This window comes from Catharus ustulatus, chromosome 2 (assembly GCF_009819885.2).
Source record: "Catharus ustulatus isolate bCatUst1 chromosome 2, bCatUst1.pri.v2, whole genome shotgun sequence".
Lineage (NCBI taxonomy): Eukaryota > Metazoa > Chordata > Aves > Passeriformes > Turdidae > Catharus > Catharus ustulatus.
Genome location: NC_046222.1, coordinates 30,432,276 through 30,573,321, shown reverse-complemented (window position 1 = coordinate 30,573,321; position 141,046 = coordinate 30,432,276). Strand labels below are relative to the sequence as shown.

Sequence of the window (141,046 nt, the reverse complement as noted above, 5' to 3'; positions counted from 1 at the left end):
TAAGCTTTCTCTTCTTTTGCTGCCTGCTCTAAAACATGTTGTGTCAACTCCCTGAACTGGTTATTGGAAGCAGCAAATGGAAGATTGTCTCTGTGCCCCTCCTGGTGGAGAATCAGAGAATCCACCTGAAAAAGACAGAAAGAAAGAGGGAAGGAGTAAAACAAACAAGCAAACACACAAAACCAGAGAAAGGAGAAAGTCTTTTCATGCACAGGAGATAATTTCTGTTCATGTATTTAGTGAATGTCATGATAAAAAGAAGCAATGGTTATCCAGGTACCTTTCTTTTCTCAAACATCATTGATCTGAGATAATTTTCCTTCCTCCAGGCAGGTAAAAGCTACAGACCAGTTGAATCACATCTCAGACTTTCTATCTTCCGCTGCCACTTGTCTTAAGCTTATCCCTAATTTGCTCCTAAATTTGCATACAACACTCTTACAGATTACTTCCATTCTCTCCTCTTCCCATCTTCTTGCTTTTCCTCTTCCTCAATTAAAACTTGTCATTTCTAAACAAGTTTGCTGTGCCAACTACATGGCCCTTTTGCATCAAGACCTACCAGACCTCACAGCTGTGATCAGACTGTACTTTTGTTAGTCCCCAGATAAAAAAGAAACTTTTAAAAATGTCCCTTACTGGACCTTCAGATGACTACTTTTTGTCATCTTGTAGTGTTCACGAACACAAAAAATGCTCAGGTTTCTCCCACCCACTCATCTGGTCTACACAACCTCATTGTGCAAATTCTACCCTCTGTTCTTTCAAACACACAAACAGTGAGAGGAATTATATTGAAAGTCTTCTGTTTGGTAATCAACACCAGAATAAAGCACATTCTCACGTTCATGAAGCTTTAGTCTTTCATATCACACTTCTCAGAAGCCATTAATATCCTGTCCTGTAGGACTGAATACTCCTTGGGCAGCTGATCACAACTCCCATTAGTCAGCCTCCTATTTTAGCTGCCAGCATAAAGCATGTTGCAGCCCTACTGATCTTTTGCTTCTCACTAATAAACCAACTTGTGATTGATTTAGGAAGGAGAGCCAGTGGGAGAACAGGCATCATTAGGAGTTGAATAGTAAAAGAGAAATGTTGGCATAAAGCTAAGTCCTCTTGTCTATTAACAATGCAATTACTTTGGAGAGAGGGAAGATAGAACTGGAAATAGCAGACAGGAGACCAACAGATGTATTACCTCAGCCAGAAGAGAGATAGGTGGAGGCTGAAATAAAGAGAATAGAAAGCCAAGGAAAGTATGTTTAGTCTACTTGCAATGCTGGGGACTGATGCAGCAATTAGCAGCTGTTTGTCCTTCACCTAAGCAATCAAAGTATTGATTTTGAGTATATTTGCTGTCAATGCAATCAATAAAATACTTTGCAGAGAAAGCAAAAGCTGTAGACCTCTAAATTCTCATGTAGGTAAAGAAGCATGCTTTACAGCACAGCTGCAAATAAAACCGAAATTATGCTAGCTGCCACACATTCTTGAGTAGAAGATACTGCTCATTAACTATTCAATAGTTACTGAAAAACCAAGGAATGAAGACAAGTCAGCAAAACCTTAAAGCCATCCTGAAACTGTCTTTTATTACATGCTGATAAAAGTATTTAATTGCAGAGTTTTCTTCCTGGCACATCTGTAGAAAATCCCACATATAACCACCAAACGAAATTAATTTCTTTGCTGCCAATCTTATCCATATGATTAAAAAAAAAAAAAAAACAAAAAAAAACCCCAAAACATAAAACTCCACAAAAACAAAAAACCCCGAAGCATTTGACTTTGCAAACAATGTAAAAATAACATACAGCCAGGCAGTCAATAAAGTGAGAGTCACATACCAGCGACCAAGAAACACAGTTTGCATTTTATGATGCTAGCAGGACTGTAAAGGAGAAGGAAGAAACCTTTATTGCTGATGATATTACAACACAGAGGTATAACCCTACAGTATCTAAAATAGTTTTAATTACTGATATAACTATATATTTGGTAATCTGATGTGATTGAGAAAGCATACTACTATTTCTATATCTGTCACAACTATACATTTTTTCATTGTTCAGATTATTCCAAAAATACTTTTACATACTGGCTAAAATTGACTCAAAGCGGATTCTGTGAACAGTTAAACATGGAGGGGAAGGGGAGCTGAATCTGAGTGACATTAATAACTTTTTTTTTGTTTGATGAGCATGATCTATCAGGCCAGTTTCACCATTCAACAATGTACACAAACCCTGTTATATTTCATAATTCTTATTACACCCTGAGAAAAGAACTCATGCAGTTATTTATACTTGCTTGAACACACTTCTTCTCTGGGAAAAAAGATGGGAACCACAGATAACAGGTCCATAAACAGCCTTATTGTAGTGATATTTGATGTTGTGTTGGTAATCAAAGTACTTCTTGCAAGAAAAAAAACTCTTACAACACTCTGTTTGGATGTGTCCTTATCTCAATCCTTCATGTACCATTTTGGCAAAAAGGACTGTTGTGGGTTTAAGCTCAGCTGGAGATGAAACAGCACATGGTCACTCACCCCCCTCCTTATCCTCCCACACCTCCCCCAGTGGAATAGAGAGGAGAATCAAAGTAAAACTTGTGTCTTGCGATAAGAACAGTTTGATAATTGAAAATAAAATCAATAATAATAATAATACAAATGAGGGATTGTTGGTTGTTGGGGGAGTTTTTTACTCTTTCCCTCTGTGGAGAAATTTTTTCCCATTATTATGTTAAGCTAGCCGGGAGGCTCCCCTTTAACTGTTAAGTGCTCAAGACAAAAGGGATGGCTGGGCTGGTTCGATGACTCGATTGCGGAGGGGAGTTTGAGGGGTGGAGGGGTGGATGGTCAGGGGCTGCTTTGTCCTTCCAGGGGTGGGGGACACTCGCTCTTGCCAGCCTGAATGCAGGGGAGAGAGGTTGCTTTTCTCTGTGGTGGGACCAGGCCCTGCACTCCGACTGCTAAAGCTTCCTGCTTCTGAGAACAGCGCTGAGAACCAGGATGCCCACGGTGAGCGGAGTTCTTTCCTGCACCCTTTCTCCCACCTGGGACGACCGCTGCCGCCTCGCTCCCCTGCTCCTGCAGCAGCCGCAACTGAGAGGCTGCCCTGCCCTGCTCCATCGGGACTGTGCAGAAGAAGAAGGCATCTGTGACTGGAAAAAGGGACTGAGACTGAGTTTCGTTCTGTTCTGTCACTGATTTTTTTTCATAGCTGATGTTGTTCTTGTTTTGTCTTGTAGATATATCAGTAAAGAACTGTTATTCCTAAAGCAACACCTTTGCCTGAAAAAGCCCTTAATTTCCAAATTATAGTAAACTGGGAGAGAGGGGATTTTTGGTCTCCATTTTAAGAAAAGGGTTGTTTTTTTTTTTCCCTCTGGCAACACTGTCTTCTAAACCAGGACAGATCTTGGCGCCCAACGTGGGGCAGAGGAACAAGGAATAACAGTTCTTCAGTTGCCTGATTGTCTTTCTGTGTGCTAGCAATATGTGGTCCAGTTTAATCTGGTTTGGGTTGCATGTGTTCATACATGTATCTCTCCCATTTGCAAATCCTTACATAAACATGGGCCCTGTAACTAAGACTACTGTGACTGTTATCGAACTTGCTTTATGGGTTGATAAGGTGAGGAATTCATGGATTTTTAACTTCCTTTGGAAGGCAGTGTTGTGGGTTGGCGAGGTTTAGAAATTTTTCCCATTATTATGTTAAGCTAGCCGGGATGGCTCTCCTATTAGCCGTTAAGAGCTGGAGATAAAGGACTAGCTGAAGCAATGATGGCCCATTAGGGAAAGGTGGAGTCCTGCTTTTGTGTTCCGCAAGTAAGAGGACACTGGGGGTAGGAGAACTACACAGCTCGCCGGCCGAACTGGAGGAGAGAGGTTCTTTTTCTCCTGTTGGGATCAGGCTTCTTGGATTTGGACTGCTAAAGCTTCCTGCTTCCTCTGAACAACTGGGAACTGGGACGCCCACGGTGAGCAGAATTTCCTTCCTCACCCTTTTCTTCCACCTGGGGCGGGTGAGGTCACCTGGCCCCCTCCCCTGCCCCTGCAGCAGCCGCGACTGAGAAGCCGCCCGCCCTGGTCCATCGGAGAGCCATCGGTGACTGACAAAGGGACTGGGACTGAATTCCATTCTGTTCTGTCACTGTTTTTTTTTCTTTCGTATAGCTGATGCTGTTTTTGTTTGTCTTGTAAATATTTCAGTAAAGAACTGTTATTCCCAACCTATACCTTTTTTGTGCCTGCGAGTTCCTGAATTCCCTTTTCCTGGCAATACTGTCCCTTTAAACCGGGACAGGCAGGTACATGGATTCAGGGATACCACACACTAACTGCATGTTTTTGGGGTTACTTTAATAATGGTACTTACTGTGAGGGAATAACACCAGGGGAAATTTTCTCCCAACACTTCACCCAGATTTTGGGTCTACCCCACCAGTTTTTGAAGGGTTCAAATCTCCTCTGAATACTAATGATATCATGCAGTGGCTGGTGTTACTGATAGTCTTGTCCTGTTTAACATTTAGAGATAAGGGGGAATTGAGCTGGATAACAACCCTGATACTTAACTCCAGGAAGTAAGGATGGTGCTGCAGAGACTAGGGATGCTGCCCCAGAGCCTGACCCTGCCCCACAGCCCACCTCAGAAAGGAACCACCCAGAGCAGGTAGGGGTTCTAGTGAAAGAGATAGACCAGATGATGAAGGAGTACCTCTCTACAGCTGGTGAGAAGCCCTGCCATAAAGGGGGAGAATCCAGTGATGCTGTAGTGGAACCCATAGGTGTTACATCTGTCCAGGTTCCGGCTGAATTGCAAGGACACACACAGCCAGCAGCAGTTGCCCCTGTGGAAACTAGAAAGTCTAAAATGAAAACAAGGCACCTAGACAAAGAAGACCAGAGAGGAGAGCCCTCACAACCAGCAGGGGAGCCAGAGGTTAAAATCATCCCTGAGTCCCTGTCTTATGAAAATCTCCACAATCTGCAGAAAGATATTGCACGACAGGGCTGGGAGGCTTTGACAACTTGGTTACTTCGGGTATGGGACCTCATGGGTACAGGTGTGCACTTGGATGGTACAGAGGCAAGGAATTTGGGATCCTTGTCCCAGGACTCAGGTGTGGACCAGATATTCGTAAGGGAGCCAGGCTCCCTTCCCCTCTGGGAGCAGCTTTTAATGAATGTAAGAGAGAGGTTTGTCAACAGAGAAAGAAAGCAGGAGCATCACCATAGAATGCACTGGAAGACTCTTGAGGGAGGGATCCAACAGCTGAGAGAAGTGGCAGTACTAGAGGTACTCTTTAGGAAGAATGGACAGCATATCAATAACCCTGACAAGGCCAGGTGCACTGGGCACATGCTGTGGAATCTGGCAAACCGAGGGCCATCTCAATACACCACCTTCATTGCAATGATTAATGGTGATGAACACTGAGAAACAGTGAGCTCTGTTGCTAACAAGCTTAGGGAATTTCATAATATGATGAATAGCACAGTGCAGGCCCAGGTTTCTGCCGTGGTCAAGAATTGCATACAGGCAGGGATAAGGGAGGAAATGAAGGAGGTGAGGGGGATGAGAGGTGAGGTAAGTGAAATAAGGGAGGAGATCAGGAAGATCAAGGCAGCACCAGTGCGAGCCTCATACCCCAAGGTTACAGCCCCACGCCCCCCAGCTAGTAAAAGACAGTACACCCCACGAGCTGACCTACGTTTTTTTCTGTGTGACCATGGGAAAGACATGAGAAAATAGGATGGGAAACCCACTTCTGCCCTGGCAGAATGGGTGCGTCAACTCAGAGAGGGAAATGCTAATCGAGACAGATACACTAAAGTGAAGGTAGCCTCAACCTCCCATGACTTAAGTGCTGGGCATTACAGAAGGAAGGATAATCTGTCAGACCCACTTGAAGGAACCTCCACTATGTATGTCCAGGAAAAGAATAATAGCCAGGGCTAGAGGGGCCCTGCCTCTAGCCAGGGAGAGGCACAGGATAACAGAGTCTATTGGATGGTGTGAATCCGATGGCCTGGCACATCAGAACCACAAGAATACAGGGTATTAGTTGATACTAGTTCACAATGCACCCTAATACCATCAGAACATGTGGGGGAAGAGCGTGTTTCCATTGTTGGAGTGACGGGAGGATCATAGGAATTGACTTTGCTGGAAGCTGAGGTGAGCCTGACAGGAGAGGGGTGGCAGAAACATCCGATTGTAACTGGCCCAGAGGCACCGCCCATTCTAGGCATAGACTTTCTCAGGAGTGGCTACTACAAAGACCCAAAGGGATACAGATGGGCTTTTGGAATAGCTGCTGTAGTAGCAGAGGGCATTAAGCAGTTAAACACCTTGCCTAGACTGTCAAAAAACCCATCTGCAGTGAGACTCCTGAAGGTGGAAGAGCAACGAGTGCCAATTGCCACCTCAACCGTGCACTGCTGGCAGTACCGGACGAATCGAGACGCTGTGATCCCCATCCACAAGATGATCCGTGAGCTGGAGAGGCAAGGGGTGGTCAGCAAAACCCACTCACCCTTCAAGAGCCCCATCTGGCCCGTGCTCAAGTCTGATGGAGAATGGAGACTGACTGTGGACTATCGTGCGTTGAACGAAGTGACTCCACCGCTGAGCGCTGCCGTGCCGGACATGTTGGAGCTCCAGTACGAGCTGGAGTCCAAGGCAGCAAGGTGGTATGCCACCGTTGACATTGCCAACGCATTTTTCTCCATTCCCCTGGCAGCAGAGTGCAGGCCTCAGTTTGCTTTCACCTGGAGGGGTGTGCAGTACACCTGGAATTGTCTGCCCCAGGGGTGTAAACACAGCTCCACCATCTGCCATGGATTGAGCCAGGCTGCACTAGAGAGGGGTGAAAACACCTGCAAAACATCAATGACATAATTGTGTGAAGTAACACAGCAGTGGAGGTATTCAAGAAAGGAGGAAAGATCATCCAGATTCTGCTGAGAGCTGGCTTTGCCATTAAAAAGAGCAAAGTCAAAGGACCTGCCCGAGAGATCCAGTTCCTGGGAGCAAAGTGGCAAGACGGACGGCACCAGATCCCCACTGAGGTCATCAATAAGATCACCACGATGTCTCCACCAACCAATAAGAAGGAAATACAAGCTTTCCTGGGTACCATAGGCTTTTGGAGAATGCACATTCCTGAGTACAGCCAGATTGTGAGCCCTCTCTACCTGGTCACCTGTAAGAAGAACGATTTCCACTGGGGTGCTGAGCAGCAGCAAGCCTTTGCCCAGATCAAGCAGGAGATCGCTCATGCCGTAGCCCTTGGCCCAGTCAGGACGAGACCAGAGGTGAAGAATGTGCTTTACACTGCAGCCAGGAACCATGGCTTGTCCTGGAGCCTTTGGCAGAAAGTTCCTGGGAAGACTTGAGGCTGACCTCTGGGATTCTGGAGCCGGAGCTACAGAGGGTCTGAAGCCAATTACACTCCCACAGAGAAGGAGATCTTGGCTGCCTATGAAGGAGTCCAAGCTGCCTCAGAAGTGATCGGCACGGAAGCACAACTCGTCCTGGCACCCCGACTACCATTGCTGGGGTGGATGTTCAAAAGAAAGGTTCCCTCTACCCACCACGCCACCAACGCCACATGGAGCAAGTGGATTGCCCTCATCACGCAACGCGCCCACATTGGAAACCCGAATCGCCTTGAGATTTTGGAAATAATTACAAACTGGCCAGAAGGTGAAAATTTTGGTCTCACCGACAACGAGGAGCAAGAACAAGTGAGCCGTGCTGAGGAAGCCCTATCGTATAACCAACTACCAGCAGAAGAAACATGCTACACTCTTTTCACTGACGGCTCCTGCCGCATCGTGGGGATGAACCGGAAGTGGAAAGCAGCCGTATGGAGCCCCACACGACAGGTTGCACAAGCTACCGAAGGAGAAGGTGGATCAAGTCAACTTGCTGAACTTCAAGTTGTTCAGCTGGCCTTGGACATTGCTAAGAGAGAAAAATGGCCAAAGCTCTACCTTTACACTGATTCATGGATGGTAGCCAATGCTCTGTGGGGTTGGCTGGAAAGGTGGAAAAAAGCAAACTGGCAATGTAGAGGAAAACCAATCTGGGCTGCTGATGAGTGGAAAGACATTGTGACCAGGGTAGAGAAGCTACCTGTGAAAGTTCGTCACGTGGATGCCCATGTCCCCAAGAGTCGGGCTAATGAGGAACACCGACACAACGAGCAAGTAGATCAGGTCTCGAAAATAGAGGTGTCATGGATAGACTTGGATTGGGAACACAAGAAAGAATTATTCCTGGCTCGATGGGCCCATGATGCCTCAGGTCATCAGGGCAGAGACGCCACATATAAGTGGGCACGAGACCGAGGGGTGGATCTAACCATGGACAGTATTTCTCTGGTTATCCATGACTGTGGTATGTGTGCTGCCATCAAGCAAGCCAAGTGGGTGAAGCCCCTCTGGTATGGTGGACGTTGGTCCAAATATAAGTATGGGGAGGCCTGGCAGATTGACTACATCACACTGCCTCAAACCCGCCAAGGCAAGCGCTATGTGCTGACCATGGTGGAAGCCACCACTGGATGGTTGGAGACCTACCCTGTACCTCACGCCACTGCCCAGAACACCATCCTGGGCCTTGAGAAACAGGTCCTTTGGAGGCATGGTACCCCTGAGAGAATTGAGTCAGACAACGGGACTCATTTCAAGAACAGCCTAATAAACAGCTGGGCTAGGGAACACGGCATTGAGTGGGTGTACCAGCTAGGAAGGTTGAATGATGCAATGACCTGCTTAAAACCACCTTGAAGGCACTTGGTGGGGGGACTTTCAAGAACTGGGAGAGTAATCTACCAAAGGCCACATGGTTAGTGAATAACTGAGGTTCCACTAACCAAGCAGGCACTGCCCAATCTGAGCTTTTGGGAACAACAGATGGAGATAAGGTTCCAGAGGTACACATGAGAGGTATGCTAGGGAAAAACTGTTTGGGTGAACTCTGTCTCCAACAAAGACAATCCTGTCCGTGGGGTGGTTTTTGCTCAAGGACCCAGTTGTACCTGGTGGGTAATGCAAAAGGATAGAGAGACCCGATGCATACCCCAAGGAGACTTTGTTCTAGGGTGAACTATCTATGATACTGTGTCTGTAACTGCATGTCTGTATATAATTTGAAAGTTCTAATTTGATGTAGTATGTTAGCATAGGAAAAATTTGGGGTGGATAAGGTTGGGGGTTAGGAAAGTTTTTTACTCTTTCCCTCTGTGGAGAAATTTTTTTTCCCGTTATTATGTTAAGCTAGCCGGGAGGCTCCCCTTTAGCTGTTAAGTGCTCAAGACAAAAGGGATGGCTGGGCTGGTTCGATGACTCGATTGCGGAGGGGAGTTTGAGGGGTGGAGGGGTGGATGGTCAGGGGCTGCTTTGTCCTTCCAGGGGTGGGGGACACTCGCTCTTGCCAGCCTGAATGCAGGGGAGAGAGGTTGCTTTTCTCTGTGGTGGGACCAGGCCCTGCACTCCGACTGCTAAAGCTTCCTGCTTCTGAGAACAGCGCTGAGAACCAGGATGCCCACAGTGAGTGGAGTTCTTTCCTGCACCCTTTCTCCCACCTGGGACGACCGCTGCCGCCTCGCTCCCCTGCTCCTGCAGCAGCCGCAACTGAGAGGCTGCCCTGTCCTGCTCCATCGGGACTGTGCAGAAGAAGAAGGCATCTGTGACTGGAAAAAGGGACTGAGACTGAGTTTCGTTCTGTTCTGTCACTGATTTTTTTTCATAGCTGATGTTGTTCTTGTTTTGTCTTGTAGATATATCAGTAAAGAACTGTTATTCCTAAAGCAACACCTTTGCCTGAAAAAGCCCTTAATTTCCAAATTATAGTAAACTGGGAGAGAGGGGATTTTTGGTCTCCATTTTAAGAAAAAGTTTTTTTTTTTTTTCTCTGGCAACACTGTCTTCTAAACCCGGACAGTGATGCACAATGCCATTGCTCACCATTGCTCTGACCAATGCCAGACCTCACTTCCCAACCTCAGACTGGCTGTGGTTCCATGAATCCCACCCAGTTGTTTAAATACTGGGCACGACATTCTATGGTGTGGAATATCCCTCTGATCAGTTTGGGTCTGCTGTCCCAGCTGTGCTCCCTCCCATTTTCTTTTGTGTACTTCCTCACTGGCAGAGCTTAAGACATGGAAAAAGAGAGAAGTCCTTGACTCAGAATAAACATGACTTAGCAAAAAAAACAAAACAAAACAAAACATGAGTGTGTTACCAACACCATTCTCTTTCCAAATCCAAAATGCAGCACTACAACAACTAGGAAGGAAATTGACTCTATCCCAGCTGAAATTGGGACAATAAATAACAAATAAACTTTATTCATCTATTTGAAAACTTGAGTATCTACACTTTTTCATAGAGAAAGATAATGGATTTTCAATAAGCATTGATAAACTTCCATAATTAAGATATATGTGAGCTTCCCCATTGTTTTAACACTATTGACTTTAACAAATATACTTGAATCCACAGGAAAACCCTTATTACATTTTCTTTATAAGCTTTTGAAGTTGTTTAATGAAACTGAAAAAGAGTTTGGGGAGCAATGTGATTATAGGAATGAACTTATTTTTATGTACATGCAAAATGCAATAAACACAATTTCTCTCAAACTACAATATAAAGTTGGCATCAAATATATGTCAATAAATTAGTATATGCAGACAAATAGGAATATAAAAAAGTAAAAATCAATTGATCTCTTATTTCTGCAGTTATATAACATGATTTAAGAAGAACTAGGATGAATTGCTACCAGCAGTAGGGCTAAAGGATGTTTTCCTATTCATACTGTTCACTATAGTTAAATTTGTATTAAGATACTCTCAAAGAAAGCAGAAGACAAAGTTTATTTATGTTTAAAAACTGTTATAATTTTCAGGAAAATCCACAAACGCCAGAGGTTTATATCCCAAAAGGAGACAGAGGAGTCCTTCAGCCTTATTTGAATAAAGGGACAGAGTCCCCTGGGGCACACAGGATTTTCTGTCTCGAGGTTTCAGAGGGCGCAGCCTCCTTTGATCCCGAAGTCCTGGCCTCGTGTTGCCTCGTCCTTTCCCCATTGCTGAGGCACTGGGAAGGTACAGCCGTCCCGAACCACCTGCCACATATTCCCCCCTTGAACCTACTGTTCTGCCCCAAAGCTCAGAGGTTTAGGCTGTGCAGACCCCTCCCTGTCTGTTTCAGGAGCCAGGGTGTCAGGGCTCTGCAACAAACCTGCTGCCCAAAGTCAGCAGAGACATGAAGACCCATTTCAAAGACGTTAACACCCATGCCTTCACCCATCAAATTGTTTGTAAAGACATTAGTTTTTCTCTTATAATGCAGAGCAGGGAAGATGTTATTTATAGACTTGTTTTTCTACTTGAAAATTCTCAATATTCTTCTGTCCCTTAAACAAGTTTTTATGCATCATTTATTTACCCTTTTGTTTTCCTCGACCTGAGGGAAAATGTCGAGTATCTATAGAAAAGACTGCAGATGGAACAGCATTAGGATATACTCAATGTTTTCAGATGCTGTCAAATTAAATGCCTGGCCATGGTCCATTTGGATATCTCAGATTTACAGGATAAAATACCTGTGATCTAAACTTTATTTCATGAGTTCAGTCTGACACACAGGGGCCCAACCCCCTTTTGGCGAGACTAGTATATCATAGGAATTCACTTATGCAGCATTCAAATCACAGTCTTTCAAATCTTAGAACCCATAATTGTTGATTCATGCCCTTATAAGGAAAAAAAAAATCAGTTAGTCATCTAGTCGATAGTGAGAATGCTCATCCTTCCTCTTCCATCACACTTTGGGCATCCCCTGTGAAACACTGGGAAGCACGGAAGTCTCAGCAATCCAGTTGCTATTGTGTCTGCTCCAAATGCATTCTGAGTAAGCTGATGGTTTTATATCTTCCAGCCTGAAGGTTTGGTTTAAATAATTTTCATAAATTAGCAGATTGTGCAGAAAGTGGCAGACAGAGAGGATGGCTGCAGGTGCCAGCGATTTGCAGCAGGTGACAATGGCTGCATCAAGGCCCTTTGCCCCTTTCTGGGCACCTGTCCTGCCTACTGGTGCGCTCTCTCTGACCCAGTGTCTGCCTCCAGCATTCATCAGACCTTAGCAGGAGCTGTGCCAGCCAGCCCCTGTGCAGGATTTCAGAGTGAACAGGCTCAATGCCTAAACAAGATTTAAGAACAACCTGTTCCCGATTCATTAATAAAATCTCAGTGCAGGGTGAGTCAAAAGAAATTGTACCTCTCATACATAATTAAACTGATTGCAAGCTGATCCCATTTCCCCTTCCCCTAGGGCAGGAACACACTTGAGGGCTCACTTTTCTCTGGATTTCTCACTGATGAGCATTCCTTAGACTGAGGTGGAAGAACCACATTCCATACATCCTGAAAAATGCAGATTTTAAGAACACTCGAAAGGAGACGGCAGTTTTATATTTCCTAGTGAATCTTATTTTTTTATATGTAAAATAGCAATGAAAAAACGTAGAAAACTTATCAGAGATACTGGAAAAAATCAATAAAAAGCCTTTTGATTAACTCAGAATTTTCTTTAGAACCTGGGAGTAACTGTACTTGTAATGATCTGAAATAAAACCTTTGAAAAGACTTTACTAATGAGGAGGTCCTTTTTCATTTTACTTCCAGGATTAGCCAAAGGTAAACAGCCTGTGTTTATCAGGAAGCAGTACGGGGCACCTCCCTTCAGAGAGGGTGGGAAGTGCCAGCTGAAGCCAGCACAGCTCTGCTGAGGTGGTAAAGAGCCCTGTACAAGAGCTGTGCTTGCGTGGCTCAGCATGAGGCTCCAGGCACCACTAACACACCTCTTGTGTCACTGCTGGTAAAACTCCTTGTGCTGTGTGGGAGCTGCCTCTTCTGCCGACCAGCCGTGACACGTTTGTGCAGGATGCTCGCACTATCCGGGGCAGCACACACCACCCTCGCTGGGAAAGCTTCCTCACGGCATGGCTGCTGGTTCATAGCAACATTGCCACTGAAGCTGGAGCTTAAAAACTAAACAGGGAGGCTACCAAAAGGTCTGAGAGCAAGCATCTGAAGGAAGGAGGAAAAGAGGAGAAGACAGAACTCTTGGTCCTGACAGCTCCAGTGTGTTCTTACGCTCAGCAGCTGTAAAGAGAAACAACAACAACCAAGTCAGCATTTTCCTGTCTTGCAACTGCACTGATGTCAGCAAGAGATATCAGGCACTTCAAAGCCAGATGTTGCCTGGATTTTATTTTTCCCTACAAAACCGTCCTTTTTCCAGTCTCCATTAATTCCTTTGTCTGGACTTGTTATTTGGTTATGCTGTGGTTCTTCCTTCCCCTCCTTTTACTGGACTCTCCCTTTATTCTCAGTTTCCCCTCTTTAATTATTTTTTCAATTTCCTGAAAAATCTGAACTTAATACTTTTCCTAAGTGCTTTATTCAACATTCCACTTCCACAGATTCATTTTACCAGAGAATTACTGAAAAACTGGTTATGAAATCAGTCCTATTTTCCTGGAGAATTCCTTTTAATGAGTTATGTTCCATCTTTGAAGGAAAAGATAAATGCACCTTAAACAGGAATTTTTCACATTAATTTCTATTATTTACATATGAACTTGAGTGTAAGATGCTGAACCCTGAACTGTGTTAATCTCAGCATGTGGCAACTTCCCCTCCTCTTAAATGATTGGCTCAAAAGATTTATTGATTTAGTCTTGCTTAGGTAGTACCACAGTCCAGGAAAATGAAAAAAATCAGCAGTTCATTAAAAAGCACTTCAAATCAAGGGAATGACAGAAAATCAGTAGGTAGAAATATCAGACTGCCTGATTAGACTATCACAGACTCATTGTAAGGCAGATTGACACAGGCTGTGTTTTAGGATAAATGTGAATGAGAAAGAAAAATGCACTTGTAGAAAGCAAAACACTGGTAATTTGGGATTAATGTCTGTCCCTAGGATGCTGAGGTAGAACCAAGGCATTAGGTTAGTTTGTTTATGGAGAAAAAAGCAAACCCACCTTACCGTAGACAAAATAGCTTTATTTTATTTACAGGCCACAGTCTTAAAAACTGACCCTCAAAAACAGACTTGCATTTATCTGAAGCCACAACATTTCCTTGAAGCTATTTTTTTCTCCGAGCTAGAGAATTCTTAGTCAAGGATGCAAACTTGCAGTTACAGACAGATCTTTCAACCACATCCTTGTTCATCTTGTTGAATGTGAAACCAGAAAGCATCTCACTGCAAGCAGCCTACACTAGTTGCTTTGGGAGAGGTGTCCTCTTCCTCACCTGCATTCTGTCACAGCCCAGACAAGCTGTTTGCTATGCTCTTTCTGAGCAGACACATAATCAACTGTAACAAAACAACAACTGTACCACACATTTTGCATCTTATTTATTTATTTATTTATTTATCTATTTATTTATTTATTTAGTTGGATGACCTGTCCGATCTTGCTGTGAAGTACAGCAGCAAGTTCCCCATTTTTTCTTTTTTGTTTTCCCCCAGCTGCTCTTTATTGTTCACTTGGTTATGCAGCGAGTGAGCTGCAGTACAGGTGAGGTACATATGGATCCTCACAAGCCTGACTCTAATCGATAGACCTTGCAGAAGTAGTTCCATGACACTTCCCATAAAACCTGCAGGGTTTTTTTTAACATGACATTTCCCCGCTCTTGCCTGTACATTGTCTCAGTGATGCTAATGAGATCTGAAAAAAAAAAAGTCTGTATTTTGGCAAAGTAACATAACCACCTGTATCAGTGGCAAAAACCTTAAGCTGGCATTTTCTGAATGACAGTCTGCCTTTAAAATGCTCCCAAGCATTTATGCATCAGTTCAGTGGTCACTAAGTAGGAGAGAAAACCTTTAGAGGAGCTAGCATGGGAACAGGCAATTTGTAAATATGGTCCATAAAAGATCTCTGGAGCTTTTTCTGATGACAAATGCAAGGCAGGATCTGCAGGCCAGTGGTGCATTTCACACATTTTACTAGCAACACAGGTGAGGGCCTGCTCTCATCATACCTTAGACAAGGAATGTGTGCCAACATTTGAATTTAAATACAGATTTTGGGACAAGGGACAGAAACTGCATTGTTGGACAGTGCAGGTGAGCCTGTCTAGAAAAAGTAAAGCTTACTGGTTGCAATCAGGATCCTGGCTGTCTTGGCTGAAGGAGTACAGCTTCAACAAGCATCATAGAGGAGATCATAGACTCAGAAAAAAAAAAAAAAAAAGACTTACTTAAACCACATGTAGCATCACACTGTGTCAGTAGGATAATGATTAAACAGCGAGCACCCATTGCTTCAAGATACTTTCTGCAGCAGAGAAAAACCTATCTGGGTAGTAGTTAATGATTAGAGATCACTTAGAATTTCTGAGTATTCCTGAAATGCTAGAAATTAGGTAGTAGTTTCAAATTACTTTCCCTACCGAGTTCAGTACTCTGAACTGTGCAGTGCCAATAAGGTCTGAGAAAAGGAGAGAGTTAGTGCTTTCCCTTGTTGTTTTTTTGTTTGTTTGTTTGGTTGGGTTTTTAGGTTTTTTGTTTGTTTCTTTCTTTTTTGTTGTTGTTTTTTGGAGTGGTGGTTTTGTTTTGTTTGTTTGGGGTTTTTTTAAATTTTATTTTTGTTTGAGGTTTTTTATTTTTTATTTCATGGAATTCCTAACATTTGAATACACAATGGTTTTGTAGCCCTGGTTCTGGTAAGCGCAAGGGCTGAGCCGGAGGCAGGCCTGTGGGGCTTGTGGGGCCTGCGGGGCCTGTGGGGCTTGTGGGGCCTGTGAGGCCTGTGGGGCCTGTGGGGCTCCGGTGGTTCCGCTGGCCCGCAGTACCAGTTCTGGCCACCGGGCGGCACCGTTCAGCCGCAGAACCGGGCCCGCGTGCAGCCTCTGGGACGGGGCGCCCCGAAATCGCCGGTCCCGGGTGACTTTACACCCACAGACAACCAGCGTTCCATGCTCTCCTGAAAGAGCCAAGGAAATGCCAGGCCCTCCACGTACTGTCTTCACCTGTGTTCAGACTTCAGCGCGAGGAAAAATTTATTTATTGCTCTCAAACACGTTCACCAGCTCTCTATTCTCTTGAGCTCTAGTTCAAAATTACACTCCCTATTTCCTGGTTTTCTTCAATTCTTTTTGGTACCCTTCCCACAAATCTTAGTCCTCTCTGTTCGCAGCTTGGCCTCTAATAAATGCAAACAGCCAAAAGGGCTAACTGTGTCCAGGGGTGCATCAGGTGCAGAATCACCAGCCAGGCAAGGGAGGTGATTGTCTTACACTGCTCTGTGTTGATGTCACCTCACCTCGGGTTCTGTGTGCAGTTTTGGGCACCACAACGTGACAGGAGCATCAGATTATTAGAATGTGTCCAGAGAAAGGTGACCAAGATGATGAAAGGTCTCCAGAACAATAGGTCACTTGGTTTGTTCAGCCTAAAGAAGGCTGAGGAGTGACCTACAGCTTCATCTTCTCTCTCTGGTGACCAAAGATAGGACACAGGGAAATATAGAATAATTAAAGTTGAAAAAGACCTTTAAGATCATCAAATACAACCATAAACCCAACACTGCCAAGTCTGTTTCTAAGACATGTCCCTAATTGCCACATTTGCACATCTTTTAAATGCCTCCAGAAATAGTGACTCATCCACTTTCCTGGACAGATTGTTCCAGTGTTTGATAAACCTTTTGGTGAACAAATCTTCCTTAATTTCCAATCTGAACCTGCCCTGGCACAACTCAAGGTTGTTTCCTCTTGCCCTGTTGCTTGTTACATGGAAAAACAGACTTACCCCACCTGGCTACACCCTGCTTTCAGGCAGCTGGGGCACATGATAAGGTACCCCTGAGCCTCCTTTTTTCCAGGTTAAACACCCCCAGCTGCCTCAGCAACTCCTCACAGGACTTGTGCTGCAGACCCTTCCTTAGCTCTGTTGCCCTTCTCTGGACTTGCTCCAGCACCTCAATGTTTTCCTTGCAGTGAGCAGCCCAGAACTGAACACAGGATTTGAGGTGTGGCCTCACCAGTGCCAAGGAGGTAGGGGATGATCACTGCCCTGCCCCTGCTGACCACAGTATTGATCATAAAAGCCAGGTGCCATTGGCCTTCTTGGCCATCTGGGCACACTGCCAGTTCCTGTTCAGCCACACCCCTAGGTCCTTTTACAATGGGCCACATTCCTTTTACTCTATTCCAAGCCTTTAACTCTGCATGTTGTGACGCAAGGGCAGGACTCCGCACTGAGCCTTATTTAACCTCAAACAAGTGGCCTCAGCCCATGGATCCAGCCTATCCAGATCCCTCTGCAGAGCCCTTCTGCCCTCCAGCAGGTCAGCACTCCCACCCAGCTTGGTGTAGTTTGCAAACTCACTGAGGATGCCTTTGATCCCTTTGTCCAGATCATCAGTAAAGATCTGGCTCCAATACTGAGCTCTGAGGAACGCCACTAATGACCAATTGCAAACTGGACACAACTCCATTCACCACTACTTCCTGGGCCCAGCCATCCAGCCAGTTTCTAACCCAGTGAAAAGTATACATGTCCAAGTGATAAGCAGCCAATTTCCCCCCCCACCAAAAAATGTTGCAGGAGATGGTGTCAAACGCTTTACTGAAGTCCAGGTAGAAGATAACATCCACAGCCTTTTCCTCATCCACTAAGCAGGTCACCCTGTCGTGGAAGGAGTTCGGGTTGGTCAAGCAGGACGTGTCTTTCCTAAATCCATCCTGGCTGGGCCTGACCCCTGGTTGCCCTGCACATGCCTTGTGATGGCACTGAGGATGAGTTGTTCCATGACCTTCCCAGGCACTGAGCTCAGCCTGCCTGTAGTTGGTGGATCTTCCTTCTGGCCCTTCTTTTGGATGAGTGTCACATTGTCAACATCCAGTCAACAGGGCCCTCCCTGGTATCCAGATCGCTCAGGTGGATCCCATCTGGATCCAAAGCCCTGTGTGTGTCTGAGTGGTCCAGCAGGTCACTGAGCATTTCCATTGGATTATGGCAAGTGCACTCTGCTCCCTGTCCCTGTCTTCCATCTCAGAGAGCGGGGTACCTGAAGAAGAACTGGTCGTGCTATTCAGGACTGAGGCAAGGATGGTCTATTATGTACCTTTTCCTCATTCTTGGTCACTACGTTTGCCCCTGTAGCATCCAGTAATGGATAGAGGTTCTCCTTAGCCCTCCATTTGTTGCTGATGTATTTATAAAGACATTTTTATTGTCTTTTCATTCCACTGCGATTATATGAAGCTGTGTTAGGGGAAGTTTACATTGGACATTAGGAAGAATTCCTTCACTGAGAGCACTGTTGGTCACTAGAACATGCTCCCCAGGGAAGTGGTTTCAGCCCCAGGCTTGTTGGAGTTCAAGGAGCACTTAAGTCATATGGTTTAGATCTAGGCAGTCCTGAGGAGCAGGAGATTGGACTCAATGATCCTTATGGGTCTCTTCAACAGAATAGAATCAAGATATCCTGTGATACTATAATTCTATGATTCAGGGTGATAAGCAGGAGACCTGATGTGATTGTAATAGATTACTCCCAGCAAGATGAAAAGAAGCAGTTGTTAACTGTTTTTGTTACCTTCAAGGTTCTTGCTCACCTTCTGCAGCTGTGCTGCCTAATGCATAGGGGTTTACCACTCTTTGCATGTAACCCTGTGACTAAACCTGTGTGACTTCACACCTCCATACCCTCAGTGTTTTCCAGATTTACTCAACAAGGGCGTTTCAACAATTTCTGGAGGCATTTTCAGGTTTAGCTTTATTTTCTTGCATAGTTTCTTGGGGATTTTCTTTCTTTTTGCAGCTTTATTTTTGGTGGGAAGAGAACCGCTTCATACACAGACCGCAACAGCAAGGGGTACTGAAAACATATCCCTGTTATGGGATACTCAGTTTCAAAGGCCTCATACTCTGGGGACTGGCATATGTCCATTTAAAACAAACATTAGCTCTCTTGACTGTCCCTCCCCAACCTGCACACCCTTTGCCTTCCCATCCATCTTTTAGCTGTAGCATTTTATTCAATTCCATAAAGTCTCCTACATGTACACCAAAACTGTGCATTTAATTTTTGATGAATTAGTTTTCAGAGAGATCAGGTCCTTGATCCAGATCCCTGCACAAATCTTTGCTCATAGGACTGGGAAGGTGATGAGGAAAGGGCAGAGAAAAAAAGAGTGTAAGGTTATCTGTCTCAGGAGAGGTTCATATTCTTGTGGGGTTGAAATATCTGTGGGACTACAACCTTAGAAGTAAATTCCCATTTTGCACTACAGTGCTTTTAAACTGTTTTCTATAAATATGTTACCATCTCTAGTACCTGAATATGCCAGTCTGTGCATGGAAGATTGAATAAGAAAATAATTTTTCTGTTGAGATGTTTCCATACCTTACAAGTAATTAAGCACTCCTTGGGGAAGAAACTGGCACCAGGCAACAGACTGAGACCCAGGAACTGCCAGGATACAGACCGGTTCTGTTAATGAAACACTTTTTCTGCCAGGAGATGTATCCAGCCATTCATTCCCTTCTCTGAAAAACTCCTGAAATAATTACATTAAGTGGAGTTTCATGCTAAACAAAATCGTTTTAACACTTCCCACATTCTTTTTCTCTCTGAAAGAAAATAAATCATTTTATTCCCAACTAAATTTGTAGTTCTACTTTCCTACTCACTTTTCAGCCAAGAGCTAAGTGAAAAAGGCAGTCATTTATGTAACCCCTTACTGCAAGTTTGAGCAGGCTCACATACATTTACTGATGGATCTGGACATACGGTGGCACCAGTCACCCTCTTTGGCAGCCAAAAAGAAAAATCCTGTGGGTACCTTACGTTCTCTCACAGAAGCTCAGCTCCATTCCTTTCAGCTTCGTGAGGGTGTGAAGCCTCCAGCTCTCTGCCTTTCAATGCCAGTAAGTAACGTCCTTTTTTTCCCACTGGGCTTCCAAGAATAAGTTGTATGTTATTTGATCTTTTTAGCGGGGTCATTTTGCTTAAATCCCATGGCACTTAGGAAGTAGAACATCCCTTTCCATCTATGTAACTGTTGGTCCATTTTTTCCACTAGAGCATAAGCATGCAACTGAAAACAGAGCTTTTTGAAATCTTCTACAGCTTTCTGGAGTCATTCTTCAGATAAGCAACAGTCACCCAAATCTAGCACAGATGTCCTTAAAGTATGGAATATTTCCAAACACTCTTATGGAAGCAACAGAACAGTTTACTTGAGTCTCTCTTCCTTCCAAGTGAAAGAGGCAATACTGAAAAAAATACAGTGGTACTAGTCTGTGCTATTCCAAAAGGAGTTTGGGGTTTCTGGTTTTCACAAGGAGAAAGTAGAAATTTCATGCTTGGTCAAGAACTGCGGTTGCAGCGCACATCCAAAGGAACGGAGTGAAGCTTGGATGAACATGGATTAGCAGATAAATAGGGTTACTCTCAGGTGCTTTAAAGAATATAGAGGAGATTGTAGAACATGCAAATTCCCAACTTCAATATCTATAAAAGATATAGCTATACATTCTTACTTTCTAGTGAATTCATAGGACTTAATAACAACATATATGAGAAAAATATACATCTCTCTAATTGCACATTTCTGTTCTTGGGCCGTGGCTGCAGAGCTCATGAATTTTACTTTTTCTCCTTTTGGCAGCTTCAGAAACCCTGTAGTGTCTCATGTTCCAGTAAGCAAAAAATTAATTTACAAGATCTGGGCATTCAGGTAAAACCTAGTAGCAGTATTGAACTTACACAGCTGGATTGCAGATCTGCACAGAATTGACTAAATAGTGTCCAGTCCCAGCAAGGAACAAGGCTTAGTGTAAAACCAGTCATGGATTCCTGGGCAGCCAGTTCTCTTTTTAAAGTTTCTCAAATCCTGGTCCACAGCATAAATGACTGTTTTTCCCTCTGGGCATTAGCATGATGAACACTGGCACTCAGTCAGTGTGATGAGTGTGTTAGAATGCTCAGGTTGCATAGGTAGGATGCTGGAACATGGATGGATAAACAGACATTTAGACTATAGCTCTGGTGAACTGGCACAAGTCTAGTTGTTTCTTTGCCTTTGAGACTGTCATGAAAATTTGTAACGGGCCGGTGCCAACTGAGGAGAGAGGTTAGGATGCAAAACATAGAATTACAATGGGCAAATGTTAATTCATGTGCACGAGGTGTCTCAGCCAAATTAGGGCAACCTGAATGTGGTTCTACACACAATTCTTATACCCTTCAAACATTCAGGTAATACATGATTTGACTAATCACTTACACCCACTCTACTGATTATTAATAACAGTAAATCTCTGCAAAGCACCTGCATTTTTGCAGCATTTTTACTACTTATCTGTTGATCCAGACATCCCTGGAGTCAGTCTTGCTATAATTACTTGTTCTGATGCCAGAAGATGCTGGGAAGATGTGGTCTAGGATACTGCTGTTATCTTGGTTGTCAAAGTCCATATTTCAAGGACTAGGTTACCTCTTCGTTTCTTTTACTTAAGCAGGAACAATGTTAACGTCAGTAAAATTTTACAACTTTGTGACAATACAACGCATAATGTGAACAAATATATGTTAACAAAATTAATACACTGTTACGCTATAAAGATTGGTTGATATAATAGTCAAGGAAGATAATTTTTGTAGCAACTGATATACATACTCACTAAAAATAATAATTAAAAAATATAGGTGAGTGAATAGTCAGCTAATGTAGATTGAGGTTTTTCTCCTCTCTGACATTTATTTCCATTAAAGCTTATAAGCAAAGCCATAAGCAGAAATGAATGATGACAAAGAAGGAACAAGGCAGAGAATAAGCCTGGTCTGTAAGCAGAACACTGCTTGTGTCAAGGGAGAACTGAGACTCAGAAGCCTTCTTGCTGGCAAAAAATCTAATTATTTGTGATAAAGATTTTTAAAAAATAAATTAAAAAGCATGACTGTATACTGGTGGTTGCCAGGAGCCAGTGAGGAGACTGTAAAGTTGCAGGGTCTGGTTTTTCACATTCCATCTTGAGCTGCCCCTCAGTCCTTTGCACTTCTGTGCTTCCCCAAATTATCTTCAGTTATCTCTAACGAATTTTCTGTAAGATTATTCTCCTTCTGTGCCAGGCTTTCTGAGGGACAAAATACCTTTGTACTTTACCAAACACAGCAACAAACAAAACAACAAGGCATTGAATATAGGGTATCCAGAAGGATATTATAAGGTTTTAGTTTACTGATCTGTATGACTACTTTTCAGAAATCTGTGAAGGAAAAGTGCTATTTCAGACAGTTGCAGTGATAAATCTGCCCTTGAAAAAAAATCTTCTTGAAGATTTTATCCACTAAATAGTTCTGCTTCAAAACTGCTTTCAAACATGTCCTCTCATGCATAAATAGTACCCTTCTTATTCTTTCCTCTGCCTGCTATTCTATTTGCTGTTCCCAGCTCCTCCCTTTCTTCTTCACATCCCTTTCTTTCCTTGTCTGTCTTTCATAATCACTCTGTGTGTATCTTGCTTTCTCTACCTCTGTCTCCCACCTCTCTCACTCTTACCCTCCTTCTTCTCTCCTTTTTCTTTGAAACTCTATTCCCCTTGTCTCAGCCTCACCCCTCCCTTTTATCCTCCTCAGCTATTCTCTCATGGGTGGTTTTTTCTCTTTGGTTTGTGTGGTCTGCCCTGCACATTCCAATTCATTTCTCTTCAAGACCTAACATGTTTCACACAGTGAGGAGAGTATTTGATAAATGAATTATGCTTTGCTGCTCTGACCATTGTTTTAATAACTGCAACTTTAAATATTAAGAGATATGAATGTGTGTCTGGACATTTGAAACTCACTATTGTGTGGAATTGTGTCTATAAAACGAATGTCTGTCCATGTAATTTGGAGTACATGACTGTCTTCATTAGTGTCTCCAAACTTCCTTGATCACTCATCCCTCTTGGTAAAAAGGCTTTAGCATACACCCCTGTTATACATATATTTACTTATTTATAAGTTATGTACTACTGAAGTTCTATTACTTTCCTCCTTCACATCAATGGATTGCCTTGCAAACCCCTTTGGGGTGCATGCAGCCCTCTTTGGAGATAACAGCTCTATATCATGCAAGTCACAATGTTGCATGAGATAGGCTGATTTTGTCACATTTAAGATTCTCCTGAGAATCCGATCCATGTGTGGTAGTTTGGGATTGAGAGACTTTTCTTCTCTATTTCTGTCATGTTGGCTGTGGTTGTTTATATATTGAGAGGGCTGAGTTTTTCTGGTAGGGTGTGATAATTTGCCTAGCAGAGTGAGATTTCAGAAACTGGAATTATTTTTTTTTTTAAGATACAAGTTCTGCAGCATTTCAAAATGCTGTGACATTGGAACAAAACATTTAAATGCTGACATAAAAATTAATCCCTCATAAAAGATTGACTGTCAGCTCACCATTCACCAGGTGAGGTTTTAAAGAGGATTTGGATGTTGCATGTGCACGTGTGCACAGGAACTTTTCTCAGACTTCCCCATTCAGTGTAGCAGTTCGCTCATGCTTGGCTTTCATTCCGCAAGAAGGAGGAGGAGGAGGTTTTGGGGGGAATATTCCGTTACCATAAAGGGGAGGAAGTGTTTCTGCAGCTATTGAACAAGGCAGCTAGTTAACCTCTTTCCCGACCCTGGTGCAATGGTACAGTCCCACCGCTCCTTTCTAGGGGCCAGATGCTCCTCATAGTAGTAAAATGAGGAAGAAAGGAAAACATATGTGCAAAAGTTTACTACCCAGATGAATAAGGACCAGATTCCAGGAGGAGCTGAATACCTGCAATTTCTTCTAAAGTGAATTTCTTTTAGAAACAGAAGGGGGGAGGGAGAGGGAGGGAAGTTGGAAGGAAAGAAGTCTGTTGTAATTGGTGTCTAGAAACCCCCACAGAGAGGATTAAGAAAGAAACTATGCTGTCTGGGAAGAAGTAGGTATTTGTGTTACTCTGCATATATACAGAACTGCTAGAAAAGGCTGTGCTCTGTGGAAGCTAGCCCTAGCTTTTTGAACACTGAGATGTGTCACTGTCTGCTCATGGTACGTCTTTTAAGCAGGACTTTATTCAATGTGCTTTTCCTTTTGTATGTGTACAAGTGTCTTACATGGAAGGGAATCACGGTCACTTTCTTTTGTGTGTATTGTGAAGCTCTTAGTTCAAACCAAAGGAAGTTACTTTGGGAACAGAAGCCCAAAATTCTTCTCTGTGTTATCACAGAAGTATTTATGAATTGTAAGACACTGAGTTTTGATACCTTTTCCATTCAGTTCTAATGCATGCTGTGTTTACCTCACTTTCTGCCAGTTGGCTGTGTAACTCACTGAATGGTAGGAACGAGCAGAGGGGAATGCTATATGCCTTATCTACTAGGATTTCTCTGTATTCAGCCCAGTGACATTTGCAGAATGAGTAGATTCTTGTTCTTGCACTGTCAGGAAACAGGAGACACCCAGAAAGATTCTTCAAGAAAGATGCTTTCATTCCTTTGTTTTCACATTGGAAGGTGAGGTTCTCCTTTGGAAGAACTAAGAAACCCTGTTTGATTCACCCACACCGTTGAGGTTCGTCAGTACGTAAAATCAAGGAAGTGCCTCACCTCTGTGACATTTTGCAGAATCACAGCATGGGTCAGCTTGGAAGGGATCATGGGAGGCGTCATCTGCTTCAACCTCCCTGCTTAAGCGGGGTCGTCCCAGAACACATGGCACAGTATTGTGTCCAGATGTGGACAGGCAGTGAGGGACACTCCACAACCTCTCTGGGCAATCCATCCCAGTGCTCAGTCACCTGCACAGTGAAGAAGTTCTTCCTCACGTTCAGGTGGAACGTTCTGTGCATCAGTTTCTGCCCATTGCCCTGTGTCCTAGTGGCTGGCTCCACTGGGAAGAGCCTGGATCCATCCTCAACATCCTCCCTGCACATACTTACAGATATTGATGAGCCCCCTCTCAGAACATCTCTTCTAAAGGCTAAACAGACCCAGCTCCCTCAGCCTTTCCTCACAAGAGAGGTGCTTCAGCCTGTTAATAATCTTTGTAGCCCTCCGCTGGACCCGTTCCTGGAACTCCATCTCTCTTGGACTGAGGAGCCCAGGACCGGACATAGCGCTGCAGAGACACCTCACCAGGGCTGAGTAAAGCGGAAGCATTGGAGATGGAGTATGCACGATGCACGAACTTTGGGCTGGGTTATGCAGACCAATAAGAGATGGCCCACAGTAACATGGATTTCAACAATGTCAAGAAAGACTGACCAAGGATCAGTTTTGTGCAGCCACACTGTCCTTCCTGACCTGAACCTGGCAGGGGTAGGGGCTTGGGCAGAGGCTGGGGCAGGCACAGCGGCGGCCACGATCGGCTTCCCCAGAGAGTAGGCTGTGAGGGAAGACCCTTTTGGAAAATCCCCCTGTGGAAGAGGCTGGGTGGGGGAAGCGGGAGGGGTTCGGCAGCACAGCCTGGGATCGCGGAGGGAAGCGGTGCCGCCCAGCGACCCGCCCAGCGGAGCGGCTCCGAGGGGAGGCTGCCGGGGGAGCCGCGGGGCGTGCGGCACGGAGGATGGCGATGGCCGCGCAAGTGACAGGAGTGGCTGCAGCCGCCTCCGAGTGCGGGATCTCGCAACGCCCCCACTCCCATTTGCCGTCGTTGGGCTTCTGCGAAGGAAAGCAGGTCGAGGGGGCGGAGAGAGAATGGAGGAGGGGCACGGCGAGGAAGGGTGGGAGGGAGGGGGGAGAGAAAGCGAGAGAGAGGAGCCCGGAGAAAGGGACGAGGCAGATCTTGGGAAGCGAGAGGAAGAGAGACTCCTGCAAGAGGGGCAACCTGGGCGGGGAGACGACGTTACCAGTGAAGGGCCTGGAGGGGAGCGCAAGTATCGGGACTGCTCACAAGCATCCGACTTGTTGAAAGACGTCGAGCGAGGCCAGAGGCTGTGCCCGGGGCCGGGGGACAAAGCGGCGCTGGGCGCGGAGCGAGAGGGAGCTGGCGCTGGCCCGCCGGGATGGTGCAACTCGCGCGGTGAAAATGGTCTTTGTCCAACTTTTCTGATGCCGGGAGGCCGGGCGGCACGGCTCTAGCGGGAAGGGCTCCTGCGAACACTGCTCGAGTAATGCTGGGAAGTGGAGGGGGTGTTGCTGGAGTCCTGCACAAGGTACCGTGGCGGGCGGGCGAGGACGGGCATTGTGAGTCCGGCCGGAGTGCTCGGAGCGAGCGGGACGCGGTCGCGGGTACCCGCTGGTCTCTGCCGTCGGGGGGAGGGGGCACAGAGCAAGCGAGGACTGCTTCGAAAGGGGCTAAAACTCCTCAGGTGATGGGGTTTTTTTCCTCGTTTCCCGGTATGTGCTGCTCAAAGGCTTCGTTACCGGGACCCTCCCCCGAGCGCACCTCTGCTGTCAGGTGCCGGCTGTGGGCACGGAGGGGACAGATGTGGGGATTCGGGTCACGGCCTCTCCGTTCACGGAGATTGCCATCACACCCAGAGCCCTTCCACACGGCCGTGGTGCCTTTGGTGTGCTCCCACGAGCGGTGTTTCCCCTGTCTCTAGCCCCTTGAAGAACCATAGGGAAATGCTGCCTTTGAAGTCTTTGAAGTAGGGGCTTGATGGATGCTGGAGTGGGTTCCCGATCCTCGTGGAACGACACAAGGGTGGTTGTGTGGCCTTGTCTTTAGGTAGGGTTGCTCAGCGCTCTTGTGGGGGACAGATGGCTGTGTGAGTGCTTGTGGCAGAGAAAAGCCATGTTAGGCTATTTTTCAAGGAGATATACTACTCAAGCTAAATAAATCTGTGAATGTGGGAGAGGCTGTTGTGATGGGTAATTTTAATTTTTCCTTTTGTGGGATTCACTGAGATGATTTCATTTACTCTGAAGTTTCTCTTGCTATTACCACACTCATTTGACTGGGGAGGAGGGTGAGTATCACCTGCCTTTCCTACAAGTTCCAGAAACTGGAGAATAAAGATGAGAATCAAATCTCCCAAGGGGTGTCCTTCACTAGCACTTATACCAAGTCATGCAGATTCATGAAGTAGAGTGAGAGGGCAGATGGAAACAACAAAGTCAAGGAGAGTTAGCTGCCACCAGACTCATCTGGTTACAGAGACAAATCTGTAGCCTCAGCTGCAATGAAAGGAGGAGGCTTCCTTTTTCACTGTTACATAGGTTCTAATCTGAAACGTGGAACTAGATGTGGGTACACCTCTTGTTTAGTCACAGCTGAGCCACCTGCCCTAAGCCATTAATGCAAGATTTATTGGCTATTTTTAGGTATTAATTCCCTGTTTGAAATAATTGAAGTCCTGATGTTCTTTTGGGAGAAGGAAAGGAAAAGATAGTCCACAATCTAATAATCCTTCTCTTTGATGCCACTCTATCTCATTGCAAAAAATAATACTGTTTTTCTCTGGAAGTTCATTCCCTAAATTCAACACCTTGCACTATTTCAGTTTACTTTGCTAATGTATTGGCAAGCTTCAGATAACTGCCCATGATTGCATCCTTTCCTTTACTGCTTTTTGCATATATGCTCTCTTAGCCAAATTACACACGTGCAGTTTTTAATTCCTTGACTTTTGTGCCCCTCTAGCCACTAAACATTTCTTTTTGTCTTCTGAGTTCTCTCCTGTTCGACATTCTTGCACTTGCACTGAGCTGCTCAGGTTTGTTTGCATGGCTGTGTTTTTTGATACTTGGAAATAGCATCACTTTGGGGCACTGTATATTGTATGAAGTAGGATTGTATCTCTTTCTAATTAATCACTGAAACCCCACAGAAAGACGTGTTTTCTTGCATTGTTCTGAAGTTCTCAGCTCTTCCAAGCTGTTACCTGTGGCAAGAACAGCTTAGGTTGTGGAGACTTTTTGGAGGGGGTTGGGGAGGAGATGTCTGTTCTCTTTTCTTTTGCCCAAGGCTGCTACTGTCTTTGCCTTCTGTATTTTACTTGGAGGCTGACCAATGGCACAGTGTAAATCCTTTTTGGGGGGAAGGCAGCTGGTGGCTCCAAGGAGACAGCTGCTTATTCTCCAGCTTGCTCCCATAGGCTCCCGGCAGATGTGTCTGACAAGGGAGCTGATCCCTGAGTCCATTGAGAATTGTCTTCTTTATGCCTGTACAGATTCACTGTGTACATCCCTCTTTGTGCCCAGGTGCAGATGCTTCCTCTTCTCCCCTCTGGTATCGCATGTGCCGTATGCAGAGAAGCATGTAAGAGATGAGTGTATTTTATCCCCCCACTATCTTGTGTGCCTCCAATTAAGACAGTTTTGGTTTTTGACCAACTTTCCTTCCCTGGATTGTCAGAAGTTTTATGCATGCTTTTCCTCTGGTTCAGGAATGCTCCTCTCTCCAGGTCTGTTCTCCCTAAAACCTTAGTTTCTTTGTTTTCATTACCCATCAGCAGTCCCTGTGCAGAGATTAATCTGAAGTCCCTACAGATTAGTACAGAGTACTTTTGGAGCACACTTAACGTTGCACAATATATTTTTGTTTTTCATTTCTGTGGCCATATTGCATATGTTTACTGCACACATAAACAATAGAAGGTGGAAGAAGTACAAATTGGTGTGTGTGGTCAAGCTAGAGCTTTATAATGTCATTTAGCTACCAAACAAGAGGGCACCCTTCTAAAAATGGTGCTGTAATGAAAAATTATTTATTAAGAATGTTCCAGATTGACTGGTTTTGGTCATAAACATGTGATGATTTTATTTCAAAAAGCTCAAAGACTTATTTCTGCGAAAAGTTGATTAAAGGTTTAGGGAAAAACTGATGAGCCCCTGTAATATTGTCATTATTTAGTCTTGTTTGCTGTTGTTGTTTTTTTTTTTTTTTTCCTTAAACCTGATTTAATACTCTATTACTGTTATATCTTGCTGTTGAGTTTGATTTTCTTAGCAAGTTTTGTATCACCTTACAGAAATACAGGTAAGGTATTTCTTCCAGCTATAGACTCCACACATTCAGCAGTTTTTGAATTCATTATGACTTATACTTTACCTTCTACCTGATAAATCTTGGGCTGGATACCACTCTTCTCTCCATATTTGCTCTTTGGCAACCATGAAGTGTCAGGGGTGTACACAAATGTAACACAGGTGTATTTTGTAAATAATTCTGTAGATGTTGTACTACAGCAAACTAGTTCTCTGTCACCAATGCTGCCAACCGTGCTACATAAACAGACCCCCAAAAGGATAAAAGCACCTTAATTGCTCATGTCAGCCATAGCAGTCAAACATGTGAGCAGCAAGTCTGAGTAAAAAAAGCCATTTCATTTTGTCACTCTTCTCACACTTAATTTATGCAAGGAGTTTTAAACTTAAAGAGAGCAACTACACTAGTACTTCCTTCTCAGAGGCATGTATTGCGCTTTCAAGAAATACTCCTCTGCCACCAGAAACAGGATTTTATCAGAAGTGTGCTGTTAATATATGTTGTGTTTTAAAAATGCAATTAAAGTGTGTACTTTTTGGAGATCCTGGCACATTATTTTATGCTGAAGGTACTGTTTGCTTCTTAAAAAGTCACCATGGAGCAATTGATGTTTCTATCACAGAGGTCCTACTTGAAGATTGTTTTTGAGACTGCTTCTGACAAAAACTCTTCTAGGTACCAGTTTCAATTTTCTGTGCCTCCAGAGGCCCTGTGCATTCTGCTACCCAGGCCTGCTTGACAAGAAGATTTTTGTTCAAACATTTCATGTGCACACCCCCACTTTTGTATGCACGTGCGTGTGCGCATGCGTGTGTGTGCACTCAGCTACAGGCAAAGAGCAGAAAACAGGGCTCTCCTGGCAGCAGAGAAGATGCTGGGTACTGTAACAGCACAGCCTATGCAGTCTGAAAACTACAGGCTTACATATGAAAGCTGAATCCTTAAGGTCTTGATTCACCTTAGGATGGAAATTCTCGCCAGCCCAGACCTGCACATTGGAACATACATGACTTCATTTTCAGACAGGGTTTTTTTTTTTTCCCCCCTGTCTCCTTAAGCTTGCCAAGTAAATGATTCCTCTGCTGATTCTGCAGTTTCCAAGTGCAGTTTTTTGCTCTGTGCCATGTCTGGAAAATATCCAATGTGTCTAAATCATGTAATTAAACCCCAGAAGCTAAAGACTGAGAACTACTGACTCTTTGTAAGATATTTCTGTTTTAGCATACTGATGTTTCTTCAAGTTACTGTAAAGCTTTCAAAGCTCCCTAAATGACCTGATCTCTCTCCCACTTAGTGCAAAACACTCACATGATATGAATCTGTTTGGCCCAGCTGACCACTTCAGAGGCAGTGTGTAGGAACAGACGCCTGTGTGGAAGCCTTTAGCATCAGGCTTACCACAGGTTCTCTCAGAAGCGTGGTTCCTTGGCAGAACTGTCTTATCTTCCTGGCTATTCTCTAAGAAGAGAGTGGGATGTCACAATATGGACAGTATTACAGAGATTTCTGGACAGGTTTTGAATAATTTCAAATTGGAAATTCAAACTGGACTGTGTATGAGACTGTTTAAATTTTCAAATGTTAGGTTTCACTTGCAGCTAGGATCAATTTCATTCCAGTATGCAGAATCTGGAATGCTTTCTGCACCAGGAAGATGTTCGAAATTACTCCTTTTTGGGTTTGAACCAGGAAGAAGCTACTGGAAGCACAGCTGGATTGGGATGCATGCCTGCAGTTGTCTCCTAGATGGTCCCTTCCCTTGCTAATGTCAGTAGGCTTTCAGCTGGTGCCAGCAGCAATGGAGATGCAAATCTGTACTGGCATTTTCACTTTTCAGCGAGTTTGCTAATCCCATTTGGTGCGTGTGTTGTCCATAAAGGGGCTACCATATCAGCAGTTACCATTGCCATCACTGTGGTATCAGGAATGGAATAGTTCTGTGTTTGGGAATGTTTCATTGCTAGTACAGAGAGGATCTTAGTGGTTGTCTCCTCTTCCAGTATCTAACTATGTTAGAAATACATGAAGATGCAGTACCATGTGATGTGAGAATAAATTCTGGTGACTTGAGTATAAATCAGCAGTCTCTTAAAATCTAGGTGACAGAGGCTTGAGAGAGGGAATTTTCTTAGTTTGCCTTGTTCTGCTAGGACATGTATGTGGAGTCAGATGCTGAAGAGTAATTAGTCTTCATTTTGAGCCTTACTGGAGCTACCTTTTTGCTTGGGGCCCCAGGCTGAGCACCAGAAAGACATTTGGTGAAATAACGTAATGGGAATGATGCATGACTTATGCTCCTTGTTTCAGTCAGAAGTCATCTTAACTCAGACTGCAAGAATGGTGTTGACAGTTGTGTGTTTCTCATGGATAATTTTACCAGTCTAGAATTAGAAGTGGCTCTGGATGGTCTCAGAGAGCTGCAGGTTCTTAGGAGAACTAAGGACATCTTTGGGTAGAAGATGTGAGGGTCTTGAAGGGAGGGCCAGAGAAGGCCACGGAGAGGGGTAAAGCACCTCTCCTGAAGACAAGCTGAGAGAGCTGGGATTGTTCAGACTGGAGAAGAAGAGTCCATTTTAAAGACTCTGAAGTGACATCATTGTGGCCTTCCAGTACCTAAAGGGGATATAAAAGATCTGGAGAGGGACTTTTGGCAAGGGCATGTAAGCAATAACACCATCTGGGAAAAACTTCAGACTCGAAGAGTTGGTGTAGAGGAAGGAATTCTTTACTCAGTGAGTGGTGAGGCACTGGGACAGATTGTCTGGAGAAGCTGTGGATGCCCCATCCCTGGAAGTGTTCAAGGCCAGGCTGGATGGGGTTTGAATCAACCTGGTCTAGTGGGAGGTGTCCCTGCCCATGGCACGGGGATCAGAATTGAATGGTCTTTAAGGTCCCCTTCAACCCAAACCATTCTGTGAAATCAAATTAGTGACTAGATCCCTGTCACTTGAAAAGAATAGCTAAAAAAATTGTCTCCTAAATATATTCTTTTGATTATGTCTAGTGGGTTAACCCCCAAAAAGCATGCGTGATGACAGAGCGTAAAGAAATAAATCAGTCTTTGGAAACAGAGTAAAAATTAAAAATGTTAAATTCTTTAAAAGAATTAAGCTTGAAAGGTTCTTACTCTGTTCAATAAATCAACACCTACTGGACAGTCCTAATTGAAAGGATCAGAATGGGCTCACTTGAATAGTTGTACGTTTCCTGCTTCTCTTGGCTGATAGTCTGTACCAGGCCACTGTGTCTAATAGTGTTGAAAAGAATTGTGTGTATGGAAATCAGAGTGGGAAGGGGGAACTTGCCCTAAACCCTCAGAAAGTTCTTTTAAAATTTGGTTTTAGATTATTATTTTTTTAAAAGACTTAGTTTTCCTCTCCTCCACACAGACCATAGCAGATCAGCCTGACATTTTCTATTTTTTCCCTTTTGTGCCTCTGAACCTGTGGTGTTGAAATTGAGCAGTCCTGACTTTATGGCACTAATGCAGATGTACAGAGACTATTTGTGTTTGACTGCGTGAACTTCTCTGCCACAGCACTGATGAACTGGGGGCTCAGTGAAGAGCAACAGAAGTGATTAGGTGACTATAGGGAATTTTAAAAATGCCATTAGAAAGCACTAGCTTACTGATGAGTGAAAAGTGTTTGCTCTGGAGCAGCTAGAGTATCTAAAAGACTATTGACAGGACTCTAGGCAGTGTGCTGCCAAAGTATAAGGGCTGGCTCAAATTGCCCAAGGTAGATGGGTTTGGGTTTAGTAATAAGGTGTGGTTTCTTCCAACCAAGGTCCACATAGATTGTAGAAAGTCATGGAAGACCTATTGCTAATGACTTTTAAAAATATGACTAGGGAAGCTTAAAGAAATACACTGGCAAAAATAACTGCAATTGACCAGGGACTGTAAGCCAGATGTTGTCTAAATAAAGGTGCCCATCCCCCTCATTTCCATATTATGTCTTACCAACAACTAGGGGAGGGACTACATTCCTGACAGAAAATGTATCTTGGATCTGCTCTGTTAGGACTAAGACTGGTTGATATCCAAGGAAAGGAAGTGGTGTGTTGTACTCACTCCATTTTAAATGTAATCCTTTGGCTTGGAAGTTGGACGTGGATGCAATAAGAGCAGTGAGCCCCAGCATCCACACTGAAATATAAATAAGGCTTTGAGACACTGAGGAGGCAGGATGAACTCTGAGATTTATGTGTTGTTGCTTTCATCTCTGACACGAAAAATAATACAAACATGCATTAGAAAGAGATGCTATGAGCCTGAATTATCTTTCTACTGTAACCTGCTTGGCCTTCCCTTTTCCTCTTAAGACTATTTCTGTTCTGCTGAAGTATTAGTGGCACATAGTGTTCCCATTTCCTGAGGGTGGAAACATTGAACTGGAAATGCAGGATGGAGGAGGAGGGAAGGACCTGAGAACAAAATTGGCTGTTCTTCAGGCTCTGCCAGTGGCAAGTTCAAGTTTTTGGTGGAGCTCTCTAACCCACTTTTGCTACACATGGGCTCCTTGAGATGCTTCACTGAACTCAGGTAATTGTTCCAAGCAGTCATTGCCATTCAGATCATCTCTTCTTTGCAGCCTTAATCTGACTTCTTTTCTTCAAGCTACCATTTCTGCTTCATTTCCTTCTCAATTGTCTCATAGATGAGAGCCAGTTTTGGGCAACCTTATTCACAGAATCAAAGTGAAAACCTGGTCGAAGCCTTGAATAAGCATGAATCATTAGTGTTGCACTCTAAATAAATACCTACATGTTGACAAAAGTTAAATGAAAGTGGATGTTAAAGATCAAGTGAGGTGTTTCTGAAGTCCAGTGAGGCTTCTCTAGTCTCTCTTCTGTTGCTCAGTTCAGTCATTTTAATGGTGAAACCAAGGCACTAAGAGGATAGACAACCAAGTCTGAATGAATGCTATGGATTTCAATATTGGAATTGAAGACAGCAAAACTGAAGAAACCATCTATTTTCTCAAACTCTTTCCAGAATAATTTCTAGCTCTCATAGTTCTTTGTGTTCTGGAGAGCTTGCTGTCAAGGTAGCTCCCTAATTGCCTGTGAAATTGCACAGTGAAATAACACCTCCTGCAAAAGTGGTTGTGGACAGACTGTCGTATGACCCGTGCAGTGCAGGGTTGTTTTGAGATGTTTTAGTACCTAACATGAACATGAGACTCAAACTAATGGTAGAACAGACAGAATTCCCATCTAGGCAAACAGTGGTCATAAAAGAATGAAGGCTGTGTGGTAGAGCTCTTCTCTGAGCCATTTTCTCCCTCCCTCATAGCTTCCTAGTTTTGTGCATATATTTCCACATCAAACGCTCTAATTTATGTACTGGAGCTAAAGCTTGTATATTGTACAGCCTGTTGGTGCAGTCAGCAAAACGTAAGGGAATCAGCTTGACTGAATATAATTTTTTTATTCCCACTACCATTTGGGGAATACATTATGTTACAGCCCTCTGTTGGGGCAAACTTATGAACTCAAAAACTGGTGTTTGCAATTCTGTGGGGTTATAACTAGATGGAAGGTACCTGGTAACCATCTGCTTGGAGTAAAGAGGGGAAAGTAGGTTTGGACAGCAAGGTCAAGACAGTGAAAAAGTCAGTGAAGTGATTGTGCTTCAGTGCTTTTCTGCCATGTTTTACAAAGAAGCATTCTTGCTTCTCAGGAATAAAACCAGCGATGATAAATAATTCTAGTAATTAAATAGTTTTTAAAGTATCCTCTATCTGCAAATGCATGAAGCCAACAATTTGTGAACCAAGCTCTATGACAGCCCAAGGCTGTGAAACTGATTTAAATGGAAAAAAGTAGTTTTAATTAACCCTTGGATTATAAAGCACATTCTCTGAAAACCCAAGCTGCCTCATTGAAGCCAGAAAGGAGGTTAATAAAAAGAACTGCACTTAAATAAAGGTGCTTTAATATTATTATTCCTTTCTGTAATCTGTTTTGAAATGACATTTTCTCTCATGGAATGAAAGGCAATTTCAAAATGATGGGAATTCCCATAGAAGAGGAACATTATCTTTTAACTGGCTGTCAGTGCTGCCACTATATCCCAATAGACAACATAACTTTGGATACTGTGAATACAAATAACATAGATTTTCTGCTTATGCTAAATATTTCTTACTCTAAAACCCTCATGAAGTCAAAAACAAAATTAGAGATGAAGACAGTAAGCATATTTTTGCAAAAAATGAAGTTCTTTACTGCAGCTGAAGAAAATATTAATCCTTACTAAAGGATTTTGCAAACTGGTCCACAATGAGCAGTTTAAGAAAAGTATTTTCAGCTTGTTCTTTTTTTTCCTCCATTGTGTCTTTTGAGTATTTGTGTGTTGGATCTTGGTTCATATATTTCTAGACATGCTATGTAAGGCTACATTCTTAAGTTATAAAGGGAAAGAGCATTAGTATAAAACATCTCTTTTCTTAGACTTATACGTATCTTAGTTTTGCAAGCCACGCTCACTTCTGCTCCTGCTCAACCCTTCAGGCCCTCGACTTCTTTTCGAGTGTCCTGAGAGTGCCTTTAAGGCTATTTTGCAGCTTTGTGTTTGGGTTGTCTGTGCAGATTTGCAGTTGCATTTGCAGACGTGGTCAGCAAATGTCAAGGTTATTTTTCTGATTTGTGACATTGCTTGTCTGTCCATTGCAAACACTGTGCTTGGCTTCTTTGCCACTTTCCATCCACTAGCAATTAGAAATTCATCTATAATAACTTTAATTTCACTTGAAGAAAAAAGCATGATCAGCACTGCTGAGTAGATAAGAACATGATTTTAGGGACATTCTCTTTACGTCACTGTCATGGTTTAACCCCAGCTGGCAGCTAAGCAGCACACAGCTGCTTGCTTAGCCACTACCCTCCCACTTCTCAGTGGGGTGGGAAGGAGAATTGAAAAAGATAAAAGACATGGGTTAAGATAACAGCAGTAAGAGCAATTTAATCATGGGAATAAAATAGTAACAATAATAATGGTGGTGGTGATGATGATGATGATGGAAAGGAAAGGAGACAGGAAACACAAGTGATGCATGGTACAGTTGCTCACCACCCACTGATGGGTACCTAGCACATCCTTGACCAGTGATCAACAGATCCTGGCCACCTCGGCTCTGTTTATGTACTGAGCATGACATTCCACAGTGTGGAATATCTCCTCAGCCTGTTTAGGTCAGCAGACCCTGGCCGTCCTCCCTCCCAGTTTCTTGTCCATCTCCTCACTGGCAGAGCATGGGAAATTGGAAAGTTCTTGATTTAGAGTAAGCTCTACTTAGCAACAACTAAAACATCTGTGTTATTAAGAGTATTCTCAATCCAAAACACAGCACTGTGCCAGCTCCTAAGGGGAAATTTAACTCTATCCCAGCCAAAACCAGGGCAGTAACACTTCCTTTGTTTAATAACCATTTGTGAAAATGTGTTATTTCCCTTCCCCTTTTAAATGCCAAAATAGGGTGCATCTTTTTTCTTGTTTTCAGATGTCTTCTGTCACAAAATTTCAGTGAATTTTGGGGTGTTTGTTTAAACTTAAGTTGTATCAGAGAAGGAACAGGAAGTGTCAATTTTCAAAGAATTTTTAGTACCACAGATTATTTTCACCTAGGATTTAATAATGTGGTGATCTTCAGAGATATTTGAGTCTAGTGTTCTAAACTTAAAATTCTGTACTTAGAATTTTGGAAACAACATTTTACACAGCGCTTAACAAAGGTTTGCTGCTCTTTCCCAGAGCGTGTGAATTGCTTATTTTTTTCCTCACTGAAGTCTTATGTCTTCCTTTTGTACAGATGAAAGTATAATTGTCAAAGATTGAATTGTAATTGAAGTTGGTAACATCATGTTTATTTCTACATAGATACAAGTGCAGGGATCTGTGCACAGTTGTACTGAGAGAAGTATCCTGAGAAATTAGAGTAAAATCAATAGCAGGGCAGTGAAACCATACCCAGCGGGTACAGTTGTCATTTTCTCTTTCAATCAAAGAAGATAAATGTGAGGGACAGCTGTTAATTAATTTCTCCCTGTTTGTGCAGTCTCCTTTATTTACTGTAATTCAAAGGGAGTAATTTCTGTATCACTTCAATTCCTGTTTTATTTTAGAAGAGTTTCTATTAGGCAAGTAATGGATAACATAAATAACAATTAATTTCTTCACATTTTTCATTCTATAATGCTGTTAATATTCTAGAGTTGGGATTTTGCTTCCAGTTTTTAATGTTAGAAACTTGTCTGTAATTGCCAATGTTTCTTTGAAAACTGCACAAATCACTATAAAAATTGTTAGCAAAGTCAAATCTTGTGAGGTGGGAAGAGATTTTTTTTCAGGAACTTAATTGTGTTCAATATGTAAGTAATTCAAGTACACAATAGATGGAAGAAAGAATCTGTATCTTTAATTAGAATATTTTTTAAAATTGCTGTAGTTTCAAGAGATCAGTGTCCATCTTTGTTAGGTATAGCAAAACATGATGTGGAGTCATCGAGAAAGTGTCCAGAAACGCAGGGCAGCTCTGAATGAATTTTGCTTAGGAAGAAAGACTTGATTTACAAACTAAGCTGTGAAGATACTCTAGCCAAGTATGTGTCATGGCAGAGAAGAGAGAAGATTTAAGGGAAAGCACTGTAGTTATCTAAAGAGATGCTAACCTGGCCTCCTGTGTGGGTTGGGAGATTGCACAGAGGCTTGGAATCTCCCCAGATACCTTTGGGCTGCACCTAGGGAGTCATAGGGAGGGAGCTGTTCAGCTGTCCATAGCTCCTTTTTTTAATTAGTGCAGATCTTAGTTACCTGGTGAACATGATTCAGCTCAGTCCACTGACTGTAGAGGTTATTTGAGTGGTTGTGCTTTTAAGTTGGGCACTCTATTCAGGCCTCAAGGGTTTAATAAAAAAATTGTGAAAATAAGCATCTTTTTCTTCCCTGTAAGAGCTATGTAAGTTCTTAATTTGGAACCCACTAGGAAATGTATAATCAGAGCATGGAAGATCAGCTTCAAGACTCCTGATGTTTCAATGGTAAACAAGGAAATAAATGCCTTTCTTTGGAGAATATGTACAATCAGCTTTTGGAGTGTGATTGTAAACTTACGAAATCCCAAGAGACATAGATGCAACTCTATCTCAATAATTTTTAAGGAGCAAATGGTCAAGCCATCTAGAAGAAATGCTTCAAGACATATGCTCTTGAGGAAGTATTCCTTGAAACTTAGTTATGCATTTCATCTAAAGTGTTTCTCTCAAAATTAAATGATTAAACTGAACAGACCGTAAAAAATCCATAGGGCTTTTTTTGATAAATTCCACTCTCCTCTCAGATATTTTCAAAGTAGTTTGAAGTGATTAAAAATAATATCAATTATTAACAGAGGATAGAAGGATATACAGCAGCTATTGAAATTATCTACTTATTTAATCAGTCATTTTTCTGTGGTCCTTTATGTGCCTCAGTAATAGAATTTTTGAAGAAAACACATTAACTTCATTATATTGAAACCCTGAGCAATAAATTATGTGCTACTCCCCCCATTCACTTCCTGTTTGGGACGTAGAAAGATTTCTATGAATAGCAGTTATTGTAATTATTGTCTAAGAAAGAAGGTAGGCAGTATTATGTCATGCTCAGAGTGCTGGACAGGCACTCAGTGACAGCTTTTCAGAACAACATTGTGAGATTTATCCCAGTGAGATGCGTGACAATTGCCGCAAGGGCATCCCAGCGGCAAAGGAGCAATTATAGTAGGACAGAACTGGGGGCAACAAAGGAGAGGGGGAGGCCTTTTGCTTGATGTGTAACACTATCATGATTCCCTGTTTATCATGAAGGAGAGGTATTAATTCCACTTTTTGTACTCTGCCTAAATGTGATGAATCAGTGTGCAGCACAAATTAATTGGAATAGTAGTTTATTGACTCTCCCAGATGTTGTGCTCATTTATCTTTTTAATGGTTCTTGCTGAGAGATAATATTAAGCTGATATGAGTCACGGTGCAAAATGTGCAGGAGGAGGAAAGACTCTGTTTGCAAAGGTACAGCATTTTCTCTACCCTGGAGAATTTTTGAGGTGCATTTATTTTGGATCTAGATGCTTTGTCTGAGGAAGAAGTATGACAAATGTGGGGAAAATTTCTGGAATCAAGTGTAGCAGAGAGAAGTTAGACCCATATAATGATTTCTACTGTGAAATAGACCTAGAGGAGTCAGTTAACAATGAACGAGGAAGAAGCATTGTTCCAGTGGGAGGAAACAAGATGATTGGAAAAGTTCTTGGAACAGATAAGAAGAATTGAAAACATAAAAAATTTGGCACTGTTACGATTTCAGCTTCTATTAGTAGAACCATTAAAATACATAAAAATACTTTGTTGCACGAGGATAGATACCTTTCCAAATCTGTTAGAAGTTCAAAACAGGGATTGGATGAATTCCTAAAGAGATACTAAAGGGAATGAATTTGGGGATATTCTGTAGCTATCTTTGTCTTGTATTTGTGGACGCTGGAGGAAGAGTAAGGAAGTGGGTCACATAGAGGGCAGGCTCGCAAACCATCTACACACAGCATCTCTTCCTGGCACTGGAGACACCGAGAAAACTTGGCTTGGGTGGACATTCATCTGCTTCTGCGTTTTCCTGTGTTTTGAAATGTAGAACTCAAAGAAACAGCTTTATTCAGGCCCTCTTCTTTTCTCCAGAAAACTTATGCACTACCTAAACATTCCTAACTTTTTTCTTAATCCTAAATGCGTACCTGAATTCCTCCTGTGGAAGCCAGACAGATGCATGGTTCAGATGAGTGTTTGATGCTATTTGATGTCAGGTTCTGCAGGTGTATCTGTCAGAGGGAAACAGGGTCACAGTACTTTCTGATCTGTGACTACATATTGTCTGTGTAGTAAGCTAGAACATGCTTCAGTGAGGGTCTCTCTAAAGTTTTATGGTTGGAGTCAAAAGGTTGAGAAAAGGAGGGATTTTGTTCAAAGCTTAGGTCCAGAAGAACCTGTGGCCAGCACAAAATTAACACAGTTTATCTAACTGTCACTGTTTTTGATCAGTCTCAGAATGCCATGCAAACCCCAGAAGAATAAAAAAGCAGTTCATTCTAAGGAGACCCCTCTTAGGTTTGTTACATGCCACCTCCATCAAGACTCCAGACCTATACCACTGGGTTACTCTAAAATGAGTGACTGCACAAACCTTGGAGCAAACCTGCTTCCTTTCTAGCAAAAACATATGCACTGATGGAAGGGAATTCTCAATTAATGCTGACCTGTTTAGCAGCACTGGTGCCCTATGGCACTTCAGGTGTCATCACTGACAGTGTTTGAACTTTGAGGGAATCCTTTATTTGCATAAAGAAGCTGTGACTACATGAAATACTGTGCCACAGCTTGGGTACAGCATGGGCAGGCAGCAGCCCTCTTTGTGACAGAAATCTCGCAAGCACAGAACTGTACTACTGTCAGTTGTCTTAGCACATGTGGGAGCACTATCACTGTCTCTTCTGTAGCACTGAGCATCATTGCCTGGAGATGGTACTGAAGTGTTCCCACTTCAAGATTGAGTTCAGAAAAAGTGAGAAATTACAGCACTGGCCCTGTCTGGTGAGAATAGACAGGACTTAAACAGTGACAGTCAAGCCAGGCATGCTGTTTCACTTTCAAGGCTTTCCAGCTGAAATGGCTTGTGTTTCCAGTCTTGGGTAGGAGCTTTGAGGTGCTTGGCAAGAGCTGGCTCTCTTCTGTTGAGATAGAAAACAGAAGAGAGCAAAGAAGATTCTGACTACATATAAGAAAGAAGAAAATTTCCAGTAAAAATATTTTTTTAAAATTACTCAGTTCAACACAGCTATAGAAGCCCAAAAAAGCTGAGGAATCTCCATCCTTGTTAATGTTCAAAACTCACTTTGACAAGCTTCCCAAGGAACTTTTGTCCCTCACTGGTTGTCCTGCTAAGAAGCGAGGATTCTTGAAAATAGTGATGGTAATAGTGTTTATCTCTTTAACTGGGATTTTTAACATAATTTTTTGTACCAGTTTCTGGGTACCACAGTGATGGTGGCAGAGTAAACAGTCTTGATAGCTTTGGTGAATAATGTAAGGAGACAACCCAGACACTTCTGTCTCCCATCTCTTGGAGCTTGGTATTATAGTAACAGTAAATGTGACTGGTCATTTCTGACTGCTTGGGATCTTCACAGTTTTATAGGGTTGAATCATTAAAAGACATTTTGATCCTCAGGATCTGTGACTTCTCAGGTGCTTTAAAATTTTCAGGACTTCCAAGGATATAGAGATCATTCCACTAGCTAAGGAAATATATTCCTAAAAATAGGTTAACATAAGAGGATTGGCAGCTGGTACATGAGTGGCAAGTTCACATACTTGGAGGAGAGAGAGGATGGGAAGGAGTATTTAAGGAAGTTTATTGAAGGCTCCTGTGCATAGAAGATGTATTGCTTTGCAGTTGGATTTGGAAGAGAGTGGGGAATAGTTGATTCCATAACAAAGAGAAATAATCTTGCTGAATGCAGTTTTGGAAGAAGTAACTAGCTGAGAAGACCATGGAAAGGTGCTTGTGTGGACAAGAGATGAAGGTGGTTTGAAAGTTGGGATGGTTTGAGGTTTCTGTTTACGTAGTTTGGTGTAGGGTAGAAGTAGTAGGAGAACTGAAGAATGAAAGATGAGCGTCTTTGGGTGTAGTCAGATTCTGTACACATCAAGTGCTAGGGGGAAGGGCAGGGCAGTGGTTAGCCATTTAGGGACTTGGTACTCTTTAATTCACAGAGGCCAATGCTTCCCTCCTACTCTCCCTTAAATGCTTCCATAATGTTCTCTCTGTCCTTCATTGTGGAGTAAGCATTTTTCATTGAGGTGTGGAAGAGGCAGAATAAAAATTAAAAAACAAAAAAACCCAAAAAACAAAACAAAAAAACCCCAAACCCCCCCCAAAAACTAAAAAAAATTTATCTTTTTTATCTACTAAATCACCAGCATTTTGATTTAGCCACAGTTTATTTCAGGGAAGATAATTGCCAGTCTAATCCAGACAAAGGCTGTGTGATTCCTCTTGAAGAGCAGTGTAGCTTTGGTGGGATATAGGATCAACCACGATAAGGCAAACAGATGTTGTAAGAGAGATGTGCAGGTGAGGAGGGCAGCAGAAGAACAGTTGGTTTCCTTGCAGCCAGAAGTTGTTTTTGTGTCTGGTTTTGTGTACCAGGGGGTTTTTAGTTATATCTGTTTTGTGGTAATTTCAATACTTTGGCTTGAGATCCAGCAACCGAAGTACATTTGGGTTCTGTTTTCTGCTCTGTGACTCAGAAATTATGTGACATGAGAAAATCTGAATTGTGAGCTGTTTTCAAGCCTTCTGCAGATAAATGAAGTCCCACTGACTGAAATTAAAGTACAGTAAATTCACGAATACAAGCCGCATGGACTATAAGCCGCATCTCTGGGTGTTGGCAAATATTTCGTTCTATGTCCATAAATAAGCCGCACCTGAGTATAAGCCACTCTGTTGTTCGCAGCGAGGACCCGCATGCAACAAAGTTGCCAAATAGTAACAGAAACGCGACAGGGCGGGGTTTACTGGCTCAGCTCAGGCTGTGCAGGCTCGGCCCGCTCGGGGCTGCCGACAGGGCTGGGTGGCCCAGCTCGGCACTGCCGCTCGGTGGGGCTGCTCAGGGCCGGCCTCCGCTGCCACTGGGCTTGGTCACCCCGGCCTGGTGCTGCCCCGCAGTGGCAGGCAGGGACGGAGCCCCCCCGCACCCGTGGCGGCGGTGGCGGGCGGGAACGGAGCCTGCCTGCTCCTGCCGCAGCAGGCAGGGACAGGAGCCCCTCGCTTACCCCACGGGCCGCGGGGGTGGCGGCACGGGGCCCCCCCGTCTCTCCCCCGGGCTGCGGCAGAGGAGGGAAGGAGGGAGCTCTCCTGCCTCTCTCCCCGCCCCCCGTGCTACCTGCAGGGAGCCAGGCTCCACCCGCGGCGCAACAGAGTAACAATTTGTAGCAATCGCGAAATGCTGACTTTTACTGGCAAGTTGCTCGACTCGGCACCTCGGTTTCCACTTCTGGGGGTGGAAATGTCAGAAAATTATTCACATATTAGCCACTCCTGAGTATTAGCCGCATTTCCAGTGTGGGAGCCAAATTTTAGTCAAAATGGTGCAGCTTATATTCGTGAAATAGCTTCCGTTGTTTGACCTCTGTTTCTGCATTTGTTTGCCTTCATTGTGAATGCTCAAAAGTCCCCATCTCTTGGGATTTTACTGGCCTAATAAAAAACTTTTAGATATTATAAAATTATAGATTGACTGGCAGTACAAATGGTGAGTGTGTATGTCTCCATGTAGAGGTGTCTTGCAGGCTTGATTTCTTGATTTTGGTGTACCCAGTCTTAGTTTTGGTGTCTCAGGCAGCAGTCTTCACTCCTGTTCCAGGAGAATGCTGCTGTGTGCTTTGGTAGTGCTTTCTGTAAAGAACTTTCTGATCTTTCACCCTGAAATTTTATCCTTTTTGCAATTGCATTCAGTGATGTTTTTATTCTGGGACATATCGTGCTGTATACATGCTTCATAAGCTAATAAGCACTACCTGCATTATATACATCCTCACATTTCATCTTCACTTTTCCTGTTATACTTAACGGGCTGTATTTTTCTCTTTCCTCAGTAGTCATGAATCAAAGTTCTTGCCTCTTGCTGAGATCCCTTCAGTTTCCTTACATTTTAGTGATGCACAGAGTGTCTTCCATTCATCTGTCTTGGGTGCTTTAGTTTCTCAGTGGGAGGAGCAGAAGAGAGAACTGTTCCATCCTGTCCAGAATTTCTCTCCCTCTCCAGTAAAGCAAATCTAATTGCATTCCACTGCCTTTTCGCATATTCCCCAGGCTGCTTTTTCCTCTGCTATGCCCAACTTGCTCAAATCCCCTATTGCAAGGTTTTCAGATAATTGCACTGCGGCTGCCCCTTTTAATTATAACTCTTCCCTCCCCTCTTTCAGCCAAGTTATTGAACCATTTCTGTATATTGCCTGAGATATTTTTCTTTCTCCTTAGCTACGCTTCACTGTCTCACTGAAGACATTGGAACATTTTCAATGCTCTGCTCAAAGAGCACCTGAAGAAACAAAACATACTGGCTTTTTGCATGCAACCTACATATTACTGTGATATTTCTCTGGTGGAATGAGAATTGGACAGATGGAGCTAGAATTACCTTGCTTAGCAAGATTGTTATGCTGTATTGATCTAATGCAATGCTGGATTAGGCTACATGCTGCTCCCTTACTCTAAGATAAGCTTTTATGTCAGGTTCTTAATGGTGGTGGTAGAGTTTTGTTTGGATTTTTTCCCACTTAAGATAATAAACTTAGACTTGTGTGCTTTTTCTGGCTGTAATGCAGGCTCCCTGTTTGACCTTAAATATCACAACGTTTGCTTCCTCACGTACAACATATCAATGGGAAAAATACTGTCCAACTTAGTAGTGTTGTGCAGTCATATGCTTAAAGGGACAAATGCCTGCATCTGAAATGCAATTACGAGTGTGTCAGCTGTGCAGATTTGTGTTGGCAAAAACTCTCCTGTCATGGCTACTGCCCTGCAGAGTCCTTAAAAGGCAAAGTGTAAATTACAGGAGACAAAATTTGAGAAATGTATGGGGAAATGGAATGGACACCTTCCAAGAAACATTGCCAAAGATGCAGAAAGGATCAGGACTTAAGTAATAGTACAGCCTATACTGTGATAGAGATTAACATTGATTTGGGAATCAGTGTCACTGATGCCATGAGTAGTCTCAAAATCTGTGTGTACTGGCAGTGCACAAAACACCTGTGACTGACTGAAGTCTTGAGGGGTGGGTATATGGAAAATACTGGGCCTGTGCTATTCCTTTTCACCCTTATCTTGGAAGTAGTAAATGATGGAATGGGTGTATAAAAACTGTCAGTTTTGTGTTAGAATGACCTGATTTCTGTTTCTACCTTCTGTCTTTTCTTAAACAGTATTTCTCTCTGAAGACCTCTGTGCTTTAATTTGGGAAGATATTAAAACACTCCAAGAAATCTCAGACTATTTCAAGGGAGTGGTGTGTGCTTGTTGAAGATGGTGGTATTTACAGAGAATCTTCATGGATTCTAATGCTGGCATCAGTGCAAGAAGAGTGTCGGGAATGGGTTGGCTCTGGATGGTCTTCTTCTTTCCTCTAGTCACCTCATTAGAAGGTAAGAACAGATGTTTTGCAACAACTTTAAAGAGTTGTAGGTAGAGGCTAAAAAAAAAAAAAAAGAAAAGTGTACTCTCCAGAACACTTATATCCTAGTTCAGATGAGCACTGAGCACGTGTCTTTCTGTTTGATGGTTGATCACTATCTCTTGGGATTTAAAAAGTTATTACTGTTGTTTCTGGTGGGAGAGGCAAACGCTCTTATGAAGGATCATTAATGAACATTACTAATAACTATCTCAGAAGTGACTCCTCAAAGAATAGCTTTTTTTTTTTCCAGGAATAAGCTCCGTGTTTATATGTATGCATTTGATTCTCGTGTTCCTGTTCTTGCACCATGTTTGCTTTGCGAAATGATCTCTGGACGTTTATACTGTTCAGGAAGACAGCACCAGATGGGATGAAATCAAGAGTTTTTGTCTCACCTCTGAAAAACTTGCCCCAATTTATAGATATGGAGAGAATATTTTGCATTAACAAGAAGAGGCAGCTCATGTTCAGCCAACAGAGAGAGGAGGGAGAAAGCACTGGAGGCAGTGCTTTCTCTACTGGGTAGAGAAAAGGTAGACAGGGGAAAAGAGGTGCCAAGAAAATGGGAGAAGAAAGAATAGATGACAGAGGGGAGGATGATGAGAGCAGGAGATAAGATGAGAGCTATGGAAGAGAGTTAGAGAAGGGCAGAGGTAGTGTAAACAGTCCCCTTGTTTGTTCCAAGAATATCCTTGCAGCTACATGTGCTCAGTGAACTGTACTGCTTTGTGATGAATGTTCATCTCTTGCGTTTCTGAAAGCCACTGAAAGAGGAGAGGAGGGAGAGATGGAATCAAAGGGAAGCAAGGAAAGACCTAGAGGAAAGGAAAGGAGAATAGTGTGAGATCTAACAAGAAGAGGAAAGCTTGTTAAAGTGTCCCTTCACTTAATAGGAGGGGAATGCAGCATGTGTGGGAAGTTCAGAGACTAAATAATTGATGTAAGATTATAATACAAATTCTTAAATCACTAAAATTCTGTGAATTACTGATTTAAAAACTGTATTACAAATTACTATGTAATTCCCTGTGTAACTGGTAGAGAAACTGATATAGAAAAAGGGGGGAAATATAAATTCTCTCTGCAAATATGAAGTAACTGTGATGGCTGTATAATGAAGATTTTTTAAATTCAGTGTTCACTCCTTCAAGTTTGTAGAGAAAAAAGAGTTTCGAAAGTACTGTGTGATACAGCTTCACAGATCACATAGTTGACCTGCCTGGATTAAAATAGGACAGTAAAATTCTACCTATGGAGAGGAAGCAGTAAAAGTGTCCATGAGCCAAACTTCAACTCTCAATTCAGGGTCAGCATCTTCATTGTGACTGTACTGCATGGTCCTAAGTTTGCACTCAAAGCTGATTTGCATCTCAGAGGTAAGTATTTTTGTTGTGGTCAAAAGTAGAAGAAAAATTATACGGTAAGGGAGGAAAATCTGATGATAACTAAGTAGAAAGCTTTGCTTTAGTACAGAGTTGTCCATAAGGAAGAAAAAAGGCCCATGGCTTGTTTGTTGACTCATTATTACATATAGCAGAAACTTGAAATTCAGGTTTCAGATTTAAGTTGAAAAATATAGGGTATATCCAGTGTGGTCTTCAGTTTTTGTAGAGCTTCTTAGAAGTTTTAGGTGATGTTTAAAATACATTTCACCTCCAACTAAAGAGAATTGACTGAGTGGGAAAATCAATCAGTCAGTCAATTCTTCCTAGTGTTTCTCAGGCATTTGAGTTAGATTTAAAGTCTGGATGTAAATCACATTTTGTCTCAAACTGAATGTTGTTCAAACTTTGTTTGAAATTTTCTAAACCTCACTGTTAATCATTAAGAAAAGAGGGAGAAGCTGTAGAGAGGGGAAGGGAAGTAGTCAAAATATTCAGACCATCTTTATATGCATTATGAAGAGAGCAAATACTTCTTAGGCAGAATGCCTCTCAGAAAGAAGGCAGCATGCTTTTACAGGACCTAATGGGACTTTAAACTCCCTCATGACTCAGAAGTAAAGAAGTTCTTGTAAGCAATTGAAATTACTTTGTTGGTATTGGGTTTAATGCATAAAAAGGAGACATTAGGCTGAATTTATTCAATACAGCTCTAGTATTTGGACACACCGATTTCACTAGGCATGAGCATGTCTGTGCAAAGTTTTCCAGACATGATTTTTACACAAAAAAAGCCTGAATGGAAACCTGAGGGAAGATTGCTTTGCAAACAGAACACATTTGTATACTTGTCATTTTAGTTTTATAAAAGGAAACACAATTGCACAAAAGTTTTCATTAAGATCACATTTCTCAGTGTTTATGGCTTTGCAAGAATTTCTGAGGATTTGGTTTTGAGAGCATTACTTTTGAGCTACACGATGGGTGAAGTAATGGATTTTTCCTTTTTCTCAAAGCTACCTAAAGAAATACAGTAATTTTTTTTCTTTGAAAATCTATACATGTATGTAATTCCAGTTTATCACTGAATATTTAAGTTAATATTTTAGGTTAACATCTCTGATTGTAACAGTTTGTGAAGCATAGAATTTAAGAATTCTTGATGGGCTGCAGTCAAGACAGGTGAGAGCAAGTGATAACTTGTTAATGAAATAGCTCTTGCTCAGGCACTAAGATCAATTTTATGTGGAATATTGGTTTTGCTTTGATGGAGTTATAAATGTCTACAACTGTAAACACAAGCAGAGTTCATTTTGCAGAAGTCATTAAATATGTTCCAAAGGAATTATGTGTTCTGTATATAAGTGACTGCATTTATTGTACAACTAGCTCTCAAGCCTGCAGAATAGCTGGACAATCTTTGTAAGTATCTACCTGAAATTCAACATATAGAGAATATTTGTTTTGCTTTGATAAAACCTCTTTGCATTAAGAGTGTCTCTTTGGCAAAAGGGAAGAAAAAAGGTAGTGAGGTCAGACATTCTTATTTGATTTTTCCCCAGTTTTTTTCTACTAACTGGTTGTTGTCTTGGGCTGTTGAAAATAATGTATTGATTACTCAAATTGGCTTGCCTTTGAAGTGGAGGAAAATATACCTTCCTCAGAGGAAATCTTCTGAGTGAAAAATACACTATCTTTTGGTTTATTACATGCAGTTTAGTATATACAAAGAAAGGTTTAAATTAGTGTGATTTTACTTTAGGGGGAAAAGGAAGTAAAATTAACTTATTTGCTTGGTTGCTTGTGATTCACATGAGTTATTAAAATGCTAGCAAATATTTTCTTCACAGTTCTTTTCTGACAACCTCCTGCATGCCAAAATCTTTGTCTCATGCTTGGTAAGCCCGGCAGAGGAATATCCTGTTGTGGACATGCAGAAGGTGAATAAGACTGGGCTGGATGCACAGCCTGTTTGTAGAGGGGGAATAGACAGGGTTTTATCCTTTTGGTCTATTTCAGCAGCTCCGTTTGATTAGTTTTCCTCCGTAATAGATTCCTGTGTAGTTCCTGTGCTAGGGACATCCCTAATCCCAGGTTTGTACCATGCCCTGTGTTGAATCTGTTCCCAAACTGCTGTTTGGAGGCCAGTAGGGCAGGAGAGACTATTCATGCTGCAGCTAACACTATATTCAAAACTAATTAAAACTCCAAAGAAAAGGAATGACATTCCTGTAGTGTAGGGTCCCCAGGACTTTCAGCGTATGCTTTGGTAAAACCTTGGAAGAACCTAGGCTCACTTTTTAATGTCTATGAAAAAAAAAAGCCAAGCAGGAAAACATAGATCAGCAATAAAAGTCACCCATGCTGTGCTGTCATTGAAGGTAGCTGGTTTGATGGCAGTGGCATTTGGACCCATGTTCTAAACTTAATAGTGGATGTTTGGAGAATGAACTTCTTAAGCTGTAGAAGAGTAGGTATTATATTGTATCACTAGGAAAGTTGTAGATAGCAGTTTAACTTGATTTCATATGCAAAGTTAGAACTTTTTAAATTTTAATTTCCTGATGTCTGCATTTTCTGACTTCAGTAGTAGTGCAGCATGCTAATCCTGACAGTTTCCTTAGAGCTTTAACAAAAGAAAGGGGCTGGGAAAGAGAAAAATACACAATCATTCATAAAGCTTAAAAACTGTGTTACCTTGCAAAAAGCTGTGTATTTCCATATCCTACACCACTTGGCTGTCATTTCTCTCTTTCACAGATGGTACATAACTCCTGGTTGGAGTGTGAGAATTCCTCCTTGCAGATGACAACTCTGATGTTCTGATAGTGTCAGCATTTTGCTCTGACATAGCAAACAGTTAAAATACGTTATACTTCATGGAACTTACTAAACACGTATCCCATTGATTCCAAATGGCTTTTCTAAAATTAATTGCATTTGAGAGGTAGCATTGCTGAAGTAATACAAGATCATTCATTGGAGGATTGACAATATAGCTTTACACAAAAAAAACTTGAACTCGTTTGTCTCATATAGATTGATTTTCTATATATTCTCTTATATTAGGAGGCATATTCTATAACTGTAGCTTATTTTTTCATGTTAAGTCATAGCTAAACTTCAAGACATTTTCTTTTACAGCAACATTTGTGTTGGATAGTTATGAGCAAGTCGGATTTTTTGGCTATTTTTTGTTTGTTTTTTTACTTGTTTCATCTACTCATTTTTGAAAAACAGAACACTTATTACAGTTGCATATGTCATTAGCTATTGATATATTATTTATTTCACCACAATTGCATTTTGTTTTGGAAGAAGTTCTAGGGTATTTAAGGCTCCACAAAGATTTCACTGTATTTTGTGCCCAGATTATATAGACCCCATGCATAAATGTATTTGTTTGTATGAGTGATAAAAGGTCGCTGATAAAAGGGTTCTCTTCTCGTGCTCAAAGGAGCACAGAGGAACAGTGAAAGGCAGGGGAACCTCAATAACCTAACAGAGAAATAAATGCCCTGACCCAGCTTCTCCCAGAGCTATCACAGGAGTGTGATCAGTCCATGGGGTGGGAATTGAACCCATTAAGTTAAATCAATGGAAATGCTCTCTGGAATGCCTTTCAAAGATTGAAGGAGATTATTGCCGACAGGGGCATGGGATTTATTATGGGATGTAGGGAAGATAATCTGCCAAATTTACTGTGGGCTGTTTAGGGGAGTAACCCTAGGTGTGGAAGGGGAGGATTAAATGTGAGAAAGTAGAGAGATAAGGGGCCAGTCACATACACCAGCTGCAGGTCAGTATGGCTGTCAGGCTGATCACCACAGTCTATCCTATCTTCTTATTAAATTCAATTTTTCAGCAATTACCTGCATGAGAGGGCTTTGCTCTCTCTCTCTTTGTGTGTGTGTGTGTGTATATGTGCACATTTATTTATATACCAGCAACTGGACTTGAACCACAGGTCAGAGTGGCCCATGAGTCAGTGCTGCCAGCAGCTGGAGATCATGGAATGGATGAAAATCAAGTGCTGGGAACTCAAGGTGGACCCAGGTCATAAGATCTGTGCATCTATGATGCAAGCAGCTGAAGTGAGTGAGCTTGTATTAGTGAGTCTGTGATCTCTATATCATGCCAGACTAGCTTGATGGTGGAGTTAGTGGGTTGGGAAACCAGGGAAAGAGCAGAGTCTGGAGGAGGAATGAGACACTCTATGAGTGAGACAAATGGAGGGGTTTATCTAGTGAGGGAAGGTCAACTGTCAGGAGGTCCAGGTCAGTTATTCTGGTCACCATAAATTCTGGGGGTTCTTTGAGAGCACTGTCTATGTGTTGTGTATCTCAGTGCACCCAAAGACAAGATCATCCCAGGACCAACTCTTGGGTAGGCTGAATGTCAAAGACCGCTTCATTGAGAGATCCACAGAATAGCAATCCAGGAGAGCAAGCACCCAGGACTAGCTACTGGGTAGGCTGTACCCTTAAAGCCAGTGAGTAGAAGATGCATAGTGTGCCTCTGTGTGTATGTGTGAAGGGATGCCTCAGTGAGTGAGGCTGTGTGACTGCTCACACCAGGAGTGGGGCTGTGAGTTTCAGGTGCCAGCAGATGGAGAGACCACAGAACCAGAGGTCAGGAGGGTAAAGTTTTAAGTACAGGTATTGCAGTGATCCACATTGTATATAAATGCATATGTATTTCCCACTAACGGACCTTAATCCTGACCAACCAGAAAGTGGAGCAGGATGAGGCCATTGGTGGTGCTCTTTCTGTTTGCATGTCTGGTGAGTGCTACTGTCTGTGCTGATCTTTGTGGGTGGCCATTCATAGATGTGCAGTGCCTGCATGTGTTTGTGTGTGTGCCTGTTGGGAATACCCACTTAACCCTGATACTGGTTATAGCTGGGGCCACAGAACTGCAGCAGCCTGGCTTGTGTGAGGTTACTGGATTTGACAACTCCTAACACTTTTTTTGCACAAGTCCAAGGAATGCTTTCTCTTCTCAGCCTTCTTAGAGAGCATTCACACTCTTCCTACTTGTTCAAGGCATGATCATAGAAGGCAGAATAAGCTCAGAAATGTTTCAGTTCTTTTCAAGTGTGTTAAGCAAGCAAATTTTGATGCTTGGGGCATTCAGCTGCCTAGCAAAGCAAACTCTCTGAATGTTACCTTTAACCATAGTGCCCATTGCCTTCTTCCAGTGTACATTTGGATATATTCAGAATTCAACTGGACAAGGTTCAGAGCAACCTACTGTAATTTAGCCTGGCCTCAAGCAGGGTGTTGATCAAGATGACCTCTCTACCTCCCCTCCAGATTGTTTCATTCTGTGATTTTACAGTTTTAATACCAGATTCTCATCACACAGTTGAAGGAGTTTTTTACTCTCTTCTCAGGACCAACTCTCTTGTCTGTGGCTGTAGTTTGCAAGGCTTTGGTTGTATAATTCCCTCTTGCACCACTGCACTGTTAAGACACTGAGGGCAAATGTTCTTCAGAAAGCTGTTGGGCCATCTCTGCCTCCATGAAGGTTGTCTAAATCATCCTTGGGTGAATTGTCATCCTCTTGCATCAAGGGAATATTTTGTCTGTGACACAAACACTTAATAGTCTTGTTTGAAAGTACAGACACAGCAAATTCTGAAAGTTATTAATGTACCTGTTCTGAACAACTTGATCTATAATAGCAGCTTCCAGCCTCTGCCCAGTTTTTCTGGATGTTGACATTATAGCATAATGTAGCCCAAGAGATTGGTTTGTGATGTAAATATAGAATAGTACTAGCTGTAGTATTTGAGATTTTTATTTCACCTTTTCTGACCTGCAAGAATTGAGGATACTCAAATGAGAGTTTAGATTATGCAGAATGTAATGAACCCATTTGACTCTACTATAAAAAGTGACTTTTTTTCTTTTTAATTTAGGGAAATGAAATACTGGAGAATCTCTCATAAGTTATTTTTATCTTCCTTGAAATAAAATAACACTTGTAATATGAAATTGGAATATCATTCTTTGAAACTGAGATTGAACAAAAGAAGCAAAAGGAGCAAAAGAAGAATTGTAGAATTGTCATAACTTCATGTGTTTGAAAGCCTCTAGATTGCTCAGATACCTTGTCTATTCCTCATTTTAATGCAGAGTGGAATATTGCTGCAATGATACCCTGAGTTACCTCAATCATTGTTGCCTCTAGCAGCATCACGGGCTGGGCTGAGCCTGGGTCAAACCTTATCATGCAAGACCCTTGATTTTGAGCAATGCTGAAAGGGTGTAAGCCATTTTCTTCCAGGGTGGTAAATTCAGCTGAATAGATCATTTCTATCTGCACTGAAGAGCAGCAGAATACTGGTCTGGCCCAGCACAGTGAGGATGTGGAATACTGCATCGTCAATGTTAATAAAGTGTCACAGTGAAGATTTATACCTGTACACATGGAGTCATTCATACTGTTAAATTATGAGCACAACCATGGGTTTGTTTGGTCCATGCCAAATAACCTTATCACAAACAGTGCCTATGCATAGGTCAGAGGTTAGGATGACTGAGGACCATTCCTGGGAGATGGTTTGGAGGCAGCCATGCACTTCTGTGGGGTTGGATTTTTTAACCATGGGAACATGAACCGTGTCTGTTGTCCTCAGAGCTAGAGAGCAGTTTAACAACTTGTTAGATTTATGAGTGTGCATGCATCAAGTGTGACTGGAGATGTGATTCAAGGCATACAACCAGTAGGAGAGGGAGGAAGAAGAAAAATAGTGAGGGACTTCTGGCAGTTGGTTGTGAAACGAGATTTATGCACACAAAATTATTGTGTACTTTTCTTTTTTTTCTAGTGGTTTCTGACTTAAAGTATTCACTGTGAAAGGGACAGTTCTGTCTACTTCATGCTACCTGTTTCTGTTTGCTTGTAAAATACGTGCTTGGTAAATATTATCTTGCTCACTGGTGAGAAGTTGTCTGGAGAATATGTTTGACATGGCAGAGCACAGGCTACTGAGCAAGTCTTTTCTATTTTCTTTCTTCTCCATTCCTTTCTCACTTTCTGCATGACTTTCCATGCCCTGATTAACTTTTCTGTGTTTTACTTTTCTAGAGTTTCCATGGGGTAGAAGCATTGTACGTTGGTGAACAGGAGGCTCAGATCTGATTAGAAAAAAAGTTCTTTCTGTGTTGAAAAATGGCCTTGTATATTATTTCAGCGTATCAAGGCCATGTCTGGGATCCCAGTGGCAAAGTAATGACATGACACAGTGCAATCCCTGTGCCAGACTGTGCAATTGGGAAGGTAATGGGCATGGGGGCATGCCAAGTTCCTCGGCTGCCAGAACAGCCTAGGGAAGATTGTGCCTCAGGGAGGCATAGGCCTTTTGCAGATGTTCTGCTGCTCAGAGGGGCTGTCTGAACTGAGCCATCCTTGAGAACTGAGCAGCTCAGCATTTCCTGAGGTCTGTTACATAATTTTAGTGGGGTTGTGCTTTAGCTGTAACCAGTAGTGCTTTCCAGTTTTGGCAAGCCAGCTCAGGTATTTTGCACTGCTTTTGAATCAAGGAGCTGCATCCCCAGGGAGGTCTAAAGAGTATAAAATGTCCTGTAGGAATATAGGGAATATAGTTCACGGACATCGATGAAGGCTGAGATCTGTATAAACTTGCTCACTTGATCATGTCTGCTTTGGGATGAGCCTGTTCTTTCCTTTCCAATGATTAATATGGAGTGAATCCCTAGGTGTGTTGGCAGGGATAGTGACATACGCAATACATAAACTGGAAATAAAAACCATTGAGGATCTCTTTCATGCATAAAGCATGGAACAATCATATTATTAAACCTTTAAAAGGTTTAGTAATGGATCATGAATCTTATTTGGAAGTAACGGCTGTTGCTATTAGGTTTTGGGTTGTTTTTTTAAATCTGTTTTTGAGGGTTTTTTTCAAAGCAATGAGATAGAAATATGGAAATTAAAATAAGCAAATAAAACTTCCCAGAATTTAAGAAAAAGAGTTGATTTATAGAAGATATATCAACACATGTGAATACTTACTCAACTCAGTAATTTTCTTATTCTGTGTCTTAAATATACAGAGTGAAGAGCTCGTTTGCATACCACAGTGGTCTCAGAACCTGATATTCTCTTTGGAGAATACTATGTTTATACTTTGTACTGTGAAAATCTCTTCTGTGTTTCTTTGTACCCAAGCAAAGAATAACATGTCCAAGAGCAGTCAAGGCTACCATCTGTCTCCAGTGTAGATTCAATAACAATGGAAATGCAGACTACCTGTGGGAATAAACTAGGCCTGGGAAGTTCTGCATGTACCCTACTCTTGAGCAGCGTAATGCAGCAGGTTATTTACTACTGGGATTCCTACACAAGCCTGCAATGTAACAGCTCCAGAACAAAGTGAATCCATTACAGGATCAGCTAGGTAGTTGTCTTAAACTCCCGAAGAAATTTGGTTCCAGAGCTGCGAACAAACATGTCTTGACCTCATGTCCACACTTACACGTGCAAATAAAATGGGCAGCCATAGTTCTAGGGAGACTGGCATGCATTTGTGTAGCTCATCTTGTGTCTCACCTTTTTCTTTCCAAAAAGAGAGTGGCCTCATTTGAACTGCTCATTATGATAACTCTGCTCCATGCTGTCAGTGTGCTTACACTGAATATTGACAAGCAACTTGAGAATCATGAGTTAGCATGATCATGTTCCCAGTGCCTCTGCCCTTGTCTTGGCCTTTCTTAATTTATTAGTATGGACATAACCTGTCATATTTAATCCCAAAACATGAATGTTTATTTTTGATGTATGGAAGCCCTCTACAAGACAATCTCTTGAGAAACAGGTAAGATTTTAGTCTGAGGTGGAATAGCATAAAATACTTTTTTAATTTGTTTTTTTTAAATATAAATAGAAATACTTCTGGATACAACTCGAGAGACCTCAGAGATTGGCTGGACTGCACACCCTTCTGATGGGGTAAGCATTTCCCTTGTCCTCTTCTTGACTGTACCTCTGCTGGGAAGATGCTCATGCAGCTAATGAAGAAAGGAAAACTGGAAGCAGTGAGAATTGGTTTATAGATTTTGTAACATGAACAATTTGAACACAGTGTGTTGTGCAAAGCCAGATTGTTAAGAGAGAAGGATGCTGAGTGGGATGCTATTGCCACCTCCTTACCCTCTTCTTTTCACTCTGCTCCAGAGATACTAAAGAGTTTTCCAGCTACCCCTCCATATAGAATAGAATAGAATAGAATAGAATAGAATAGAATAGAATAGAATAGAATAGAATAGAATAGAATAGAATAGAATAGAATAGAATAGAATAGAATAGAATATTTCAGTTGGAAGATACTGATAACAGTCACCTAGTCCAGCTACCTAAACACTTCAGGGCCAATCAAAAGTTGGCGCATGTTATAAAGTGTACTGTCAAATGTCTCTTACACACTGACAGGCTTGGGGTATTGAGCACATCCCTAGGAAGCCTGTTCCAGTGTCTGATCACCCTCTAGGCAAAGAAATGCTTCCTGATGTCAATTCTGAGCTTCCCCTGAGGCAAATTTGAACCATTCCCCTGCATCCTATCATGAATTGGAGAGAGAAGGGATTAGCACCTCCCTCTCCATTTCCCCTCTTCGGGGAGCTGTTGAGACAAGGGAGTCACCTCTCAGCCTCTCTCCAAACTGGACAAACTCAGAGCTCTCAGTCACTACTCCCAGGACACAACTTCCAGCCCTTCCACAGCTTTGTTTCCCTCCTCTGCACACATTCAAAGACTTTCCCTCCCCTCTGAAGTGGTGGTGTCCAGAAGTGCAGCCAGCATCAAGCACAAACTTGGTGAGGCTGCACCAGCACTGAGCACAGCGGATGATCCCCCCTCTGCCCAGCTGTGCTGCCCTGTTTGATACCCCCAAGACAGGGTTTGTGCTCTCTGGGCTGCCCGGACACTCACTGAGCTGCTGCCCACCAGCACCCCCAGGGTCCTCCCTGCAGGGCGCTCCCCAGACTCCTCTCCCAGATTTTATCTGTGCCTGCAGTTATTCCATCCCAGGTGCAGGATCTGGCACTTGTTATTGTTAAGTTTTGTGCCATGAAGGATTTCTCAATGCTCCCATGGTATATGGACATTCAGTTGTGCTCTTGAGCCCCCCATGATCACAAGAGCAGCATACATGATCCCAACTAGCACTGCCATCCTAAGTCTATGCCATGCCAACCCTTGGTTTGCCTTCAGGTCTCCTGCTGGTATGCCCTTCCTCCATCAATTAGAGATTAAATGCCTCAATCGGTCTCCTGTTTGTGACCAAAGATAAATTTCTTCCATCAGAACAGGGGATCCTGTCACGTCCCAGTACACCCTATGTCTCAGAGGTTCTTCAGTGGTGACAAACCCAATCATTTTGGCAGAGGCAGAAGTTCTGAAGGCAGTATTGATGTCTTGTTTTTGTTTCTTTCAAAGTGCCTTACTGCTACTGAAAAGATTGAGAAAAACACTACCCGTACTCCTGAATTTTTTAACATTCTTCCCTGGGCCTTGAAAACTCTCTTGATCAACTTTGAACTTTTTGCTGGGACGTTATTTGTACCCTTGTGAAAAAGCAGGTGTGAATAGTAGCCTGAAGGCTGTACTAAGCTCTTCCATCAGTTGGTGACATAGCTAAACTGGGGACCAGGGAGGCTGCAAACTTGAATAAAGATGTTCTGGTCTGCAAATGGGTGATTCTGTTTCACACTAGAGAAAATAACGGGTCACCATAACTTGCTGTTGTTTCTTCTTGGCAAATGGTCTTAGTGCAGATCTTATTGTGAGGAGTTGATTGGTCAGACCTTCATGAGAATGCTTGAGCAGGTTCCTTCTCTTCTGTCTCACTGTGCATATTCTCTGTCGTACCCAGGGCCTTGTACCTATTGAGCTTGTTGAGAGGGTAAGGAGGGTTTTGTCCTACAGCTTTGTACAGGAACCTGCTTCCACCCCTCCTTATCCTTCCCTTGTGCCTTTCTCCAGGCACAAACCAGATCTGGACCTGCCCCTGTAGAGGTCATGCTGAGTGGTTTATGTGCGTAGGAGATTTCAGAGCACAGCTCCCACTGTGGTAAAGCTGGGTAGAAAGGACTTCTGCTTTAATATATTTTCCAGAGAGCAGTGTCTTGTTGCTCTGTCTCATTTGTTTGTATCCTTTGTTTTGTCTCTGGAGAAAAGAGATGGGAAAATAGGAAGGAAGTGTGACTCTCGCATTTAAAGATTCTTGATGTTGTATGACAAAGTTTGCATGAATTATGTTTTCTGTCACAACATTTCTTACTTCAGAGCTTTGATTGCTCTTCTTTACTGGGTCATACTCTGTCTAGAATGCTGTGCTTCACGTGGCATCAACAAGTTCAAATCTTGTCCCAGACATGGCAAGGAGAAGGGAAAGACAAAGACGTGTCCTGTATTTTTGGTGCAGTTGAGTACTGAATTAATTTTTTTTACTGTTTCTTTTTTCTCCTCTATATCCATTGTAGTGGGATGAGGTAAGTGTCCTGGATGACAAGAAGCGCCTGATCCGAACCTTTCAAGTGTGCAACGTGGCTGAACCAGGTCAGAATAACTGGCTGCGCACTCACTTCATAGAGCGGCGCGGAGCCCACCGAGTGCATGTCCGCCTCCGTTTCTCAGTGAGGGACTGTGCCAGCATGCGCACCGTGGCCTCTTCCTGCAAGGAGACTTTCACACTCTACTACCACCAGTCAGAGGCTGACATAACCTCTCAGGACATGCCAGAGTGGCGTGAGGGCCCCTGGACCAAAGTGGATACAATTGCAGCTGATGAAAGCTTTTCCCAGGTGGACAGCACTGGGAAGGTGGTCAAGATGAATGTTAAAGTGCGTAGCTTTGGGCCACTCACTAAGAATGGCTTCTACCTGGCCTTCCAGGATTCGGGAGCCTGCATGTCCTTGGTGGCAGTCCAAGTCTTTTTCTACAAGTGCCCTGCTGTGGTGAAAGGATTTGCCTCCTTTCCTGAAACGTTTGCTGGCGGGGAGAGGACCTCACTGGTGGAGTCCCCGGGGACATGTGTACCCAACGCAGAAGAGACGAGCACGACGGGGTCCTTGAGCGTTCGGCTGCACTGCAATGGAGAAGGGGAGTGGATGGTGGCCATTGGACGATGTACCTGCAAGGCTGGCTACCAGCCTGTGGATGATGAACGAGCCTGCCAAGGTGAGAGAACTTTTTTCCCCTCCCCCTTAGGCAGCCATTCTTTCATTGGTTCTCTGTGTCAGCAATATTTGGCCCTAGCCAACATTTCACAGAGCTGGGCGAGTAAATTACTTCTCACAGAGCTTGCCTTGTAGAAGCCCTTTCTCACACATTTGGCTCCTCAGACTGGAGCTGGAGTGGCCACTTATCATGGTTTAGGGATGGTGTTCTCTGGTTTGGTATTGCCACTAAAACCATGCTGCCACTCACTCCCCCTCCAACTGGAAGCACAAAAGGCAAAGATCATCAGTTAAGATAAGAACAATTTACTGGAAATGGCAATAAGATAATAAAATGAACAGTAACAGCAGCAATATTAACAACAAAATATGTAAGGCAGATGATTTACATGGAAAGTGACTATAAACAGATAAATTGGCTCTTTCCAACCAGTTTTCTCCCAACGGAAAGGAATGCTCTTTTCCTTGGAGTGTGAGTGCCTTCCCCTTACCCTTGGAATGTGAGGATCTTCCCCTCACCTCTGTCAATGATAAGAGGTGGTGTAGAGTAACATCCGGTCCTGATTACATCTCCACAGCCACACTCGTTCCCAGCTAATGCAAAACATTGTCCTTGTCCTGGTGAAAACCAGGACACCACTGCTTGCTGCTAAGAGCACAGCTGGAAACTCCACTCAGGCCTTAGTTACAGCTGCCTCCAGAGACAGCCTCCCAGCCTCTCAGGGTACTCACACAGAACTAGCAGGAGCTGTCACTAGTCAGATCTACCATAATTCCACTTCTTTACCAAGAGGCAGCAGCATTAGAAGAAAGATGCCACGTGGAGGAGAGCTGAGCCCAGAGCTAATACACTCTCTGTCCTAGTTATTTCTGGCCCTTTTTCTAGTGTACAGTAATAAAATTTTAAAAAGGGGGAATGGCAGCAGCCTGGTCAGGGGACAGAGAAAATGTGGCTCTGTGAGCCTGTCCTGGATAGAAAAAGCTGTCATAATAGTTTCATCATTACGAGTAATGTACTCTCTGCCCCAGGGCCAATGGTATTTCTGTGAAATGTTCGTAGGAGGAAGTAGAGTACATTACTATCACCCAGAAGTGGTATTGGGCTAAAATCTGGCCAAGCCTGAACACCCAGTCTGATGTCATGGCTGTGTTCCTATCTCAGGCTTGGGACAGTGCATTAGAGCAAACTGCTTATGTTGATTATACAATTTGTGTATGATGTCCTTCTGGTGCTTCTTTTCTTTTAATACACATCTACTCAGAATCTCTTAGCAGTGAAAAATGCTGCTGCACTACACTTAGTAGTCTAAAAAATAAATGTCATGTGGAACTCAGTTTTGGCTGCAGACACAATTTAAAAGTTGGATTTATTCAAACAAGAATTCGACTCGGACATGGAGTGTACAAATACCCTGGTTAACATGAAGTGCAAATGCAACAAATAATTAATGGTTGTCAATCTGTTACCTTAAATTCCTGCTTCATGAAGTGATTTGGGTTACACAAAATAGCTTTATTAAAATACAGGACCTTGTGCTGGAGACTTAAAAGGCAATTAAAATTGGTAAGTGCTTTTCATTTGTTTATACTTTGAGAATAATTGAAATACATTTACCTTTTTATCCTGCTCATTCTGAGAGAAATGTAACTACATTCATTTAAGTGCTGCTCCAGAGAGAGTAAGCTCTGACATAGAGCAGCTCTGTATGGCACTAAACTTGTTGTCTGCATCAGTAGCATGACTAGTTCACAGTTTAAATAAACTGCCAGTCAATAATTTATTTTCAGTTAATAGTCTTAAGCAGTCAAAAAAAAAGGAAGAAAGAAATTTGGCTTGCCAAATAAAGATTTTTTTTAAAATGTCTTCCATTTTTCATAGTATTCAGTGAAAGCTGATACTTCCTTGCAGCCTCATTGTCATAAAAGCTGGACATAGATGAACATGGTTAATAATACAAAGGAATAACTGAAATAATGACAGTCTATCAAGCTACAAAAGTCAGTTCCCATCATTTACTTCCTGAGATGCTATGAGCAGCCTAGAGCAGCCAGTGACAACCAAATATGAATCATAATGTTAAAGGGGACTCTTTTTTCCTCATGTTCCTTGTAAACTGGCTTGATCATCATTCCTGTCTCTTCTGCTAACAACATGTTGCTGTCCTGTCAGAATGAACCCACGTTCAGCTCGTGTCCCCTTGCTTGGTGTTTCTCTGCCTGGAGTCCTCTCCAGCCCTTCTCCTCTGTACATGTTCTCCCTTCCTAAGAGCAGACATACACCGTGGTACAGAGCTGCCACAGTGTTCTAGCTGAAACACAGAACAAAAGCAATAGCTCAAGGGCAGATTTCTACTGATGATAAGGCAGAGAGGTGTTCTTAGTAAGACTGAAGAATCAACCAAGGATAAGAAGGAGAAGCAAGTTTCCTTCTTACACTTTGGAGTGTGTGGGCATTGCCTTCCCCCTCACCATATGCAAGCCTGTGGAGTCCTTCCTGGACCAGCTGTTATCACTTTATTTAGAACAACGAATCTGCCAAGAGCCATTCTGGGCAGATAGATAGAAAACCCTTTTTTCCCCCTCTGCCCCATCATGATTTAAGGTACTTTCTTTCCTTACTTTCATAAGACTGCCTGCTCTATGTTACTATATGGCAGATTTCTCCAGCTAAATAGAAGAGTGAAACAGCAAGCCCTTTGGCTGATGTGGGTTGCAGGCTGTGTGGGATTCACTGTTGACTTTATCTGAGTGGACTTGTCATGCTGAACAGTCAGAAAAGAGAATGGTAGTTTATAGAGGAAAAAAGGTTGGGACTTTAGTTCCTTTTCTTTCTGTATATGTATACACACAGGGTGCCTTGCCTTGCAAAATCATATAGGATTTAAATTACCAGGTGCTTTTGAAAATAATATTTAGAATTTATGACTGGGACATTTTAAAAATATTTCAAAAATGACAATGTAGACCAAAAAAAGAAGAGGAATGACTGCCTGATAAAGTGTTAAGCTGACTTCCAAATAAAGAGGGACAGAGCTCTGGACAGACCTGAGCTGATTAGCCATGTGTGTGGCACCTCTGTACAAACATACTTAATGAGAGGCAGAAAACACCAGCCAGAAAGAGGAGGAGGAGGGAACAAGTTTGGAGGGAAGAACGTTAAGCTGAACTTGGGAGAGGGAGGAGGAAAGGTGTTGGTTTAATGTTTGTTTTTGTTTTCTCATTACCCAAATCTATGTTAATCAGCAATAAATTAAATTTCTCTAAGCCAAGTCTGTTTTGCCTGCGATAGTAATTGGTAAACAAACTCACTGTCTTTATAACTTCTTTACCTCTGCCCACAAGCTTTCTCATCCAATTTTCTCCCTATGTCTTGCTGAGGAGGGAGAGTAAAAGGGTGGCTGGGTAGGCATTTGGGTGTTTACCAAGGTTAAGTAATCCACATGGCTGCCTGTCCTCTCTTCTTTCTCTGGGTGTTTGTTTCTAAGAGTATTTAGCAAGCAAAAGGTCTGCCTATCATCTGTAGTAGCTGTAAGCATTCCATAAAATTGCCCATGTTCTTTGGCTATATGCAGAGCCTTCTGATTGCAGAAGGAATCACATCTGTGTTGCTGATAACTGCCAGGAGCAAGCTACTGTGCACAGAGCTGTTGGAGGTCTCATTTGGGAAGAATATTGCATGATTATTTTTGTGCTATTAAAAAATGTCTTTTCTCACCAGCTTGGATAAACCTTTTTCAGTGTATGAGGCTAAGAGAGTGTTAAGATTTGTATTAAAGTAGAAGATTCAATTGTCTGCTAAAAGTACGCACGTACTAGTAGCAAAGTTGAAAAAGAGCACAATAAGCTCTTCTTAAATTTTAATCACTTAAAGGATGCTTCCTTTAAAACCACAAGATAATTTACATTGCAGGGACTTGTGAAAGTCATCTGCTACAACCCCATGCTCAAAGCAGGACCAAATTGGGTTAGGTCACTCAAGACCTGTTCTAGTCTAGTTTTAGTTATTACTGAAAATGAAGATTACACAATGTCCCTGGGCAACTGTTCCAATATATGACAACACCCATGGTGAAATTACTTTTTCCTGTGTAGAAGAAGAGTTTAGTAAGATGTAGTAAGAGGTTATTACAACTTGTGTCTGTTATCTCATGTTCTACCACCTTGCTCCTACACCTTCTACATATCCTCCCATTAGGTGGCTGATGACAGCCATAAGTTCCCGCCCCACAGCCTGCTCTACTTCAAAATTAAGGAACTAGTGTCTTAGCCTGTCCTGGGCAAGAACTTTAATTTCAAGGTAAACTCACAGTTGACAGTAGTGTTTGGTGCCTTGATCTAGATTACCTTTTTCAGTTTCTTTTCTTTCATATTGCTCCTTGCATTAGCCTCTCCAGCCTTCTTCTGCTACTTACATATACATTTTGGTGCTTTTCAAGTAGTTTGTTTCTTTTCTTGTATCAAGTGCTTGCGGTCTACTTACATTCTGTCCTGCCCTGCCCAAATCTTTCTTCTTGTGTTTTTGCCTTTTTTTTTCCTCACACAACCCATTTCCTGGCAGTTCTCCCATATATAATTAGCCAGTAATTGCTTCAACTCCACCTCTTTTACCTAAAATTCCCTTACTCAACTGATCTTCTATCAACAGTTAAGCAGGAAAGAGTTCTTAGTCACTTAATTTATTTTATCTCAGTTGATTTGATGCTCTTCTTCAAGACTCCAAAGACACACTTTCTCTCCTTATGTTTCTTTCATTTTCCACTCTCTCTTCCCCACCCAAACAGTTGTAGTAACTGTGAAACTCTAGATCAACCCAGGGCCCCATTGCATCACTGTGCCTTGCTTCTATCACTGGCTGGTCCCACCTTATTCAGAAGATGCACAGTAGTGCTCACTGTGGAATAGCCTAGCCCAGTAGGAATTTACTGTCGCCACAACGTATTTACAGATATATTCATGGAGGGAAGGCAGGGAGAAGAAGTGCTTTACAGTAATTTCACAACCATAAGGCGCACCGGACTATAAGGCACACCCCCCCTGAAGCCGGCACATTTTGCAACTTTGTAGATCAGATAAGGCACAGCGGACTATAAGGCACACCTTTTTTTTTTGCAACGAGGCTCCACACCCAGCTCCCCCAACGCGCTTGCTGGCCGAGGCCCCACCTCAACCCAGCGGCCATTGGCCCCCGGGCCTGCCTGTACCCGGCGGGGCCGGGCTATGCCTGCCACTGCTCCATGCAGCGTCCCCAGGGCTGGACTATGTCCACTGCCACTCCGTGCAGCGTCCCCAGGGCCCCGCTGCTCCAGGAGTTCCCTGGTGCTACGGGTGTCACGTGCCTCCCTGGCGCATCAGGAACCCCGCACTGCCGGCGCGCTCCGGGAGTTCCCTGGCACTCCGGGTGACCCGATGCCGGCAGGCTTGACCCGTGCCACCGCTGCCCCGATTCCAGCGGCTTTCCCCCTCCCTGTGCTGGTGGGCCCGCCCGCGCGGGGGATGCCCCGATGCTGGCAGGCCCGACCCGCACGGGGGCCGTCCCAATGCCGGCTCATGGCTCGCACTTCTGGGGTGACAAATGTCGCAACTTTGTACATCAGATAAGGTGCACCGGACTATAAGACGCACTTCTGGTTTCGGGAGAAAATTTTAGTCAAAAGGGTGCGCCTCGTAGTCGTGAAATTACTGTATTTAAAAGATACTGCAATTTTTATTTTCTAGTGTGTTTTCTGCATGCTAATTATGCTATCTTTCTAGCAGTTTGGGAAATGTAGTGTCTAAATGTCTACATATTTCTACAATATTATCAATTGCTAACTCCTTTTCATCATCATGCCCTCTAAGCGCCAAACTCCATCCCTTTGCCTGGAGTCATTCTTATTTGAGGACCTCTGTAGCTCTGCACATCCAGTTTTCCCTGGGCCTTAAAATCATCTGTGTCCATTCATCCTTCCCAGTTTGACTCCAGTGCCAGCTTTGATGCTGTGCATTTTCAATACTCTCACATCTAATATTTATTCTTGCTGCCCTGCAGTACACCTGGGAGCAGAACTCCCATATAAGAAACAGACCACTTGTCTCAGTCAAGAGGAGAGCAATTTTATGCTCTTCCAAATGTCTTCTTGTGTCCCAGTTCAGTTCCAAGTCATATCTGCATACAAAAAGTCAATGTCACCTGTATCACCTTCCCTAAAGTCACTGCTGGGCGTGCCTAAAGCTCTGTGAAGTTCCCAACTGCCTTTCTTGGTCCTTCTTCCCTTGCTGCATTTTCTTTAGTTCTCCAAATATTTACTCTCTGCCCTTACTGTCCAAGTGAGCTTTTTAATGCCTCTTTCTCTACCTCCCCGGTTCTTGGTCTGTCCTCTTTTCAATTTTGTTTTCTTTACCCCTCTCGCCACTGCAGCTCCATGATTCCAGCACTTTCCTCTGCTGGCATTGCTGTTTGTTATTGCTAGAAGTCTGTCAGAAGCTGCTCCTTTGGTGTCCCGGGTGGAACTTGTCTTCAGTGAGCAGTGAGGCAAGCACAGGCCAAGCGTTGTAGGGGGAGCTGAGGAAAACTGGGTCAGTGTCTGAGATGAGCTGTGCCCAACTGAACTGTTGTGGCATTCTGACACCATGCCAAGATATGAAAAATGACTGAGACAAGCTGAGGGAGAAGCGCTTGCGCACTCCAGGCTCTGCCTTCTCCTTTCATGGTAGGCTTGACTTGATGGAAAGTGGCAGCTTGCTCTCCCCCCTGAGGTGCTAGCTGTGCAACCCTCTGTCCTTGCACTGGATATTGTGAATAAATCAGAGCTAGATCTGTGTTTTCTTGGAAAGTCCTCGTGCTGGGGGATGGTAATCCGTGCTATCACCAGTGACAAGGCCTGTGGCTTAGCTGGTGTTTGTCTTCTGTGTGAAGTTGTTTTGCAGGAACACCATGGAGGTGTTTCAGGAGGAGCTGCTCTTGTTCAGGTTTTCTCTGGGATGAAAATGGTAGTGTTCACTAATGAAAAACATACTAGTCCTGGTACAGTTGCCTGCTTCAGTCTGAATATTTGTTATGACTGTCTCCAGTGAGTGCAGTCATCTGCAGAGGCTGTAGGACCACAGCCAGTGGATCTGGTGCTGTGATCTGCAGTAAGAAGGGAATATAAGGTAAGATCATTCAGAAACAAGTGAGAGATGGATTCTGTCTTTGTGTGTGCAAAGACAGCCCTAGGCTCACTGTAACTGCTTGAATAAAAGGAAGTGGCTTTTGCCTATTTAGATTGCCAGGAAATTTGTTTCTCTTTCCTCCTGACTCGACCTTCGATATACTATTTATAGTGACTGTACTGAGGCAATGCCAGGAAAAGCTCCATGTCCTGGGAACAATTATTATTGCTATCTGTGGGCTAAAGTCCTGAGTGCTGTGGGCAGCCTATCTTAGGCAATTTTGGAAAGGGATGAAGGTACTTGTGAATGTAAGCAGTTCTCTGACTGGATGCAGAGGCAGGGTTCATGTGGAAGCAGAAAGTTTGTGATAGCTGCAGGCCTGCCTTTGGAGGCCATTCTTTAGCTTCATGTAGCTGGAGGCCAGTTAGTGTCTACTTTCAGTCCAGCCATTTTGGCCAAAATTTCACATGTGAAATATAAGCAACAACAAAATTTAGGCCATAGTATTCTTTTTTCAACTACAGTAATTTCACGATTACAAGGCGCACTGTTTTGACTAAAATTTTGCTCCCACACCGGAAATGCGGCTTACATTCAGGAGCGGCTAATATGTGAATAATTTTCTCACATTTCCAACCCCGAAAGTGCAAACCAAGGTGCCGATTCGAGCAACCTGCCAGTAAAACCCGGCTTTACTCGATTGTTACAAATTGATTACTCTGTTGCGCTGCAGGTGGAGCCAGGCTCCATGCCGGCAGCACGGGGAAGGGGGGAGGTGGGGAAGCTCCCTCCTTCGGGCTGCACAACCCGGGAGAGACGGGGGAGCTCCCTCCTTCAGACAGTGCAGTCCGGGGGAGACACGGGGGGCTCCCTCCTGCTGGCCCAAAGGCCCGGGGAGAGGCGTGGGACTCCCTCCTGCTGGCCCCGCAGCCCGGGAGGAGGCGGGGGGCTCCCTCCTGCTGGCCCTGCGGCTTGGGGGGAGGCGGGGGCTCCTGTCCCTGCCTGCCACCGTCGTGGGTGCCAGCGGACTCCATCCCCGCCTCCCACCACCGCCGCAGGTGCCGGCAGGCCCCATGCCCCCCTGCCACCGCAGCGTAGCGCCAGGCCGGGGCGAGCGAGCCCAGCAGCAGCGGCGGCCGACTCCGAGCAGGCCTACCAAGCAGCAGCGCCGAGCTGGTCCACCTGGCCCCGTCAGCAGCCCCAAGCCCTCATGGCCCGAGCCAAGCCAGTAAACCCCGCCATCCCGCGATTCTGTTACTATTTGGCAACTTTGTTGCACACGGATCCTCGCTGTGGCTTATAATTAGGTGCAGCTTGTGTATGGACAAAGAACGAAATGTTTACCAACACCCGGAGATGCGGCTTATAGTTAGTGCAGCTAGTAATCGTGAAATTACTGTATATTTTATTAGGAAGGTGAGGGAGATGTGAATCGTGTTTAATCGCTGTAAATCTGCTTTGCTTGCAGTATGCTATATGATTTCATTTTACTGTTTTTCTTCTGGAAATAGAAATACCCAGGGGCAGAATGAGAGTTTCAAAGCATGATTGTTTCTCAGTATCTGCCATCCCTTCTGGAAATAACAACGTGAGATTATATATTTATGTAGTAATTATTTTTTTCACTAGACAATAAAAAATAATCACTGTGGAGAGATCTTCCCTCCTAAGTTGCTCAGTATTCCTCTCCATAGTTCTTCAGGTGCAATTTCTGTAATGTGAGTGGAACCAGGCAGGTGAAATTCTTCTTTATTGCTTTTCTTTACACTTTTCTGTCTTGTTTAAAGTCTTTTCTTAGGCCCCTCCCTCAGAGGGAACCTGACAATCCTATTCTCATTTCACTTCTGACCATCTGAAATGAGGTGTAGTCTAGTGTCAAGAACTTGCCATTCATTGTTCCCTGTCTACCCACCCACAATCATGTATGTGATGAATGATCTGGCAGTGAGGCAACCAGGACCACAAGCTTCTGTCCACACATTTTAATTGGATTACGTTTAAGGGAAAACACAGAATAGCTGAACTTGGAAGAGAACTCTAGAGTACACCTTAACCCCCACCCTGCACAAGCAGGGTCATCTCTAGCAATCCAGCACTAGGTCCAGACTATTTTTTAATTTTTCTAGGGAAGGAGACTCTACAACCCCTTTGGGTAACCTGCTTCAGTCCTCAGTCACCCTCACAGTAAAAAATTGTTTTCTTGTGTTCAGAGAGAACCTCCTGTGTTTCAGTTTGTGCTATTCACCCATGGGCCTGACACTGAGAAACACTGAAAAGAGCCTGGCTTTGTCCTCTTTGCTTCCTCCTTTCAACTATTTCTGCTCATTCATGAGATTGCTGGAAACCTTCTCCTCTGCATGCTGAGAAGTCCCATCTCTATCAGCCTCTCCTCCTGTGGGAAATACTCCATGTCCTTCACCACCTTTACAGCCCTCTGCTGGATTGTCTCCAATATGTTAATGCCTCTAGTGAACTGGGGAGTCAAAAACGCAACACAAGATTCCATGTGTACCCTCACCAAAGCTGAGTAGCAGGCAAAGATCATCATCCTTGCTGCAGAATTCCCCAAAGTTTCCAGGACCTAGAGTTTCTAAAGGTTGGTCTTGCTAGTAAAGACTGATATGAAGAACTTGTCCTGTGTCACTCAGCAGTCAACCCACATTTTGTCTAGTCTTCCTTAAGCCACTTCTCTTCTTAGAAAAACCCTTCTCACTTTAGACATGCAGTGCCAGATGTGATTCCAGGTAGTCTCTGGCTTTCCTAGCCATGTGTCTATGTGTTTGGACAATGCTTCTATGTTCCTCTCAGGCTACCTGTCCATGCTTCTGCCTCCATGTACTTCCTTTCTGTGTCTGAGTTTGGTAGGAGCTCCTTGTTCAAACATGCAGGCCTGTTGGCATTTTTTGCCTGAATTAGTGGTTGTTGGGATGGACTGCTTTTGCACCTGGAAGAGGTAATCCTTGCACATGAACTAGCTTTTTTGAGTCACTCTTCCCTCCAGGGCATTATCCCATGGGACTCCTCCAGATCACCCAAATGGTCACATCTCCTCTCCCAGAGTTCAGTGTTGTGAGCTTGCTTTTTGCTCTGGTCACTGCACTCTCAGTCTTGAACTCCACCATGCCATGATCACTGTAGCCAAGGCTGCCTTCAACCTTCACATCACCAGTGAGCCCTTCCTTGCTTCTGAGCGTCAGGTCCAGGGGGTACCTCCCCTCATTGCCTCTTCTATTGCTTGGGTCAGGAAGTATTTCCCGGTCCTTTCCAGGAAATTCCTGGAATGATTATGCCATGCTGTGTTCCTCCTCCAGTATAGTAGGGTGGTTGCAGTTCCACTTGAAGATCAATGCCTCTGAATGAGAGGCTAATTCCAGCTGTCAGCTCTGAGCTCCATCCAGTTTTTCACAGATAAACCTCAAAAAGCCATATGAGACATGCTGGTGCAACCAAGACATTATTCTACTCTGGTCTAGCACATAGGACATGTGAGCGTGTTACTGAAATTTGTTTCATTGGCAGAACATCTGCAGTGAAGTTTTATTTCTTCAGTTTACTCAGCTCTAGTGGAGTGCTTATTAATGAGCCTATGTAGCTGTTTCATTCTGCTTAAGGTAAATAAAGGACAAGGGAATATATGACCTGGAGATGTTGGAAGAAGATACATGTTTGTATTACAGTAATTTCACGATTACAAGCCACACCGTTTTGACTAAAAATTTGCTCCCACCCTGGAAATGCGGCTTACACTCAGGAGCAGCTAATATGTGAATACAGTAATTTCATTACTATAAGGCGCACCCTTTTGACTAAAATTTTCCCCTGAAACCGGAAGTGAGCCTTATAGTCCGGTGCGCCTTATCTGATGTACAAAGTTCGGAAATTTTGCAAACCCAGAAGTGAGAGCTGTGAGCCGCGGGGGGAGCCGGCAGGGCTGCGGCTGCCGGGTGGAGGCGAGGCCGTGGACCTGGGCTGCCAGGTGCCTGCAGGGCCGGGACTGCTGGCTGGAGGCAGGGCCGGAGCTGCTGGCTGGAGGCGGGACCAGGGCTGCTGACTGGAGGCGGGGCGGCGGGGCTCGGGCTTCTGGGTGCCTGCAGGACCAGAGCTAGCAGGTGCCCGCGGGACCGGGTCCGCTAGGTGGAGATGAGGCCGGGGCTGCTGGGTACCTGCGGGACTGGGGTTTCCAGGTGCCTGCAGGACCGCGGCTTCCAGGTGCCCGTGGGGCCACGGGACCAGGGCTTCCAGGTGCCTGCAGGGCCGCGGGACCGGGACTGCTGAGTGCCTGCAGGACCAGGGCTTCCAGGTGCCCGCGGGGCCACGGGACTGGGGCTTCCAGGTGCCGGCAGGACCGGGGCTGCTGGGTGCCCGTGGAGCCACGGGACTGGGGCTGCTGGGTGCCTGTGGGACCAGGGCTGCTGGGTGCCTGCGGGGCCGCAGGACCGGGGCTGCTGGGTCCCTGCAGAACTGGGGCTTCCAGGTGCCCGCGGGACCGGGGCTGCTGGGTACCTGCGGGACCGGGGCTGCTGGATGCCTGCAGGACTGGGGCTGCTGGGTGCCTGCGGGGCCACAGGACTGGGGGTTCCAGGTGCCTGCAGGACTGGGGCCGCTGGGTGCCTGCGGGGCTGCGGGACCGGTGCTGCTGGGTCCCTGCAGAACTGGGGCTTCCAGGTGCCCGCGGGACCGGGGCTGCTGGGTGCCTGCAGGACCGGGGCTGCTGGATGCCTGCAGGACTGGGGCTGCTGGGTGCCTGCGGGGCCGCAGGACTGGGGCTTCCAGGTGCCTGCAGGACTGGGGCCACTGGGTGCCTGCGGGGCCAGGGCCGCTGGGTGCATGCGGGACCAGGGCTTCCAGGTGCCTGCGGGACCGAGGCTGCTGGGTGGAGGCGAGGCTGGGGCTTCCGGGTGCCCGCGGGACCGGGGCTGCTGGGTGCCTGCAGGACCGGGGCCTCTGGGTGCCTGCGGGGCTGCGAGGCTGGGGCTCCTGGCTGGAGGCGGGGTCGGGGCTGCCGGGTGGAGGCAGGGCCACGGTGCCGCGGCAGCTGGGTTGAGGCGGGTCTTCGACCAGCAAACGCGTGGGGGGAGCTGGGGGCGAAGCCTCGCTGCAAAAAAAAAGTGCGCCCTATAGTCCAGTGCGCCTTATATGATCTACAAAGTTGCAAAATTTGCCGACTTCTGGGGGTGTGCTTTATAGTCCAGTGCGCCTTATGGTCGTGAAATTACTGTAATTTTCTGACATTTCCAACCCTGGAAGTGCAAACTGAGGTGCCGAGTCGAGCACCTGCCAGTAAAACCCGGCTTTACGTGATTATTACAAATTGGTTACTCTGTTGCACCACGGGTGGGGTCAAGCTCCATGCTGGCAGCACGGTGGGGGGGAGGTGGGGGAGCTCCCTCCTTCGGGCAGCGCAGCCTGGGGGAGGCAGGGGCTCCCTCCTGCTGACCCCGCGGCCCGGGGAGAGGCGGGGAGCTCCCGTCCCTTCCTGTCGCTGCCGCCGTGGGTGCCAGCGGGCTCCATCCCTACCTCCCACCACCACCACGGGTGCCGGCGGGCTCTGTGCCCCCCTGCCACTACGGCGCAGCACCGGGCTGGGGCGAGCGAGCCCAGCAGCAGCCGGCCCCGCCGAGCGGCAGCGCCGAGCTGGGCCACCTGGCCCCGTCGGCAGCCCCCATCCCTCACGGCCCAAACCAAGCCAGTAAACCCCGCCATGCCGCGATTCTGTTACTATTTGGCAACTTTGTTGCACGCAGGTCCTCCCTGCGAATGACAGAGTGGCTTATAATTGGGTGCGGCTTGTGTGTGGACAAAGAACAAAATGTTTGCCAACACCCGGAGATGAGGCTTATAGTCAGTGCGGCTTGTAATCGGGAAATTACTGTAATTGTGCTGCTTTACTTTAAATGGCAACTATATCAAAATCTCTTCACAAACAGACCAGGTTTCTTGTTAAATGTGGTTAGGTTTTTTGGGTTGGTTTTTTTTTTTTCTGTCTGCTGCTCATATTTTAAGTTTTTCTCAGAAGTTTGCTACTTTAGTTGGTGGAAATACTCTTCTTGTTTAAACCTGTAATTTAATGTAAAGTCACCTGTTCTCATGGTGTCATTACTCTTGAGCCTAAATAAACAATTCTTCATTGAGTGACTCTTACAGTTCTGGGATTGCATTCAAAAATAGATGCTACCTCAGTGAGTAAGAGATCTCTTAGGTAGCAAGGAATCAGCTCAGTGTGACAAGACAAAAGGCATTGGACACTGGGCAGTGCTTGGGGAGACAGCAATAACCTACCTTTGCATATGGTTCAGACATGTAATGCCAAGTGCAGTGCATGGACAGTGAAATTAGATTTTGTGAGGCTTTTAAGAACAGGTGTAAATATTTGATCACTAGTGTTTGTTACACATAACTATTCCACAGTGTTGTCTCTGTAGTAGCGTACTGCATCAGTGACATATATGAGCAAGATGACATTGTTATCCATTGGCTTGCACCACATCCCGTCCAGAGTCTTGTGTTCTTGCTCTGTGTCTTGTTTGGTTGGTTGGTTGGTTTTTACAAGCAGCTTTTGAATGTTTATGCTCACTTGGAGTGACTGCCCATAGCACTGATGAAATCTTGCATGGCCTTTTAAGCAACAGAGGTGCTCTTATTGCATAGACTGCCTTTCTTTACTGAGGAGGTGCTGCGCCATTTTGTTCCAGTGCATAAAACCTACAGCAATGCATTTGTGCTTACTATCTTTGGCTAATTCATCAACAGTGTGCTATCTCTTCAGACCTCATCCCTGCATCCCCAGACTCAACAGCAAGTTACCAGTCAACTTCAAAGAACTGTGTAAAAATAAATATTTATTTATTTTAACACACCATGTTTATTTTAAAATTGATTTTATTTACTAAATACCAGAAAAAATATTAATTTCCATGTGATTGGCAATTGGGCTAAAGGTGAATTTGCCTGAAATCTTTTTGCTCTGTCCTTGTAGGGTAAATATGATTTTGTACTTCAGGGGTAAAGTGTGTACCCTCTACAGATTTCCCTTTCGTGTCACATACATGGCAGACATTACCATTACCTGTTCATTTTCAGTATTGTGGCTAGCAGCAGGGTCACTGTCCTACTTGATATCAGGCTGTAATACTGAATGAAAGAAAAGAACCATTCTGCAGGGTCTGCCTTGACCTGGGATGAATGTGTCATTAGTCCTAAGCCTCAAATAAAGCTCAAGAAGGAATTTGATGCAAGAAAAAAACAGATGAAATAAAATTACTTTTAAGAAAATAATGACATTCACATAAAGTTCAGTATTCTCAAACTTGAAATAAACAAATAAAGAAAGATCCTTGAAATTTGGTTGAATGACTGTGCAGTGTGTTGGATGAGAATGTCCTGTTCATACTTCTCATAGTTTCAGGTGCATTTGCCAAGAAGTGTGAATGCTATATTCTACATCTGTGGTTGTTAAGAGGGCTTAAAATTAAGGGAAAGGTGAATAATTTATAAAGTGGATAAAATTTTGCATACTCTTTTTTGTCCATACAAACATATGGATGTATCTCTCCATATGGGAATAATTTGATTTTCTGCTGGATAAAGGCCTGAAGGCAAAGGCAATTACACTTTTCTTACCATCATCCGTCGCCTGAAAAATTACAGTCTCTTCTTCCCCTTTCCTTTCCAAATGGCAATGTATCACACACAGAATGTTGTCATTTTTTGAGTACTGGAAAGAAACAATGTTCCTCTATCAAATAGCTATAATTCAGAGTTTTTGAAGTCCCCTTTATGGTCTGAATTGTTCCAGGACTTACCACTCTTTTCTGTGTACATGTGGATGTTGCTCTGCATCCAAGAAGAATTTTGACAGAGAAGATGAAGTAATTCAAGAGGCATAAACCTGATGGGACTCCACAGATGTTATTGGCTGTTATTTCTGGACTGTGCCTGTAGCCACCAAAGGGGATTGAACACATATGATCCTAATTTCATATAATGCCTCTATACAATATTCTTCTCTTACTTGCTTTGCTTTTTTTAGGTAACTTTTTGCTATCCTCAATCCTTTGGAATATTCTGCTTATGGTAACCATTAGAACAGTTCTGCTCTTGAGGGTGTTCCGTGTGTCTTTTGACATCAAATGCTTATCTGGGACCTATCTGAAACTTCACCATTGTAAATGCTCTTTATTGTGGAGTTAATGAACCAAATGTCAACTGCAAATGAACTTTAACCTGATCTTGTTAGTCCATAAAATCTAAAAAAGCTTCATCTATTTATATAGAAAATCAGATGTAAGAAAACTTACATAAAAGTAGTAAAAGCTGTATCCTGGCACTTCAGTATAAAGTCCAAGCACCTCCTATTAGGCATCTTTGCCAAACTTAGAATGTGCCATACTCCCATATGGTTAATAAATTTTTTTTTTGTTTTCTTTCCCTGTAGGATGGATTTCCATCCTTGTTTCAACTTGTTGCATGTACGTGTTCCTATGCATTTGCAGATAAAATTCAACTAACTAACATGCCTTTATCCATTACTGGGAAGTTTTTTACACCTACAGGAAAAAAAATAAGAGTGCCAGTCTTAGTGTCTGCTCTTAGTTTTAATGCAAAATCAGCAATGGTAGTGTGTATTACTTTAAGCAATGAAACTGTAGTAGGCAGCAGAAAAAATTCAATTTTGTGGCTGTGTTGGGTGCAGGGAAGGAGGTGTGGGTCACTGTTTGATATTTCAAAACAAATCAGTTGGCTGGGCTCCTTGGTTTCTCCAATTTAAAAGCTCTTTGAGTGAATAATGAGAAGACAATTATTCGAGGAGGCCAAAGCTGTCTCAGGACTGGTTCTCTTTCATCTGCCAGTGAATCAATTTAAGCCCTTACATATAGAATAAAATCAACTGTTTTGAAATGGCAACTTGAACAAAATATGCTCTATAAAGAACCAAAACCAGTAGCAGCTCTATGCAATAACTTTTCCCAGCAGTAGCAGCACAAGTTAAATGTAAATAAGATTACAATGTTTCTGAAATCTGAATTAATTATTTTCCTGCTTTTGCCTCTCTTATTTTCCTCTTCTTAGCCTGTGCCCCTGGTTTCTTTAAAGCATCTGTGGGAGATGACCCCTGCCATCTATGCCCTGCCCACAGCCACGCTCCACTGCCAGGTTCCCAGGAATGTGTGTGTCAGAACCGGTACTATCGATCTGCTTCAGACAATTCTGATGCTCCCTGCACTGGTAAGTGTTTGGATGAAGTGTTTGAAAGTAAGAAGGGCAGTTAATGAGAGAGAATGTGCCCAAATCATTTGGGGGAAGATGCAGTTCCCCTCTTCTCAAGACCTTTGAAATAACCCAAAATCTCCCATTGGTCCTGCACCTGACTGCAGAGTGATGGTGAGAATGAGGATTCTTGGATTTCATTACAGCCTTCAGAGGGAAATATTCTGCAAAGAGTGTTTCCTTTACCCCTCCCTGTTACTGAGCTCAGCCTCTCTGTCCCTCCCCTTCCTGTCTTGCTTTGTGTCTGTGCCCAGGTTTAGCAGTGCAATTCTGCTACCTACTTCTACCTTTCTGAACTTTTCACTTCTTAGCTGCAGTGTCTTGTCCCATTCTCATCCCCATGCCTTCTTCTCACCCTTGCATTTTCCTCCTTCTCTTCACTGTCTCTGTGCCATCAAAGGAAGTGTTGGATGCACAGAATGGGCAGTTTTTCAGCAGTTTACCTCTGATGCTATTGAGGAATCTGACTGGCAGGCAAAAGTGATGTCCAGTTCTTGGAACAGATTCAACAGGTTACCTGAAGTCTGGCAAAGTTCAGAGATACTAGGTACCAAAGGAGAGAATTACAGGTCTCAGTAGAGAGAAATCTGTACTAAGCTTGTGTAGAGTTTAAAATTTCAAGGGATTGGCACTTCCCTAAACAATGGCTGTTCTTTTAGGGAAAAGAAAAAGTCACACCCTTGAAACAAAGACTCTTCTTTGTAATTTTGTTTGTCCAAAATGTGCTAATACGGTTGTTCCTTTGTTAATGTGTGTGCTTGGTGTAGCAAAGAGTATGTTTTTCTTAGCCTCACTCAAAGAAACAAATAAAGAAGAGTAAGAATGAGAAGAAGCAGCAACTTGTTTTTCCCATTGCTTTGCCTCCTGCCTTCCCTCACCTCTCTCCCATTCTTTCATAGGATTTTGATCCTTCGTTCTGTTTTCTAGGCATCCCCTCTGCTCCTCGTGACCTCAGCTATGAAATTGTTGGCTCCAACGTGCTGCTGACCTGGCGGCTCCCGAAGGACCTGGGTGGCCGCAAGGATGTTTTCTTCAACGTGATCTGCAAAGTGTGCCCGGCAGGGTCGACGGGGCCGTGCGTGCGCTGCGGGGACAGCGTGCAGTTCGAGCCACGCCAGGTGGGGCTGACCGAGAGCCGTGTCCAGGTCTCCAACCTACTGGCCCGCGTGCACTACACCTTCGAGATCCAGGCCGTCAATTTAGTGACGGAACTGAGTTCAGAAGCGCCCCATTTTGCCACCATCAATGTTAGCACCAGCCAGTCAGGTGAGGAGACCCCTGCATCCGAGTCCCAAAGTTTCTACTTCTCTCTAACATTTGATTTGCTTTTATCCTTGGAATCCTGGAGTTTTGTCTTTTTACTCATGTGTCGTGCCTTTTTTTTATCCTGCCCTGTTAGTTCCAGTTTCACTTTTGTCCTTCTCATTCCTGCCTTACCTAAACGGGCTTTCTATTCTTCCCTCTTGGCAGAAAAACTCGCAGCTGATGTGATTGTTGGGAAAGAAGCTGCCCTGGAGAAGATTCCAATGGGAGACATAGTGCTGTGGGTCAGACAAAGCACATTGTTTCATTGGGCAAGAGAGGGGACACTATCAGGGTTTGACAAGGATTTTGTGAGCATCAGTTTGCCAGAGAAGCTATTCATTTTCTGTCCCCTACTCTTCTCCATTTCATCTTCTTATTTTCTTGTTAATAATAAACTTTTTTTTTTTTACTCTTTAAATGGTAGAAATATTAAAATGTGTTGTGCAGTAATATTCAAAGATGTCGTGATCCTTGTAACTAGAAACTAAACCGTGGGTATGACTAAACTAAGACATTAATGGTTGTGTAGGCAGGTCAGAGGAGTTCTATTTCCTGTAAATACCATTTACAAGGACTGGAGTTGGAGAGAGACACATACATCCAGGCATAGAGTTCTGTTAAATGCCAGCATTAAGGGACTGGGCATATGTTGTTCTTCACAAGCGTGTATAAACTAATATAGGGAGGAATTATACACAGCTTGTTTAAGAGGACATAATGAGAAGAAATGTGAAGAAGACGAGAAAGAGGGGAAACATTTTGAACTGAGTGACAGAAAATGTCTGCAAACATTTAGGGTTTTGTAAATGTTAAACTGAAGCAAATCCCGTATGAGATTCCAGAATGTAGTATGGAAACCCCTGCAAAATAAGATTTTGGTAAAGCTCCAGGGAATTGCTGTGGAACCAGATGTGGCATCAAGGGCTTGATTAAATCACATCTTATTATTTCTGCGTCTATTATATGGAAAGAAAGGGAATATATATATATACCCCCCAACTAATTTTCTGCTGTTAACAGATGCCAAGGGATTGGTCTCTTTGCCCCCTTTGAAATCTTACCTGACAGACATTAAGTAGCAAAGCACCTCTAGGATCCCTGGTCCCCTTAAGAGGCTGACTGCAAGTGGGTGATCAGTTTTTGTTTACAGTAAAATGTGGCTGGGTAATTTGTATGGTAATACCAGGCAGTTCATTTGGCTCTCTTAGAGGAAGTGGGTGTTCTATTAACATCCTACACAATTCTCTTTCTTCAAGCTTCTCATCTCAATAGTCTTTATCTATATCAGATGTAACTTAATTGAGCAGCTGCTTCCTTCTTCTTCCTGGAATCACCAAATCTACCCTCTTCTGTTTCTATTTGAATTTCCTGACCAATCCTCTTCCAGGTGTCTCCTAGTGTCTCTGGGTGTCTTGAATATGTTGGGTGCTTCTCTCTAAGGTGCCTCTCTTGTGCAGTAAAGCTGTTTAAGGGAAAGACAACTTTCTTAAACATCAGTGTGTACTGAGTGGCTTCTTTATTTGGTCGCAGTTTTTCTTTCCTTGCTCTTTCTTGGGATCGTTAGGAGTGAGCTTGAGATGAGCTGCCCTTGATTTGTACTGACAGCTCATACTAAGAAGGCTCTGCTTCCTCCATCACGTGGTCTGTCTCATCCATACCCCCTCCTTTTGATCCCTTCATCAGCTTTTCACTTTAGCATTGCTTGTTGATGTTGTGCTACTGTAGCAATTATTGTTATTTCTATTATTTATTATTATTATTATTATTATTATTATACAAGCATAGATAGAACTTTGAGGATTTTACGTGCTGAGAGAAAAAGGGTACAGGAAAGCATGAAGGGTACCAAAAAAAAAAAAAAAAACAAACCAGAAAAGGGTTTTAGTGTTAGGATAAAGGGCCATAGCAAAACAATTTCTCTCTATTGAATTAAAGATGACCCAAAAAAAGACCCTCCAGTTCCTGGAATTCTGAAGATTCTGCTTACTCATATATCAGTTGAGTTCTCTCTCTTCTAATTGCTGGTCTAAAAAATACTCCTGTCTCTTTGTTAGAGATATTTTAGGCAATGTTCTGTGTGGAAACAGTTCTACTTTTTCTTCTTCCCGTGATACCTATTCACTCTTTGTCTCCAAAACACTGTTCCTCTAAGAGTTTGCTTACCCCTCACAGTCTTCTGGCCCTTCAGAGCATGATAGGATCCTTTGGTTACACTATCACATTTTTCTGTGGCAGACTGATTATGATGCTTGTACTCTTCAGTGACCGTGTGCCTGAAATCAGGATTAGAAGGGCTGGCACTGAAAATCCTCCTTTACTGTAAGACTTAACCTGAAACATGAGCCCTGTTTGATAGCAGTAATAAAACCTGTTTGGATAGTAATAGTGTGAAATGCAAATATGACATGCTAATCCCCAGAAGAACTGTACAGAGATGAGACAAGAGAAGGGAATTGCTTTCAGCTCAGGTTTGAAATGCTGAGGGTGAATACCTAAATAAATGTCAGGATGTATAGAGAGATGTTGGAAGGCTCTTCCAGATAGCAGGAACCCCATAATGAAAGGCAATTATGTAATTCTAATGAAGTTATACTTCTTCGCAGGTGTGAACCTGACACACAAAAATGCAAAGAACTTCAACTCCTACCACATTATTACAAAAAATACAACTGACTAAATTTTATTTATTATTTTAACATTTCCAAGTGTACTTACCAGGGTAAACAAATACATCTTCTCATGTCTCAGGACAGATGTCAGGTTTTCATTTAAAGGATTGTGAAGAAACTTTTTCTGTGCACAGCTGTAAATACCTGTAACTACCATTTTTTCCCTGCAACTTTCACTGAAGCATGCAGTAATGTCTGTTTCCAGAGAAATGCTACTGAACTTATTCGTTCAGGCAGTTGTTACATTCCTAGAAAGAAGAGGAAAAAAGAAAGGCAGCAGAGATTTAAATGTTGTAACAAATCAATGCAGACTTCTAAAAGCAAATGTATTGGGGTTTTTTTAGCTGAGTCCAGACATTCTGAGAGCTTATAGAGGTATGTGAAGATAAAGGTTATTTGACCAGGTTGCCTTGTACCTGTGAAAATATATGTCGCAGTCTTCTGCATCAGTGGGAATCAGAGCAGTGGGACCTGGCAATACCAAAAATCTGTAGCACTGAAAAAATGAGTGCTAGACAGTCTGAAGGCTTGTGTAAGAGGCTGAATGGGGACAAGGACATTTCTGGGTAGTGCCAGGAAGTTTAAGAGGACCTGACAGAAGATTTTTACATGAAATGGTGTGAGAAGAGGAAGGGAAGTAAATGCCAAGTATGATTATGAGATCATGAAGGGAAATGATGAATGCTTGAAGATGTTTGCTTTTCCAAAGAGGGCCAAAAGACTTAGTTGGCAAAAGCAGGGACAAAGGCATTTTTTCGTTCAAAACAAGAAAGAAATAAGAAGAGAGCTGTCAAAAACTACATGCTGTTGTGTTTTGTCAGGCTAAAGCCAGCAGGTACAGCAAGTGGAGTGTGAGTGTTCATTGTCCTCTGAATGAAAGACACTGTTTTTCAAAGTCATTACTTGTTTGCTTATTTGTGATCTAATCGCCAACCCTGAGCACTCACCAAAGTTCCTTAAGAATTCAGCTTTTTTGTTTTCTATTCACATAGGAAAAATAAAAATACTCTTCTAAGATTTTTCCTTAGTGACATTAGTGACATTTGTCAACTTAGCCATCTGTAATGGATTTGCCCAGCTATAACTGGGAATTAATAACAATTTCTATGGTCACTCCACAAAAAGGAATTATTCCAGTTTCTCTCTTTACTATGCCCAATCTCCGCAGTATGAGCAGAGAACGAATGTGCTTGTTTTCAAAATTCAAGTCTCGCTAACAGTTTAAATGAAGTCAGAAACCTTTTGAGCAAGTATAGGTATAAAATACAAAGTAAAAACATAGAATGTTGTGTCATAAAGGCTATTTTCCTTTTTATTAAGCATGAATGGAATGCATACACAAAAATTAATAATAAGAGAGGGAAGTTAAAATAACTGACTAATTTGCCCTTTTAAAGGACTCTTCATCCACAGGGAGCAAAAGTACAAGGTTATGACAGAAGACAATCCAAGATACTTTTAAAGAATTTTTGCGTATTTAGAGAAAGGGCCAGAATTAAATTGAAATGTGTAGAAAAATGTAGGATATTTTCAAAATAAAGATAAGATAATAAAGATATCAAGAAGGGAATTTCCATGCTGCATTTAGACTGATCTTCCCAGAAGGTGATATTTGGGAAGCTAGAACAAAGCTTGGAACAAAGCTAGGCTCTTCATGTTATCTGCTTGGAATGTGAGGAGAATAGGATACCTGAAGAGGTAACAGAAGTGAAATAACTATGAGAGAATGTAGGGGCATGTTAGTGAGCATTAGAGGCTTAGCTGAGATTGATCAAACTATATACAGTAATTTCACAACTATAAGGCGCACCCTTTTGACTAAAATTTTGACCTAAACCCAGAAGTGCGCCTTATAGTCCAGTGCGCCTTATATATGGACAAAGTTAGGAAATTTGCCAACCTGGAAGCGTGAGCTGCGAGCCGTGGGGGGAGCCAGCAGGGCCATGACTACCGGGTGGAGGCGGGGCCGTGGGACTGCAGTTGCTGGGTGCAGGCGAGCCCGGGGGCCCGCGGTGCTGTGGCTTCCTGGTACAGGGGAGCCCACGGTGCTGTGGCTGCCGGGTGGAGGGGGGACCTCGGCCAGCAACCGCGCGAGGGAAGCCGGTGGCAGATCCTCGCTGCAAAAAAGAAGTCCGGTGCGCCTTACATATCAGTAAAAGTTCAGAAATTTTCCAACACCCGGAAGTGCGCCTTATAATCTGGTGCATCTTATAGTTGTGAAATTACTGTAACTTCAGAAGCTTGTGGGGCAAGATGGAAGGGGAAGAAAACACATTAATAACTAGATGCAACACACAGGCCTTGGCAGGGTTTAGTTTGGATCCTGGCTGAGTGATGACCCACAAGCCAGTTGTCTAAACTCCTATTGTACTCAGTGGATATCTAGCCAGTACTGCTAAATGAGTGTCTCCTCAGAATCAGAAAGGAACTAAGCATGGAAGATACCTCTGGTGACCATATTCTCCTACCCATCTGCTCATCAGGGTCACCTCAAGCAAATTGTCCCTGACCACACCCAGCACACCTTTGAATATCGCCAAGGTTGGAGACTCAGCCCCTTTGGGTGAAGGCTTAGCTGTCTGTGAATCCTCTTTCTTTCCCTTATTGAGGAAAGGAGTGACATTTGCTTTCCGCTAGTCCTCAGCAACCTCTCAGAGTCACAAAAGGTGATTCTAAGATTATCAAGAGTGCCCTCAAAATGACAACAGCCCAAAGGATGCATCCCATCAGGGCCCATGGAATGATGTCGTTTGCCTAAATTTTCAGTCACCTGATCTGGCATGAGGAAGATTTTCCCAGATGCAGACTTCCCAAGGTCTGCAGGATGTGGTGTTCCTAAAGACAAGATTTGCTGATAAAGACTGATGTGAAGAAGATGCCCTGTGTCAGCAGGACCCCTGTACCACCCATCAGTAGGGCCACATTTTTTCTCCTCCTTGAGCCACCTCTGTACTTAGAGAAACCCTTCTCACTTTAGACATGCAGTGCCAGATGTGATTCCAGGTAGTCTCTGGCTTTCCTAGCCATGTGTCTATGTGTTTGGACAACGCTTCTATGTTCCTCTCAGGCTACCTGTCCATACTTCTGCCTCCATGTACTTCCTTTCTGTGTCTGAGTTAGGTAGGAGCTCCTTGTTCAAACATGCAGGCCTGTTGGCATTTTTTGCCTGAATTCGTGATTGTTGGGATGGACTGCTTTTGTACCTGGAAGAGGTAATCCTTGCACATGAACTAGCTTTTTTAAGTCACTCTTCCCTCCAGGACATTATCCCATGGGAGTCCTCCAGGCAGAACCACAGAGGGGTCACATTGGCTCTCCTGAAGTATCTTCATGGAATGGAATGTGGACTGAATGTCACATGCCAGAAATGCTCAGGGTTTGCTGAGAATGGCGCTTGGCTGAGCTCTGCATAAGTGGGGATTGCCATGTATTGTTACACGAGTCTGCACTTCCTTCACATTCCTTGCTTACCTAGTCTGTGGACTGAGATAGATAATTACAGTAATTTCACGATTATAAGCCACACCATTTTGGCTAAAATTTTGGTCCGAACCCCAAGTGCGGCTTATAATCAGGTGCGGTTTATATATGGACAAAGCACGAAAAGTTACTGTTTTAGTTTGAAGGACAGGTGTCTGCTGAGAAAGGCAGGATCTTCTCTTTGAAATGGAGAATGTAAACTCCCTCCCTCCAAATTACTATAATTTTGAAATCAAGGGGCTTTCAGGCAAAGATATGGGAATTAGGAATAACAGTTCTTTTCTAGGGAAATTAAAATAGAAATACAGTACTACAAAGAAACAAACCCCAAACCCTGACAAAGTCAGAGTACAACCTGACACCCCGTCAGGCAGGGTGTTGGTAGCAGTCCCATTAAAAGGTGGCTGCAGTCCTCTTGCAGTGACAGATGTGGTTCAGTTGGAGCAGTGCTCCTGTAGAAGGTGCAGTTTCCCTCCAGATGTCCAGTGGTGATGTGGAGAAATCCGTTTTTCCTCTGGAGTCCAGTGGAGAAAGGGGCTGCCTTAGTGTCCCAAAACCTCTGTTTTTATTTTGGTAAGAAATGTTGGGCTCTTCCCCTTGGCTGGAGCAACTTCCAATGGGATGCAGTAATTTTATCAGTCCCACAGTGGGACTCAATGGCCATTAGTAGAAAATGACTGGCTGGAGGAAGGATGGGTTATGAAAAGATAAAGAACAATGTCCTGCCTGGTTTTAATGGATGGCCCATTAGCAGAATATCTGCCGTTGAGATAAGGATCACTGCCCCCACCTTCAACAGATGGTGATAGAATAGACCTTTTATCACACTCTGTATTGTAATGTGCGGCTTATAATCAGGTGCATCTTATGTATGGACAAAGAACGAAAAGTTGCCGACACCCAGACATGCGGCTTATAATCGTGAAATTACTGTAGTCTTGCACGCATGTGTCTGCTGCTGGGAAAGAATTTGTCCTGCAGTGTAGAAGGGTTGCAACTGACAACCCACAAAATATAGAATCTGGGAGTTGTATCTAACTGGTGTTTGGAAATCTTTACAGTTTTAACTGGTTTTATGTGGGCAAGAATGTTCTATACATTTGCTATTACTTAAATTGCATACAAAGTGAACTGCTTTTTCAGTCTTAATTAAAGATCTGATCTCACAGCATGTTTTTTGCTCTCAGTGAATAGGATAGAATTAGAATAGAATAGAATAGAATAGAATAGAATAGAATAGAATAGAATAGAATAGAATAGAATAGAATAGAATAGAATAGAATAGAATAGAATAGAATAGAATAGTTGGAAATGAACCTGCAATGATCATCTAGTTCAGCTGCCTGGATTGGATTGAATCAGGCACTGTGATTTCATCTGCCAATAGACAAGGACCCAACATATCTATGTCTATAAACCTCATGTAAAAAGAAAAGAATAAAACTGGAAAATCTTTATAGATCTGAACACATTTGTGTATACAAAAGAAAGCTTTGGAAGCAAAGTTCTGTTATAAACCTTTTAAATAGTTGGCATGCAAACAAGGGAAAATATTCATCTAGCACTTGTGTGGCAGCAGAGGTATGATACTTTGAATGTCCATAGACATAAAACCTTGAACTTTATATTTCCTAATGTATTAACACTGAGAGAATAACCTTATAATGCACTTCTGACAGGGAATATGTACTTACTCCACCAACAATTATGTTTGCGTTGCACATCGCCTTAGTGTTTGTTAGTATTCATACCATGTTAGTATGAAATTTTTCATGGGAGAAATCGTGATATCTCTTTTACTTCAAGTGATGGAAGAACTCCCTGGCCAGTGTTTCATAATTTTTTAGGTCCTTAAAAGGGAGGCAAATATGTATCAAGATCTAAACTCTGTCTCAGAGAGGCAGATTAAAGATAGTCTGCCTTGTGGTAGTTCGTAGCTGGTTTTATTTCTGAGAGTTTTTAATGGCTTTTGCTTTAAGTAGTGTCTGTTTATTAGGTGCAAATCACTGAAATTACTATTTTTAATACAAATGCAGTATTCTGGTTGTCTCTCCCCCACCACCATCTTATTACCCTAAGTGCTGGACATATCTGGATAATAGGAACATTCTAGAATGCTGTGGTACATGGTCAAGAGATACCCTTGAGTGATGTGTTTGCTGTTTCTTTGTTTGATTAATTCTTCCAGATAGGGAAAAAATTGAGGATTGGAAAGAAATGAGAAACAAGTGAAAAATAACTGTTAGAGGTGGGAAGGAGAGGAACTGAGGAAGTTTTAACTCTAATCATTCTGTAGAATCTTAGAAGTGGGCTGTTCCCTGGCAGTGTAGCTGCGCACACATCTCCTGTGTGTTTGCTTGTGTCTCCGCGGAAAAGAGTTTAACTTTTTGGAACATTGAATGTAGCAGAATCTGTCTTGGTCAAATGTTAACTGACAAGTTACCTCCTGACATTTTAATACAGAGTTATTCATTTGCATCTTAAATGCTACATATGGTCTTGGTTAATTGTTGCTCTCTTCCATTCTTGTCACAATATTCTCATTGGCAGGTGAAGCAGTTATGTCATCTTGTTTGAAAGACAAACAATGATAAAAATAAAAGGAGTAACAAGGAGAGAAAGCATTTTATTGCTTAGACTCTGATTTTGTTGCATTTACATTTTTAAATTAGTTCCCACTTGCCTGAGCTGTTTGAAGCCCGTCTGAAATATGTTTTTCAGAATAATTTTATCTTGTTATTAAAAACAATCCTTTTATCTTTTTCACAATTAATGAGGAAAGAAAATGCTACTCTGCAGGTTTTGATCATTTGCCAAATGTCTCTGCTTCATTCTTCACCTCAAGGAAGTTTACGTCTATTTTCTAAAACCGGTGGGGTTTGGTGGCAGCTTTTTATTGGCATGCTTTTTCTGGAAAATTTAAATGTTGCTGAATATGTTGCATCCATTAGGAAAATGAGGATACCCTAGCTGCTTACCTGTAGGTTTCTTGGCAACATGACATTTTCTTTGCAGAGAGAAAGCAAAACTTGAGAAGAGGTTTGTAGAAAGACAACCAGCAGGCTGAAAGATCCTCTTAAAATTGTCTTGAAATTTTTGCTTGGAAGTTTCTTCCCAAAATGAAACTCATACACTCTTAGCTTTTGCACAAACCCAGAGTGTGTGTGTGTGTGTGTGTGTGTGTGTGTGTGTGTGTGTGTGTGTGTGTGCGCGTGTGCACGTGGGCTCATGAATGATTTTGGTAGAAGTGTGTTTCCGTTCTCCAGAGTGCTTCATATGCAAGGCCTCCATTACTCTGGTTGCCCATACTTGATTTTTCAACCCGAGGAAAAGAATTGCAGTTTGGGGGAGAAGCAGAAGAGAAGTAACGTGCTCTGCCTTTGTTCTCACCACTATCAGTATTCTTTGTCCAAACATGATCTTAAAACAAGGCAATGTCATGCAGCACCTTCTCATCTTGCATGTAAAAATTGCACATTTGAAGATCAGAATTATATTCCAGCTATAATATAGATAATTTCTTGACTCCTGCGCATAATCAGTTGGATGTGGGTTTTTTCATTTTTTTTCAGACTGAGTTCTCAATGACTGTGTCTCCCAGTGGAGCAGTCTTGTGCCTGGATTTTTTCTGGTTGTTTTAAAAAGTATTTCGTAATGCAAATTAAGGAAAATTAAAGGAAGAGCTGGCCTGACTTATTAACTCATCTTAAGGAATATTCAATTATAATTCATTTTTATGCTTATCCCTTTGCAATTTCTCATTTTTGTCTTTTATTCCAGTCCCCTCTTCTGTACCTATGATGCATCAGGTGAGTCGTACTACCAATAGCATCACACTGTCGTGGCCTCAGCCGGACCAGCCCAATGGGATCATCCTGGATTACCAGCTACGCTACTTTGACAAGGTGAGCAGAAAGTGATACTGAGCACTTTCTGTCTGGGAGGTGCACCCCTGCATCAGGATGGAAAAGGGAAAAAAATGCTTCATTTATGAGGAAGGAGGAAACTTTAGCAATACCAGAAGTTTGTGATGTCATCTGATGTCAGTCCGTCTGCATTTCCCAACTTGGAAACATCTAAGAACAAGGGGGATTTTAAGAAAAGAGAAGGCACTTGGTTAAGCTTAAAATCTGTGACTAACAATAAGTTTAGTATCAGCTGATAGAGGTAACAGTGAAAGGAGCTAAAGTCTCTAAATATGTTTACTGAAACTGGATTCACTGCAAGTCTGTCATTTGTTTATGAGGAGAAGTCTTGTGTCCCCATTTATGCCTGGACAGACATCTCAAAGAAATTTTATGAGGAAGAATGCACTCTTTCATTTGCTAAATGGCAAATATGCCTTTGTGTGCTGGAAATACAGGGTGGCAAATGCAAATTTTTCCTCCATTCACATCTTGTGATATTCATGTCTTGTGACTGCTAATCCATCTGACTTGACGGGAAGAGATGTGTAGGGCTATTCAGACAAACTTCCATTTCATATTACTGGTCTTTCACATAAGAAAAATCCTTTTGCAGGATTTTGCAGGGCTACTATTTTTTAGTGATAAAAAGAACTGCTATTTGTGATAACTTGTGTAGCAGCTTCCTGGATACAGCTTTGCATGTGTTCTTGCTCTGAGTCCTCCTAGGAGAGTACATGAGTTTGGAGTTTATAGAAAGCGAACCACAGGACAAAGTTTCGTCTTTCTTTTTTGTTAAAATTAAGAGTCTTTAGCAGAACTTTGTGGGAAGCCCAGGCCTGGGGGAATGAAAAACAGCAGTGAGGAATGAGTAGAGTGCTAGGAAGTAAGGTCTGGAATAGCAGCTGTTGTTGGGAGGCTCTGTAAAGGTTCAAAGAATATTGGATTGACATGGAAACTGTCATGCCTTGATGAGGAGAGTGAGCAGTGTAGGCAGAAGTTTCACATTCCTTTTTGGTCATTGACATTCACAGGCAGAAGATGAGGATAATTCATTGACCTTAACTAGTGAGACCAACATGGCCACAATACCAAGTTTGAGCCCAGGCAAGATCTATGCCTTCCAAGTGCGTGCTAGGACAGCAGTCGGCTACGGTCCTTACAGTGGGAAGATGTATTTCCAGACTTTAACAGGAGGTAAGTGCTGGCATATGTGTCGAGGTCTGCACATGATCACCTTCCACTTGCCTGTGTCCCTGAGTGCATTGGTTTATCCTCTGGAGGACTGCTACCAGACACTCCTACTCAACTTGCATTTCTGTTTATAATAACTTCCATGTGCAGATTTGTTCACTCAGAGAAGCTTCATGCTGTTAGAGGGCATTGTTTATGCTACTTCTGTACTCCCCGGCCCTGCTCCTTGTTGCGCCTGTGCCTCTGACTAGCAGGTGTGAGTGTGCCAGTAAAAATCTCTTTAGGGGGATGTGGCAGTACATAGCACCATACACTGATGTAGTTTGGGCCCCAGCTCTCATGAGACATCTTACAGCTGAAACCTCTATGAATGTGTAAAAGACAGGTGGGACACAGGGCACAAAGATGGGACACAGGCATATGTGCTGAAGCTTGGCTTCCATCAGGATCCCCATTCTGTGTTACCGGCAAGCTGCATTAATAGGGAACAGTGGGTTTACAGCCCAGGTATAGAGCTAACTTGTCCTTAAGTGGCTTGGCAGCTGTCAGTGGAGCGGGGCAAGAGAAAGTGGATTCAGAGGGAGCACTGGCTTTTCAATGCAAAAAAAGAAGGCACTGGAGAAGCACAGTGACTGAAGAGCAAGGGGCTGGTAGGAATGGAATTACGGGTGATACCTAGGTGAGCAGAAGGGAAACTCTGCACAGTTCCGGTCCTCTGCATCCGTGTGCATGTGTGTGTGTCTTTCTTGCCAGGGGAACGCTCGGAGATGGTGCAGGACCGGCTGCCGCTGATTGTGGGCTCAGCACTTGGGGGTCTGGCCTTCTTGGTAATTGCTGCCATTGCCATCCTTGCCATCATCTTCAAGAGGTGAATTCCTTGACCTGCTCATATGCACTTCAGACAGTGGAACTTCCTTATCCCTGCAACATTACCCCCGTCCCAAGGGAAACAGCCTGACCTGCATTTATCCAGATGTTCTTGAGATGCCATTCTCTAATTAAGGAAAGATCCTGCCCCATTACTCCTATCTGAGGAGGCTCTCCTTTGGTAAACCACTCATGTACTTAGCTGATATTTGGCTAGTTAGCAATATGAACACAAGGATAGCATTTCAAAGCTGGTACTCAAAAGGTATTTAAATGCATCGATGTGAATGAGGAACTGTAAATTGCATTTTAGGCAAGCAAGTGGAGAATGAAGCAATGTGGTGGAGAAGGACTGGTGGAATAAGTATGCATATTCAGTTATTAAGAAGGTGATAAATACCTTTTCACCACAGACCAAGAGACAAGGGCTCATTTGCTGAAGAATAAAATCTATACAACCCCAATGGTTCCAGGGAATGCTAGCCCATAAAATACAGGGTAAAGAAAGCAAATACCACTTTCCATTTTGGAAAGAATAAAGGGCATATAAATGATTGTAGAGATAATCTGTTACAGCAAAAACAAAAAAAAAAAAAAAAAAAAAAAAAAAAAGACAAAAGGCACAAAAGTAAACTATGGAGTTTTTGTTATTTGAAGAAAAGAAACAGTCATTACTCACTCCTTGAATTTACTCTGAGGTTTGAACTTAGTCCCATAGGTTGTCAGTAATGGATTTCTGTATCTTTGCTCTACTGTGCCTTTGCACAATAGGGATTTTTTAGCTTTTTCTGCTGACCTAAAAAAATGTACAAACTACTTAACTTTAGAAAGTGAGATCTAGTTTTAATGATTTCTTTTTGCTGTCTTCCCTTTTCTACATTTGTTTTCTCCTCTTGTGTATATTCTTTTTAACATTTTTCTTTTTGGAAACAAAAGAATTATCAAATATTGTTAAATTTGAAATGTTGCCTCCTTTTGTTGCTTTGAACTGTTAAAAATACAATTTCTTGTTACAGCTGGAAATGTGATATTATGTGCACAACTCAATAAAGCATATATTTTTCTAAAAAAAATAAACCAAACCCAGAATAAGTTAATATTATCAAAATTGTGTTGGGGAAAGACATTAATGGCATCTGTAAATATACATATGAGGAAATACCATTAAAAATATATTCATTTATACTTAAAGAATTATGTACAGTTAATAGACAGATTTTCAGAAAAAGTGAAGATTACAAATTTCTATTTTAAATCTGTCCTTGATAAGAAAAGCAAGTTTGAAGATGCAGAAAATGAGGAACACCACATGAAATGAGTAGTTCTTTAAAAGGTTGCACGTATGTAGAGTCAAATGCTACGACTTTAACTTGTTTTTATAAATTGTTGGTACACATTTTTCAGGCAATATGTGCTTTGAAACACCTAATTTAACTAATTGTTTGTTTTTATATGGAAAACAATTCACTTGTTAGATGACATATAAAAAACATTATTGTAGACCTGGATTCCAGGTTCAACAACAGTTAGAGCTCTTAGATGTAGGCCCCCATCAAAGCCAATTTCTTTGTGCAAGAGAAAAAATTTTGAAGGTAAAATTGTGGTTTTTGAAAGCAGAATTTAAAGAGATATGACTGACAAGTAAGAATAATATAGTTAGCTGTTAGAATGTCAGAATTACTTATGTTCATAAAGAAAAATAACATAATGTTTCATGATACTTTGCCTTCAAATGCTAATTGAATCAGCAGCTAAAAGATCTCATGCTGAAACAGCAAAACATGAGTTGACACAAATCCATGCAGACAGCAGGGATACTGCAGGATACTGTAGGGTTTGATGTACAATCTGGTCTAATTAATAGGATAATTGGAAACTAGCATGGAATGTACATTAAAAAAGAAAAAGAATATTGCTTGGAACAAAGGAAGTAGCTTGAAAATTGCAAATAGATTTAGTGCAAACAAAGAAAGGAATGAAACATCTAAAATAATTAGATTGTGTGGGAAATAAGTGATTGAATCATACACATTCAGAAGGAGAATGAAATCTGAGAAATATCTATGCTGAGAAGGACCTATGCTTACTGGAAATTAGATGCATATATGCAATAAACCTTACAATAATAAAGATCATGTTTGTTTTGATCTGCGCATGCAAAAATCACATCAAGGAACAGATTTCCATCTGTTTGGGCCTGTGTGGTTTGGTTTGGGTACCATACATACAAACAGAATGGCCAAAGTAAATGCTGTTAAAGAAAGCCAGGAGAAAAAATAATTGGGGGAGATCTATACATATTAAGCATTAGAGTAAATGTCTCATAGAATGTTTTTGAAGAACTTAAAAGGCATCACAGAAGAAGGCATTATAATTGAAAAGAATAATTTGTTGTAATTAAATTAAATTAAAATGCAAATTTAGCCTGAATAGCAAGAAAACTTCCAAGGCAGTAATGTTAAACTGTAATATTCTTTCTCAGGATAGTCTTGGAAGCCCTATCATTTGTCATTTCTAAAGTGGGAATGCCAAAATTGGTATAAAAACCACCACATAGAAAACAAGCTTGCACTGGTTACCAGGAGATGGGCAGGATCTTAACATCCATTTTCTACCCCTAATCTGAAGGATTCTCTGAGCCTTACACTGAGAAGTCTACCCCAGCATCTGATGAGAGACTCTTGTGTATGTTTTGACTTTCCTTTCCTTTGTATCCTGCAGTAAAAGGCGAGAGACTCCATACACAGACCGCCTGCAGCAGTATATCGGTGCACGAGGTAAGTGTGTTTGAGCAACAGATGGCAAGGGCCTGTCTCTTTTCAGCACTCATTAACATCTGTGTGTCTCAGGGTTTGAGCCTGGTGATGTTTTGGGCTATTTCCCCCACTGCAGGACTCGGAGTGAAGTATTACATTGATCCTTCAACCTATGAAGATCCCAATGAAGCCATTCGGGAATTTGCCAAGGAGATTGATGTGTCCCTCATCAAGATTGAGGAAGTCATTGGATCAGGTAGTCTGAGAATCTGGAGATTTTTAGAGTGCTTTCTTGTTCACCTTGAGACCTGGCACACTACTGGCCTGAGATGGAACCATGGATCCATGGTACATCAAGCGTTCCAGGATATCTAAACCTTCATTTTTTTTCCAAAATTCATTTTAACCTACTAACCCTTAGATGCTGGCTCTAAACTAAGTTTAAAACACCCTTTGAAGACTCAGAACTCCACATTTGAACCCTGAAGATGTCGTAGTCTCCAACCTTCACCAAAAACTTTGCCTTAATCTAAGCGGCACCTTAACCTTATTTCTAAGCATCTCCCGAAGTCATCCACAGTAGAATGCTTTAGTGCATCTGACTAAAATCCATTGCTATGTTTCCTTACTTGAGGTGTTTCTTCCCTCCCTGACAGGAGAGTTTGGAGAGGTGTGCTTTGGACGCCTGAAACACCCAGGAAAGCGTGAATACATGGTAGCTATTAAGACCTTGAAGTCAGGTTACACAGACGAACAGCGGCGGGAATTCCTGAGTGAGGCCAGCATCATGGGGCAATTCGAGCATCCCAATGTCATCCACCTGGAGGGAGTGGTCACCAAGAGCCGACCAGTCATGATTGTCACGGAATTCATGGAGAATGGATCGCTGGATTCCTTCCTCAGGGTACCACAGAGTCTCCCACAGCCATTAACCTCTTCATCTCACTGTGTGCCAGTCTCAGACTTTATAATTTTGCCTGTTCTTCCTCTTGACTCCTGTCTCCCTAAGTCTTCCTGTGCAATGGAAATGATAGCAAATAGCCACAGTAAGTGGTTTCGGACCAACATGGTGAAAATACTACAAGGGCTCAACAACCATATAAAATTGAAGTATTTTAGACTTCTTCGACTCCAGTAGTTCATGTAAACAGTACCAAATCTTTGTACGCACCCTTTCAGTTGCTTATGTGCATGTTCTAATAATGTTTTTCAGCCTTTATTTCACAGAACATTTTCAATTTTCAACATTGTAATGAAGTAATGAAACTTGCAGTTATTTTTGGATTTCAAGTTTTCTGGTAGTGAAAGACAAATATGGACAATCCATGTAGTACAGCTTCTTCACTTCTCCTTTCTTACTGATTCATGTGCTCATTCAGCCACAAATGCTTTGACAGGTACAATTTGAAGAGCACATTGAACCATTGAGTACAGCTGCATAGATGCCATTGTAAAGATCTTTGTAAAAGCAGATTTGTCTACTCACCTTCATTTAGCCATCTTAGTAGTTAGTGAGGTTAGGTGTAGGATGCTAAAAGGGAATGTGGCCACGAGAGGAGGAAAAGTTCACCAATGTCTGATTTTCTTTGAGGTTCATTGCTTTAAGCCCACCCTCCTTTGTTGTTTGTTGTCCTTGAACCTTCAGATTTTGGCTGAAATTAAGGTGTGTGTTCTCTAACTTCATTAATCCACCTTGTTATCTTGCTTTTTGTTAGTCTCCCCTATTGGCTTCATGTTCTGTGGCCATGAGAGCCTGTGTTTGCCTCCTCCCTTGCAGCAGAAGGAAGGGCAGTTCAGTGTGCTGCAGCTGGTGGGAATGCTGCGGGGGATTGCAGCCGGCATGCGTTACCTGTCAGACATGAACTATGTGCATCGTGACCTGGCAGCACGAAACATCCTGGTCAACAGTAACCTGGTGTGCAAGGTGTCAGACTTTGGGTTGTCCCGCTTCCTGGAGGATGATGCTTCCAATCCCACCTATACTGGGGGTCTGGTGAGTCACTGCTGTGGTGAGAGTTACTGTGGTGTTGACAGATAAAACTTTTTCCTGTGTTCCTTCTTGATTTGGTGTACCCTCTTTAGTCCATCTTGAGACCATAGAGAGGCCTTCTCTATGTAGAGTCGAGTAGAGCCTTCTATCTTGTGACCTATTTGTTCCAAAGCAGTAAAATTAAGAAATAGCTGAGTGTCTTGATTCTCTCTGCCATATGAAGTCTCAGTGCTGTTCTTTGTGGCATGATGGTGAACAGGTCAAACCTCACAGCCTGGTGCAGCTATTATCTTCCCCCTTTTCATTAGCTTTTTATAGGAAGGATGAAGGACTGAAAGAGAGATTACAATCCTGTACTATCACTCTGAAAAAAGAGTTGGGTTTTTTCCTACAGAAAAGATAAATGGCCTAAGTGTATTTATGGGCTTAGAACCAACCATCAAATGAGCTTATTGCCTATGAAGTTGTGACATCTGTCACACACACTACAAAAGGGGTGGGAGTATAACAGGGGGATTGAAACAGAAGGGGATGAAGAATTCAGTCACTGAAAAGTGGAACAATTTTTAGATCCGTGCATTTTGAAGAACCAGCACCTGAATGATATTTCATCTTACAGATCATACCTACAGTTAGAGAGGTCAAGATGGAAAGAGACAGGAGTTAATGCTAGCTACTCAGTGTATCTGTCCCTACTGCTGCAATTTGGCATTATTTATATGACTCTAGATTTTCAAATTATTATGAGAATTTTGCTGTGTGTCATTTTCAAATGCTGTAAAGTAAAGCTGTGAAAGTATAAAATCATGGGATTTGCAGCAGCAAGGAGGCATGATTCTCTCTTTTCATTAATACTTGCCAGTAAAACAAGGTGGAAACCTTGAACATAGTATGAATTTGAACAGCAATGTTTTCAAGACAGAATCAATGGGACCGTAACCCTGTGCTCCAGGTTGTGTTGTGTTGCTAACATCTGGTTGTTTCAGTGATGTTGTTTTCACAAGCAGTCCTTATCTCACTACATTCTGGTTTCTTTCTGTCTGCTTCCTAGGGCTGCAAAATCCCCATCCGCTGGACTGCTCCTGAAGCCATCCAGTACCGCAAGTTCACCTCCTCCAGTGATGTCTGGAGCTATGGCATTGTCATGTGGGAGGTGATGTCCTACGGTGAGAGGCCTTACTGGGACATGTCCAATCAGGATGTAAGTTTTAGAAGTGTGAGGATGTACATCTACCTCTCTGTCCTGTATCAATTCAAGCAGAACAAAGCCACACACACTGAGTGACTGAAGCTCTTTTGTGTTTTATTTTCCCAGTTGTCATAAAGCTTTGTTCTTCTTTTCCTGCAGGTAATTAATGCCATTGACCAGGACTATCGCCTGCCACCACCCCCAGACTGCCCTACTGTTTTGCACCTGCTCATGCTTGACTGCTGGCAGAAGGAGAGAGTCCAGAGACCCAAATTTGAGCAAATAGTCAGTGCCCTGGATAAAATGATTCGCAAGCCATCAGCCCTCAAAGCCATTGGCACTGGGACCAGCAGGTGAGATGGGGATTTAATGCAAAATAATAGGATTTGTCTCTCAGAAGGCATCATGAGGAAAAGAAAGTAATAAATCAGGCTATATAGGCTTTTTTCTAACCCTGTCATTTGAGACTGGGAACAAACAGGAAGTGGAAAAAAAGAGAGGAAGCAAGTTGGGAGAACTGTGTATCCTGATTGAGTTAATGGGGAGCTCTAAGTGCCAAATGGGATAGGAGATAAATCTTGAATGAGTTGCACTGAGGATGAATGATTGAGGAGTCAGAGAGAATGAAGGGAGGTGCAGCTTCTGGGTGCAGCAGCATGAGATGTTCTGTGATCACACCATGTTGTGTGACCACAAGAGATGATGAGGAAAAAGAAGACCTTATCTTATGGAGGGAAGGAAGTCTCTACATACAAATAATTAGAACTGCCACTTACATCGCATATTTTCCCAACTGCATTTTGCAGTCTGATGGAACAAGAGTCAGGAAGTCAGCAAAGAAGAAGTCTCTGGAGGGATAAACAGTGCCAAGGTTAGTTGGCTGCTGGGCTGATGACGAAATTACATCCTGCTGGCCTGGAGGGTTTTTCTCTGTGGTTATAAATCTCTTCTCAGTGGAATGTAGTCCACAACTGGGGGAGGAAAAAAGTATCTAGTGATGCCCAGTTTACTAAAAGCAGCACACAAAGAGTGTTACAGCTTTGGGACAGACTCAGATTATGAGGAAAAGAGCAATTGCCATATGTAAACAGTCATCTCTTTGGCCTTTTATTGCAATTCTTTTATCTGGTGGGTGTTGGAGCTCAAACAACGCACTTGTCTCATCAGTCACTATCTGACCGAAAGAGAGAGAGACCTAGTCACAAAGTAAAAAGGTATATAAGGTCTCATGTCTCTTTCAGAAACCTCACTGCAGCTCTTTGCCCAGCTAATATCTCTAGACTAAGGAAGTGTGGAAGGATCTTGGGCAACAAGAAGAGCAGTGCCTGAGAGAGTATGGGCAATGGAAAGGGAGACTCAATTTTTTGGGCTGGTTGATTGTTTTCAGGCAGAAGAAGGGACACTGCAAGCCTAGAAACAGCACATCAAGGTGGGACTTTAGGAGTCAGGGCATGAAGAAAAAATGTCATTGTTCTTCATTCTGTCCTCTTCAGAGGCTGCATTCTCTCCCTCTCATAATTCTTACCTTACTAGTGTGCTCAGCTGGTGCTGATAACTTGGGTTTTAGAAACTGCCTCTTTTGCAGACCATCTCAGCCTCTCCTGAGCAACTGTCCTCCAGATTTCCCTTCCCTCAGCAATGCCCATGAGTGGTTGGATGCTATCAAGATGGGCCGCTACAAGGAGAATTTTGACCAGGCTGGTCTGGCTACATTCGATGTCATATCACGCATGACTCTCGAGTAAGTAGCAGGCAGACAGCAACAGATATCAGACACTGAGTTTTCCATGCAGAACATGAAAATAGTCTGAGAAATTGGCTATATGGAAAATACATACACATGAAAAAGGAAAGGGATGCCAAAGCAAAGTAGCTGCTCTTCCTTGCATCTTACTAGGGCCTCTGGACACCATCCATGCTGTAATACACTTGTAATCTGTATCTATAAGCACTAGTTCTGATCCAGTGTGTACCAAAAAATGTGTTGCCAGTGTTGCAGAGAGCCTGTTGCATCAGAATGTTCATAACAGCTAGCACAGATAAAAACAACCACTTTTAAGCAGATGTGTAGAACCAGGCATACCATACACTGGGTTTAAGTGTTATATAAAGGACAGGATCCAGGAAAACAAACATTCTCAGAATCATAGAATGGTTTGGGTTGGAAGGGACCTTTAAAGGTCTTCTAGTCCAACACGCCTGCCATAAGCAGTGACACCTTTCACTAGATGAGGTAGCTCACATCGCTGTCCAACCTGACCTTGAATGCTTACAGGAATGGGACATCCACAACATCTCCTGGCAACCTGTTTCTTTGTCCCACCAACCTTCCTTATCTCCAGTCTAAACCTACCCTATTTCTGTTTAAAACCACTCCCCCTTGTCCTGTCACTACAGGGCCTGGTAAAAAGTCATTCTCCATCTTTCTTGTAAGCTGCCTTTATATATTGAGAAAAATATTTCTGGAGCCTTCTCTTCTGGATGAACAACTCCAACTCTCTTTTTCTATAGGAGATCAGCCCTCTGATCCTTTTCGTGGCCCAATTCCACCGCTTCTTTTTGTACCTTCCAAGTTCTGCCAACACCCCCTGCACCCACACACATTTGTCAAACAAAAGCAGAAGCCTTGTCAGCTGTTTCTCAGACACAGATCAGCGCACACACACGTATCCATACGGGCTAATTTGCATCTACAGCAAAATGGACCGAGATTTTTCAGAGCAAGCAGCTCATTTTAACAACTTCTGTTTCCTCTGTTCTTTTGCAGAGATATCCAGCGTATTGGAATCACCCTGGTTGGTCACCAGAAGAAGATTCTAAACAGCATCCAGCTCATGCGAGTCCATTTGAATCAACTTGAACCAGTTGAAGTGTGATGTTTACATCATCCTCATTCCACTAGTCTCAAACTCTGGAAAGGTTCTGGGGGAATTCAGAGGGATTTTCAATGTAAGAAAGAGATGTCGGTATGCTACTTGAAGACTTAATGCACCCAGAGAGTGCACATTACATGTCCTGTTCCATGAACAAAAACAAAGCCTTGCTGTGATTTGAAAGCAGAACTAAATGACTGGTGACAATTAATTGTGGCTGATGTAATACATTGGGAATGGGTTTGGGGAGGGAAGGTTATAATAACAAGGGGCAGAGATGGAATAATGCCTTGGACAGATCACAACCACCTGTTGCCTATTGTTTGCCAACAAAAGGTATCTGACAATTTTATGAAGCTTTATTTATGGCTGAGAGCCCAGCAAAGCTGCAAAAACATAATAAAGGCAACAAAAAATAAGCTTATTTTTTTCAGAAGAATGCCATCATGGTGTGAGAAATTATTCCTCAGATGGAGATGAGCATCAAGCTATCACTTGGTGTGCCAACTCAGTTCAGAACTGAAGTTCCAGTTAGTGCGCAGTATGTGGTAAGCAAAAACAGATGTCACCTGGTAAACAGGTTCAGAGTAAAGGGTTCTAAATTCAATGCTATTTTGTGTGCAGTTCTTGGGTCTGCTCCATGGTGGGAATTGCTAATCTTTGTGCTGATGTAAGAAACAGTCCATCCCCATTTGTGAGACTGCAACAGAATAAATAAATAACAATTCCTAGAATCCATCTTGCAAGATCTGCAAGTGAAGGGAAAAACAAATATGTTCTGGTTCTCACAAGCCCATTCTTGTGAGGAAAGGCATAACCTGTGATACTCCTAAATCCTGAGTACCCAGATCTTGGGTTTTGTTTTCTTCTGAACGCCTTACAATGAAAAGTAGAATGAAAAAAATCTGAAACCTTTTGCTGCTGAAAAATACTTCCTCTTTTTTTCGCTCTAGCCATTAGGCACAGTTGTTTGGATACTATTTTTGAAGAAAATGCAGAACTTTAAACAGACAGTTGATATGAGTGAGGTGAAACTCTTTCCCAAGTTTTTGTCAAGAGTGATCAGGGAATGGTACCAGTCCCAAAAGTCACTTCAATCCTTACAAAAGGGATAACAGTGTTCTTGGGATCAACAGTGTTGTTTGGTACAGGCACATGAGAATGACCAGAATGGCAGAGCTTATGTATCCCTTCAGACAGTCTAGTACCTGTCTGTGGGAAAATCTGCTTCAAGAAGGAGCAGGGCTTTGGGACTGCCTCTCTGTATCTATCACTACGAAGCTGAGCTTGAGAAGACAACTCATAAACTATACACTTGTCTACCTCATCAGCATGTAGGAAAGGAAATGGAAATGGCCTTGGTAAACAAGACCCCAGTTATGACTACCCCTGTGTGTCTAGAGAGGAAATAACCCCAACTGTTCTGATCTGTTTGCTCAATGTGAACTAGACATGAACCTCGTATATTTCTCCAGCTATCAAGGTTGGAACATCACAACTTCTTCACATACTACTGTTTTATGTGTTTAAAGATTCCCCCAGTCAATCTAACAAAGACCAAGAAGCCACATTTAAGAATGAATAGTCCTATAATATGATGGGAGGTGCTTTAGAATAGTTGCACTGGAATAGCCAATGCAGTTCAGACTCTTTGTTACAGCATTAGAGTTATGTTATTTTTAATTTTTTTTTTTAGCTGAAGGGGGAGCAGCAATGCATATTTCAAAGTATTAAAAAGTCAATATAAAAATAATAAAAGGAAACAGGAATAAAGCATTCATGACAGTACAAAGAGAGTGTGAAGATTAAAAAAACCCCAAATCACATCTGACTAGAGTCCAACCTAGAAAATCTCAGTCTGTGCTTTTTAAGGGATTTCTGGAAGCTTGTACTACTCACACATCCAGTCACATGTATGCTGACTGACTGTCAGCTCCACCCACGGCATCTGAGACAGAACAAGTGTTGTCCTATTCAGAAAGCATATTGAGCACAAGATGTTGAGGGGAATCTGTGGTCTCTAACACCTTCCATATATATTCACCAGAGGACAACAGTGCATGTATGCATCTTCATATATGAGTGTAATCTAGAAGTTCTGTGTGCCATTTGGGGACACAAGGCAGCCTTTCTTTTCCATACTTTGAGTGGTCAGGATTACTGTAGAGATTAACAATCTAGATCGAATTCTGTGGACTGTTTTCAGCCTAGTAGAAACTTACATGCAAAAAGAAAAATTTCTCTCTCTCTTCATACAATTAATTAAATGGAGTTTGCCTTAATACTATTGTGTCAAAAATGAGACTTAGAACTCTACAAGGAACAGGCTTGGCATCACATTTAAGTGCAAATGGATAACTTTTTTCTTTAAGTGTCTCTATTCTCTTTATTCCCAGTGTGTTCCCAAATTTCAGGTGCTTATTCTCTTGTACAGTTTGGGATGCAAAGGTTCTCAAGCAATGCAACTTGTGTCGTTTGCCATCATGTCATTCCTTAACTGTTGTAGCATGGAGGAAGAGCAGTCATAACAAAAGCATTAGAAATACCCTGATCTTACATTTCTCAATCATCTGAAACAAGAAATTATACATTCTGTTTCCAGTCATCTGAGATGTCCTGCAGTATATGAGCACCCCCAACAGGTAGGCATGAAAATGAGGAGGGAAAGGAGTGGGCTCACCTAGGCACCTGGTATATGCCGTTCACCAGAAGAGTGAGAAACAATGCTGAAAAAGTCTTACAGAGCTGTGTTCTTTGCCACAGAAGCAATGGGAGACTAACGAGTTAATGCCCACCTTTACTCCATGTGATTTCTGTAACAGGCAGTGTACAAGAGTAATGAATAAACTAAATGCACAAGGATTAGTGGATGGACCTTCTTAAGGGTGTTAGGCATTTGTATGAAAGCTCAAAAGAATCATACCTATAGCTAGAAAGAATGCATTTCAAAGATTAATATATTTTGTGCTTGAACACCAACTTTTCACTGTCTGTAAACAGGAAGAAACTTCACCTTAAGGCAAGCTGTTTTGCAATTATTCCTGATGAGGTTCCTTGAACTTGTCTATTTGGTGTCTGTTGCTGGACAGCCTCCCAGACAGATAATTGGATCTGCACCAAGCTGTCAGTTAATGCTCCATGCTGCCAGAGAGCACGTTGGGCAAGCAAGTTCCCACCTATGCTGCTTTGGCAGCCAAGTGAAATTCTCACCCAGGAGCTCCATGCCTGTGCACTCCTGCCTCACTAAGCCATGGCATGTTTCTGCCAGAAAGAGGCCTTGCTCACCAGAGTGTTCAAAGACAAGCACATAAGCTAAGATTTTTTTCTTCCATGCCTGAAACAATTTTAAGGAAAGGCTCAATGTCGGTATGACTTACACAATGCTTTCTGTGCTTTGCACCCCTTTAGATTCAATGTATGTATGGGTGTAATGGCTGAAGTCCCTGGTTTCTTGTTTGTTTGTTTGTTTTAAATTTGAAGGATGTAATCTTAGTGCATGCTTCGACAACACTGTATTAGGGCTAATTGAGGGAGCACAGGCTGCTCAGTTGAGAGAAATGCTGAAAGAGTCTGTCTGTTCTGCACAAATATATTCAGCACCTAGGGCTATCTAGAAAGAAAGAAGCTGCTGTAGCTAGTCTCAGACAATTCATGTGTTATGAAGCTGAATAAAACCTGTGGGTGTGGTAGGAAATGATGAACACCAAGGAACTTGGTTTTACTAAACAAAGGTAGAACTGTCCCTATCACTGATCTTCCTTGGTCATGATTCCCGACAACAAGTCTACCTGAGGGCTATTCCAAGTGCAGGTAACCAGCTTGAATCCATCCTGCTTTTGGCACATTTTCTCACCAGTTGTCTACACAATTCTTCATGAAGAATTCATGTCTTCTGCGTGAAGTTCATGTCTTCTACACCTAGGGATGCAGCTAGGCAGTAGATTTGGGTTCAAAACAAAAGTAGGAAATTCTCCTGAAACCAGGTAGTGCTAGAGGAGCAATGCAATCAGCTGATCATGTGTGTTGTGTACTAGCTACTATTCATGAGTGCCAGGCTTCCTGAGGATTGTTGATCACACTTAAATTTGAATCTTTGGATATCATGAAAAGATAGCATGGAAGTGCAAACCTCATTGCTCTACCTAAAAGCTAATCTAATCCTTCACTCTTCAAATCCATATGGAAAAAATGGTACCTCTCTCAGAATTTACATTTTGTTGTGGCATTCAAGGTCATTGTGCTCTTTTTGTGAAGCTGTTCCCCTTTAGTGTTACTGAGCTAATGAAAAGCCACTGTGTCTTCTAGACTTTGCAGATCTGTAGCTGGGAACCGTTCAAAGAGGAATTGCTCTCCCTGGTATGCTGAAATACAGAACTGAAGTGTCCTGGTGTGCTGAAGTACAGAACTGACCACAAAAAGGCCTGGAGATATTTCATTTTCCTTTCCCGGGTGATGAGAACATTCTCTTCCTGAAATATTCTCTGTTGAAACATGCAGATTCATGAAAACATACTGAGATTTCCTTCTGGTTTCTTCCATGACCTCTGTTCCTTGAACAAACAGAGTAACGTGGTCTTTTACTCAAGTACTACAAGAGCAAGTCACAAGTATGAGTGGTTAATAGTTTGGCTTGTTATTTATGTCTCTTATACAAGACCAAGTGTGCTTAGCTGACAGTGATAAAACTGTTTGCTTCTGAAAACTAATTCCTTAAATTCAGGCTCTGCTAAGGTTGGATTTTTTCCAGTTTACAGTGACACTAGAAACTGCACAGGCTAATGGCTACAACTGAAATTTGAGTTACATCTAGACAACTCTCATCACATTTTGGAGACTTTTAGCCAAACCTACTACTACCTGTAGGACAGCTGAAACAGATTGATCATTTATAAACAATTCTGTTTCTGAGATCAGATTCTTGCCTTCTTTGAACCATACTAACTCTGCAAGTGAACAGGAGATTAGAAATAAGAAGTTCAGATTTATTCAGAGAAGTCAGTTAGTTGGAAAGATATGAATGACAAGGCACTATTTGAAATAAGCTATTTAAGAATAGATCTATTCATGTCGCTCAGTTAGACAAGACTGTAATTATAATGTGCCTTACTATCTCTACTAAGATAGAAGAGGGAACATTGATCTTTGCCCTCCAGGACAGCACATTTCACCTCTTGACCCACTGTTAACTTACAAACGTAAGTTTCTAAGATTGAAGAATTTTTGCTAGAAATGCATCTGATCTTGGTTAATTCAGGAATAATGAATCTACAAGATACCTTGGACTGTTTTTTCCCGTGACTGTGATAATTTTTTATTGCAGTTTGCCTAGCACATTTTGTATACTACCCAATTTGGATCAAGAGCTGTTTGTAATCTGATACTTCTGCATTTTCCACCGTCATTGGGTCACATACTCACTTGTTCATTTTATAGAAAACAGAAATATTTACATGTCTCCCTGTCTCACATCTTGTTTGGTCCTGCCATCCTTGTTATGGTTCTCCATCACATTTTCTGCTTTCCTTTCTAAGAAGGGAATATGAAGAAGAAATAGAACCAGTCTCACTAATAATCTACATGGACAGGAAACCAGCCTCTCACAGTGACTGTTTGCTGCTTATTCAACCACAGATCACAGTAAGCCTTCCACAATTGAATTCTTTGACTCAATCAGGACACTCTGATCCTTCTGACGTAAATGTTTTTTGAGGAAACCCATTCCATGCAGATAGAAAGTGCACTTTGTTCCCCCCCCCAGCAGTCAAGCACTACCCTTAGAGGAGAGTTTTCAAAAAAAAGATCTTTGTATTGGCATTTTACAATGCTACGCAGTTTTTAATCAGTATTTTCAGTCTAACAGATCATAAAATGATCCATAAGTCTGGACTACATAAGATCAATTTATGAGACCTTTGCTATCTAAATCTCAAAGTAAGTATTTGCAAGAACTTCCTGAATTAAGGAAATTATATCAGTGTCTGCCACTTCCTCCCTAGACAGTTTTCCCTTGCTTGTTCAGCACCTCATCAGAAGAATCTGGCATCTAGCTGTTCCTGGGTTGTAAGCCCTTCTTAAATACAATAAGGGCTTCAATTTGGTGAAACTCCAAGGGCAGAGGAGTTATAAATCCTGGTCCATATTGCTATAGCATTTTTTTAATTACAATCAGGAATTTACAAATATAAAATGTCTAAAAATGAAAGTGAACCAGAATGTCTGAATCCCTAAAGGCCCTTTCAAAAATAGGCTTTATCACCTGCCAAATTCTAGTTCATGACTGCTGGTTTGTATCCTATCAATTTTTTCCATGCCTGCTTTGAGAGAGTACTTATCAGATAGATCCCTTACAAGGTACAGCCAGAACAAAACTAGATGAGATAAACTCTAAGTCACATTTGTGTGATCTGGTGGGTAAGCATAGCGGCAGTATCCTAGGATCTAAAATAACTCAGTCAAGAATTCTTAAACTACATCCTCTCTGAAACTGAAATAGATTAGCTGGAGCGACTATGAATAACAGGCTCAGGCATTTAGGTATTCAAGTCTTTCAGTGGATCTGGATGGTCATGCTCTAAAATTATCCTGTCATTTGTTATAAAACTGACTGTGCTGTTGGATTGTACAGGGCTGTGATGTTGTGTTTCATCATAGCAACTCAATGGTTGTTCATACATCACTTGGGATCTGTGATCCCATTCACATGGGAATGTACCATGTGAATTGCTGAGCCTTTTAAGCTGATGACAAATATAACAAATAACATGCAGTTATTAACTTCCAGTCGTCTATTCAAATTGATCCACGTAGTCAAGATCCCACAATATGTAACTACTCTTAAGTTCTGAAGTAATTGTATCCATGATGTTCTAGTCATCACTCTCCTCTGCTTTTTCATTTTTTGGTATACCAAGTCAGGTCAAGGAAGGATCCATTCTTGGATCTCCTCTGTTTTGTTTAATCATCTACTTACATGGTGGCATAGATAAAGAAGAAGGATAAATCCATTAATGTAAACCTCATTTTCTTCAAGTTTGTAGTCTACCAATCTACCTAGGACTGAATATTTTTCACCATGAGGTTGAGAAGTACCATTCAAATGATCCAGAGGGAGAAGTTTGTGTCAACAAATGTCTCCATTTACACACCACCACTTCATTTGAAATTCCCACAACAACATTCCAGAATGGCAAAAACAGTAAAGGAATCTAGGGAAGGTTGCCTGAAAGAGAGAGAAAATTATTTTGACAAGAATCAAGTCATAGCAGAGAGTAAAGACAGAGCAAATGAAAGATTTATGTTCTTCAGAGGAGAAGGAGAAGGGGGTAAGAACTTACAGACTGAGCAAATACATAAGAGACAAACAAGCAAATCCATTAAGAATTTTAAAGTAAGAAACTGCTTTGGACTCAGAACCTCAGAATGACTGAAAATGCAGCAAATCTAGAGTTTGCAAAATCTCTAGGCAACCTGCTTCTGTGCTTTATCACCCTCCTAGTAAAATACATTTTCTGATGTTCAGACAGAATATGCTGTGCTGTAGTTGTTCATGCTGATTGCTTTTTTTCTCTGTCACTGGACACCACTGAAATAGCATGTCCAGATATGTCTTCTTTAAACACTCCCTTCAGACTTCTGTACATGTTGGACAGTCCCAGGTCTCCCTGCCTCACCTCATAGAAAGAAACTCCACTCCCTAAATTGTATTAGTGGCCTTTTGTTGGACTCTGTGTGGCAGCTGTCTGTCTCTCTTAACTTGGAAGCCCAGATCTGGATGCAAGACTCCAGGTGGCGCATCACCAGAGCTGAGCAGAGGGGAAGAATCACCTCTCTCAATCTGCTGGCAGTGTTCTGACTAATGCAGCCCAGGATTAGCTTTCTTGGTGTCAAGGACTTATTGCTGGCTTATGTTCAACTTGTGATCCATCAGTATCCCCAGACTCTTTTTTGCAAAGCCACTGAGCCAGAGGCATAATTTATAACAGAGGTTTTTTTTCAGCATTTCATTTTAGTGCAGGAGTTAAAAGAGAAATATCTCCTTGATATTGGAGGATTGAGAGAAAGAACCATTCATATAATGAAATACAAGTGGAAGCATAACAAAGAAAAGAATTATTTACAAACACTAGAAAGGGCAAACAAAGGGGAAAGGAATTGTTTATATTAATCATAACTCCTGTTTATAATCTTAGCTCTTACTCATGGTCTCTATTAGCAGGGCAATACAGAACCTGAGTGGATGCACCTACTTAGCATTCATCATGTAAGAGAAGTTCATCATGCACAGTGCAAGGCTTACGTCCCACTTCAATCTTATTTTATAGTGTGAGTAGGATGTAAAGGAGTTCATCAGCCTCATAATGGCTCTATTTGCACAGATTTTTTTTCCTCATAAAAGTAGTTCACTTAAAATGCCTTCAATGAAATGTCACTATGTTTACAGTGAAGTAATCAAGAGTAAGATTAGACCACCATCTGTAGCAGATTTGATTTTAAAAATGTCTAACTTTCTGAAAAGTTGCTTTTATTAAGTACCTACATGGAGAGATAAGTGACCCTCTTGAAAATTTTCATGCTTTCTCAATTGAAATTTAGACCATGGACGAGCAGCAGTTTTAAAGAATATAGAAAAGTCAATGTAATGGAAAGATCTACGATGTTAGTTTCAGTAGCAGAACATTTTGATGCTCCCAGGAAAGAAATGGAAGCAAAAATGTAATATACACATAGTAAAGTCATGTATAAGCACAAAGTACACATTTCTGTACATACCACAAGTATATACATATATACACTACACAGATATTTGGCTTAAAAATGAACAGTCAGTATAAAAATAATAGTAAAGTTCTCTTCTTATTTCCTTACAGTTACACTTATAGTTTGTGGCACTGACAATTACTAAATACAGTGGCCAGCTGATTGACTAACATGAATAAAATACTGGCATTTATTGAGTAATTCCAGTTTTTATCAAATGACTATTCAGCCTAGTAGTGTCTTAAGGGGAAAAACCTAACATTATAGGAAGAAGCAATACAACAAGCAAGTTACAGAATCTGGAGAAATGAAAACAGAAATGAAATATGAAAATGAAAAAAAGTATTTTGGATTTGCATTCTTTTCCACCTGTCCTGCAGAGATTTTCTGCTCTTCAAGGGTTATTCAGATTAACAGTATAATGAAAAGATTATTCTCTCTTGCAACAAGGCACTACGCATCCATCTCTGCCTTGCCAAATCCTGGCAGCAGAGGTATTCCAGCATTTCAAAAAGAGGGTGTTTTTATCACAGACAGATGTTTTGTGTTGAGAGAGAGACTACTGAGTGTTAGCATATTAATAATAAATCTTTATCTACTCTAATTTAAAGTGAGCAGGGATTTGTCTGCTAAGTACCTAACACTTTATATCCCCAGTTCCATACTATCACAAGTATTTCCTGATGCTCAGCCCACACTTTTTCTTACCAAATTTCAACCCCTTTTTTGTTGTATTTTTGAGCCTTTTTGAATATCTTCTGACTGTGATTGCTGTATGCTTTTTTGAAGCATATGATTAGGTGAGAAGAGATGATGTGGCATGCTGTGATATGACATGACACTATAGGAGAGAATGGAAGAAGGAAATGCATCCACATGAGAAAGAAATTGGAAAGACAGCCTTGGAAAGAAAATCACAAGTCTATGCACTCTGAATCAATGCTTTTCAATTTCAGAAGGGTAGATAAGAGATTATATGAATATTTCATATATACATATGTTCAGGCATCTAAATTTTAAATTAATAATATCATTGTCACAAAGCCATCTGTATTAATTGAAGGGGCAAACCATGAAGCCATATCTGATGTCAAGTGTTACCTTATACTATGTCTAGACCCACAGAACAACAGTTGCATTTGAAAAGAAAACATTATTAACAATGTGAATGCATTTGCACAATCCGCCCTTTTGGGTTCTGTAGAAATTTTTTTATGCTGACTTTGGTTTAGAATCACTTTTCACAGGCATCAGAACTCATATTGCATATTTCTATTCACAGTTGAGGTTGCAGAATATTTTCATAGTTGCATATGAAGAGCTGATGGTTTTGGGCACAGTGTAAGAGGGAAAGCATGGTATGAAGTTTCAGATTAGTTGTATTAGTGTTGTAATTGGTTACAGTGAAGTCATTAACAGCTCTTGTCAGTACCATTATCTTATAGGATTAAAGTTTGCTGCTTCTTTTCACTGTATCAGGCTACCTGCAGGCTCAGACAGGCATTTCCCCACGGATCATGGTTCCATAAGGGTACAGGGACAAAAAATAACTTCCTTTTTTAAGACCAGACATCTGCAGAAAAATTCTCTGGCAAGATTTGTCTTCCTTAGCAATTCTGAAGTTAGGTTTTATGGAAGAGACACCGACATGCTACTGAATAGACAGGTTGATAGAGAGGAAGAAAAGGTGGACAGTTGCAGAGACACCTATGTCAGAAATAAAGAAAACACAGCAGTTTAATCCACAGGTGAATACCCAAGTAGATGAGATTGTAACAGTTGTGACTGAAAATTTATTTAGTGGCTGGAGGATTCTTGACATCATCTCCCTTTTCCATTATCACCTTCACCAAACTGATGGTTTCTTTCACCACAGCACTGTGAAGAGCAGCCTCTCCTGCAACACACAATTTCCTTATTGTCTCTCACACCATATCAAATGTGCCAGAAACACTTCAATAACTAGAAATCCGCAGCACAGCCACAGATATTTTATTAGCGGAAAACTGAGAGATAATAGGAAACTACAGGATTTCCAAAGATTTCCATGACAATGAGTGATGAATATCCATGAAATGAGGGACATGAACATAAGATTTCTTTCAAATCTCAAGAAATTGTCAGTTCAAGACTCATCTTGCTTTCATGTTAGGTGTGACTTTGTAGAAGGCAGTCTGGGTTTGTCCTGTGAGAAGGACCATAATATCTGATCTACATTCTCATCTGTGTGGGATTCAATTTGTTTGGACCCAAAGGCAGATACTAGATCTGTGAAATGAATTGCCACTCAGAGTGAGCAAATTCACTGTCAGCATTTCTCATTAAAGTGTTTTAGCACATTGTTTATTCCACTTCGGTTCCCAGTCATATTTTTGTACTCTCTAATCTCTTCTGTGTGAGTATCTCAAGCACTTGAAAATGTTGCTTCACCAGATTTTTGTGAAGAAGCCTTTGTTCATGGCTCTGAAATTAATTATTTTTACAGATGGAGAAGCTGAGGCACAGAGAAATTAAGAGCTTTGTTCGTAAAAAGGAAATTGACCATAACTAGGTTTCACACATAAATCACTATTCCCTACATTCTTTTAGACTTTTATGAAATAGGTGGATGCAATTGTTGCACAATGCAGAGCTGCTATGAATGCATTGTAAAAAGTAACATACCCTTCCAAAAATTCACAGGGTAAAATGTAGTGTTCACCCTGAAATTTAGGCAAAACCACAAATAAATACTACTGCTCCTGAGAGCTACATGATCTTACAAGAACTTCAGATGCATTCTCCTCTCATGAATTGTGTTTTGTTCCTCATGTCTGTTTACATTGCTCTCTCTGGAAGGTCTGTGTAGCAACATCTGTGAGAATGAGTTTCAGACAGGAAAAGCATCATCTGGATCCACACTGCTTCTGTCAGCATGAGAATATATCTGCAGAGGTGATCACACTGTCATCTTTCTCAATTATCAATCCAGACAAATCAAATAGGAAATAAGAAATGGAGGAAAAAAGCTGAGAACGGGATACATTCCAAGGGAAAAAATGATTTATGGGCTTTTTTAGGTCATCATAAATACACAGTTTAGGGACATGGGTGTTTTAGACCACGCAGGTACACAGTTCACCTCTTGGAGTGAAGGCAAGGTATCCAGAGGTATCAAGAAAATGAGTCATGGGTAAATAAAATAGAAGATCTTTGAACAGGTAATTTTTTCTAAGTCTTTGGGATCCTTTGGGGATCTTTAACATGGTTCTGGACCATTACTGGACCATTTTTGATCATTTGGATGTTCTGATACTGTCCTTTCATATATTTATACCTGCTTACATCTCACATACCATTGTTTCATTGACAAATTCTGGAGCTGTGTCCCTCACAGCTGAGCAACACCCACCCTGCCCTACAAGGTGGTTGGTCACATGAAGGGCTGCCTCCCCCACTGCTCCTAGAGGCATTTTAATAAATTAACCATCCCAGTGCTGAGTCCCCACCTTTCAGCCATCTCCCTTTCACGCTGGCAAGTTTATTTTCTGCTACAGCAGAAAATAGTGTACCACAGGGTACCACAGTGTGGTACCCATTGTCCAAACACACAGGCCCCAGCAGATTTCCTCTAAAAAAGTATTGCAGTGTAGACAAGTACAAGAAGGGTCATTACCTGTTTCACAAGTACAACAGATTTTACAAGCAAGAAGTTTCTGAATAGCTTGTTATCCTCCAAGGCCTGGAGCATGGGAGATTCCCAAAGCCTAGAACAATAAAAATTGCCCATTTGTAGTCTTAAAATAAATACATTTGTTACAGGAAATAAGTTTTGCTGCATCGGCAAACCAGACTTGGTTAGAGGTTTTTGTTCTCAAGGTAGCGGACACTTTGAGAACTCTCAAGACATACATATAAATGATCCACCTTTTATAGATCAGACATTTTGCATAACCAAAAGATCTATAATTCAGCTTTTACATGACTAGGGAGCTCATGAAGATGTCACAAAGGAAATATAATTCTGACTCAGGCGGTAATTCAGCATTCCAGGGTTATTGCACATTTACTGCACTTGACTAGACTCTGCACAAGGTGTCAAATTACCTTCCAGTCTTTCACGGCCAGGCCTCAGCATTCTCCAGCAAGACATCTGAGATCCATGCAGAAATTGCACCTATCCCTGGCATTATTTCTGGATTTCTGTTCCCATTCTCAGGTAGACTGGATCATTGATTCTTGCCATAGTGCAAAATTCAGTAATCAAATCCTTTCTTTCTGACAGATGGAAATACACAGTCAGAACACAAAGCTGTCTCTTTGATTCTCATCGTTCTTCTCTAACCAGGAGATTTGGATAAAAAAGAATCCTAATTAAAGATTCAAACCTTTCATCTTGCTCCATCCCAGCATGGGAGCTTCAGTTCAATAAAATACATAATGACCCCTCTGGAAAGTTTGAAAATAAAGATGTCATTGTTAAGAGAAATAAATAATTTTTAAGTAACATAAAGGTTGGCTGCAGGCCCATTGTAATTATCTCTGATACTGAGAGCCACAGGGGTTCTGCTTGTAAGGACCCAGCCAGCCTAATCTGCCAAAATGAAAAAAAACCCCATCAAAATAAAAAGAGAAGCTTCTTCATCTCTTTATTAACCTAAGTAAAATAAGGTGATACCCTAAGAAAATGTACTAACAACATGCAGCAGTATGCTTTTTATAAGAACGGAATGAAAACCCTTCTGTCTGCTTTTAATGAGCTGGGCTGTGCTTAAGCAATTGAGAAGTCAAGCCTGCAGTTACTGACACACTTGCTGAAAGGGCAAGATTGGGGTAACAGCAGTTCTTGCCAGCAGGTGTCACACCATGGATATACAAGGCAGGAGAACGTAATAAGGAAAAGACCTGTGTCTCTCTGACCTGCATCTCCAAAATGTGATACAGAAACAAAAAAAGAAAGAGCTTAAAAGGATGAAGAGACCAGAGTATACTGGAATATAGAGTCAGCACCTGTTCAGCGTTCACTGGCTCTGCACAACACTAGGTAGTGCTGTCAGCTACTCATCTTTACCAGCACTGCAATACCTGATTTATTAAAAAGATAGGTAAGATAAATGGTTGTCATAGTTCCTCATAGTTCAGTGGGTAATATAAACATCTGCAATCACAGCCCAAGACCTCTATTTTGCTGCCTTTCTGCTCAAGGAAACAGAGGTATCATGCATGTGTATTTGGATGTTAGTCTCAATGAAACGTTGAAAGATGATAAAAGTCCATAATTTACCCTAAACCCATTATGGAAAGTAGGTCCTGATCCTCCAATAATTTCCCACCAAAAGATGGAAGAAACCCTCCTACCAAGTACTGTAAGTTCCCTTCATGTGTTTCTGCATGGTTTCTGAACACTTCATAGTAAAGGGGGCCATTCTGAAATCTTTACAGCTTCTCTTTTTCCATGCAGACCATGATGTCCTCAGTTGTAGGAACAGGCCAAAATGTAGATGGCAGCAAAGTAGATGTCCCTCAGTTTTGCAGGTTCCTCAGGAAAATGGATCAGGTCTTCCTGTCAATTTTTACTCCTAGAGAGAGTCAAGAATTAATCAGATTAAGTCTGAATTATTTATAAGTTAAAAAACAAAACAAAACAAAGCAAAAAACTGGTAGCTGATTACAGAATAATTAAAACTCTGAACATGAAGTTGCAGGAAATTTAAAATTTGGAAAAGTCAAGATTCAGGTAATATTTTTTCTCAGAAAAAATATTTCTCTTGAAACTCTGGAATGTCATTTAATTGTGATCTACCTTGGGTAGTCAAAAAATCACATTTTTTGCCACTGCTGAAGTCTAAATCTTTTAGATTACTATGTTTGGGCTTCTGTGCTTGAGGGGACTGTTTCACAGGTTTACAGAGCTGTATTTGTGCTGAAGGTTCTCTTATAATTCTACCTGAATCTTCTGGGTTTGCCTAATTATTTTCTTTAGTTCCCTGTGCTCTTTAGAGCCACTCTAACCAATTTGATTGCTTTATCTTTAAGGATAAGATCAATGTCTGTACAATTCTACCTTTGCCTTAAAACTGTTTGCATCTGTGCCTAACATATTCTCTGTCTTTATTCTCAGCAGGATGTTCATTATGCTGAAATGCCTAAAGTGAATTTATAAATTCTACTATTAAAATTTTGTGAAGACACAGTAAATACAATACCCCTTAATTGAAAACTTTAATCAAATGTCTGTAAAATATATTATTTATTATTTTGAATTATTTTTATGTAGGTGCTCATCACCTGATTGGATATGTGTATCCACATAAGACTGGATAGTTGTACAGAGCTCATAAACTTTCGTTACAGGGCTGTGGAAGAGAGTGTGTACTGCTTGTAAAGTGCTCAGAAATCAAGAAACTACATTCTTTTTGTTACAGATTTTTTTTTTCCACAGGTAAAGTTGAATTTTGAGAATGGTTAAGGCACACTGATTTTAGTGAGGAAACATTATATATATTTTCATTAAAATTATATTGAAGAGTATCAAAATACCACTTGACTGGTAGTTCTATGCTCTAAAATGTTATTGCTAGTCTGTAATGAAGTCCCACTCATCAAAGGAAGAGAAAAAGGCAGATTTCCCTGCCTTTTTGTCCTTCAATAGGGGAATATCCACTCATGCTTTGCTAGACTTATTCTTCCCAGACATGTTTGTGTTACTCACTCATTATTCATATGAAGATGACTCAAGTGGTTAGATTCTGTCACTTTTCTTGTTCATGCAATTATGAAATTTTTTTTATTGTTTAATTATTAATCCTTAAAGCAATCCTTAAAGCCTGATGATGGGTCACTAATTGTAATTTCAGTTTGACTGTCAGATAGCATTTCCAGATTTTGAGGCTGTCATTTATGTTTGTTTAAATACTCTAACAGTGCCACGGTATTTAAGGACAGAACTTCACTTGCTTTTGTTCGAACAAACAGGGCATCTTCTCTCTTTGGTAGCTGCCTTGTGATATCCAGCTAGGATTGGCTTGGCTGATAGTTTAGGTAACAACAGTTCTGACAGGTGTGTTAGTGGCCTCCCCTCCCCTCCCCTCTCCTCATGGTGGTGATTTATGTTTTTGAAAGTAAATTAATTTGGTCTGAGACAGGAACAACAGTTCATTTTATTTTTCTAAAAAAACACTAAAAATATTTGCTGAGCTGAGAGATGCCTTGCCCAACTCAGCACAAAAAAAAAGCCTACCTCAAATGACTATCTCAAATGTTTGTTTAAATATGAAGCTCTCATTCTTGCTGGTCTCTCTAGGACCACAGGCAGGCCGTGGTGAGGATGTAGCCTTTCTGCTGCAGTGAGAACAAATGAACACAAGGCAGCAGCAGAGACTTGAGTGGAGAACAGGGAGGGCTTGAGGAAATTCATCTCTGCCTGAACTTGACATATAAAGGCTTGCTCAGCTTATCTCTGTTTGGAGAAGGCATGTATTTGCCAACTCGAATTAAATACAGGCCATTTGAACTAGGTTTTAGTTCAAGTGGCTACAAACATCAACCTAACCCCCCCTAAACTATTCTTTGGCTAAACCATTGACACCTGAGGATATATCAGACCCCATATATAAAAAAGTGCACAGGCTTTATGAGGCCAGATTGACAACCTAGGAATGCAGCTGCTACCTCTAAATGTCAGGGAGTTTGTCCATAAAACTATACACCAGGTTCTCATTCCCTATACACCTGGTTCTCATTCTCATTCATATCTGTGTCCCAGGCTTGACTGCACCCTGGCTCAGACAATGAGTCTCACTTGGTTCATTTGAAAATGCTGTATCAGCTAACAGAGGTCTTGTAATTCAAATTGATATTTTTTAAAAGGTAGCATTCTTTTTCTGCCTGATTTAATTACATTTTCTTGAGCTGCGCCACTTTCCTGGCTCCTGAGCCCCTCGATACAAACTCCTGCATGCTGCTCAGAGTGAAGCCATTTGCACAGAAGGCGGGCTGGTAGTTATACAAAAATATTTGCCCAAAAGGTCTTTTAGAAGAAAAGAATATCTTGCTATACATGATGATTTGCATTCTGAGACACTGAAGACTCCTTGAAAATTTTCAGTGAGGTTCCTCTCTCCCCACAAAAATCTTGCCATCTTTGAATAAAACATATTACATTCTTTTGTAACTAAAAAAATCACCTATATAAATGAGCAGATGATTTAGGCTTGTTCTCAAGATTCCAAAGCCATGATAGAACTTTCCATGCAGCAGCAGAAGGGAATGATAGAGGTGATTCAGTCTGATCATGATAAGCATCAGCTGCTGCATAATTTCTCTCCACCGACTCACAATACTGTGAGTGAGGTTAGCAGACGTGCACCCCTTGTAAATAGCAAAATGTTTTCATATGGGTGATATCTATTGCTCTATGGCTAAGCATTCCATCAGAATTCATAGGAGTCTAGCTTTTCTGAAACCCAGATCATCTGAATGTGAAGATAATCATTGCTGAAAATGCTCAAAGAGAAGTTTATTTTATCTCTACTTAGACATAGAAAAGTTGTGATATCTGTGTCCTGCATATGTGCTGAAGTGACATTTTCCCTTAAAGCAGTTCTGCTTCAGAAGCCATAACAGCAAAACATAAACTCTCTTTTTATTTTCTTAACCCACACTGGCTCCATGTTAGCAAATATAAAGCTTTGCTGTTTTATTAGACACTTTCTTTAATAATTGTGTGGCAATTTATTCTGAATAACAACAATTAGAAAAACTCCAGCGATTCTGAAATTAAAACTGCTCTGCTCAAATCATATATCTGAGATCCCCTTAAGAGAGTTTACATTTATTTAATCAGAGCTGTGTTTCTGATAGAGTTAAGTTGGATTCTACACAAAAGGAAACTCACCTAGGCCAATTCCTCAGAGATTAGTTACACTAATTTGTGCCAGAATTCTTCTTCCCTTATTATAGGTGCTGAATATATACTTATTTGCAATCAGCTGTGATCCAGGTGATTGCAGGCTTTTGTATTTCCTTTGTGAAAGAGAGTGTGGACCTGTCGAACATGACAAAGGCCAGGAATGAACAGATTTAGCAATTTTTTTAAGGGAGTTGATGCATGAGCCCTCTTTCTTACACATCACAGAAGTATTTAAACCAATGCCAGAAACTTGACACCCACTGCATTCTGCCTCTCAGTGGGGATACAAGGGAAAGAATTTTCAGAATGCATCATGGCTCTGAATACAGGCTGAATAGTCCTAAGATTTCCACATCTCTGCTCTGTGTGTGCTGCACTTCCAAACTCGTGAACTATTAAGCTGAGATCAAATACAGCTGTTCTCTCTGAGTAGCTGAAAATGTTGTCCTGCTTGGGGATTTGAAACTGATGTCACAACTGTGTCTTCCAGCTTATTTACCTGAGGAAGCTTTAAATGCAACCAAGGCATCACTACAGGTGAGAAAACCTACTCAAAAAGCTGAGTAAATCCCAGGCACCTAACCTACCACAAATATTCCTACATAAAATATTTCCCACTTGGAGTTTCTTCACACTTCCTTATTCTATTGTCGTGCTTATTTTTGATCTAGTGCACCCAAGGCTGTAGCATTTAGTCCTTTGTTTGAAAAAAATCCCTGAATCAAATAACCACTCAGAAAGCCAGCACATATACCTTGAAATACAGGAAGGAAAATATGAGATTTGCACCTTTGCAAATGTGGAAACAGTTTGAAGGATTTTAAAATACTGAGAAAAATAAGCTGATTTAGAAATTCTACAACAACACAAAAAAATATTGGTCTGTCTTTAGTCTGTTTTTCACTTGCACCAGTGCTGTTACTCATATACTTGCACAGAATTTCTATCAGAAAAGAGTGACGAGTGGCCAGCTCAATGCAGGGGCTATGGGCTCCTGCACAAAAGACACCAAAGGGCTCTGGCATTGGAGCCTTCTTTTGGTTTGTGCTCCACAGTTACAGAACCCCAAGCCCAGCCACGGCACAGATCAAAAAATAGAATTGCTAGAAAATGGAAGGTCATCAAATATTGTGTATCAGAAATTAGAAATCTTATCTAAAATTAGCTTTCACTTTATCCTAAGAGTTATTTCATGCATGGGTATTTCTGTACTCAGACCACTCTCCCATAAAATATAGGATGGGCTCTGTCACACAGAGTTGCGCCTAGAATCCTAAATTGTAACTTCCAAGGCAAGTACCTTTAATGTGTGAGGTAAAGGAGTATGTAAGAGTTATGAGACAGAAGCCACTAATTGCCTTGCCCCCAGTCACTAAAACTCAAGATTGGATTATAATACTAGCCAATATCCAGAAACAGGAGAGAAGCCTGTGATGGTGTGTATGTCAGCTGGTTGTGCACTGTGCAACCACTTCTTGCATTATATACTATCTAAACAGAGACTGGAAACTCTTCACTTGATTTATTATCTTTTAAATATGCAGGTTATCACTATTTGATGCAATCTTATAAGAAGTAACTTTACATGCAATGATTAACCAAGCAAGGTGCACACAAGTATTTCACAGAGTCAAAGTATCAGCAAAACCTCTCATGTGAATGACAATCTCTGGTCATAGCAGAGGTTAGGTATTAGGAAAAAACTATACTGTGAAGGTGATGAAACACTGGAACAGGTTGCCCAGAGAAGTTTTCAATGTCTCAACCCTGCCTGTGTTCAATGCCAGGCTGGATGGGGCTTTGAGTAACCTGGTCTGGTGGGAGATGGCCCTGCCAATGGCAGGGGAGGTTGGGACTGGATGTCCTTTAAGGTCCCTTCCAACCCTGTAACTTTCTGCTCCATTTTATAAAACAAGGAAGGACACAGAATGCAATGGTAGCACAAAAAGCAAAACAATTTCAACTGCAACATACAAGGAAAAGTTTAATGAGGCACAGGCATTTCTCCTACTGACTAAATAGTTCTGCAGCTGACTAGCACAGCATTGACAGCCTCCTCAGAATACACGGTGTTCTCCACCTCCAGCTTTAGCCAGCATAGAAGGACAAGTACAAGGTCAAAGACAAAATGTGATTTATCACCATTTGGCAGAAGGTGATGATTGTATGTAATAAGTCCTGAACTTGGTTATGTATAGCTGTTCCTAGCTTTTTTCTCATTACCCTTCCGCTCCACTCCTGTTCTCATGTTTACCAAGTTTGTGTTCACTACCTCTTTGAAATAAAGGGGATTATTAGAATTTAAGGCCAGAAGTGACCCTAAAGTCACATAGGCTGACCCTCCATAAATCTTAGATGCTTATACCTCTCCACATGTCAGAGATCTAGGTAAAGTTATCTAGATGGAGCTTATTTTCAAGAAAGTGTTGAGGATTAAAAATTTACCATTTGTTCCCCAGTTAATCAATGCTGCTGTTACAGATAATATCACTCCTTTTGTTTAAAATTAACATTGGCTTAAGCTCCAAGCCACTGTTTCTTGTTACATCATTCTCAGGCACTTTACAGAGCTGTTTCCAGCTGGCATTTTCTCCTAGTGGAGATACTTAAGACTTGTAACATGCCACTTCTAATTTTTATTTATTTTAATACTTGTATGGACTGTACTTTTTAAGCATTTCATTGTCTGGTATGTTTCCCCAATCATTGATTCATTGTTAGGGTTCCCATCAACAAGTTTTTTAACTTTTCAGATGCTTTAACAATTTACATATTAATGAACATTTTACATTCTTTCTCTTGAATAATACTTTCAATGCACCAAGAGTGCCACGCTGACTGTCATGTTGATTTCTTTGTCCTCTACTACTCCAAAATGGTTTTCAGTTCTGTGCTACCCCTCACACCCTCTCCATTGTTATAGATAGCTTTCTTCTTTGATAATCTTGGTTTTTTTAGCTGTATTTTTAAAAACAGATAAACAACCCACACAAGGCTTACATGTCTAAGAATGGATCCAGATTGCCAAAAAACCCCAGTGTCTCGTAAAACTCCTCTGTTTTAATCTTTATTCTGTTAATTGTTGCAGTACTGATGACAGTGTGAACAGCAGTGATAGGCTCCTTGTCTCTTTTCATTAATCTTTATGTTACCCAGTTTTACACTAAGCTCACAGTGAAACCTGAAAGAGAACCCAGGAGCAAAAGAACCTGGTCTCATTTTCCATTCTCCCATCTTCCCAACAGAATGACTAAACTAACAGGAGCAATGCCCTGGTCCTAAACGGTTTATCCAGAGATACTCTCTGCTGCCTTCTTACCTAATATCCTGCTACAAGCAAGCACGGGCCTAGAATTTTCTATTTTCCCATACCACCTGTTCACCACTCTGCACTGTCTGAAACCAGAATAGAAAGGGTTCTGTGTCCCTCTGGAATAAAATAATTAATTCTGAAAACCAGCAGTTAGTGTTTGCTCTTGATTTGTAGCCCTGTAATCTGTGTGCATATGTGGCCAATTATTACTGGATTAATTCCTTCCACTTTAGATAGGTCTCTACAGACTAAGCACTTTAAGTTTTTTTCTTCCCCCTTTATAGAGAATTTGAAAGAGAGTCTGGAAAACTTTAAACACACACAAACCCAGTGGCATTTATTGAGTGTGAGTAATTTCAGTTATTTAATTACACCCAATGGCAACCAATGGAATTGATGTGTCTGAAGTTTTGTTTAGTGATGCCCTTTCAGGTAGCCAATAAAAAAGTATTTCCACAGGCCTGTGGCAAAATTTATTTAGAAAAAGAAAGGGAGAAAGAGGGACAGAAGATAGGAAAGTGATCACTAGAACAGGCACTGCTTTGGTGGTATGCTTGTCATATAATAGTGCCAAGGTAGAGCATATATCCCTTTACACAACATCACACTACCTTTGGATGGGGAAACTCATACAGGAAAGAACATACATGAAAAAGAATGTGAAAATAATTGTTCTCTTTTCAACTGTCTTTCTGACAGTAATCTTGTGTCATGAACAGAATGATGACACAAACAGCCACAGCCTCCAGTTTGTGTCAAGCCTTGCACACAGAAAGGAACAGAATTTCTGGTGTGCTGCAGGCATGACTGCTGTGCTCCTCATGGTCACCAGGCCAGTCACAGGGTTCAAGAGCAATTTCACTGCATCATGTGGCTCTTACCTCAGAGAACTTACTGGATACTTAAACATACCAACAGTGCCACACTATCAGATATTTCTGCTGCTGGGGAATGTTCTGTGCTCCACTGAGATCACTGGTGACGCCACGACTTCTTGATAACGTGATTCCCCAAACAGCAGGGGTTTTAGCAGAGAATCCTTGGATGCATCCCAGCTGATACTCAACTGGAGTTTCTGTGAATGCTTTTAAGAATTCACAGAATCAGTTGCTCATAGATGTCAAGCTAGTTGAAATTCTCCTGGAAGTTAAAGGCTTCCCTATGGATAATCACAGTAAAACAAAAACAAAAGCAGGAAGACAGAAGTCTGTATTACAGAAAATTTTATATTTGTATTTCCTTTCAGAGAACAGAACTTTATAAAATTTGCAAAATTCACAATAGGACCAACAATAATACACAGGTAAAATATATCTGTTTTTAAATAGTTTAAATACATACCTGAAGTTTCCTTTAAGTGAAATAAAGTGCTCCATCAAAAATTGTTCTATTGGTCTAGATTAATAAAGAAACTTCCTTTTAGTTTTTGCATTTGCAATGACATTTACCATTTTCATAACAAAAAAGACTAGAAGAGGCTCTCTAACACTGCCATTTTTTGCAGTAGTAGGTGCTCTCTGGAAAGTGATCCTGCAAATACATACAGTTTCTAATCAGGAACAATTCTAACATATACTGACTGATGTCAGTGTATCTTACACAAGATGTTGATGCTAGCAGCTCTTTCAAGCCTCATTTCAGCACATCTTTTTCTGATCAAAACACATAATCTCTTTATGTATTAATGTCTCCTTTTAGCTTTTCTGCTCATCACTCTGAATATGCTACGGGGACTCAGTTGGCATGAAATTAAGCAAACCTGTCTGCCCTTTCTCCTCTTGCTGGTTTCCTTGCCTTGCTTCTCCACACCTACATGTAATTTAAGAAGTACATTGATAAGAATTACTGTCTTAGTAAACTCCTATGTAGCAGCTATTCTATCCCAAGAAAGCATGGATCTTTTTCACAGATATAAATAAATACTGTGTTTTGGAGGTGCACACAGTTTTGCAGGAAAAGGTAGCATTACATCACCAGGAGTCTTTCAGGAGCAAATGCCAAACAGACTATCCTATAGTTAGCTATTTTAGCCAGCTTTACTTCATGGATGTCCTGTTACTTCATCCTTACCTCTCCTAAGGAACAAATAACAAAGCAGATCGTATCTTCTTGCTTTTTAACACAATCAGAATTGCCAACATGTTCTATTCAGTGTATTATTGAAAATAATAAATCTGGGGCAATACTTCAGGGACAATGAAGTAAATCTTCAAAACACAGCCCTTGTTTCAAAACAAAAGCTAACAGTGAATAAATTATTTTCCAAGGTGTTAACTGTGAGTGCTCTTTTACCTTCTTCAGAACTATGTAGCACAGGATATCAGCAAAGATGGCATGCTGGCTTAGAAAAGCCTACTGTTAGTCTAAGTTTAAAATCACTAAAATTATTGTACGTAATTTTAGATCTCTTTCATTAAACAAATTTTAAGGAACAATTCCAAATATTCCTCTGCTATGGTAATGAAAATTTACATCTTGCAGAATTCCAAATAATATTCATGATCTTTCCTCACTAGAGCAGAGTTCTTTTCCAAAAAATATATAGTACTAAACTTAACAGTTCACTTTACAGATCTTTTCACCTGCTGAAATTATCTGTCACAGGCCTTAGGAGTCTGAGGAATTGATTCCTGATGGGAAGCTGAAAGCTAGCCTACATTATTCCAATTTGCACAAATGAAGATCCAGGAAATTAGAGAACTGTTACTCTAACCTCAGTACCTGGAAAATTATGGAGAAGATCATATCAGATGCTATTGAAAGGCATTTAGAGAGCAAGGAAATAATGAAATCATCAGGCACAGTTAAAGGCAAAGTCCTGTCTAACTAATCTGATGTCTTTCTACTGTAACATCGGTTGCCTGGTGGGTGAAGGAAAGACAGTCAGTGAAGATTTTCTGGATTTAAGTAAGGCTTTCAATGCTATTTCTCACAGCATCCTTCTGGACAGGCTTCCTTGAGAGGAGTGAATGCCACAAGCCTGTCAGTTTGAGAAGCATTTGGGCAAAGCCCTTAATAACCTGCTTTAACTTCTGGTTAAGTTTGGACTTGATGATTGCCAAAGGGACTTTCCAACAAGAATTCTATTCTAGTTTTATAAGAAATTTAAACTGTATTTCAAACATGGAAGAATTAAATTGTTTGTGTAGCCTCATGAGACAACAGAAGAGGAGGTGAATGCTGACCAAAAGGTCATGTGTTCTTGGACCCACTTGAACGGGCTAACGGAGGTCAATGAGTTTGGACAGTGTCACTGAGAATAGGATTTACCTCATAAAAATGCAACGGCTGTGGGCTGTTTGTGTTACATAATAACTCTTCAGATAAACCTGTTAGAAAAAGTCGCTCTTAAAAATACGGTCATTTATGGTAATGACTACTTTCCTAATACTCTATTAGCAGTGCTGCATTCCTTGGCATGTTATCTATGTAATCATCTAGAAGAATGTCCCATACAGTTCTACATGAAATTCCAGTTCCTGCTGGGCAGTGGCATGCTTTTTAGATATCTGAATAAACAACTTTGTTGTAACATGAAACATGAACTGGTAGCACTTGGCCTTTCCTACATCAGGAATCCAGGTATTGTTGAAAAAAATATTATGCATGTTCTAAAGATATATGGTAATCTATTGGTACTTAATAATTTGAAAATAAAAATCAAAGTATAGATGATAATTTAAATTAGTAAAATTCTGGGGAAAATCAACTTACTCCTATTTTTAATGCATATGAGAATTGCAATGTATTGCCCTTAAGATATAGTTAAAGTTTTCAATCAACATAGATTGAACGAACCTACTGAGGGACCTGAGATAACCAAAAGGGAAACTTTACTCTACAGGTTACAAGGTTGGAAATAAGGTGAGGTAGTACAAGTTATCCTAGGCCATTCACTACAATTAAATATCAAGGTTACATGATGCTTTGATGATTTCCTTTCCTATTTTATGAAACCAAGGTAACATAGTCTTGGCCATACTGTGACACAATATGAGAGTGCCCTCTCAGAGAATGACTAGTGACATGTAGAAATGCAGAAAGATGACGGAGGCTTCTTAAATGCCAACATCAGGATCAGATGCACTTGTGGATACAGCTCACATATACACTCAAGCATATAAGGCAGTAAAGTGTGCTTGTTGGGGCGGGTGTCCTGTGAACAAGCACATAACAGCACTGATGATGGGAGAATCTGCAGGACATTTAACTGTCCCTTTCCTGGCAGAGCTTCACCTGGAGAATGCTGTTCAAAAGGTCTCTTGCATCTCCCACTGCATACAGGGGATTTGTGCTGCTGGATATTGGTATGAATGTAATCTACCTTACCAAAACAAAAAACCAAACCCTGAACAAAACAGAGAAAAAGCCCAAGGTCTAGATTTTCTCTACTTTAATTTTTCATTGTAGAAAACTTACTGTTCTAGAAGCAAATTGCATTTCTTCTGTAAAGCAAATTTTGTTTTTGTTGACAACTTCTCTGATTTTTTCCACTATGTGAAGGACAGGATCAACATCTTCTTTCTCACTCATTGTTTTAGAAAATCTTCTCTCTATGTACACACTTCCGAGTTTCTAATCTTCCTAAACCAAACAATTCAAACACTGTCTCATGCCACATTTTCTTTATGCTTTAAATAAACTTTTGTATCCATTCTTACATTCACCTCATTTAGTAAGATACGATAACCAAGGCTGAATGAACTCCTTTACAGACTGGGACAGAAGAAAATTTTCTGGAGGATGTTGGCTCTGTAACTTTTCACTTCTCTCATTCAGCTTGTGGCTGCTTCCAGCCATAAGCATTACAATATTCCCATTGTTATTTTCTTCCTACTCTTAAGTAGACCAAAATTTTAAAATTAAGTTGCAAACAATGGAAGCATTCTAACATCCCACCCCTTTCCTCTTTTCAGACACATTCCATTAATTTCATTATTTGTTTTTAACAGTTCATTGATTCAGTGGCATTAATTGCTAATAGAGCAGGAGGGCTTAGAGGAAAGATTTGCAGTTGCTAACCTTCTAGTTACTGTACAATTACTGGCACTCTGGACTTCTCAGGCCAAGTTTTACTGCCTCCATGTTCATGAGCTCCTCAGGTGCAAGCCTTAATCATGATTAAGCCAGATACAATTACAGTATGCACACCCTCAGACTTAATGGAATAAATAGCTGATTGAGCCAGTCCTGTGATTCACCTGTTTGGCCACCCACAGGAAACAATCACCCACACTGCAGCACTCAGCTTCCCCAAATACTTTGCAAGAGCAGGGTCCACGGCAGGTATTATGTCAGGATTGTGAAATTTTTTATCCTGAAAATAGTTGGAGAATTTTTTCCTCCGGTTGTATTCTGAGCACCCAGGTATAGACCAGCAGCTCACCTTGATCATCCCCTCTCTCTGTAAATGTTGTTTCAGAAACACACATGCTAAGGCCCCTATGCTATGAATCCTGAAAATTAGTCACAATGATGATTGTTATGTGTAGCTCCCTGAAATTAAGAATGAGATATTTCTCAAATAGCTAAAGCTCAGAGGAACAAATCTGGTGCCCATTCACCAAGCAGACTGCAGTGGTAGTCCCTTTGCCAGCCAATTTCAAACTGTTTGGCTATCCCCCACCTCACAGGATGCCACTGCCAGAAAAGAGGAATGCCAAAAGCCTGGCAGCAGACCGAGATGGATCAGCAGTTGGAATGTTGTGTCTTGGGATGCAACAGTACACCTCTGGGGTAGGGTGGGCAGACCAGGAGGGCTCTGCCTCACCCTTGTCTGTGCCTCAGGCACACAGTCACCTGTACCTCCTTGTGCTGAGGTTAATTCATGTAAACCTCACAACAACACATCAAGAGGCTATCCAGCTGAAAACAGATATTTTTCTCAGGTGTCTTCCCTGCAACAAGCTCACATCTCTTCTTCATCTTACAGCAGAGCAACATTAGCATTAGTGCTGGCACAAGGAAAGTGATAGAGTAAATGTAGGTGGATTTAGACACAGGGAGAAGACTTCTGCTCTCAGTGGCATTCAAAGCACATAACCTCATCTAACTGGCCACAAAAATTCAGCCTCACTGAGAGGCCAATAAAGCTTTCCATTGGGTAACTTTCTTCCCCTAGGACCTTACATGGGCATGATGGAACATTCCTGTAATCTCTGTTTTACTCTTCTCCACAGTCACACAATTTTAAAATGCTTTAAAAATTTGTCCGTCTCAATAAACATTTCAGCAGAGAAGAGACAGATGATAAGTGATAATCATGGGTGTGACACACCAAATTTCTGGTTGCAATTGGGCCGAAGTTCACAGTATGGCTCCCTAAAGAACACAAACTATTAAAGATGGCAAGAGAGTCCTGTGATCTGTGTTGTGCTTTCCCTCACAGTTTGGAGCTGCTGAATTCTCAGTTGTCAAATTACCTATGCCATTGAGCTGTAGTGTCCTTTAGTTTGCTTTTAGTATCTTTGGAATACCTATTTCTTAACACCCAATGATATATGAAAGGAAAAACTGTTTCCAAGCTGTCTGAACACAGCAAGTTTAGGGAAGAAAACACGTAAACGTCAGGTGGGGAAAGCATACTAAAAAAACTTAAAAATACACAAAAAAAATGAGGCAAAATGCAGAAAGGTACAGCAAGCCTTGTACATACATTTTTTGCTGCAGTGGGTTAATTTCATCCAGACACCTGACCTGAGTTCTGTCACCCTGTAAAATGTCTAAAAAGACCCAAAGCAACCCATGATACTTGGGCAGCGTGATCTCTGTGATTTTTTGCCATCCTCAGCTGAACCTAAACCATCACCTCCACCTCTTTTCCTCTCTCATGTGTAAAGGCACTTCCCCTGTTCCACCTGGGATAAGACTGCCCCACCTGAGGTAAGACTACCCAAGTGGAAATCATACTCCTGCAGAAAATGTTGATGCAGAAGAGTGGCAAGGAATTGCAACACTTGTCTAAGGATGCAACTTGGCTGTTTCAGAGACAGCCTGATGGAGAGTTGCTGAATGAAAGACAGCAAGCACACACCTCTCTCCCAAACTACTTCCTCTTTTAAAGAGAGGCAGCTTTCTTCAGAGGTTGTAAGAAATCTTCTGTGCTTCCTATAGTCTTTTTTATACTCCACACAGGACTTCCAGAACACGTCTGCCATAATAGATTTCGAAGGTAAACAGCAGATTTATAAGAAAAGTACCAAATATTGTCAGGGGCTCCAATTTACCTCCACTTCTTTTCACTTTCTCTTTCAGATATGTTTTGTCCCTGTCTGCAGAAGACGGAACATTATTAGTGACAGGAGAATGTGAGGGTTTGCTTGAAGCTTTTCTGCTTGTAGTTCCAGGCAAACTTCTCTTTTGTGTCTCTTTCTGCAATAGCAATCCCATTTTAACACACTTAAAACCCAGCCCTGGGTAACAACTGCCCATGTTTAGATGTTCTTTTCCCCTGTTTGAGCCATCCAAAAAGAAGTATATCAGCAGAGAGACTGAAAAGGAGCCATCTTCACAAGATGTCTTCAATGCTGATTTCTGTTACACCTTCGTAAAAATCTCTGCAGGTACTTGCTGTCCCTGAAAGAAAATTTGATCATTCTGTATCAGCAATAAAAAGAACATGTGAGGACCCAGGAATCAGGCTGTTTTTTCATATCTCTCATGCTACTCAACTGAATGAGTGTGCAAAGCACACCAACCCAAAACTGACGTGGGAAGTTCAGTTAGGTTACAGGTCTCTTGCTAAAAAGATATAACAAAACCACAGCATCATCTAGCTGTCACCATAAACCAAGGACAACAGCTTCATTCTGTAATCATGAACAGAAATCAAAGAAAACTCGTTTAGATTTGTAAATCATGAGTTGGAATTATTGTAATCTGCTGCACATTTGGCAGGCTGGCTTGAGCAGGGTCTCTGGGTACAGTCTGTCTGCTGAAGTGCATGAGAATAAACCTTATGAACTCAGAGAGCCTGACTGCCTCTGTGGACATAGAACTGATTCTTTGCTTTCAGAAGAATTGCCTGCTGGGAGGGAGCTGTATATGAACAAGTGTGAGAACCTTAGTGGCTGGGAACATGAACTTCTGTTGCCTTCTTACATCTGGGGCAGCCAGGATGAGGGTTTGTCTTTGTCCAAAGAGATGAATGAAGGGGCAAGGGGAACTTCTGTAACTCAGTGTTGTATAGCTGCCTGTCATGACCCTCACATGAGGGTCTTGATAAGTTCAAGTTCAGGTTAGGTGGGAACGTGTGTTCACACAAGCAACCCTAATTTATGTTTCACTGTTCTGTTGATGGTTGTGACCAGCCTTTCCTTTAGGGAAGCTACGATGCTTGTGTTCTTAGGACCGCTTAAGAGAAATATCAAACACAATTTGGTTTAGTCCTCTTAGCTGGAGAATAAGTGATTAAAGTGATTAAAGTGATTAAAGTGATTAAATATCAAGAGTCTGACTTTTGACCAGGAAAAGGCTTAAAAGTGGTAGAATCCTGTCCTGCCCAGTCAGAACAAACTCTCACTCCCTAACAATAAATGTCCATTTCCTGAAGTTTAATCAGAGCCTCCTGGGTTCCATATTGTGCCTACTGCCTCTTGTCCTGTTGCTGGGCACCACTGAAAAGACCCTGGCTCTGTCATCTTTGCATCCTTTCCTCGGATATTTGTGCAGATTGATGGATCCCCTCCAGAGTCTTTTATTCTCCACCCAGAAAAGTCCCAGCTAGCTCTGTCTCTCTTCATACAACGCATGTTCCTGTCCCTAAATAATTTTCATGTCTCTTTGCAGGACTGTCTCCATCCAGTATGTCCATTTGTACTGAGGAGTCCAAAACTGGACACAGAATTCCAAGTGTGGCCTCCAAGACCAGAGTCGAGCGGAAAGATCATCTCCCTCGACCTACTGGTAATACTTTGTCTAATCATTTTTTGTGATGAGGGCACATTGCTGGCTCAAGGTCAGCCTGGTGTCCAACAGAACCTCAAAATCCTATTCTGCGAGGCTGCTTTCCAGCTGGTGGCTCCCATGACATATTGGCGTGTAGGATTTCTTCTTCCCAGGTGTAGACTTGGCACTTCCTCTTATTTGACTTTTATGAAGATGCTGTCAGCCTATTTCTCCAGCCTGCAGAGGTCCTTCTGGATGGCTGCATGCCCTGACGTTGATCTGAGCCCATCCAGAGTGTATTGTATATAGCCAGTAGGATGGATTGAGGAAAAATGTTTCTTTTTCTTGCCTCACCATTGTATTTATCTCAGGTGTATACCAAAATTACATTAATGTGACAGCAGCTGTGCTGCCAAGTACAGCTATTTCCTTGGGCAGCTCAGCTCTGTATCTCAATTCCATCTTATACAAAATGGGAGCAATAACACTAAATTTTATTTGTCTTAGTGTGACCAATTAGCTCCCAATCTTCAATGATAATCACAAATACTACTATGGTAAATTACCTTTATGTTCTTAGTATTTGCAACTCTCTGTAGGCAGGAGATGTAGGAAATGCCAAAGAGTTATTGTGCATGGCAAAGAAGGAGAATTATTTACATACGGAATTTGCTGTGGTGCACTATTGCAGGGGGTAGCCACTTTCCCCTGGCTTTAGCAATGTATGTTTAAGCCTAAGTGGGCTTATGGTCCTAGCTCTTAACACTTACACAAACAAGAACTTTCTCTCAATTAGAATTTGATCACGAGTCAGCTAATTTTATATGAAGATTCATTCCTGCATTTCCATTTTCTCCCTTCCCTTTATAACACAGCCAAGAGCAGAAAAAAATGGTGTTTCATGGAATCATAAAGTCGTAGAGTGGTTTGGCTTGGACCTTAAAGACCATCCAGGTCCAAACACCCTGCCATGGTCAGGGACACTTTCCACTAGTCCAGGTGCTCAAAACTCCATTCAACCTGGCCTTGAATGCTTGTAGGGATGGGAAATCCACAGTCTCTTTGGGAAACCTGTTCCTGTGCCTCAACACCTCACAATAAGGAATTTCTTCCTAGTGTTACTTTAAGTCTCTCTTTTTTAATCTAAAACCATTCTCCTTGTCCTGTCATTATCTGCCTTTGTAGAAGGTGATTCATGCCTTTTTTGACAGGCTTTAGGTACTAAAAGGCTGCAATGAGGTCTCCCTGGAGCTTTCTTTTCTCCAGGCTGAACAACCCCAGCTCTTTCAACCCACCTTCATAGAAGAGGTGCTCCATCCCTCTGGTCATCTTTGTGGCCCTCCTCTCAGACCCTTCAAAGAAGATTTGAGGATACTATTTTTATTATTTTCTTGTTCAGACATTTTCAACTGCAATTCAACTTTGGGAAGCAAACCCTCAACAGGGAGCACACACAAAACTTCTTACTTAAAATCTTCCCTTTGGTAGAGTGATCTCTGACTCAAATTTTTAATTTGAAAATTGAAAATGTCTAGCTCCACATTAAGTGTTAATTTACAAATTTAACCTGAGGTCTAAGAGGCAAGAAATCTTGCTTCATCCTCTTCATTCTATAAAATTAAGCCTTGTAAAGTATACCAGATATTAAAATGATTAAATATACTCAGTTATGGTGGTTTTCAAAATTATATAGTAATGGGTCTTCTCCCTGACAGGCTTGCTGACATTTTTAAAGCATGGAAATAACAAATAACTCAAGTTATTTAACTCAAGCAAACTCTTGTTGATTAAAAAAAATATTCCAGGAATAACAATGGAGTGAGGAAGGTGGTACTCAGAAATCCTTCTCTGGAGAATTCAAGCACTACCTCTCAACACCATATTCAATAGTTCAATAACATAATTGAAGGTCAATGTGGCCAAGCTCCCAAAAGGTGTGAAGTCCAGGCCATATTGATAAGTCTGGTTACCTTTGCAATGCCTGCTATTTTCTGAAGTAGAAGATGTGGAGAAGACCCTAAAGTAGCATTCTCATAGTCAGTTGAGGATAAGGAAAGAATGTTGAGATGATGAAAAATACAGGGGTAATGGAGGGATTTTGATGGAAGAAAGAAAGGAAAAGACCTTCAGAACATAATACTTAAATAAAATAAATACTTAGTGAGTAAACAGAGCTGAAGACACAGACCAGAAAAAAATCAGAAGTAAAAGAACTCCAAAATTCTGAAGAAAAGAAAAAAGACAAAGAAGAGAAGATAAAAAGAAGAGGAAGAGAAGAGAAGAGAAGAGAAGAGAAGAGAAGAGAAGAGAAGAGAAGAGAAGAGAAGAGAAGAGAAGAGAAGAGAAGAGAAGAGAAGAGAAGAGAAGAGAAGAGAAGAGAAGAGAAGAGAAGAGAAGAGAAGAGAAGAGAAGAGGAGAACAGAAAAGAAAAGAAAAGAAAAGAAAAGAAAAGAAAAGAAAAGAAAAGAAAAGAAAAGAAAAGAAAAGAAAAGAAAAGAAAAGAAAAGAAAAGAAAAGAAAAGAAAAGAAAGAAAAGAAAAGAAAAGAAAAGAAAAGAAGAAAAAAGAACCCCATGAATATTAAGAGGAAATAATCGTAAAAATCGATGTAACTGCAATCTCTCATTTAGTCTTTAGGAAGCTGGTTTTAAAGTATTAGAAATTTTTATCTCATTTGTAAGTGGGTTACTCACAGGAAATAATACCCTCATACTTGTGGAATAATGTTCACATTTAGAACTGAGCTACCACAGGTCCAGCAGTATCTAAGTGTACCTGACGTTAAAAATCCCTTTTGGGTTTCTGTTTGAAAAGCAGCCCTAATGCTGAGATCTGGAAGCATTCAGTTCATACTGCAAATGAGGCTACTGAGGTCAAAGCAGATGGCAGATCTCCAAAGTGATACTGAGGCAAACAATAGAGTTGAATTCCTTTTGTTTTCTGTAACTACAATTTATCTGAAGTACAAATATGAAATAAATGGACACTTTCACTGGAATCCCAAAGATGTCACCTGTTCAGATTTGTTGTTCTTCCATTTTAAAGGGGGAAATACAATAAACCTCCTTTAAAGGGAAATTGAAAGGAAACCATGAATTGTTAAGTTTTATGTAGTAACTCAATGCTGTTGCACTTCTGATTCAAATGTAACTGTCTAAATATTTACCATAATATAGAGAAGGCTCCCAAGCAGGTAAAATTGCTGTTAAAAAGTAGACTTCTTGCAGAAAAATCAAAGTCAAAATGTGCACTTTAACTATTTCTGCTTTCTGAAGTCATAAAAATCACTAACCTGCAGCCGTTATTAATTCAGACTAGTTATGCATGCATGTTTATATAGTAAGAAGTATCTTATCACAGGGACATCCTGCTAAGCGACTGCTAAGAAAAGAAATTTCCTTGAAGCAGAACATGCAGGGGCAGGCATCCGATAGAAGTGGCAGAGATCTGTGTGTCACTGGTCTGAGAGCCAACAAGTTCATTCTGTAACTGAGAGAGGCACTCAAAGCAGGCTGAAATCCTGTCTGGAGCAGCCTCCCACTATGCACCAATGAGAAAACCTGACACTGAGCAGTGTCAGGGCCTAACACTTATATGATGAAAATTAAGGGAAATCCACTGCCTGGTGTCAGAAACTACCTGAGCAGTTTTAGTTGGAATCAAGCAGATGGCCTTATGTACAGAAGTGTACCTGGTGTCTGTTGCCATTGTTTCTATGTTTTTTATGATCCTGCATTTGTTTATGAGATTTCTTTACTTTTTACTGTGTGAATAATTTAATGCTTGATAAGTTTGTGAACAGGACTGTGTGGTAGTATAGTCTAGTTATAGGGAGGAATCAATCTCCATGATCCTTCCTGGCACACAGTACATGTAATTTAGCACCACTGACTCTTTCACCTCTCTGCACTAACAAAAGAAAAGGCTAACATATCTCCCAGGTTGAAAACAAGCTCTAAATATAACAATATTAACAAACACTGACATCACCTGTATATAAGGAATGAAGGAAAAGCATTTTAACGTGTTCTTCAGTTGCATCACTTTCCTGAACAATGAGCCTTTAGACAAGGAAAATACAAAGGGTCTGTAGGAGGAAACAGCCCCACTTGAGCACATTATTAGGACATCATTGCTCTAAATAGAGGAATTTATTCACTTAGCTATGCATCATTAGCATTATTTGCCTCATACATCTGGAAGCTCATAGCCATCAGTGGTGTCTGTAATTTTGCTATTATTAAAACTTCAGATCTAGATATAAAAAACAATAAGAGACATATTGCTTGAAGATTCCATGCAGACAAAGTTTTCTGAATGAGAAACAATATCACTACAGGTTGATCGTATGTCCAATGGGAAAAACAATCTTGAGAAAGAGGCAGTTGTAAACTATCTGGATATTTATGGACTGAAGAGAGCAATGTCAACACGGAAAATTGCCACTAAACAATTTAACCCTACCTGCTGCTCCTGGAAAGTGCCAAATTTCTGCATTCATTCAGATGCTGTGGTACAGGAAATGCTCATTTCTAATGAGTGTCCCAGTCAGTCTTACTCTAGATCAGCTAACTCTCCACAAAGAGCCAAATTATAAATCTCAGTAAAACTGGATCACATGACATTATTATAGAAGGTCATGGTAGGAAGATAGTTCTGTGGTTGGAACATGTAAGAACAAAGGGAAGTGCAATTTCACGAATACAAGCCACACCATTTTGACTTAGATTTTGCTCTCAAACTGGAAATGCAGCTAATATTCAGGAGCGGCTAATATGTGAATAATTTTCTGACATTTACGACCGCAGAAGTGCCAGCCAGGGTGCCGAACCGAGTGCCTGCCAGTAAAACCCAGGATTTCGCGATTGTTACAAATTGGATACTGTGTTGCGCGGCGGGTGGGGCCAGCACAGCACCGGCAGCGTGGGGGGAGAGAGGGAGGCAGGGGAGTTCCCTAATTCAGGTGGGGGACAGGCTGTGCTGACATCCCCACGGCTCGGGGAGGAGGCGGGGGGCTCCGCCCCCGCTCTCCGCTGCCGCGGCGGGAGCAGGGGGCGCTCCGTGCTTGCCCGCCTCCACCGCTGCCGCGGGAGTGGGGCCGGGGCGAGCGACCCTAGAGGCGGTGGCCAGCCCCAAGAGGCCCCGCCGAGCAGCCCCACCGAGCTGGGCCACCTGGCCCCGTCGGCAGCCCCTAGCGGGCCGAGCCTGCACAGCCTGAGCCGAGCCAGTAAACCCCGCCCTGCCGCGGTTCTGTTATTATTTGGCAACTTTGTTGCACGCGGGTCCTCGCTGCGAACGACAGAGCGGCTTATATTCAGGTGCGGCTTATTTATGGACAAAAAACGAAATATTTGCCAACACCCACAGATGCAGCTTATACTCAGTGCGGCTTGTATTCGTGAAATCACTGTATTTTCTTCTGCAATTTTGGACAATATTTAGTTTGAACTCTTAAGGTCTTCAAATCTTATATGCCTGATTTGAAAATAAGCTCCGTCTGAACTATGGGAATTTTAAATGAGTCTTCATTTCAACTCCTTGAATTTGACTATTGCTAGGATGAATAATTATGTCCCACTCCATAGGATATGTCAAGGGTTTTGACATCTTTGCATAGTTAAGGATGTAGAAACGTAAAATGTTAATGGCAACTCAACAGTCAAGATAAATTGACAGAACGCTAGATGAAAGCCTGTTATATATTGCACTCTTCTGAAACCAAACATGAGGAAGGTTTTCAGCTGAACTTACCGCATGATTTGGTCTTACAGACCAAGATGCAATCACAAATTGAGAGCATATGTCCAGCATTGTACATCTGCATATGTTTCCACTTATTAAGGAAAGCTTTTACCAGAGCAGCCAAGGAATAGGAGCTCTATAGTACAAGACTTTTGATGAGCTTCATTGTTCTTTTAGAGACAGATGCTGCAGAAGAGTTGTGTGTTAAGAGAAAAAGCTCAGTGTTTTCAAGATGTTTTACATTTACAAAGCAACTTCTATCAAAGGTATGAAAGACAGAAATATGGAGAAACTTAAACTCATTGTCTTCTCTATTTCATTCTTCTCTTACCCCTCTAAATAGCTGAGCAGAGTCAGCAGCCACCTATATATATGTGTGTATATGTATATGTATATACATATGTAGATGTAGATGATGTATATGTATATGTATATGTATATCTACACAAATTCTATTCTCTCTTCTCACACTTAACTTCAAAGTTAACTTTGCAGCTCTAAGTCCTAATTTATTGAATTTACTAAATGCATTTAATTTCTCCTTTTTTTTTTCCAGTTCAACATATTCATTATTATTCTGCAGCATTCATATTTTCCTCAGAGTAGAAGCTTGATTCATATGTTGTTTCTCTTTGAAGTAGGAAAATCTGAATACTAACATGGCCCAACATGAACAGGTACTGGAAATGTCAACTATAATTTGACAGTTTCTGAAGTAAATTAGACAGCTATTATGAGAAAAAGCTTTTAATCTGACACCAGTCAGCTGAAAACATCATCAAGATATAAAGGCATCCCTAAAAGGTATCCCAGACTGATATTCACCTTTCATAAGTACTGAAAGGAAAATATTATTACAGAAACTGAAAGTTAATTCATACACATGAGTGTGCACACATGAATATTCACAAAGTGTCAGGCACACAGATATGAATGAGGCCAAACTCAGAATCCTTTATATGCTTTTCTAGAGGACCACATTTATTTTTCTAATCTTCTGTAAGGAAATTCCTAGTAAGCACTGTAGGAATAGCCAGGAGTCATTGTTCCACTCAATGGCCAATAGCTTTTCTAGCTTGCATTTTTCTGTTTCATTCCATATCCTCGTAGCCACTTCTTTGTCTGTAAGGAAAAATCAGAGCTATTTTTTCGTTTTACCTTCCTCACCTTGTGCAGGATTTTTTCATCTCTGCATTCTTTGGAGTCACTGAGTTCATATGGATAAACATAAATATTGTATCTGCCTTTAACCCCTCTGATCTTCTGCTATCTTCTTGTTTTATCTTTAAGACTTTTTAAGGTGAAGGCAAAGAAATACTTCACACTGTGTCTGGCAGACCAGTTACTGAGGACTGTTGTTTTCTTCTGTTTATACCTTAAGCAGAAAACAAAAAGGCCTGGCAAAATCTTATGTGTGCAATGTATTGGCTCCATCCTCATGTCACAATGTTTTAGGGTTTCCTGTCACATTTGCTACATGTCTCTTTCTCACATATGTACTGGCAGCCTCTGAGCTGAAAGAGAATCATGAGATTCAGCTTTCATTGTTCATTTTAGCCGTGGGCTGGCCAAGGATGCTGATCAGGGAAAACTCAGCCACAAATGGAAAATTCAGAATGTCTCATAATCCCATTCATTTGGATCTCTGCTGTGCCAGGATTTCAGTATGTACTAATGAAAATAATTTGCAGTCCTATTCCTGTAAATATGGGAAATGTTGGACCTAACAAATCATTGACTCTTTCCTTTCTTTTCCACCAACTTATTGAGTTGTAACTTGAAAGAGTAATGAGTGCTTTTATTTTCTAAGTACTGAGTACTTTTGATAATGCCTGGAAGCCTTCCAACATTGTTATATTAGACAATAGACAATGTGAAACAATGTCTATTGTCTTGTGTATTGTCTGACGAACAGAAGAAGAAACAGTTTCTGAAAAGGAAAATTGGCAAAGACAAAGCCACATAGCAGTAGAAGAGCAGGAATAATTGAAACCACATCTTCAGATGGAATGAGTCTCATGTTTTCTCAAATAAAAATAAAACATGCACACATCTCTGAAGCATACTTAAAGGACTCTAAGCAGATTCCTCCAAGCTGTCCTTTCAGCTAATAAAGAAAATATTTCAGATGGTCTTCATTGCTTTGTTGAGAAAGAATGAATGCTGGGAGTTAGCAACACTCTGTTGTCTGTAGCAGGAGCTCATGCTCACTCTGTTAGCATGTCTACAGAAGTTGTTTTCCTTTTTGCAGTAGTCAAGCCAAGGCAGAATGAACTCAAGTCCTTCATCACCACTCCAATGACTGTTCAGCCACTGATGTGGAACAGACCTTCATTTGCTCATGCATAAATATCCTGTGAAACTCATGACCCCTCCAAGGCTAATACAACTACCTATCCATGACACACTCCACTTGTTCAAGGCAAGATTGAGTCAAAATGGACTGTGGACCGTGGAAACCTTTCCTCTCTTCTGTCTCAGACTGTTTTAGTTAGTTTCACCTGTTTTAGTTAGGTGTTACCAAACTCATACATCCTGTGCGTACAAAGTGAAAGATGGAAATCTGAGGTAATGCCTTCATGTTCAGTGTAAAAATTTATCACTCCCTGCAGGTCTGTGATCACCTGTACTGTGCAGTGTTCAAGCTGTTTTAGGGGGAGCATTCACCACCACCTGTGGTGATGGTACAGAAACTTTTCCTTCTTTTCATGTTGGCATAAAATACAGACATGCTTTAAACTTTTTGAGAATAACTTTCTCTTTTCTCTTTTTTATCTCTTTTATGTCTGTCTGTCTTCTATATCTCTATTTCTAGTCTGGTCATTATTTCTTTTCCTTCCCTTCATCTTCTCCCACATGAAGCAGCACATTTATTAGAAATGTGGAATGCAAGAAAATAGAAATAAGGAATGGAGAAATTCTGGTTGTTCTAGTCAGATAGTTCTCTGAACTTACAGTTGTCCTCTTACAGTTTAAAATTGCTTTTCTCCTGTCTTGCACCTAACCCTCCAATTTGAGCCCAATTTCTAGGCTCGAGGTTTGGAGATCAATTGCCCCGTCTGGCAGACTTCCTGAATGATATCAAAATTCCTGCCAAAGTGACTTATCCTGAAGTTTTCAGAAGACTACCTTTTTGACATCTCTTTATAGATTTTAGAAAACGAGAACATCAAAATTTTACTTAGGTTTAACTTTGTAAAACAATTGTGATAAAATGCACTGAAATGAACTAGATTAGGAAATAATTTCTTTGTTTTCTCAAGTGTAGATTGGAGCTCAGCAGAAAATTTTCCTTTACAATTAAAATGATTGCATTTCCAGCTTCACATGCACAAAGCCTTCTGAAAATACCCAGGTAGTACTATAACTGCAGAGAACAAGGTAGTTTTCAAATATAGCAGTGCCCGAATGAAGCAACTACACCATAGGGCCCAATTTTAAACTGTATTTTTAGTAAGTGAACAAAAGTGAAATGGAGGAGTCTCTGACAACTTTGTGATGTTTTGATGATAAAATGCCCCTTATTTATTTGCTAGAAGTTGTTTCTAACTGCTTTTTTTTCCATAATTCTGGGTTGGGGTTTTTTTTCAAACACTTTTCTAGTTGGCTGAAATGTAAAAATGTAACAAAATTACAAGACTTGGCAAACAAGATTTTGCATAAATTCTCAATTTCTAGAGGCAAACATTTTGACTTACTGAGCTGACATAATGAGGAGTTGGGATAATGTTAGCAGCCCAGCATCTGACCTCTTTATCATAATGTTTTGAGAGAGAGCCACAAAGGGATTTTTTAAGTAGAAAAGCTTTAAATAATTGAGAGCTACTCAGTTTTGTGCCAGTCGAAAAAATATAATGTCAAATTCAAACAGGATATGGAAAGTAAGAGCTGTAGCACTGCACTGCCCCATGTGAAAGGCTTTAACACAACCCAAGAATATACGTACACAATCATGTTTTGTAGATTAATTTTCCATGGAAATCTAATAATCTCTCTGGGTTTAACATATTTCAAAAATCCATGCTGCCAGATTTTTGAGAGTTGCATGCATGTCTTGTTGAAGAATGATGGAGATCAGTGTGTCTCATGGGCAAAAAGATAGGGTCAAAAGTTTTTAGGAGTCTTCAGTATTAGACAACACCTGTGCAAATGATTCAGCCAGAAGAATGAGCAAATTCTTTAGTAATATTTTCAGTTCCAAATGAACATTAAAAATACATTGTTTTCTTATAATTTTTAAATTCCTTTGTTTCTTTGTTTCTTTTTTTTTTGTTTCTTTTTTTTTTTTTTTTTGGAGTGATACTTAAGAATTGATCTGACAAGACTTCCTGTTAGTTAAACAAAAGAACGTAAGTGTACTGTAACTTTGATGTTACATTGGAGATCTTCCTGTCATCTGCATGAATAAAGTGGAAAGGGTTTAGTTCCCAACATGGCAGATCACCATTGCTTCCTTTGTAAGCTGCCATCAAATACTTCTTTTTACATTCTGCAGCATAGCTACATGTCATAATATCAGTTTCATGTTCTTTTTCAGCTTCAAGTGTAACAGGACCTGGGCATCTTCCTGTTCATTGTTAAGAAATATTTATTACAGCAGTGTGGGGTGTTTCCCACTGTAAAACCTTCTCCATTAATAGGATCTGAAGTCACCATGGCTCTGTTCCAGGTACTGTGTAAAATCAAGTTAGTAGGAAGCCACAGTAACTCACTACATTGTCTGTGTTTATTTTTTCTGCACTGAGTAATATGTGGAAAATCCCTGAATTTGCTTCAAACCATTTGGAAAAATACTTATTTCAGTGAGGTTCTCACTGCTTTGACTTGCCTGTGGATGTTCAGCACTGTGTTATATCTGCAATCTACTCAGCAGTGCATGGTGGGAGGTTGAGAGACAAGAGAGAAAGTTAGAACAAGAGGGGTTCCAAATGGAGACAAGGAAAAGGCTTTTAAATATGAGGACTGGAAGAGATTTTGGCAGGCTTGTGCAGTTTCTTTCCTCTAAAGTTTTCAAGATCAGGTTGGAGAAATCCCAAAGCGAAATTATCAGACCTCATAGGAGACCCTGCTTTGAGGAGGGTGGACAAAATAACCTCCTGATGTCCCCTTCAACCTGAAGGTTTCATGCCCTTAAGGTCCTAGTTTTCTCTTCACAGAGTCTGTGTCAAACAAAACAGATTGCAACTTGTTCTATCCATTCTCTATATCTCCTCCTAAACACAGGAAAAAGATGGCTAGAGAGAAGATTCTCACTTCTGTCCATGGGCTTCCCTCACAAACTGTTTTTGGGTTCACATAGCAACAAGGAAACAAAAGTTGAACTAAACTTGTCTTCTTTGAAAACTAAGTAATTTCTTCTCTTAAAGCTTTATGTTCTATATCACAAAATACTAATGAAATATCATATTCCATAATAAAAAGTTCTAATTTTTTCTTTTCTTCTAGATTTTCAGTGCCAAAACCATGGATGAAACATCACTTGCAGAAAAGTTTAACCATGGTTAGTCACTTCTGGATTTGTTTCATGCATTTCACTCACTTTTTAAAAACTCTCCTCTCCTTGCTAGATTTTGTTTTAGTTATTGGCATGTTGAACTAGTCAAACAGGACTCTCACCATTGCTGACTATTTTTTATGTGTCACAGGGTTTTTCCCAGGTCTCAAAGTTAAAATATGCATGTAGGTGGCTAATACAGAGAAGAGTTACTTGTGTGCATATGAGGTTGGCAAGTGAAGAAAATGCTCAGTGGTTACAAACAAGCAATTCCCACTTCTGTGTATTTTGGGTGTGTGTTTGATGTGACCAAAACGAATAGAAATACATCAACTACATGTAGCAGAGTGTTTTTGGAAAGACAAATGTCCACCCCTCTTCCTACTTCTTTCCCTAGTTTTATTGGTGAGCACAACATCATATTGTATGGAATATCCTTTTCATCAGCTAGGATCAGCTTTTCCAGCTGTGTCCCTGCCCAGCTTCTTGTGCACCCCCAACCTCCTTGCTGGTGGGGCATTGTGAGAAGAAAAGACCTTTGACACTGTACAAGAACTGCTCAGCAGCAACCAGAACATCCCTATGTTGTCAACACCCCTTTAATCATAATTTTAAACCACACCACCAAACCAGCTATTGTGAAGGAAACTAACTGTCTCCCAACCCAAACCAGCATATTAAATTAATTTTCTGCATATATTATGGTGCAGGAAGCCTAGATGGCTAAAATGATAACAGAAGCTACTGTGGAAGAAACACTCAAATTAGTTGGCACAGTAATAATACGAAACAAGGATCCAGCTCCCAGATTTCCAAACTCAGCACAGATGTCTAATGAAACAATGTGAAATCCTGGAAAAATTATTTAAAACAACCTGCATTAACTACCCAGTTATCTTACATGCTTCTGTATCTTTTTTAGTCTTCATGCATGACTACAGAAAATACTCTGGAAATTGTCTGACTTTTTCTGCAAATCTGAACTCTGTAGTTCTCAAAATGCTTTTGAATCTGCTATGCAATTATTGCTACAAACACAGATTAACACAGATTCTAATAATGTAGCATTTTGTTCCACCCCTGAGTTAAAAAAAAGCAAATATGCTTTGCATAAACAGAAGAAACCTTGGTACAGGTGTCTTGAAAAAATGGTCTTATATACACAGATCTTTAAATGGATTTCAGCGGTTAGGAGTCTTCAAAGATGATAGTGAAAAACTGTATTGTAAATTGGTTATCTATCTAATTTCTGACCTTCAGCAATTACTATACAAAGTCTGTACTACAGCAGGTGCAGTTATGTTGTCTTAATTTCAGGGTTTTTAAAATTGGATTCCTTTACTTTTTGTTATGGGCCCATGCTGACTGTACTAGTTTTCATACCTTTTGCACAGAGCTCAGGGCATGAGTAGAGGTGCTGCACAGACAAGTAAATTCTAGGCTTCTTTGCATTGTGAGCTATGAGAAATATCTCACAATTTTGAGATTTTTTTTGTGTATTTTAGCCTCAGGAAAAATCTTTCTTTAAAGTCTCATTTTCTAACAGGCTGTGAACATTAGATTCAGTGTTATGTTGCAATGTGATGCTGAGAAGGGAATTTATTTGTTGCAGAGCTGCAAAACCTCCCAAAGCAGCTTGCAAGTCCACCATATTATAAAACCTGGAAAAGTTTTGATCGTATCTTTTCCTGTCAGGGAGTATCCCCAAACTAAAGAGTTTTTTAAGACAAATCGGCAGATTATGCTGTTCTCAAAGAACCATACGAAAGTATTTTAGGAAACGAGCTGCTGAAGTAGTGCAGAAAGAGAATGACAGAAACAGAAAATTTCTTCCTTCCTTCCTACTGGAGAAAATCCGGATAAAGAGGCATTTAAGTATGAAGACAAATATACATCTAGAGGAGGTATTGCACAGCATAGATCATCAAAATGGCTGTCAGAACTACTTATGACCAACAACACAGACACAACTGTTGTAAACTAAATGATCTATTTAATTAGATATTAGCAACATCTTCTGACTAGTCAATAGGAGATATGGTGGCTCATATGCAGGCACAATTAAATATAAAGATTTTATTAATTTAGCATTCAATTATATGCTGGAATCTTTGTACTCAAGTCTTTGGAAAGTGTTGGAGAGGTAATGTTTTAGAATAGAACTTCCCAAGAAGATACTGAGTTCCTGACTATATCACTTTACCCTTTTCCTTTCGTTATTGATCCGTTGTGCTATGTTTCAAAAATGCTCTCACTTTTCAGAATTCATATATATTTGTCTTTAAATAGGTCACCTGTTGTGTATTATGAGGAGGTAGTTCTGACACTAGATCATTTGTGTTGATGTGTCAAGAAGAGAGCACCATGATGATTTTTTTTGCAGTTTGCCAAGGCAGTGCTCCTTCAGATTCTCCCAGCACCCTGTTCACCAACTACTGA

General features: G+C 41.7%; 1 protein-coding gene across 2 annotated transcripts; it reads left to right on the top strand.

The window, feature by feature from the left end:
- Window positions 1-25,663: 25,663 nt before the first annotated feature.
- On the top strand, window positions 25,664-98,138 carry EPHB6 (EPH receptor B6). 2 transcript variants are annotated; one of them, XM_033052838.1, is made up of 17 exons: window positions 25,664-25,770; window positions 45,061-45,279; window positions 55,609-55,673; window positions 58,205-58,901; window positions 75,101-75,256; window positions 76,226-76,564; window positions 86,533-86,657; window positions 87,692-87,854; window positions 88,605-88,719; window positions 91,440-91,495; window positions 91,611-91,730; window positions 92,131-92,378; window positions 93,252-93,467; window positions 94,516-94,665; window positions 94,813-95,006; window positions 96,239-96,394; window positions 97,421-98,138. In XM_033052838.1, the coding sequence occupies exons 2-17, from the start codon at window positions 45,186-45,188 to the stop codon at window positions 97,527-97,529; spliced, it is 3,003 nt and encodes a 1,000-aa protein (XP_032908729.1). In that variant the 5' UTR covers window positions 25,664-25,770; window positions 45,061-45,185; the 3' UTR covers window positions 97,530-98,138. The 2 variants fall into 2 exon arrangements, with proteins under 2 accessions (XP_032908729.1, XP_032908728.1); XM_033052837.1 differs by lacking the exon at window positions 25,664-25,770 and adding an exon at window positions 25,842-26,248.
- The last annotated feature ends 42,908 nt before the right edge of the window (window positions 98,139-141,046 follow it).

Excerpts from the sequence above, each read along its gene's own strand:
- EPHB6 (XM_033052838.1), top strand. The coding sequence starts at position 45,186 with ATGGATTCTAATGCTGGCATCAGTGCAAGAAGAGTGTCGGGAATGGGT. Across the intron at positions 91,731-92,130 it reads TGAGGAAGTCATTGGATCAG|GAGAGTTTGGAGAGGTGTGC; the intron begins GTAGTCTGAGAA and ends CCTCCCTGACAG. Across the intron at positions 94,666-94,812 it reads GGGACATGTCCAATCAGGAT|GTAATTAATGCCATTGACCA; the intron begins GTAAGTTTTAGA and ends CTTTTCCTGCAG.